A 116,845-nucleotide genomic window follows, 5' to 3' on the forward strand; every position below is an offset into this window, starting at 1 on the left:
AAGCAAGTCTTGGCATATGTCTGCTTGTTTTAGATAGATAATTTCATCATTCCAAACACAACAGGGATGATTGCTGTTGATAACTCATAAATATTTCCAAACTCTGCAGCACTATTGATGCAGCCAGATGGGATTTGTGAAGTTGCTGTACAGCATGTTAATTCTGACATCGAATCCCCAGTCAGCAACCCAAATTTCCTGTCAAATTGCAAGCAAACCTCCTCAGCAATGCAAGCAGAGAAGAAAAAAGATGGCTCCACAGAGGTCTGCCAGGCCCACTGTGAGGCGCCCTCTGGTCTTTTGCCTCAGGCATCCAACTGTGCTATCCTGGGCTGATGTCAGAGTAGTACAATTCATAGGGTCAACTGGGAAGCTCCTGCAATGCGTGTGAGGACCATGGGTACTTCTGAGCAAGGCTTTTACTATGCCATTGCACTGCCTTGATTGTGGCATTTTATGGGGGATTTAGATATGGCTTCTTTTGCCTCCTGCTTTACCTCAAAAAATCTGTTAAAGAGAGAAAATGGAGTGCTGTGCGAAGTCTTCTTGACGGTTACTTCTGGGAGCCATCTCTGTGGAAGCCTCCTGCATATTCTTCTGTAGGCCCCAATCCCTATGCAAGCCTCCTGTGCCATTCTATAAGCAGGGCTCTAGCACTTTGAACTTTACAGGCATATGACTCCTGAGGGTTGGCAGTCCAGCTGTGACAACAGATATAAGGAAAGAGACATTGAGGGCATTTGTGTGACTCGGCAATAAGCCACTGTGGGCTGGTAGTCATGCGAACAACCCACAGAGAGCTCACCAAATGAATGGTCTCACCATGGGCTGGGGGCCCTTCCCCTCCTCTCCTCTCAGTCCTCTTGCCAGTATGCAATGGGGCACCATGGGAAGCCCAGGTTGCCTATTCTCTCCCCTTCCCACAAGCTGTTTTGGGATCACTATGACTTTTCCTTTTTTAATCTTCTTCAGATAACAAAAGCCAACTGTCAAGCTGGCTTTCACAGTCCCCACTTTGACAGCCCCAGACAGTCCCTTCAAAGGGCCCCAGTGGCATCTCAGAGAAGCTGCCTATGGTTGCCAAGCATTTTTTAAAAAATCCTCCCTCTTAATTTTTGCAATGTTCACTTTTTTCCCCGTGCCCCTGAAGCGCAGGTGTTCACAGTGGCACAGGGAGAATGGTGAGTCCCAGGTGAGCAATCTGCAGCTGAATGTGTGTTGCCACTGGCAAAATCCAGCATCAGCCCACGAAGTAGGCATAAGATCACAGCCTAAATCAGGGGTGTTTCAGGCCAGGGGCCAAATCCAGTTTTGGAGAAGCACTCAGGGGCTGGGCCAAAGGCAATAGGAGAGCGTACAGATGAGTGAAGAACCTGCTTTGGGGGTGGGCATCTGTTGGATTCCCGCAGCTTGGCCCCCCAGCCTCTGGCCTGCTTTCTCACCACCCTGAGGCCAACTTGGCATTGAGCACACGAAGCATTTGCACAGGCACTGCCAGGAATCGAGCCCATTACGAATGCAGTTCAAGTGGCACCCCCTTTTGCTGTACACGACGTGGTCCTCCTTTGTGCTGCATGAGCAACAGAGGAGTTCCCTGAGTGTTCACAGACTCCCTTTCAACTTGGCTTGCTTCCTAAGCAAGGACGGAGCATGAGAGAAAAAAGTCCAATGAACAGAGGGCAGCCAAATTCTGAAGGGGTCATTACAACCTTGGAGGGAGGGACAAAAGATCAGCTTCTTTTAGCTTAAAGCTCTTGTTCCACTTATAAAAGCCTTAGGAGATGCATCCCCACCTTTTAGAATTGAGAGAAAAACCACACAATAGTTGGTGGGAAGGGATGAGGCCAGTGGGAATCCCAGAGGGCTGGACTGGGGCCTCAGGAAGGTTAGATTTGGCCCACAGGTCTGTGGCTCGACACTTCTGGCCTACATGGTAGGCTCTTTTCCTGTTTAGGTTTTCAGTGGCTCTCACTCCTTCACCGCTTTCTCTTTGCCCCTGTAAATGTGTCCTGAGCAACCACTGGGGATTGGAAGGCTCTTGTCCTCATCACTTCGAACTGCAGGATATGATCACCCTCATGCAGAGGGTGCATGCTGCCTCTGTGCATTTCCTCCCAAAGAAAAGGCATGGCTCATCTCCAAGCCATCTTGGGCACCTCTGCGAGCTGCCTGTCCTTCTTGTTGGGTTGGCCTGCTGGTTTGCTTCCAGGCTCACCTGGGTGGCCCCTGCTGGAAGCAAAGTCATAGATGAGGTGCACCTTGGTTGAATGTTTTCTTTGTTCTTGAACAGCCAGTTTTTTATTGTTTTCTCTCAATTGTTCTTAATTCAATAGCTGCCGCTCTCAATCTTGGCTGTATAGTAGCACTGCTGCTCTGGAAACCTCACCCAAATCAGCTGGCTGTTTTCTTCATATTACCTGCTCTCTGGGGTATGGCTGATGCTGTCTGGCAGACACAAACCAATGGTAAGTCCTTACTTGGGCAGAAGGCTGTTGGCACAGTGTTACGCAAGTTTAGATGGGTGTCAATTCCGCTGGGATCAATGGAACTGATTCCTAAGAAACCATGCATAGAATTGAAGCTTTGGGGCCAAACAGAAATGGCAATGTCTCTCCCCTCCACCATTTTTACACTAGGGTAGAGATGCAGGAAGCCTGATCAGGACCCCAATATAGCCGTTTGGGGCTTTAACCTCCCCCGTCCCCAGAGTGTGGTTCCAGATTAGATCACTGTTCCACATTTGCAGTTTATATTACAACCATAAACCACAATAAACCATAAAGCACATTGAAAGAAGACCATCTGGACTTCAGGTAACTGGCAAGTCTGATTAGAACTTGCCTCCTTCACATGAAATGTTGTTAGACTGGCCCTAAAGCAGGTGTGTTATAAAGTTTTATAAATTTTAAGAGTTTACTACAGGGGAGCAATTTTTTGTGTTCATTCCATCTTGATTTCAACAACATTGTGCTCAGAATCCAGCACCTCTTTGGCCTGTACATTGTTGCTGTGTTTCAGCTTGCACCTCAGTTCTGCCAAACGCTGAGAAAACAGGCAAGATATGGGTGCTCATACCCTTTCCTAATTTTCCCCTCCTGTGTGGCCTTTTGGCTCCTGCTAAGTGGATTTGATTTAGCTTGTGGGGGTTTGTCTCTCTCGCCTCCACCAAACCATCCTAAAATTCTGTTGAACTGAGGCAATCTGAGACTTGGCTGTTAGGAATGTGATTTCATTTTGGGTTACCTGCCACAACATTTCCAGTGGCATGGTTTAAATTTTCCTGCAGAAAAATGTCAACAGGTAAAACAATTAAATTTGAATGAATATGCACGCAGGTAACAGAATGATAAAATGAAGAGGGTTAATGCACATAGCTAACCTAACCAGACTAGGTCCCTTCTTTAGCTGAGTCTATCCAAGCAATAACTCAGTTGTTTGGTTCAGTTCTCCAGTTCCAGCAGCTCTAAAAAATTCATTCCTCTAGGTCTCTGGCCTCTTTCCCCATCCGTTCTCTCTGCCTATGGCTTTTATCTAAAGTAATGATCCTGTCTCCCCAGTTCCAACTAATCAGAAGGGTTATTTCTTGTTAAATTTCTGCCATCTCCATTTCTATTTCCCAAGCTGAAACTCTCCCGCCCCCACTCTTTTTAACCTCCTTTTGAACTTTATAACCTCCTTTCCTGCTCTAAACTTCTTAATCTCTATATCCTAAATAAACCTTTGATCAGACTATGAACCTTTTGGCTGCAACTGACCTATATTTAACCCCTTAATATACTACAATCAAACTAGGTGCCTCAAATAGTGGGCAGTTCTGTCCCTCACAGAAGAAAAAAAATTAAAAAAATAAAGAAAAGAAAGGGAAAGAAATATGTTTGAGTCATTAAATGTTATAATGGCATTTACAGTTGAATTCTATACTTTACAACTCAGAAGCGATTCCATTGTTTTCAATGGGGCTTTCTTCTGGTAATTGTGATAGCCTTAGGGTGCATCCCAATGGGGATGCCTGTAACCCTCTAAATTTGGAGGACTTTGGGCATCTTGTCAAGGGTGGGGAGATGAAGGTCACCACTGTGTTTCTTTCACCCTGTGAAGGTCTTAGCAGGTTCCAACCATCTAAGTCCTTTGTTGCCTGCTCATGAGGAGGACAAACTACAGTACCATTGGAGCCTCAGTCTTTCCCTCCTCTTGGGAATGTCCCCCAAACACCTGCTCCAAGGTGGTCTTGGAGCCATAGACAGCAGCTGGCTGTGAGCGGAACAGGAGGAAATTCAAATCTGAAGTCTCAGCTCCAAGTGCGGAACTGATTTCCAAGATGAGAGCTGGAATTCTGAATTTTCCCATGGCCAACTGGCCTCCACTTATGCACCCTTAATTATCTATGTCATCATTTTTAGTGTGTTGCAGCCCCTTTGATGACAATGGGTTCAAGTCTTTTATTTGCTTGTTTGTTTATTTAAAGGCGTATAAACTATCTTTGACAACAAAAGGTTTTTTAACCAGGAAGCTTGTAATTAATATGATAACACTTTTAAAATATGTGTAGGGAAATATTCAGTTTTAAAAGGTACCATACAACAATTTCAATAAGAAAAATCATTTTACCATTCAAAGTAGAAGAAATGACATCAAATTCATCTCAGGTTTTTGATAAAAAGTTCTTTAAAGACAACTTAAGAGCAAAAGGGAAGGAGACAAAAATGCTTCCTTTGGAAAGATGTTCCATAAATGTGGGGCCCCTACAAAAAAAAAGGTGCATGATAAGTGAATAATATAGGTAGTATTTGCATAATATAATTAGCATACTTTCAGAGGAAAGGGGGAACACTTATGAATTCCTTATATGTGTGTGCTAAATTACAGGAGCTATATTATAACCAATTTATTTTTTTTCTCAAGTAATATTTGGAGGACCCGGATATGGAGAAGGAGTTATATAGTTGTTCTTGTTAGTCGTGAAGTCGCGTCTGACCCATTGCGACCCCATAGACAACATTCCTCCAGGTCTTCCTGTCCTCCACCATCCCCTGAAGTCCACTCAAGCTCACACCAACTGCTTCAGTGACTCCATCCAGCCACCTCATTCTCTGCCATCCCCTTCTTCTTTTACCATCTACAGGAGCTATATTCTAACCAATTTATTTTTTTTCTCGAGTAATATTTGGAGGACCCAGATATGGAGAAGGAGTTATATAGTATTACTTGTAATACAGCATAAAGGATGTTGCTCCCCAAAATGCCCTCCAATTCTGACCTTTAGAGTCCTAGCCCAGCCAAGGCACCTACTTCACGTCCGAGGACATTTAGCAGGAAACAAAACCATTGGTGGCAATGTTGATATACCATTTATGCAATGCAGTGATGAAATACATCACAAAAAGTTTGCATTCCCCTACTCCGTGGCCTGCTGGTTGCCTGAATAGGCCAGGGAACGCTCATGAAGCACCCAGGGTGCCTGGATGAGTAAAATGTTAATTCCTTCTCCAAGGTTGAGAACAAAGAAATCTCCTGCTGGAGACCATGTGTGGTTTCTTTCTCTCAGTGGTGCTGGGCCTGGCGGGGTGCACCCAGGATCTTTCTGCCTTCCTGGGAAGGGGGCTGTTTTGGTAAGGTAAACAGCTTGGTTCTCATGCAAAGGCAGAAAAACTGGGGAAGGCCACTTCAAGCACATCAACTCTGGGGCTCTTTTGAACAAGCTGGAAGCCATGAGCCCTTGGCAGGCTTTCAAGAAGCTATTTTGGCTTTTGGACACTAAGAAAGCTCAATACACTACCTGTTGAAACAGGTACTGAATTGCAATTATTCCGGCAGAGCCTGAACAATACACTTCCCATCTGCCTCAACAGTGAGAACTGCTGCCAGGGTCTTTGAACATTAAAACACAGGTGTTGTACGCAGCCAACAAAAACACCTGCAATCTAACATCATGGTGTCAGGAGAGGTTATTAGATCAATTCTTTCTCCAGTCTTGTATTCATGATCAAAGATGAAAACATGCCCCCAGTGTTATAGCTGGGAATAACATCACTGGAGTATCATTGGTATATATAAGAGCCTAGAGCTGAAAGAAATGCTCAGAAATAGGCTACCTATTAGGAAGTATCTGATGAGGAGGAACTAAAGAAAATGTGTGTTATCATTACTGAGGGAGGGTAGAAGAAGAAGAAAGTCGCTTGGTATGTTACATTGTTATCTCAGGTATAACTGTCCTAAACACTTGCATGCCCCACCAACAGATCTTGCTTCATTAAGTATTCCCTTGCATGCCTTTTCTCTCCTTTCTGGAGAATATCATGGCAACAGTCTTGTAAGAACAATAAGGCTGGACCAAGTGAGGATTGGTTTACAGGTTCTTTGGATGATGTCTAGATCTTCCGGTTTTACTTCCTTCTGTAAATGGAACTTTTGGCAAGTCTTTTTAGGGTAAAAGGGAAAAGAAAATGCTGTTTCCACTTGTATATTTCCACTGCCCTGCCATACTGCAGTGCCACCTAGAATTTACATAGCAGGATAGAAACTGCTCTTCGTGTGGTGTTCAGATCTCAATTCTGCAATGATACCAAAAGTAGATTCACTGGGCTGATAGCCTCCTGTAGTAAAGCCCTATGGCAGCCTTCCCCAAACTTTGCCTGCCAGGCACATTTGGACTGCAACACCCAGAATTCCCAGTCAGTGGCCTGCTGGATGGGAATTCTAGGAGTTGAGGTCCAAATGGCTCTGGAGGCCATCAGGTTGGAGAATGCTGCCCTATGGCTTTGCTAACAGATGGTACACCAGTTTAAAAAAGAATTTGGGAGCATGTGATGGGAAACACCTCTAAGAAGCTTGAGAGACACTGCTAAGGAAGAAGCTCAGATGTCCACTACTCCCTATTATTGCCTTATGATGCAGGCCTGGGTTCTGTCATTTCAAAGAGATTCTAGAGCTGAGCTCAAATAAAACCCTTGAATTATGTGGAGTGCAATCTATGCACAAACAGCTCATTCTAGTATTCCAATCCTAAGGTGTTAGTAAACTCTTAGCAAAGCCGCATTATATTCCAAGAAGAATTGAGGAGACCAAAATGTCTTAAAACCTATCAGATTTTAAGCAAGTGGCTGTTCAAGTGGATCTTTTTTATGGTTATGGAATCCAATATTGATCAAGGGCTCCCCCTGGAGATTAATAATGGGAATTGCATGGATTAATTCCCCCACATTTTCCTTTTCCTTTGTCTAAATGTGTGTGTCTCACTTGTCTGCGTTTCAAATGCCTACCATATTGCAAGTTAACAGTGCAATCCCATGTCTCTCTATCCAGAGGTAAGTCTAGCCATTTTCAGTAGAGTTTTCTCCCAGGTAAATGCATATAGGATTGCAAGCTATTCTTTTATTTGATCTTCTCCAGTGTGGTGGTATGTAGGTTGCATATAAATTCCTATATGGAAACAACTTTCATATACAAATTACATAACATGTAATAGTTACTCTTCAAACAGAAATATACAGCAGAGGGTAAAAATTATTCCCATTTTAAGCTCATGACAGCTTGTTCAATGCTGGAAAAGCACCCCCTCAGCAAGGCATTTGACTGAGTTGGCTTTGGGGAGCATTGTGCCTGTCCTTTCAATCAAAACTAAGGGAGCTGTTACTCCACCTTGCCCATAGAATATTGCAAGTGGTTCAGATTATATTTGCATTCCAGCCATGTTTCCCTTCTTCTTCTGCTTTGCTTTTTCTAAGCACTGAAGATCCCTTAAGGAGACAAGAATGGAACAGCTGCTCTGTGCCTTTGATGGGTAACACCAGGAACTGTCCAGCTGAGTCACTTTTTAATGGCAGGGGAAAGTAATTTCCTGCATTTATCTTTTGTTAAAGTCCCTGGCCAACTCTTGGCTGTATGGCGATAGGAGAAACTCATAACACTGAATAGCTCCAGTGGTTTAAGCAGGGGCATAAGATGATTCTAAAGTAGTTGTCTGGCTCTAAAGAAAAGATGTGATTGTATTATGGTGTGACCTTTTCCAGGAAGGGTAGTAGCTGTTGCTGTTGAAGATATAAATGAGTGTCAGGATTTAGGTTTCAAAGATAACATGTTACCAGATTCTTCTTTGTTTACAGCACTCTATGGAGTTTTGTTTGAGAAGCATAAAGAAGCTGCCTTTGCTAATTACCGCCTGTGGGAATCTCTGGGATTTGTCATTGCCTTTGGCTACAGCACTTTCTTGCAAGTTTACATCAAATTATACATTGTATTGGCTGTACTGGTGGTGGCCATGGTCTTATATGGAATGGTCGAGTACCTCGAATCCAAAACTTCCCTGGGAACACCCAACTCTGCAAATACTCAACCAGCACCCGACTCTGAGTCAGTCAGCTGTGAGCAAACCCAGTTGCAAAGCATCAAGGCAACATAGGTAAGGTGAAACGGTGGGCCAGTCCTGAGTCTAATCTTTCATGTGCATTTTCACTGGCTGCCGCAGAAAAGTGCTGATGCTAAACTCAAAAGGGACAGTGCACGACTGGATGGAAAGCTTTTCAGAGGCTCAGCATTAAGAAAGAAGATTAAGAAGCTGATACAATGATAATAATATGATGATATATGCATACTTGTTTGCTTTTTTTGTGAACTTGCAGTTCTTGGATTTCTTTTGTTTGGAGTTGCTTCTAATAATAAAACTTCTTTAAAAAAAATTGTAATTGATTTTATTTTGCAAAACAGACAAGGTATCAGTAAACATTGTTAGTACAAAATACTTCATTTTGCACTAAATCTGTTGCATGCTTGGAGCAAGTTATACATTGACAGTGCAAGCTAACTGCTCTCCTCCCAGAAGTGAATGGGTGCAAACTTCTAACACAAAGTAATGTGCCACATTTTCAAAAAGTTATATGATTTGATATTTGATGTGCAGAGTTAGCTTTGTGTCAGTTACCAATTTCTTTGACATTATCGGCTGTTATCATCCAGACTAGATTCATATGCAGCAGTCACAGGAGCTCATGCATTCAGTAGCAATCTGAGATGGCCGACAGAGCTACTGCCTTCCCCGTCCCGGGGATTGGATGTGTCCTATTTCAGACCTGGAGATGAGGTAATGTCAGGACCGGAGTAGAAGGAATAAAAGAACCGTGTGACTCTGGTGTTGGCAAGGACCAGGCACAAATTCCGTGCAATGCTGGGAGCCGGTGCACTCCAGGAGATAGCATGCTAATCTTGGACCTGGCTTGCAATCCTTGTTTAGTTACCTTTGTGGCATTTGCATTACCTGCTCCTCCTCTGGCTTCTTCTCTGTTTATAACCCTATTAGCACATATCCCACATCAGCATTTTCCAAAGACGCAAGAGATAAAAACTATAAAGAATCATGCATTGCATAAACACCCTGAGTTTCGGGTGGTCTGAGGGGCCCTTTTGTGCCCAACTAGCAATTGGGCACAGTGGGGGTTCTGAGGCACCGCCTCCTCTTCTTCCCACCACCTTCCTCCAGCCAGCATCCCAGACGGTAGCTATGGGCTGCTGCGGTCCATCTTATGCTTCACTCTGCCCTGCAGGATGGCACTTTGGGCAGCTGTCATCTTTTCCGTAGCTCACACTCCTGCTGATGCCAAGAGACTGGGATTGCTTGTGAGGAGTGTAGGAGTGACACTGGGGAACCCAGAGTTGGGGGACATGCAGCCCAATGTGAGGAGACCCATCCTTCTTGGTGAACTCCTTGTTAAGTTAGGGAGGTGCCACCCACAATCTCCGGTCCTCAGTGCATGCAGGGCTTGGTGTCCACCTCATGCCCCTCTCCAATTCCCAACTGGGCTTTGGGAAGGCAGTGCTGCCTCCTTCCCCACATCTCCTCCTCATGAACATGCAGGGTGGGTGTGGCGAGACCAGGACATGCTAGCATTGCCAACCAGACTGATCGCAAGGCACTTAAGTTGGTAGGGGTGGGAGCAAGGAAGCACTTCACTGGTCTTGGAAGCGGTGGGGGGGAGGTTCCAGGTGGCTTGGGCCTCCCACCCCCTGGTAGATTCAGTGCTCAGCTAAGTGCTGGCTACACTGGGCAATGCAAAGGGATAGGGCTCCTCCTTTCCTGTTTTCATCTCTCCCTGGTGGGGAGAAACGAGTGCCAGCAATGCAAAGTGCAGCTAGAGTCTCCCGGCCAGAGTGGCAACCCCTTTTTGCCACTGCGACCAAGAGGCTGGCCAGCATTTTGGCTTGACCGTGGTGTAGCTTGCATTGGACAATGTGCCAAATCATGGGCAGTTGCTCCTAAAACCTACTACAAGCCATGGCTGGTTGGGATGCTTTATAAGCCCCCACCCACCTGCCAGGAAGCAAGGGGAGTTCAGACCAAGCGCTAGCCAGATACCGAGTGTCTTAGCATTTCTGCAAACCTAGTCAATATATGAATTTGGAAATTTTGCTCACATTTCACATCAGCATATACCCCGACCTAGTAAACATGGATGTTTAGAAATGCCCACTTGTGGTATTTGCATTGCTGCTCTGAATAACTCTGCATTATGTACATGGGTTGCTAAGGAAGTCTTCCAAGAACTCAGTGAAATTCTACCACCACAGACCTACATTTGCAACTGGATTCCAGATCTATTGCCCATGCAAATTACCTCCTTCGCACCACCATAGAGATGCACCACTTGAAGCGCGGCTTCAGATTATGAGAACTTAAACAGGCATTTCTCACCTTGGAACCTTCAGAACCAAACATGTACAGAATAAAGGCTGTGTCTCCTCTTTTCATATGGTGAGATTAAAATACTGAAGGATTCAATTGTGAAGAGTACCTCAAGAAAATAGAGGTGTCAAAATCTTACTTCCCTTATACAAATCCTTAATGCAACCACATTTGGAATATTGTATTCAGTTATGGTCACCTTACCCAAACAAGGACATTGTTGAGTTGGACAAGATGCAGGATAGGGCAGCAAAGATGATTGGGGGCTGCAGCAATTTCCCTATGAGGAGCAGCTACAACTGGGACTGTTCAACTTAGAAAAAAGGTGAGTAATGGAAGATATCGTAGAGGAGTTTAAAATAAGGCATGGTGTGGAAAAAGTAGAGGGAGACATTTTCCTTCCCTTCCCGTAACACTTGAACCTGGGGTCATCCCATGAATCTGATTCATGGGAGGTTTAGGTCAGATAAAAGGGGAAAAAATCTCCACACAACATGTAGTTAAACTGTGGAATTCACTGCCACAGGAACCGGTGATATCCACCAATCTGGATGGCCCTAAAAAGGAGTGGACAGATTGATGAGGGAGGAGGCTATCAGTGGCTACCAGCCTTGTGAGCTGTGCACTTCCTCCTTCACCAATGGTGGCATGCCTGCAACCCCTGTTGGGCAGGAGGAGGTCTTGCACCCATCTTGCTTGAAGGATTCTGTGGGCAGCTAGTTTGCCACAATGTGTATAGAGTGCTGGACTAGATGGACTTTTGGTCTGATCCAGCATGGCTTGTCTTATGTTCTTAAGTGCAGAAATGACACAAGAATTGAAAGAGCAAAAGTGCCTGGAGTAGTGGCCACAACTGAGGAGCAGGTACTCCAGATCCAGAAGGATCTGGACGGACTATGGGAGTGGGCAGGAGACAACAGGATGGCGTTCAATGTGCATAAGTGCAAGGTCTTGCACTTGGGGCATAGGAATAGGTGTCATAAGTACAGGTTAGGGGACAAGTGGCTGGAGAGCAGCACTTGTGAAAGGGACCTCTGGGTGCTGGTTGACTGCAGGCTAAACGTGAGTCAGCAATGTGATGCGGTGGTCAAGAGGGCAAACACCACCCTTGGTTGCATAGCCAGAAGTGTGGCTTCTAGATCAAGAGAGGTATTACTACCACTCTACACGACTCTGGTGCGGCCACAACTGGAGTATTGTGCTCAGTTTTGGGCCCCTCATTACAGAGAGGATATAGCCAGGTTGGAGTCAGTGCAGCGTAGGGCCACAAGGTTGGTGGCCGGTTTGCAGGGGATGCCATATGAGGTGAGACTGGGTCTCTTCAGCCTGGAGGAGACTCAGAGGGGATATGTTGGAGACATACAGGTATGTGAGGGGATGTCACATGGAGATGGGTAGAGACCTGTTCTCCTCTGCAGAGGAAGGCAGGACACGCTCCAACAGAGCAAAGATAAGGGAGTCAAGGTTCCATTTGGATGCCAGGAAGCACCTCCTGACAGTCAGGACCCCGAGGGTGTGGAATGGGCTTCCCCGGGAGGTGGCTGAGGCCCCATCGGTGCGGGTGTTCAAGGATAGGCTGGACGTCCACATGGTGGGCATGTTGTGAGTGGAGCCGGCTGGTGCCGGAGGTCAGACTAGATGGCCCGGGAGACCCCTTCTGACTCACTCTGTTTCTATGTTTCTATGTCTCCAAAGGGGATGATGAAATCCTACCTGAAAAAACAAAGATACGTATGAGCTCCTCCTTCTCACCACCATCTGGGCCAGAGGTGAGAGGCAGGTGAACAAGCAAGTGGCACTGGTGACAAGAAGCTGCAACCCCAGGAGATTCTTCTGAGCAGGCCCCTGCTGGGGTGTTGGCTCAGAGCAGCCCCCAGCCATGCCTACCCTTGATGCTGGGCCTGGAAAGAAGGAAGGGAAGAAAGAATGCTGACGGCTCTCTTGTCTATGAAAGCATTTGCCTTTGTTTGCAAGATCTGTTTTGCATTGCTAGGCAACTATGCTTCAGTCTCTCATCACCTGCTTGTCCTTTCTTTGAACCATCCGGGCAAGGACAAGGACTCAGTGTTGGTTCAGGCAGCCCATACATTCCTCTTGGGACCTTCAAAGTGGCCTCCAAGCCAACAGATGCCCTCTCCCCGAGGTAAAAATGTGCCAGATGTGTTGCGCAGATGACTGCGAGGATGCCTGTGAGGAAGTGCCAGTGCCACGGTGCAGACATTCCCAGGGGAGAAGGTATGTGACTGTCTTCTACTGCAGAAGGAAAAATCTCATCTTGCTCTAGAGCAGAGGGGCTACAGGAAGAATTGAACTGACAGCAAGAATGACATGAGGAAGAGGTCAAGAGAAGGGGGGTCAGGACGTAGATAAATGCATTTGGTGACCGTGGGCAAGTGACACTCTTAGCCTCAACACCAGATTGAGGGAGAGTAATGGAGAGGCATTGGCTTATCTTGGAGGGCTGTTATAAGGATTTCTGAGTTGATACTTAATCAGTAATTGGATATGCATCCAAACAGAGGACATCCGTTTTACTAATAGGGTAATGAGCAAGATTCATTTATTGCTAGCTGGGCTGAGAAACATACTAGCACATGCATACGTACATAATTTATTAAATGCCTACAACAACTAGGAATTGCACACATGTACACTACTTTCTTTATGGAACTGCTTTTAGAGACAGTTTGGAAACTGGAGTTAATATGGAACACAACTGCTAGATTGCTAGCGGGAAGCAGGCGCTACACTCAAATGATGCTGGTGCTTCAGCAATTGTTTATTTAAAGGATTTTCCCTGTGCTTTTGCCTGCCGCCTCCACCTGCATCTGTCCAGGCCGTTCTCTGTGTTCCTGTGCCATCTAAGATATGGCCACAGGTGGAGTGTACCAGGAAAGAGGCCTTCTCAGTGGCAACTTTGGGATGTTCCCTCTAGGGAGCCTGGTAGTATTAGGAGCATGGCTTTCAGCAAAGTGATGATGAGTGGGGTACAGAGGGCCCCACCAGGGGCCACAGGGCCATTCCTAGAGGCCCCTATACTTTGGAGGCCCTCATAGGGAGCCTCCATGGTGACTCCCAAGGACCCCCATTCCCAGGATTCCCAATGGGTGGCCATCCAATGGGCTGAGCACTTTGAAATACCCCAGTCAGGTGATCTTTCAACAAAAATATAGGTTATGCCCCTAATACTACTGAAGCTCACACAGTCCCTGATTGATCCTAGAATCACAGGGTTGGAAGGAACCTAAAGAAGCACCGAGGGCAATCTGCAGCAAATACAAGAATTCCGTGACTGAAGCACCCAGAGAGGTGGCTATTTAGTCTTTGCTTCCAGCAGGCAATTTTTCAAGTCCTTTCCATTTAAGGTAGTTGGTTTTTACTTCACTGGTAGATTTCACCTTTCCATACTGTTTTTACAGATTCTGCAGCTTTCAATGCATTTGACATTTTTGTTTTGCTTTACTAGGTCTTTAAATGTTGTAAGCAACCCTGAATCTGATTGAAAAATTGGGAATACACCCCTATAATACAGAAAAAAAACTAGCAGTGCAACCCTATAATGTCTACTTAGTAGTTAGGTTGATTAAGTTCACTGGAACTTGCTTATTTGATTTGTGCCTGACTTTTCTATCAAAAATGGCACTCAAAGCTGTTTGTAGGCACAGTTGAAACTGATTTTAAAAGTACATTAAAATAAAAGAATATTTTTAAAAAATCACAGAATTAATAACAATAACAGTATCCAAACCAAAAGATAAACTCTTAGGACAAAGGCCTTGAATCCAGTGCCTTTTGCCTGCTGGCAAAGGGACAAGGGAGAGTGAGTGAACCTAGTTTCCCTTGAGAAGAGTTGGCTACCGCCTGCCAGTGGCCACCAAAAAGACCTTCTCACAGGTTCTTACCAAATATGCCTCTGAAGGTATATACCTCTCTATAACTTCTTAAGAACTGGGCAGGCTTATATGAGAAAAGGTGGTCCTTTGCACAGCCTAGTCCCAGTCCAGATAGGGCTTTATAGGTCATAACCAGGACTGCTGAATTCGGCCCAGAAACAGAAGAGGTGCCTCCATAACAAGGGAGCTGCGTGTTTCTTGTAACTGGCCCCAGGGCAACAGACTGCAGAATTTCTCTGCGGTGGCACCCAATCTATGGAATGCGCTCCCCAGAGAGGTCCACCTGGCACCGTCATTATTTGTTTTTCGGCGCCAGGTGAAGACCTTTTTATTTAAACGTCATTTTAATTGTTAAAAATATCTGCTTATTTATCTGGCCAGGGTGACTTCTTTTATATTGTTATTTATTTTATATTGTTAATTTTATATTGTTATTTTTGTATTTTATTGTATTTTATTGTGTTGTAAGCCTCCCCGAGGCTTCGGCAAGGGGCAGCATAGAAATGTTTTAATAAATAAAAATAAAAAATTCTAGAGCAGCCGGAGCTTCCACTGGGCAAGCCCCAGCATGTTACAGTAGCCCAAGTGGCTGTAAGTAAAGCATTCACAACCATGGCCAGATCATGCATCTTTAACTGGGGGATGTGCATAGGATTGCAGCCTGAATAGACAACCTCAAGTTCTTTTTGAATTCTGGCCTTGCCTAAAAGCTGATAAATAAAAAGTTTAACATTGGCGTAACACAACATTATTTGCAATGTGTAATAAGTACATTATTTACTTATTAGATAATAAGTACATTTAAGAAGTACATTCGAGTAGAATCTAGAATGCAATTCTTGTAAAAGCTCTTTTTGATTACAAGGAATTGTGCAACTTCTGTTATTATCACTGTGTGGTTTCAATATTGGCTAGTGGTGCTTCCTGGCTACTCTATAAATGTGCATTTGCAGAAGCTCTTCTAGCTGTATATTCAATTAGGTAAGATTAAGGCATCACCCTTGTATTCTACTGAGAAGGGAGGGACAAGGAAATAGAATGCCGGAATGCTTGATTTGCGGTGCAACATGAGTTCCTATGGCAACGATTTAGAGCCCGAGAAATCTACAAGCTTAGTTTTACTTTAAAAGATGGGAGCTTAGAATGGCAAGAGAAAGATTACTCCCAACAGGCACAAGATGTTCAAGATGTCACTCTGGCAAAAGACTGACTGCAACCTTGGGAAGGATCAGATGTGTACAGCTACAGCAGAAACACGGTTTGCAAAGTTTTCTTTTGCACACGTGTCTTCTCACATGAACGTTGGTGTTTGATGATCAAATATCAGCTTCGAGAGTATAATAAGAAAGAAGGATCATACTGGCAAAACAGGCTACTTCTAAAATACCCCCCAGTTAAAAATTTTGAGTTGTAAAGAATCTCTTTGCAAGTTGGTGGCGGTGGTAGTGATAGCAGTAATGCCAATGGGGTAGAAAAACACAGCTCTGCTGCAGGACATTTTATGGCACAAATCAACCATGATGCTTTTTGTAGCATGGAGATCAGCACGATCATGTGCTACTGCCTGCTGATCACACTGCTTTTAAGGCACATGAGGAAGGGGAACAGGCAGCAAGGACAGGGCTGGGTAGAAAGTTGTCCCTCTCCCTACTTCTTCTCTGCAGTTGTTGGCTTTGTCTTTCCATGGGGTGGAGACTTCCACCCACAAATACAAATCTGCAGACACACACAGAGGAAGACACAAGCAGATCAGGCTAGGACACCCCAAACTAAGTACCACCTCTCTATGGAGGAACCATACCACTCACCACACACACACACACACACACACACACACACACACACACACACACATGCACACACACACACACACACACACACACACACACACACACACACACACGGGATCTAACACGTGCTTGGGTATCTGAAGAACTTCCTCTCCAAATTGTCCCAGCCTTTTAGAAGAACACCAGACACCTTTATTCTCTCTTCTTGCCCACATACCTATTGCTCCCCCACTTCTCTCCCCCCTCCCCTTGCTCCTATCCTCTCTCACACATTCCCTCTCTCTGTTACTTTTCCAGAGTACAAATTGCTTCTATCCCGTGTTATTCAGCTTAGTGGGCAAACCCATCCATTGGCACCATGGGTTCTTTTCCTAAGCATCTTTGGCATCATGGGTGGGAATGTGATGGCTCAGCATACAAGGAGGGGAGCACAAGCCCTTGTCCAGCTGCAAGCTCCTTGACAATCCCCCCTGCGAGTCAGTTAAGCTTAGAAAAAGTCCTCACTCCCATTGGTACCAATGGGAAGATGGTGTTTTGTTTTTTCTAAGCTTAATTGCCATATAGGAAGGGCTTTTTTGGTGGAGGGATGTGGGATATGTGGGAAAGTTAATCTTTCCATCCCTGGCCACAATCCCCTCTGAATTTTTTCTTGGTATGGCAGTTGAGCTGAGCAGGAAGACACCTTCCACTGGCACCAAAGGATATTCAGAACTCTGCAAGGGTTCAAGAAGATTCAAGGCCCTGGAAAATAGGGGTGCAGCCCAGGTACCCAAGTCTAGGAATTCCCCTGCTTGTGGCACAATCAAGATTTCTCCAAGATGAAAGAGGTCTGAAAGTTCCTTTAGTACCTTAGGTTGTAATTCATACAGCCTTGAAAAATTAGGCTCAACCAAAGTAACTCACTGTCAGTGAGGAACAAGTCGAGCAAAGTGGATGTCCTTGACCCTTCCTCCATCTTCTGAATGAGAAAGTGGCTAGCAAGCCATGTCACAAATTAGATTTCCTTCGGTTCAGTTTTGGCTGAAGATGAAGAGCAATCCCTGCCAGTCGCAGGCCCTACCTGCCCTGGAGTCCCCATGGCAATCAGATTAAGCCTTCCAGATTAAGCCTGCTCCTGGTCACTCACCCTCCCTCTCATCATTGATGCAGTAAGGAAATGAGCTCGCTGAGAGTTGAGGAGGACAAGAGGGCCAACAAAGGCATGTTTCCAAGATCACCTAGGAACTAAAACTGGCACTAGGTGATAACCAGGGGGAAACCCTATCCACTGCTGGAGGAGGAATCTGAAGCCCAAGTCAGTGCATGCCTGCATGCACACAGGACAAAACAAAAATCCCCAAAGCAGTGATGAAACTCCACTGGAGAAGTGTAACTGGGCACTCAGCAGGAAACATGACATTTAAGGAAACAAATATACGATTGCTGCACAATGACTTCCCAGTTGCAAGTGCTTAGCTTGTTAGATTTCTATACCACCCAATAGCAGGAGCTCTTTGGGCAGTTCACAACAATTGGGCCATAAAATACGAGATGGTCAAATACAACATAAAACTGTAAAAGTTTAAAATGACAGTATAAAAATATTAACCAAACAGAATGTAATTGCCATGGGGGGAAAATTAAAATACACAACCAGATTTAAAAGAGAAACTGAAAAACAAAAATGCCTGTGAAAGGTCTTCACCTAGACTAAAAGGAGCACCGTATAGATGCCAGGCAAGCCCTTCTGGGGAGATTATTCCACTGCTCATGTACCATAACAACTCTTCTTAGTAGCCACCCACCTTACTTCCTTTGCAAAGGCTCTCAGCAAAAGAGCACGGAAGATGATCTTATGGGCTGGCCAGGTTATACTGGAAGAGATGATCCTTCTGGTAACTTGGTCCCAAGCTGTTTTATGGTCCTGAATACTAAAACCAGAACTCTGAATCAGGAAATGGAATGGCAGGCAGTATAGATGGGAAAGTGCTGCCATGATGTGATTGTGCAGGCCAGTCCTATTAACAAGCTGACTGCCCTATTTTGGGCCAGCTGAGACCATTTCAAAGGCAGCTCCATATATAGTGCATTGCAGTGATCCAGATGAGGTTACCAGAGCATGGATAACTGTAGCTAAACTGTCCCTGTGCAGATAAGTATATGGTTGGTCTATCAGCCTCCATTTGTAAAAGGTGCTCCACACAACTGTGTCCAGCCATGCTTTTAGTGCTGGATCCATGAGCACCCCCAGACCTCAAATCTGATTCTTTCTGGGAAATTCAGCCCCCTACAGATGAACCACCAACTTTGAATGCCTCTACTTGTCCTAAAGAAGGCTTCCCTGGATCCAGAGATGGCCACTAATTATAGACCAGTGGCCAACATCCTGTTTCTGGGCAAAGTGTTAGAGCGGGTGGTGGCGGGACAACTCCAAGCACCCTTGGAGGAAACTGATTATCTGGACCCATTTCAGTCCGGCTTCAGACCCGGGTACGGTACTGAATCTGCCTTGGTCGCCCTGTACGATCACCTGTGCAGGGAGAAAGACAGGGGGAGTGCGTCCCTGTTGGTTCTTCTGGACCTCTCAGCAGCTTTCGATACCATCGACCATGGTATCCTCCTCGATAGGCTAGAGGGATTGGGGGTTGGAGGCACTGCTTGGCAGTGGTTCTGCTCCTATCTCAATGGCTGATTCCAGAAGGTGGTGCTAGGGGACTATGGCTCTCCACCATGGAAGCTATGCCGTGGAGTTCCGCAGGGTTCCATCTTGTCCCCCATGTTATTTAACATCTACATGAAACCGCTGGGAGAGGTCATCAGGAGGTGTGGGCTGCGGAATCATCAGTACACTGATGATACCCAGCTCTACCTCTCGTTTTCCACCAATCCAGGTGAGGCAGTGGCTGTACTGAACCAGTGCCTGGCCGAGGTAATGGGCTGGATGAGGGCCAATAAACTGAAGCTCAATCCAGACAAGACGGAGGTCCTGTTGGTAGGTGGATCGGGCTTTGGGATGGGGGACTTTGACCTTGTCCTGAATGGGGTTGCACTCCCTCTTAAGGACAGGGTCCACAGCTTGGGAGTGCTCCTCGACCCAGAGCTATCGTTGGAAGCTCAAGTGACAGTGGTGGTGAGGAGCGCTTTCCTTCAGCTTCAGCTGATCCATCAGCTGCGTCCCTACCTGGAGAACGACTGCCTGGCAACAGTGACACATGCATTGGTCACTTCCCGATTAGACTTCTGTAACGTGCTGTATGTGGGGCTGCCCTTAAAGACGATCCGGATACTTCAATTGGTGCAAAATAGAGCTGCCAGGCTGCTGACAGGGACTGGGCATTGTTCTCATATAACCCCAGTCCTCCGTCAACTCCACTGGCTCCCCATTGAAGTCCGGGCCCAATTCAAGGTGCTGGTTATCATCTACAAAGCCCTGAATGGCTTAGGCCCTGGTTACCTAAAGGAGCGCCTGTGTCCATATATGCCCTCCCACCCCCTGAGATCGGTGGCAGAGGCCCTTCTCCAGGAACCCTCCATGAAGGATATTAGGAGGGTGAATACTCGGGGGAGGGCTTTCTCCGCAGTGGCGCCCAACCTATGGAATGTGCTCCCCAGAGAGGTCCCCCTGGCGCCGTCGTTATTTGTTTTTCGGCGCCAGGCCAAGACCTTTTTATTTAAACGCTATTTTAACTGTTAATGGTTTACTTGTTGATTTTAAATTGACCAGGCTGTTTCCACTATTTTATTTTATGTATTTTATTTATTTGATGAATTTTTTGCATTTTATACAGGATTTTAATGATTGTAAGCTGCCCCGAGGCTCATGTGATGGGGCAGCATATAAGTTGTCTAAATAAATACATACATACATACATACATACATACATACATACATACATACATACATACCTTGTCTGGAATTAATCTCCTTGTGGATGCAGATCCAGTCCATTACTGAACCCAGGCATTGGTTCAGAATGTCCACTTTCTCACCTGGTTTTGATGAAAAGAAGAGACAGCGCTGGCTCTACCAACAGCGCTGAGGAAGGACACCTCAGTCCATATCTCCAGACAGGATCCCTCTGTCTGGAAGCACCCATGCCATCATGGTTCGAAAAGCCCACATCTATGTCAAAAGCTACAAATCCAAAGAATATGGGGGTGAAAATGAAATGTTTAAGCTTGCAAATACTCAGACAATTAACTGAAAATTCCCCCAACCTGATGCCCTCCAGAAGTATTGGACTAAAACTTCCATCACCCTCAGCCAGTACACATCTGGACAGCATCAGGTTGAGAAAGGCAGTCTTAATGTGTTATTTGGCCTCCTGCTGGCCGCTTCTGGTGGGAACAATGTGATGCATCTTGCAACCTGCTGACACATCACAGATCTTGTATTTCTTGTTGTTATCCAAGAAAATGGGGGTACAAGAAATACATAGCTCTTGTTACTTATTGGTAGCCCAATATCTACAATAACATATTGTCCTACAGGGAAATAAAAAAAGCAGCTGTCTAAATCACTGGACCATTGTAAAGAGGATAGAGATCTTGCAAAGCTCTTTGGACTTGTTTGTAAAGGTTGTGATATAATATCTGACAGTTTCTCATTTACTTTTGCATATTCACAGCATTGAAAGTCTGTCAAGAGTGAGGAGCTCAACTCAAGGTATTTAATTTTAAACATTCTCTTTAATCCCTTCACAAGCTCAATTGCTTGAGTCTTTGCAGGCTGTGATATAAGGAGGCCTGTTTGGAATTCTCAGACAATTCCTCCAAGGTAGCTGAATTTCTCTGGGAACCTGCAATATGAATCAATCTGTGCCATCTTTTGCCCTGATGGCAGAACCCAACATGCATCCTCTACCAGCACAGATGCATCCTTCTTTCCAGCAAAACTCACCAGCACAACCTGCTGGGTCCCGGTTCTTCTCAAGACTTCAAGCCTGGTTGGTTCACACAACCATGTAGTGCTCTTCCTCATCACACAAAGGAGTACCAAGCATATTTCACCACTCATCTAAACAACAGCCAGAAACCTGAAGTCCTCAAAATATTGTAGATATTGCATCCGCCACAGGCAGCAAGACCAATGGTAAGGGATGCAGTGTTATCAAGTCCAACAGCATCTGGTGCAGCACAGGGCCCTCATCTAAGTTAATGTGTGATGTGGGGTCTTCAAGACAATGTGCGTGATGACCCACTGGGTCTCTTGTTTCGCTTCGGGGAGAGAAATGTGAGCATCAGGTCTCTGTACAAAGCACATGCTTCACACATTACCTGACTTGTGTGGGAACGGCAGGCAGGCACATGCCTACTTCTAATCCATGCATGCAGCTAGGAGCATTATAGGGAGGTATAGCACAGTATTGCCACGGTATTGCCAGATGCAATGGGGAGGGACCAGGCAAAGACAGCCTTCCTCCAAGCCATGCTATGGCTGCAGCCCCAAGCACCTTCTCTTGGGAGTAAATGCCACTAAACCCGGTGCCCTTCATTTCTGAGCAAACATGCGCAGGTTCAGGTTGCATGACCTTTCAGGACAACACAGACAGTGCATGAAGCATTCACATACTCAGCTGCAGGAGTGTGTTTGGCACAGGAGGCTGAGCCTGCTCTGATGGGTGGTGTAGGCAAAGGAGTAGCTTGGAAAACAATGTGTTGTCCACATTTATACTCCACCACATGGTCCAGATGGACCTTCGGGACAACTCACAAAAGTCAAATAATTTAACTATCCATTCAAAATCTCAATAACCAACTCAGTAATCTAATAAATAGAATACAAGCTAGCAGTAATTGTGAAATACACTGGTTTAAAACAATGGGTTGATTTAATGTACACTTAAAACAAAGATTTTCAGTACGCCAACAGTATTTATGGGAAAGCCACACAAAGTAAAGCAGAATTTCAGACATGCCGTGGGGATGTAGAGCTTGGCAACAACGCTAACTACAGTCCCTGGTTGCTCATGACCTGTCCTTGTCCAGACGTGCTAATGCCACTGGAAGGCGTTCTATTTAGCACCACGTGACTTGTAACCTGTATTCCATTTAATCCTGAAAATGCATTTCATTTTCATTGCCTTAAGCCAAGAAGTCTGTTCCTACAGATAATACTATTAAAGTGGTTCAACTTTCAGTACAGGATTGTTCAGGTTGTAACCTAAGTAACATATTAAATTACAAAAACTAATTGAATCAATTGTTTCAGCCTTGTTTCTCTCCTTGCTTTTTGTTTCTCTCCAGAAAATAAAAGCACTGCAGCAGCAAAAAGAACTGATTCAGAAGGAACCGTTAGGCCACTAGTCTTCCGGCTACATGATGGTGTCCCTGCATTGGTCCGCGAGATTTTATTGGAACGTGGCTGGACTGAATATGATGAGCATGAGCAAGACAATGAGGACTGGAATCTATACTGGCGGAATCATCCTTTCCGGATGACAGAGCACCGGGCAGTTAAGCCGTGGCAGAGGCTCAACCACCACCCAGAAACCATCAGGATCACCAGGAAAGACTATCTGGCAAGACACCTCAAACGCATGAAGGGAATCTATGGAACGACTCTCTACGAGTTCAGCCCAGCAGCCTTCATCATGCCCAATGACTACATAAAATTTATATCAGAATACACCAAGGAGAGGCAAACGCCAGGCAAAAGGCTGAGCTACTGGATCTGCAAACCTGTCGACAGGTCTCGTGGAAGGGGCATCCTGGTTTTTCAGGACATTAAAGACTTTGTTTATGACTGCATGGTCATTGTGCAGAAGTACATCAGCAACCCTTTGCTTATTTCTGGATACAAGTGGGATCTCCGCCTTTATGTCTGTGTCACCAGCTTCTGTCCCCTCACTATTTATACCTATGAGGAAGGGCTGGTGAGGTTTGCAACAGAGAAGTTTGACCTTGAATCCCTGGACAATGTTTATGCCCACTTGACCAACACCAGCATAAATAAATTTGGACCCTCATATAGAAAGGATAAAGATGTTGTTGGTTCTGGTTGTAAATGGACTTTCAGCCGGTTCCGGGCCTACTTACGTAGCCGCAGTGTGGATGACCTGCGCCTATGGAAGAGGATCAATTACATCATCACACTTACCTTGCTGGCGATCACCCCATCAGTACCATTCACCTGCAACTGCTTTGAGCTCTTTGGGTTTGACATTCTGGTGGATGACAAGATGAAGCCCTGGCTTCTGGAAGTGAACCATAGCCCAGGCTTGCGTTTGGACTGTGCCACCGATGCCATTGTGAAAAGGGGATTGCTCCATGACATCATAGACCTGTTGAACTACAAGGAGGTTGACACTTCGAGAAAGAACAAAGGGGCAACTCGGAAAGTTTCATGCTTTAGCCAAACCCGCTGTCTGTTGACTAGTCAGGCAGAGGTCTCACTGGATTTTCTGGCTGGAAGGAAGGAAACCAAGTCTGCAGCTGCCTCCCCTTCCTCATCACTCTTGCAGATTAATAAAAGCACTCCAACCTTTGGCAGAACAGGCAGCGCATACCCCAAGAAAACGCTGACCTCCCAGTTGCGTGAAAGGATGAACATGCCAAAAACGCCAGTGCAATCAAAGCCATCCACTAAAAGCAAAGCGCTCTTAAGAACTAGTTACTCTGTATGTGAGCCCATCCAGTCCACCCGCTGGTTTAATTCAACTGAGCCCCATACCCAGAAGCCGTCTATCCCTCCATATTTCCTCTCTGATAAAGACAAAAAGCCATTCCCCCGCGTAGGTGACTTTGTCCTTATATTTCCTTTCAATGACGCAGTACTTGAAGCATCTAGGAATGAGATAAATGTCAAAAGTGTAATACAGGAAATGCACAAGTTAATGAGCAAAGAATTGCAACCAGAACACCCAAAGTTAAATAAAAGCTTATTTGACCTGTAGAGAAATGGGCTGAGCAATCCTATCCTCCACTGACCCCAGAGCACCCATAAATGAGTGCAGTGGCAGTACAACACACGCTGCCATATCCCAGCACAGGGGAGAGGAATCACACAGCCCCACACCTTCCAGAGAGCTAGGAACATGGCTGGCCCCTGCCACCTTGAGTGAGCATAAGGTGCATCATCACCTTGAGTGATGATGCTCCCAGTTCAGTTCCCAGTTGATGTTGCCCTTCCGCTCCTGGTGATGGGCATGCCCCCTCCCTCAGGACACTTCGCTGCCTCACTCCATACCCAACCTGTTAGGCGTAGTGACACCAGAGCACCCACTATGGTAGAGCTACTGTGGCGCAGGCAGCTGCTGAGGGTCCCCAGGAGTTCCTGCCCGCAGAACTACGGCACACTCCTCAGAAGCACCACCTTGCTTGCACAAAGCAAAGGGAGGGAGCAGTGTGTGGTTAACAGCTGCAATGGCTGGGTGAGAACTGCCAGCAGGGAGCTTTCCTGTGTGTGGGGCTACATGCTTGGTCTTGTGTCCCAGTTTAGCCTCTTGATAGAGCTGGAAAGACCCCCGTTTGAGCCTCTGGAAATCCACTTTCAGTCAATATAGAGAATATTGAGCTTGATTGACCAATACAATGCTGCTGTAGGATCCAATGGATTTTCAATATTCTTCCCCACTTCAGGGAGTTCAGTTGGTGGATTGTGCCTGCTCTGTAGTCAGCCCAAATATTTGGTCAAGATCTGAAGGTGACTAGGATTTGAGTTGTCTTCTCCCTACTAACCTGTCAGCATCTCCATCCAGTTTTGGCCAGTACAACATCTGAGTTGCAATGTCGGTGCAGGTACCCTGGCATGGACTATATTGCCCAGTTGGCATTGTTCCTCTCGGAAAGTGGTGTGTGCATTATGTGCTGTCAAGTCATCTCTGACTTATGGTGTCCCTATGAAGGAAAGCCCTCCAGAATGCCCTGTTCTTGACAGCCCTGTTCAGCCCTTGTAAATTCAAGGCTGTGGCTTCCTTCATGGTTTCAATCCATCACATATTTGGTCTTCCCTTTCATCTTTTACCTTTGTCTTTCCTTAATGCAATTTCCTTCTCCAGCACCGTATTTTGAACACATCACTTTTCTTCTTGTCAGCTTTCTTCACTATCCAGCTTTCTACCCATACACAGAGATTGGGAATACAGTAGTTTAGATGATGCTGGCCTTGGACTCCAGTGAAGCACCCTTACATTTGATTAACTTTTCTAGTACCTTCATTGCTGCCATCCCAAGTCTCAGTCTTATTCAAATTTCTTGGCTGCAGGCTCCCTCTGAAGTGATGACTGAGCTGTGGTATGTGAAATCTTTCACAATTTTGATTCATCCATTACTGAAATTAAAATTCTGCAGTGATTCTGTGGACACAATTTTTGTTTTCTCAATATTCAGCTGCAGTCCTGCTTTCGTGCTTTCATCTTTCACTTTTATCTGGAGTTGTTTCATTGCTGTGTTCTGCCAGTAGTATGGTATCCTCAGCATATCTTAAATTAGTGATGTTCCTTCCACCAGTTTTCACTTCTTCCTCTGATCCTAATCTAGCATTCCTTATGAAATGTTCTGCATACAGATCAAACAAATGGGGAGATCAAATACATCCTTGTCTGACATCTTTGCCTTTCTCCCTCTTCTGTCATAATAGTAGCTTCTTGTCTGTGATACAGGTTAGCCATTAGGACAATCAAGTGCTGAGGCACACTCATTTCTTTCCAGACCATCCATAGTTTGTCATGATCCACAGAGTCAAAACATTTGCTGTAGTCAATAAAACATAGACTGATCTTTTTTATTATATTATTATTATTATTATTATTATTATTATTATTATTATTATTATTATTATTATTATTATTTGATGTACTCCAGTATCCAGAATATATTTGCATTACCATCTCTAGTGTTTCTTCCTTTTTGGAATCCAGCCTGGATGTCCAGCATGTCTCAATCCATACAGGGTAGTAACCCTTTGAGCATTACTTTGCTTGCTTTAACGCAAATTCTGCCAACATAGTAGCATTTCTGTCGATGTCCTTTTAGCCCGTCAACACACGTTGATGGAATTGCATGCTCAGTATATGAAAAACTGGCTATGGTATTTAAGGAATGCCTGCTCATATAGGATGCTGTGGCAGCACTGTGATCTTTTCCTTTTTCTTTTCTGTTCCATCTTTGATGACCTGGACAGATTCAGAGATCATGGTCTGCAGGTGATTATCCAGCTCACACTGATAAAGCTGATGTATGAGGAAGAGTCACTGGAGATCAATGCACTGCTTGATGGCCATGGTGATTAGAGGTGATGGGAGTCACAGTGCAACTCATCTGATGGTACCAGCTTGAGGAAGAAACTTGAGAGACGGCATACATTTAGTAGAAGGGCTAGGTGCTCATTGGTAGCTCAAATATGACAATATAAAGCTACATGTGTGGGAATCCTCATGGGAAGCAACATGCAAATATTTCTGGAGTGGAGCTACAGCCCCTTTCTACAGCTAAGGTGAAAGCAGCTTCTTAATTATCTGAGTCGGTAAATTAACTGTGCTCCAGCAATTCCTCTTTCATTTAGTCACAGTATGAAATTAATCATGTAATAATGCAGTGTGTTATGTAAAAAACCTTGGAAATATAATTTCTCCCACTCTGTGCTTTCTCTTTTTAGTCTCTTGCATAATTCTGTTTTCAATATAAGCATAAAAGTGGAAAGCTTCACACCAGCTCCTTACAGTGTTTTTTTTTCCAGAGAAGAAAGAAATTGGCAAACAGATATGCACACACTTTATTATTTACATTAATGCATTTAAATCAGAATAGTGGAAAAAGTGTGTGTGTTTGGGGGGGTGTCTAATCCAGCCATACCCAGCCTGGTGCCCTCCAAATCTTTTGGATTACAACTCCTAGCATTCCTACACTTGTCAGTCTGGCTGAGACTGCTGGTAGTTCAGATCCAACTCACTTGAAGGGCACTAGTTTGGGGAAAGTTGGTCTAGTCCATAATTGGCTTGTTCTATAAACTCGTTCTTATAAACCTTTTCCCATGTCAAACTTTAGGTTCCAGTTTAGCATCTATATTACAATAGTGAAAATAGAAAACTATTTTCTATAGCACAATGAACAAGTTCATGTAACCACTGCAGAACTCTTGCCTGTTGCGTAAGACTCCTACTCCACTGGGGCACAGATGAATATTCAAGATGGATATGAGCATCTCACACACTCCTCTGCTCATGAGTCATGACACTAGAACAGCTTTCCTCCACCTGGCACTCTCCAGATGAGTTGGACTGCGACTCCCCTAATGCCCAGCCAGTGTGGCCAGTTGCAGTTCCAGCACTGGAGAGTGCCAGGTTTCCTGGGGAAGGCTGTAGCTGAGCCCCTTTTCATTGCTGGAGCAGATACATAAACAACACCGGGAAGGACACCATTGGAAACATGGCCATTGACACTGCTGAAAAGCAACACAGACCTCAAAGCAGAAAAATTCTTGCGCTACACATACATTTCAAACAGGAAGAGGGAGCTGCGTGTAACATTAAAGAAGTCTATGCTGAGAGACAATTGGATTGGATGATTGTTCCTCGGATAATTGTTGGCTAGTCTCCGATCTCCCTTGTTGGGGCAAGTTGCCAAAGTGAAAAGTGGTGACCCAAGGACAGGTGTTCTTGGATCAGATAAATTATTTAGACCCATTTCAGTCAGAAATCTGGCTCAGATTTGGGACTCATCTGCCTTGGTAGATGAGTTCTAACGGGGAGGGAACAGATGGAGTGCATTTCTATTAGTTCTACTGGACCTCTCCATGTCTTTCAATATTATCAGCCATAGTATTATTCTGAACCATCCTGCTGGGTTAGGGCTAGGTGACATTGTATTGTGTGGTTACAGAAAGTGCTTCAAGGGGCCTCCTGTTAAATATCCATCTTGTCCCCTGTGCTTTTTTACATCGACATGAAATCAAGAGAGAGCTCATCCATGAGTTTGGAGCGCATTGTCATCAATAGGTGGATGGCACTTGGCACTATCTATTTCAAGGAAGACACAGACTGAGGTCCCACAGCAGTCATGGGCTGGATTTGGATTAACAAATGCAGCCTTTGTTCAGAGATGGTGGAAATAAAATGCTGCTGATCATTAAAAGCTGATCCAGGAGTTAGTCTTCCTCCTGTTCTGGAAGGGTTGGATTCGTTCTAAGGATTAACTAAATGTCTGGATGTAGATTTGTTTCTGAATAGTCATATAGCAGTTGAGACCTAGAGCACTTTTATACGTACATCTTTAGGTGCACCAAATGCTACCTTTCCTAGAGAATGCAGATCTCACCATTGCCACAGTCCACTGAGGCTTCCCCAACCTGGTGCCCTCCAGATGTTTTAGACTTGACTTTCCATCAGCCTCCAGTGGTATCACAAATGGTCAATAATTTGTGGATTTGTAGAACAAAACATTTGGAAAGAACCAGTTTGGGAAAGGCCAATCTATCCCAACAGCATCTATGTGAGGCTGACTTCGAAAAGTGTAGGGAACTACAACTGGAATACCTGGCTAGGATCTAGAGATAGCTATATGGAAGATGTTACCCATATTACATTTCTATCCCACCTTTTTCCTACAAGGGACTCAAGACATGTAATAAGGTTCTCCTCTTCTCTATATTATCCTCACACCAATTTGTGAGATAAGCTTGGTTCAGGGTCAGTGATTAGTCCAAAGACACCCAGTGAGCTTCACAGCTGAGTGAGGTCAAAACCCAGGTCTCCCACAGTCTAACCACTATATCGCACTGACTCTTTTTAGAGTGACAGTGGTTCCTTGGTTTGTCTCCAAACCCAATTCAAACTGCTGGTTTTTTTACTTATACTGCTTAATGGCTTGGATCCAAGGTATCTGAAGGACATTCTACCCCCACAGAAGACTCATGAGACAGAGGGGGCCCTGCCTGGCATCCTGTCATTGTACCATCAGTCATTCTCTGCAGCGGCTCCTCAGTTTTAGAACTCCAGGAGGTGCATATTCCTTTACTTTCCCTCTCAACAGATGGTAATGGTCATCATTTTTAGCTGTCCTTTATTCTATGGCAGAGCTTATTGGTTTTAACCTCCATGTTGTATATTTCTCTGCCTTTTAAAAAGATGTTATTGATGCAGCGCTATCTCAAGATCAGTTGCTCTAGATTGTATTTTACCATATTGTTTCAATTTTGCACTTTTTAAAAAATTTGCTTGAGCCAGTTTGGAGACTGTTTCTGGCTAAAATATGGTACAAAAATGAAATATAATATAACAGAGCATGACTCTAAGAACACCACCTAGAGGAATGAATCACTTCTTGTCAGGCATGGGGGTCCCCTTCTCATCCTTAATTCGAACCCTCCCAGAAGAATAATTGGTTTCCTGTCCTCTGTTAGCATAGACAGTCTTGACAGTACCATCTGGGTACTCTCTTCTCGTGGACAGTGCAGTGTGAATCTCTGTCTGCCCATTGCGGAACTGGATGGTTTTAACTCCATTCCTGTGAACAAAAAAATTAAACATTACACTTCAAAGTACCTACCCTGTTTCCCCAAAAATAAGACCTAACCAGAAAATAAGCCCTAGCATGATTTTTCAGGATGTGCGTAATATAAGCCCTACCCTCAAAATAAGCCCCACTTAAGATCATCAGCCAGACGGACCTATTTAGTATGTCAGTTGCAGCACAATTCGGATAGTTATGATGATTTTCCAGAAAATGATGACATGACTGTATTTGAATAAATGTAGATTTTTGTACATGAGTAAATGAATAAATGTAGATTATTGTACATGAAAAAATAAGACATCACCTGAAAATAAGCCCTAGTGCGTCTTTTGGAGCAAAAATTAATATAAGACCCAGTCTTATTTTTGGGGAAATCGGGTATGTCCACAGCAGCCTTGCTCATACCAAAGGGGATCCTAGCAAGGATCACTTTACACCTAGCAGCAACTCCACTAAGGAAGCTCAGGTGCCCATCCAGACAAGTGTTTTGTTTTAGCCAGGGGGGAAATATGGATATTTGGGGACCTATGCAGCACCATAATGCATATGCTCAGCCAGCCTATGGGACTAGGGCAATTTATACTATGAAGTAGGGATTCACCTATTTTGTTTTAATGAGGGCCAGTGCTGATGACTGCTTGACTTTATTGGCTCCTGGCAAGCAAAGCAGGTCATCTGATTCATTACAGGGTCAAAATTAATTTACAGCTCATTGCAATGCAAATTCTGAGGTCAAATATGCCATGCCAGTAGAATATCGATTGTTCCTCGGAATTAGGAACTAACATAGGGGGTGGGGCACACAAACTCTTGTACCACACAATTGAGCACTTGGGGTTGGCACTGTGCTTCATGGTCCAATCCAGAAACGTACTAGTTTGTGTCCTATTGTAAGTCATATTCACATCCCTCTCTATTTTCAGTGTTCACGTATATTTATATGGTTAAAGCGGCACCTCTACACCTACACTAGAAGTGGGTAGAAATGGATCCAAGGGAACCCCAAGGTTGCAGAAGAAGTACAAAACAAATCTTTATATGGAACTCCAAGGTGAAGAAACAGCCCAGTGAGGACTGAGGATGCTCCATGACCACAGAATGCTCACTTACTTCTGTAGCAGGAAACAGATGGGAGGTGGAATGCAATGGAGTATAGTGAAGGAGGACGTGGCTGGCTGGCTGGCTGGAACAGTGCTAAGGATGAAATATTTTCGTAGCAGAACCCATTTGTATGTTACTAAAGCTTTTGTTAGCTGCTTGATTAAAAGTACCTTAAGACTCCCTTTAGTACAACTTCATATTGTACTCAATAAATGGGATTATCCTCATCACACGCGTTCTGACAGATTTTCCCACTCCATCAGCAGGTAAGCTAAAATACCCCTTCTATCAAATGGTTCCCCTTATCCACTGCTTGAGTCATAGCCCTTTTATTACCTACTTTTCTACTTTCACAACAGTGCCATCTGGGAAAACAGTTTCCTCAAGGCCTCCGTCATAGCGGCGTTTCACTGTCTGGTCTGGAAACACTATTTCCTCAGTACCATCAGGATGGTACTTTTCTGTAAAAAACAACATCATAAAAATCTCCTTAGAAACATGGCTGGTAATGGAGTCTCAGTGTGTATGCTGTATAAAACATTAATGTCTGATCACCTACGAGCATGCTACTTCCACAAATGTGCATAGGATGTACATGTACTATATACGACTTTGGGCATTTATTTATTTATGAAATTTGTATGCCGTCCAATTACTAACGTCTCTGGATGGCTAACAGCATAAATAAACTGACGACCCACTCTGGCTGCAAATACAATAGCAAAATTCAGTATTATTGAATTGAAAATATTGATTAAATAAAAAGGTCTTAACCTGGCGCCGAAAAACAAATAATGACGGCGCCAGGCAGACCTCTCTGAGGAGCACATTCCATAGTCGGGGCGCCACTGCAGAGAAGGCCCTCCTCTGGGTACTCTGTCTCCTAATATCTTTCACAGAGGGTTCCCGGAGGAGGGCTTCTGTTGCCCATCTCACGGGGCAGGAGGGCAAATAGGGAAAAAGGCGTTCCTTAAGGTATCCTGGTTGCAAGCCATTTAGGGCTTTATAGGTAATAACCAGCACCTTGAATTGAGCCCGGACTTCGATGGGAAGCCAATGGAGCTGATAGAGGACTGGGGTTTTATGAGAATAATGGCCAGTCCCCGACAGCATCCTGGCAGCTCTATTTTGAACCATCTGAAGTATCTGGACAGTCTTCAAGGGCAGCCCCACGTAACGCGTGTTACAGAAGTCCAACCAGCATGTTTGAAATAACTTTAGATGTGCTAAGCACTTCTCCTCCCTGATTTAGGGCCTGCATTTTAGGTAAGTGCTTTCTAAGCAGAATGTAGCTGATGATACATGAACAATAACAAACATTATTTCTTTCTTTTAAAAAAGGTGTAGCATACAGTCAAGAAGAAATACAAGTTAATTTTGATGTAATTCCAATGATTTTTCCCCCTATAAAGGACACTTCTTATAAGTTAACATATTAGAAACAAAGAAATTCACTTCTATACAAAAATGGCCCAGGGATTTTCTACACATCTCTGGTATCTACAATTACTGTAATAGAGCAGGGGTGGGAAAATCACCATATGCTGATGGCAGATATATCATCTGAGTGCCAGTGTGGCACAGCACATTACAGTGTTGGCCTAGGACTCAGAAGATCCGAGTACAGGTCCCCACTTGGGCATGAAGCTCCCTCAGCCTAGCCTACCTCATGGGGTAAAATAGAGAAGAGAAAGATTATGTAGGCGAAGGATTATGCAAGTTACTGTGAGTGGGGATTTCAACACAGGTCTGCATGACTTACCTTGGTGAGCAACATGTAAAGACATACTCTCAGTAGGAGGCAAATATATAAACTCCTCCATTTAAGATTTATGAATTCATATAATAACATTTCCACCATTGATATATACATGGATTTTCTTCACAGAGGGAAAAGGCAGTTTGAAAATGTATTTTTTACCAAAAGGCTACATATACCAATGAGATATGCCTGCAACTTCATGGTAACATCACATACCTATCTGGTTATTAGGAAACTGCAGCACCTCCAAGCCATCCGGGTGGATAGTTCTGGTTGTCTGGGCATCTGCATAATAATAAATCTGTAAGAAGAACAATGAAGTTTTATTTACCATGTTTTCTCCCATTCAACCAGTTGTGGGGCACTTCTTTTTATTTAGGACATCTGTGAAAACTAGCTGCAAAGGTGAAGCGCTGACTGATGACTGTACTAATTTCTTTCAGTTGTATGATCTGCAGTGAATAGGGAGAGAAAAATGTGTGTGTTCTGTGTACACACAAGCACACATGGAAGAGAAAGGGTGGGAGGATGGGAGTGTGTAACTCTTTAGTCTTAGTGCTACAAGCACAGGCTTGAAAATGTTTGAACTGCTGGTGTGTATGAGACACAACTCCAAAGAATCAGAAAGGGCTGAGATTTTTCCCCATCTGCAGGGTAAGTGCAGCTTCCTTTTGTCTCGGCAACAGAAATGACAAGCATACTTCAATATCCAGTGATGATTTCATCTTCAGTATTGCCCTTTCTCCATTTCACATGAATTGTCTACTTTTTAATTATTTAAAGCACATAAACATTTATGTATTTAAAACTTCATTAGGTTAGCAGGGATAGCGGCAAATGCTGACTACAGAGGTCTGTGCAGAAAACAAGCTGAAATAATACTGAGCCTGATTCTGAAAAGGAGATATTAACGAGGAGATATTCATGACATGCCTTTTCTTATATGCCTCAGTGGCATGGAATCTTGTGCAAAATCATGATGGCTTTGTCCAGGTGGCTGCAGTTTGGGTTATAAGTCAACCTGATTACCCATGACTTGTTGAGGTTGAGCCTATGATGCATCCTTGTTGCCATCTGAACCCAGATGACATGACCCTTCATGGGCAAACCACCAGAACTAACAAGCAGCTTGGCAAGAGCAGGAAAATTCTCCTGCTGCTCCTGCCCAGTGGCTCATGCCATTGACAGCTGCTCCCACGCTGTCCAAGCAGGACTCGGGGTGGTTGTCAGAGGCTTCCCCTGTTCCTTGCTACCACCCACAGCCATCCTGGGATGCCAGTACTGGTGCAAGCAATCATCACTTTGCTGCTGCCCCTGCCACCTCTTTCGGGCCAGCAGCACAAGCAGAGAAAAGACACCATGCCTGGCTCAGAGGCACAGTGGAGGTTTCCACTTCCCCAAGTGAAGATCTCTCCACTCCTTTGCCACCGAGCTGAGCCCCTTCTGGAGTTTGGCATGGCAGTGGGCACTGCAGTCCCTGGTCCTCCACTGCCTGCTGCCCAGCCAAGCTCCTCAACCCAATGGCAGACCACACCGCTCAGGGGCAATGGCCCCAGCTCTGCCGTCCTGCATCACCAAAGCACGACCATGCAGCAGTGGCACAGACGCTGAGCTGGCCAACTTGCCAACTGGCCCACTTCCAAGTCAGCCAAACTGATCCCAGCTCTGGAAAGCTTCCAGTCAGCTGAATGGATCTCTGCTCCCGTCCTGCTGCTCCCTGCCACAGCCACCACGGGGAGCAAGGGGACGCCTGCTCTCCCTCAGGGCCCCCTGGAATACCCAAAGAAGAATTGTGGGGGAGGATGGGGGAGGGAGTGGTCAAGGACACATGGTATGCCTGATAGTCTGCTGGGCACACTGGGGAGCCTCTGGCAAACAGCCTATGCTACGTGGAAGCCTTGTTAATACAGAAAAGACAGTTTAGCTCAGTTAAGGCTCCATTTAGCTCAATACACTACTCAAAACTCAAATCACGTAATTCTCCATAAAAGTCATACTCTAAAGCAAAGAGAAGCAAATAAATACACACACCACTCTCTGATCTGGCAAGATCTTCTTAACATCTCCATTGTAAAAAGTAATAACTGTTGTCTTTCTGTCAGTACTAATCTCCATTTTTGTCCCATTGGGATAGGTAATAATTCTGCGTCCATCAGTGAACAGCTGTTTCACCTTTAAGACAAAGACCAGATATGTAAAGACCAGGAAATTGGGAAGGGAGCACTGGACAGTTATCTTCATGTATCACTACAATTCATCATAGTATATTGACACCGCATCCTCTAGTCTCCTGCAGACAGATGTAATATGCCAAGTTATAAGACCAGAATTTAAATAGCTTAAATACAGCACACCAATTTCAGTATGTTTCACAAGATTAACTCTAGAGGGTCATGTCTGCACTAGAGGAAAGTCTTGTGCTCAACCCAAAATGAATGAAACAGAAGCATCTCTACTCAAAAATCAAATTATACATCCAAATTAACTTACATCAGTTTAATAGCAATCAATTCTGCCAATCTCTCACACTCTGTCAAGTCTCATTTGCAAGCAGTGCCGTCGTTTGCAGATTTAGTACTTCCAGGGAGCAACCAGAAAAGAGTGAAAATGCTCATTTCTAGGGTAGGGCAGGACAGCAAAGCTGCCATATAGATGCTCTGATGACCTGTGCCAATTGAGGTGAGTGTTTCCACTGAATTTAGGGCTTTCTGTGTTGCTGTTGTTACAAGCCATCAGGCTGTTTCTGACTTATGACAATCCTATAATTGGAAGCCCTCCAAAATGCCCTGTCTATGACAGCCCTGCTAAGCTCTGAGTTCAAGGCTGTGGCTTCCTTTATGGAGAGAGCCAGCGTGGTGTAGTGGTTAAGAGCATGGGACTGGGACTCAGACGATCTGGGTTCTAGTCCCCGCTCAGTCATGGAGCCAACTGGGTGACTTTGGGCCAGTCACAGACTCTCAGCCCAACCTACCTCACAGGGTTGTTGCTGTGGGGATAAGATGGAGGAGGAGAATGATGTAAGCTGCCTTGAGCCCTTTGTAGGAAAAAGGCAGGATATAAATCGAATAATAATCATAATCATCATAAACATAATCTCACAGGGCTCCCTGTGGGAAGTGCTCAATCTCTGCTGTGCCAATGGAACAGAACCCATGGGACCCACCAGTTGTGCAACACAATCTATGCACAATGAATAAGTGGAGGCGAAAGTATCACACTGGCTTCTGCCCAAAGGATTGCAAATAAAGAATTATCAGCAACATCACCAGATACAGTTCGCAGAATTCTAAAGGGAAACATTCAGTTGTCATAATGATCACGTTGTTATGAAACTGATATTGATAGCTTAAATAACAGTTTCATGTAGAGTTTGTTGGCAAGGAACCTGAACATGCAGCTGAACATTTGCATGAGTGAACTTTAGTAAAGAATACAACTTCTTTTTAACAGAGGCAAGGGGAAGTCAGCAAAATGTCAACTTAAATGGCATACACAGATTGTCACAACAGACTAGCTAATGGAATGTATAGCTAACACTAGAACCCTGGTTAGCCTGTGCCATATAGGAACATTTATTAAAGCTCATACATAACTCACATACTATGGGAACTCCAACACGGCTCATCAGTTCTACCTGTTATCAGGGAGAGTCTTTTCTGCTTGTCTCACATGGTTGCTGCCCTGTCCTGCTTTGTTGTTGCCCTACGCTCTGAACATTCACACATGTGCAAAAATCACAGAATCACCGCCATTTGAAATGACTGCTAGGTTTCTACTTGTAAACAGGCAATACAGGTATCTCATGAAAAAATGCAGTTGTATCATAACTAGGCTAGTAAGCAAAGGACATCATGAAATTCTTTTCAATTTCTTTTTTCTTTTCTTTTCTTTCAAAGGACACCATGAAATACATTCTTCCCATGAAATTTGGGGGACAGTCTTTTTTAAGGACAAGGTTCAAGAAACATGGACCTGTTTAGGAATGTTTGTAAACCACATAGAGAGCTTTGGCTATTTGGGGGCTATAGAAGTTATATATTTGGCTATTTGGGGATTATATATAGACAAATGGGGAGTCCTGTTCCTAAAATAACAATTGTGCAGTACTTTTCAGAGCATGTGTGAACAGCCATCACACAGCTCCTTGAAAAGGTTTCAGGATATGGAGAACATCTTGCTGCCAATCATTTATGCTGATTTAAGATTCATGACCAGCACAAATTGCATTACACATTCTATCCCACAACAAGTCAGCACAATTTGCATTGCCCTGGGGAGCTGCAGTTCTGCATGGAGTGCTCCAAACTGCACTTCGATGAATTACCATATGGCAAAGACATATGTCCACAGCAGTTCCATTTTCCTATGATGTGACCCCATCACATTCATGGCAGCTCTACAGGAAGTTAGCTTTGTTTCGTTCAGAGACCTCCCGGGAAATCATCCCAAAACTCTCCATGAGTAGACAAGGAACACATTCCGGGGGGACACGTCCTACCAGTGAGGCCGGCGCCACGTTAAACCAACTGTCTGGCACTTCAGCACAAACTTGAGTTAAACCTGACTACAAGTGCAGTTTAGTTCCCCGTGTGACTTTTAAGAGTCAGGCATGTTGAATTAGCATTGTTCCAAAGCTAACTACACATTATATACATTTTAAAGCCCAGAGGACATTATTCTTAAAGTAATTTTGTGATGAGAATGTAGCCATTTCCCTTCCCATAATCCAAAACATGCACACATACACTCCACTTACTTTTCCCTCTATGGGGCTCGAAACGCATATTGGCCTGGACAACAATACTGCCTTAAAGGTGGAAAAACAGCTGGGGTGGGGGCTGGGCGTGAGAAGGAGGGCTGCTTTGGGTGCACATGCTGGGGCTGCTGGCCAGTCTCCAAAAGAATCAGATTCAGGAGGAGGAGAGGTGGAGCAGAGGACCTGGCAAAGTGAGTCATCCCAGACATTGACATGAGAGAAGCAGAGGTGTTTATTGAAGCCAGAGTTCCCAGGTAGGCAGGCAATCTCCGGGAAGAACCAAGATGTACAGTTACTAGGACGAGAGTTTCTCAGGCAGAGACAAGGTGGGCACGGCTCTTGACCCTATGAGGCATCATCAGCAGAAAAGAGAGACCCAACTACAGGATTGGCATGCAGAGAGGAGGTGTGCCCATTTTCAGAAGGCTCCTTTCTCAAGGGATGGAGTCGAGACATGCTCATAAGGAGAATTCCTGGAAACAAATACTAGATTGTGTTCAACGAACTGTTCCATGCGTGCCCAGAGATTAATTCTGGGTGTTGGGCATCTGGAAAGTGCTTTGGTCAATAAATAATGTTTTGCAAGGAGGGTCTGTGGCTCTGCATGTGCGAAGGGAGCAAACCCAGCTCACAACAGTGGGATGGGAAAATCTGAAGTGGAAAAGATATAAACAGCAAAAGACATAAGCATATAACACTCCCCTCAACAATTAAACATTGCACTAGCACCAGCTATATTCACTCTGGGGATTCCCGTTCAGTTTCATTCCTGATTTCATATCCTGATTGAGGAAAGCCTGAACAGGGTTACATGTGGTTAATGCCATTGCCAAATGTAACACCTAACAATGAATTTGTGGCAGAGGGTTAGGGTTAGAAAAGGAAGAGAAGCATGTGACCCTGTTATCCATCCATTCTTAACCTTTAAGATATCTTAGCTTTACATATCCAGCAGTCCAGCGGTGGGGGAGAGTGGGAAGAACATATACATAGTTTTCCAAAATCTTTCTTTTTTTATTCTTATTCTTAATTTCACTTCTATTCCAGGCCAAAGGATGGTTCATATCAATACCTAACAGGTACAGTAAAACAACAGAATAGCTGCTTAGAGAGGTGGTGGGCTCTCCCACACTAGAGACATTCAAAAGAAACTGGACAGCCATCTGAGTGGGATGGTGTAAGTTGGTGTCCTGAAACAGCTGTGGGTTGGACCCAGTGGCCTTCATGGTCCCTTCCAACTCTACTATTCTATGAATATAATGCAGGTACAGTAAGAGAATATCAATACAATAAAATTGCAAGACAAATTTTGATACACTTTGAAAACTATTTTAATAAAAACTGGACTTGTTAAACAGTGGACATCTCCCTTCATATGCCATTAAAGTTCAGTGTGATACCAGTGCTTGTAAAATACAGGTAAAGTTCTTTCTATTTTATACCTCTCTAAAGTTTCTTACCTTTCCATCAGGATACTCAATTTTCTCTTTCACGTCCCCATCCTCCTTGCTTTCAGTATATAGTGGTGCTCTTCTGGACAGTATTGGTTTGAGGGGGGAAAGCTATCAATAACCAAACATGAATTTATTTGCACAGACTTTTCTGTGAAGAGTGACATCTTACAAAATCCACATCAGAGAGGAGAAGGCTAATATTTCATCCTAGAAGCAGACTGGAGCTTTTCCTTGTTTGTCTTTTTTTAAAGCCTTTCCAGCAATATTGCCCAGTCCCATGAAAGGTCACTCTGGACAGCACACAATCCTGCCTGTCTACTCATGAGAATGGAAACTGCTGGCAGAATGGTCCCCTCTGTGGCCTTTCGGCCTCGGGCGCATCCAAGCATCTGCTTGCAGTGTGGGAAGAAGGAAGCAAGTGGAAGTTCTCTTCTGTGCTGTTGGAACTAACCCCGCTGAAGCAAGTGGTGGTGAGGAGGGAGAGTTAAGAGTGATACAACAAAATAGGAAATAGGAAAAACTGGCATAGAAAAACGATGTGTCTGGTTGCCTGGGCAAGCATTTCAGCCAATTTTGGTAATTTTAATGCCTCTAGATCAGTGATGGTGAACCTTTTAGAGACCGAGTGCCCAAATTGCAACTCAGAACCCACTTATTTATCGCAAAGTGCCAACACTGCAATAAAACCTGCACAAGGGGGCAAAGTTCCACTGACCACCAGCTTTTGGCCGGCCCTGAAAAAGGCATCTGAGTGTATTTCCTACCTGTCCTACCTTCTGCTAAAATCACAGTCCAAGAAAATCCCTGGCAGCTCACTGACTGGCCATGTGAAAGCTGGTGAGTCTCAGCTAATGAGTGACGTTGTTGCCTGGCGCCCTTAATCTTTCTGAATATGTGCGTGGCTGCTGGGGTGATCGTGTGCGGACAGAGAGGGCTCTGCATGCCCCTTTGGGCACACGTGCCATAGGTTCACCATCACTGGTCTAGATGATGGCAAAATGGCATATGAGCCCAATAAAATTCTCAAAGAAGGCAGGATACATATGCTTTCTTTGATTTAACATTTACTAATGAAAATGAAAATGAAAAAAGCATTAAAATGCTCTCTAGGGAATCTGAGATACTTGGCTAACATCTTTTTAAAAAAATCTTTCTAGTGCCAGACAAAACTGTTTTTATTTCTTGGGGCCCTTTAAATCATTTTAAATCCCTGAAGTAATTTTGTTTTATGCTGTTTTTATTTACCATCTGTATATGTTTTCAGGTTTTAAATTGTTGATTTTTCTGTTGGTTATGTTTCAGCTCTAGTGTCTTTGTAAAAAGTCTTCATAAAGGGCATGATATCCTTTTTTTAAAAAAAGGATCAATGAATTAATAAGGACTAGCAGAACAACTGTGGTCAGGTTAAAAAAATCACTCTCTGAGTCTGTTTAGAAGTCTTGTTTTTATACACCCGCTTTAATTTATTGTGAGTTGCTAATTTATTAAGATGCTTGTATGGCTATTTTAAACTTGGAATCATTGATTCAGTCCAGTTCATTAATAATGTCAATTGTTCACAGTGCAATCCTACGGCTACCAGAGAGTATGTCAAGCCTAGAGGATTGTTTGTATTCCCAGCTATGTTAGAAAATCACTCGGATTAATGCTTGGCTCCCTCTCCTCTGCCCCTTGCATTCCTAGCATGAAAAGAACCGGGCGGGCTGCTTCTCTAAGGTTGCAACTGCAACCTTGGAGAAGGGGCCTTTGTGGCCATTCTGAGGGAGGGGAGGAGATGGACCACTCAAACCTTCTTTCCTCCTCCTGCAAAGCAGGGCACTCTGGAAATCAGCCAAATTCAGCCATGTGCTTTACAGGGATAGTCTTCACCCCCACACTTCTTCTGCTCTCCATAGGTTGCCCCTAATCTTCTGAGTTTGGAGGGCTATGGGCATCCCACTGGGGTTATGCTTAAAGGCTTCTTTTGCATTTTTTTCACAACTCGATGTATTTATAACTAGGTATTATTTACAATCACTTTGAAATGATTTTTTTATTTGTAAAATGTCATTTTATATTTTATGCTCATTCAAATTATCATCTTTTAAAATCTGGACAATTTCTGAAAGGTTCAATTTGTGACTGCAGGTCTTTTGAGAGAACTTATATTCTAAGCACTCTGAATCCTAAAGAGAGAAAACTGCAGCATTTCCCTCTAACTGCCTGTTACCTCAACAATATGCAAATTTGATTGCCTTCAGTTTTTTATTTTTGTTTCATTTGCTTTGAATAGCCATAATTTATTCCTTAGCATTTCCCCTTCTCTTTTAAACAGATATTTTACAGATATTTTTATTCAGTAACAAACATTTTCAATAACTAGACCTTTAAAACATCAACAACAATATAAGGTAAAGTCAATGAACATCCCAGTGCCTTTGCAACACTGAAGTACATGCCATTGGGATACAGGGATGGAGCTGAAAAAGGAGGAGGGAAACAAGCAAACCACAAACTGATAAAACAAGTCAGAGTTTGACTAGCTACCAGACAGACTGTGGTTAGGATAACAAACCATGGTTCAATAAACAGTGGGTTATGTTATGAGTGAATCAGACTAATGTTTTCTCTGCTGTTCTTGAACAGCCATAACACAAATTCTGGGAAGGAAAAGGAGTGTGGCTACCACTGACCATTTAGGCTCACTTATGCTTGAGGATTTGGACTTGAGTATGGTTGAGAAACAGGGAGTGGGCTGCAAGCTCCAGGTTCCATCCCTTTCCCCAGTCCAACTCCTCTGTTTGCTTCAGCCACATTTTAAGCATGTGGTTTACACCAGCTGTGCTGTGGTTAACACTAGCCAGAGCTTCAGTCTTAACTGGCATTTGAACCCCTGGCTTGAAGCAGGTCTACAAAGAGCTTAAGAGCAAACAGATACCCTAGATACCAAAAGAGAGGAAAGAAAGGGAAAGGCAGGGTGAGGGACATATGAGCATCCAAGCCATTCCTGAACTCTGCTGTGGCTAGGCCTGCATCAGGCCCTATTAGTAAGGGAACCATTGGCTGATAGAAATGCAGTGCGTCATAACACCTGGTTACATAACTGTAGAAATACTATTGATGCAGATAAACAGAAAGGTAGGGAAGAATGGACAGACAAACTGTTAAGAGACCAAACCTTTCTTTGAGCATCCATAAGAGTAGGAGTATTGTCTGCAGATGTTTTCCTACTGTTTGAAGTTATACTCTTCTTCCTACAGATGGTTGGAGAAGCTACCTGTTCAGAGGAGTTCTTGGATCTCTGAGCCCTTTTATGGGTAAGATTCTCTTTCAACTGTAAAGACATTAAACAGCATTTTGAAATCACTTACGCATTTAAAGGGGTTAAATATTTAAATCCGGATTGTTTAATTTCGGAATATAACACTGGACACCTCCATCCACCCCCTACACACAAACTGTTCTAAACAAAAGGCTAATTTGAGAACTGTGTTTTAGGCACACTATCTGTATAAAAGATACTTGTACAAAAAACATACCTGTGTTCGCGAATTACTTAAGGTTGCAGAGCTTAAAATGTCATTGTTTTGGGTAGTTAAAAAAGCTGCATCTTCTGAACTACCTGAAGTGGAAGAGTACGTACCTAGAGAGGTTAAAATATTGACATATTAAAAACTGCCAGTGAAAACATATTAAAGCACAGGTCATTTATGTTTTGTCTCCGAAATCCAACATACTGTTACTGGCTAGCCAAAGTGGTATGATTGAGCAAGAACACATTCTCTCTACAGTTAGCAGGCACCTACTATCACCATGTATCTTACCTGCCACATACAAAGAAGGACTTGTATCCTTGAGTTCAGTCAGATTAGATGCAGACAGTAATGATCTGCTTACATGTCTTTGCTGTGGATTGTGTGATAAAGCCTACAACAAGGAGGAAACATTTAAAGGAACGACATTTCTACATATGCCATCACTTGGAAAGTCTGGGTATTAGGAATGATTAGCCAGAAAGGGTTGCCTCCCTGTACAGAGGTTGAACAGAATAAAAAGCAAGAGTAAAATGCAATTCCCTTAGAGATAAAAAGTGCTTCAAGATGGGGGTTCCTAATGCTACTAATCAAAAAACACTGTGTAGCTATAACTCTTTAACAAATAGTTTTCTAGTAAGAAAAAAAGATAGAGAGGAGGGCGAGAATACACAAGGTGGTTACAAATTGAAGAAAACTTCAGCTGGACACCCCACAACATTCCACTGTTGATGGTGTAATAGAAACACTTGTTTGGTAGTGCCCATAGTAATTATGTGATATTCTACAGGCAACGTGAAGGTATGTTTTTAAAATGTTAGATTTCTATGTCACTTGGTCCCTCATGGTGGATCATAGAAAGAACACGGCAAAATAGTAAGATGTCTTATACTGAGCTAGGCCATTGGTTCATCTAGCACTGGCTGGCAGCTGCTTTTTAGGGTTCCAGGCAGGAATATTCCCACCCTCTCCAGAGATGCTGGGATCTTTTACATGGAAAGCATGTGCTCTTCCTACTGAAATACAGGTCTATGCCCCCCATGGAATAGATTTCTGTCAGAGGAAGAAAAAGAAGGCAATCGCCTTCATAGCCTCCCTGCTTTTGACTTTCTAGATTTTTCCCTCCAAGATTCCAAGCCATACAGCTAAAAGTGCTGTGATTTCTGACAGCCCTACTAAGATTGGCACAACTCTCAAAGCATCTCTGTGGAATTTATGTCATGAAATATAGATCCAAATCACCCAAGAATGAGAGCTTTGGTGAAAGACAGCTGTGCAAACACTATTGGTTGCACAGTCCCCAGTACTATACTGTCGTATAATGAAGAGAAAGGGGAAAAATGTGCCTAGACATAGTGGTGACAAGTGAAAATGAAAGTAATGCAGGCTTTTCTTCCATTAGCACATCTTCTCTGCTTCTAACAGGCAACTTGCACAGGGAAAGATCCGCAGCTATATAAATCCTCACACATGTCACTTTTTAGTCCTGGTTCATACATAACATTAAGTCACGGTGTGATTTGTTGAAATCTGGTTTGTTGTGTCCAAACCATCCCCACAAACAAACCATGGTTTGCTAACTACCTACAACCCACAAATGAAAGTTCTGGTACGTTGTTGGCTTTGAAATCTATTAAAATCTATAGCCTGTTTATACTGCAGTCTGGCCTCTGACAGTAACCTGAAAATGAAAATGTTTTGAAGGCTGGCAAAATGGGCTGAGGAAAAGCAAACCTAAAATAGGGAAAATAAGGTCATGTTTGTTTGTTGTCTCTGCAACAGTAATTGCAACAACCCATGGTTAATATAAACTATACACTATAGCATTGCATGCCAACACAGCCTGTTCGTTGTCAGCTCTTGCTTTACTCCTGTATAAGGTTTAGGCATGCTGAGTAGCAACTCTCTCTCTCTCTCTTGCTACAGTTCCTATCTAGGCTTTCTTCAAGGGCAGTAGCCATCTGGAGCCAGGTTCCATGTTGCAGAGACATAAGGCAAAGCACCTTGGGAAACTAGATAAAATATAAATGCTAAAGAAACACAGCTATTCAGTGAATCCACATTACTTTATGTTGTTCAAATGGCATTTGATGGGGCATCCTCCGGCCTGAGGGAGGTGCACTTCTGCTATAAAGGGTTTTAGATGGGCTCTTCACTCTTGCTTCTCCTGTTGCAGATTTCAGTGACTCAGACTTCTGTAGTGCACTTGTTGCCTAGAAAACATAAAACACTTTTGCTTAAACAATCCAAAGATTCTGCATTTGCACATCAACACACAACCCAGGAAACAACAGGAAAGTAGAAATGATGTGGCTTGTACACTCTGCTCCCTGCCTCAACTGCTGGGCCAAACAACCCAGGAATAGCCACTATGATGTCTGATCACAGCATAAAATGAAATTTTATCACCCCCCATATTGCAGCTAGAGGGAATGAGAGATGCACAGGTAAGGCTGCCTAGTAAATTCACAGCAGAAGCAAGATTCAAATGGACAATGTCCTAATTCATAACTTTTAGCCGCTGTACAACACCAACCTTAATTCCACACTAGGATTTGATGTTTGGGCTCCTTGGCTATTTGCTATATCACACCAGCTCTGTACTGATTACACGAATGCTGGAAGCCTTTTTTAATTTCTTTGCACATCAAGATTGCATGTCTTACCTGGGCATTCCTATCTCTAGCAGTCAATTCATCCAGTACTGTTCTCCTTCCTAAATTCATGTTGTCAGGGCTCTTATGGCTTGCTTGCACAGGTCTTTCTTCCAAAGTCTCTTCAGAGGATGTCCCTCTCAAAAAAGCTGTCAAAGCCTGATAAAGAAATTAAGATGGAGTAACAATCAAGACTGTGTCACATATGTGCAAGGCAGCAAGTATTCTTCTCTGTATTAATTTATGTATTATATTTATATCCAACTATGCCCATATTTTTTAAAAGTCAGCAAATTTAAGGCCGCATATGTACCAGCTGCTATCTTGCTGGGAAAAGTAGGGGCAAGCTTTCACAATATTGCTTTTTTTATAGGTTCCCACCTGTGCCTTCTCTGGGCAAGATCCCATCCCTACTCATGAGTGGAGCAGCAAGGGAGAGAAAAGTGGCCAGCTATTCCCATCCTTTTGGGGAAATTTTGGCAGTCTGCTCCAGGAAGCAACATCCTAGAGACACAATCCTTCCCCAGTGAGTGGTACAGTTTGGCAGGGAGGGTCACTGATTCAAATAAGCTGCATAGCACAAACAATGGTTCTGCCAATAGTACCGGTGTTCCTGTTTTTCGAATAACTGCATCCATAGCGCCATGTTTTCCTTCTGCTTCCATCTTCTGATGCTCAGAGACTTTGAGCTCATCTTGAAGCTCCAGGTTGTGTTTGGTCAGTGCTTCAACCTGACTTCTTAACTCTACATGGGCAACATGCCAGTGCGTTTCATTTCTTCTGAATTCCTCCTGCAGCCCTGCTATTTGCTGCTTTAACTTCTGTCATTAAGAGGACAGGTTTTTCAAGAGGGAAGAAAAGATTAAAGACTTTATTTTGTTTCTGTACAGGCCAGATCTGAACATTCCAGGCCTTCTCTAGGTAGGTCTTTATGGAGCTTGCTTGGCCATCCCTCCTTACCCTTTCTACCTATCCATTGTGCACTTACATGCACCGATATTCCAACAAAGCATGAATCACAGTATGAAACACACAGTGCAGGCACTAAGTTAACCTGACAACCAGATAATTTGGCCTGAAACAATCATCTATTAATTCAATGCTTTGCTCCCCGATCCCAATAACAGCTCTTGCTGCTGTTGTGGTCACACTGCATTTATATCCAACCCTTTTTCCTCTTCTGCAAAGCAGCTCACACAGCTCCACTTTATCCTCACAACAACCACCCTGTGAGGTAGGTTAGGCTGAGAGTGAGTGACTAGCCCAAAGTTACCCAGTGTGCTTCACAGCTGCATCTCCTGGGTCCCCAGTCCAACACTCTAGCCATCACATCACACTGGCTCTCATCATAATGAATTCCACTGCTTTACATGGAACTTATCAGCCTTAATAAAAGGCCCTTGCTTAGCCACTAGGCAGGAGTGAATTGATACAGCCACCCACATCCAATTCACAAGTGGCAAATGGAAGCAGCCATTTCACTTCCATTTTATGGATCACAATTCAACCCTCAGAATAGTTTTGTGTGGGGAGAAGCCATGCCATTCCAGTGGGGTTGAGGAAGGTTGCCTTTTCTTTGTCCTTTCTCTTTCTTTTAAAGCAGATTTAAAGCTTGAACTTCACTGGAAGGATGCTAGCTAGCAGTGGCAGCAGCCAGAACTTTATAAAGCCATGGGCCCTACCACTGTAATCCTCTCTGCTAATCATTTCACCTCCTCCTGCTTCTGTGTTGTTTTGTGGTTTCATACCAGATTGTTCTCAAATTTGGGCAAAGTCCCCTAAACAAAAAAGAGAACAATCACTACACTCATTTGAAAGACCACACTAAGGTCCTCAGCCACGCTGCAGCATAAAATGCAACTTACTTGTATTTCCTGTGACTCTCCCTCCTCTTTTATTATTTTTGGATACTTCTCAAATTGTATTTCTTCTTTCTGCTGTTTCAGAGATTTTCCACTTTTGCACTCTTCCAGGGGATGCAGCTTCTGAGGCCTCATAGCCTCATACTGGCTTATTTGTTTTCTGTTGAAAAATAAATGAGATGCTGATAAAAGAGCAGGAGTTCCATGCATGCAGGATCTCAAGCAGGCAAAGGTCTGCGCCCTTATTGTCTTCCTAAGAGCCTGGTAAATGGAGATGCTGGGACCCTCCGTAAGCATGCACTCTTGCCTCCAAGGACTAAATATATGTGATTAAGACCCCAATATGTGCCATCTGGTTTAGAGCTGTGGGATCTTTTTCTGCTTTTGAGACCTGAGAATGGGAACAAGGCACTGGTAATGACTCAGTCCTGCCTACCTGGATCTAGCAAGAGAAGAGGGAGTTGACCAGCTGGTTCCAGGGCTGTGGAAAAGCATGAGGAAATAGTGCCTGCCATTCTTTTGGAGGAGGCAGTGCATCTACTCTTGAAGAAGCCTGTACCCCGAGGCTTCCCAAATTCTACCATTGCATTCCAAAGTTTCAGGGTTTCCTTGTTTTTGCATTTTTCCAGGGGACTCAGTTTCTGAAACCTATAGAATACTCAGATTCTCTGAATCTGAAGAAAGCAGGTTATCTAGACCCATTCTGAACTGGGTTTAGGACAGAATCGCCCTTGGTTGCCCTGATGGATGACCCTTACTAGAAAAAAGACTGGGGGAGGACAATCATGTTGATTCTGGATCAGCTCTGCAAATTGAGGGTGTGCGTTTCTACTTAGAATTAGGGCATGTTGCCATCATCAGTGTACTGATCACATCCAATTCTATTTCACTGTGACATCCAGGTCAGGTGTGGTTCTGAAAGTCTTGGATCAATGCCTGGAATCAGTGGGTGTTGACATTGCGCATGATGGGACCAGTTGTCCTTCTAATATCTTTGTAATGTAATTTTAATCTTTTAATCTATTTTTATCTGTTTTTTAAATTGTTCTATATGCATTTTATTGTAAGAGCCTTTAAGCATTACCGGCATAGTTTTAGAAAGCTGAATAGCAATGCTCCAATATACACAAATTATTACAAAAAGCTAACCTCAGAACAGTGGGATTTACATCCCCTGCTAAATGGATATCAAGTAAACAAACAAACAAACAAACTTCTTACCTAAGAAAATCCATTGCTTTGGCTTGTTCTTCTTTCATCTGAACTAACAGAGAGGTTTCTCCATGATGTACTAGAACCTCCTGCTCACATTCCTCTAACTTTCTCATAGGCATTTTTTGAACTTGCTCTGCAAAGACATTCATTGTGATTGGCTACTTATGTACAAAAATGGTAGTCAGATCAACTATTAGAATTATCAACACTTGTCTGGTGTACCTATCAAAACACGATACAGTGTGGAGGTAACCTAAAACACTATCACACTTAATTCAAGCCACAAACTGTCCTGAAAAAACTGTATGTGTAAATGCATATGCAGGTTACTAATATAACACAAGTGATTACAGAGAGCTTTGAAAATGAGAAACACTGTGTAAAACAGAAACTATTATGCAACCCGCTTTATAACTGTAGCATCTTGTCCAATACGTTTGTAGGAAGTTGTCTGCATGCTTGTCTCAGTCACACAGTCTGGGTTAGATAAGAAATCGGTCTGCAAGATGCAATTCTACTTTCTGTGAAGGCATCACCACACATGTCTTGCAGACACTAGATGTGCAGACTGCAGTACTCATGCAAATTCAACAATCCTATGGGCAATCAACAGTCAAGATGTTTGGAGAGTATCTGCGTGCTTGGGGAGCCAAAATGTTTGCCAACACAAAATAGCAGACATCTTAGGCAAAGGGCATACACCTCAAGCCAATTATCCCACCTCTCTATCCCCACACAGGCAAAAAACATGCTTGCTTTGAAAAACTGTTGTTGAGATACTGATTTCCAGCAGCCAGATCATGTAGCTGAATGCGGATCTTGTTGCAGCTGCAAAGAAGATGCTTTCTCTTACTGAACTTGCCACTTGCTCCACAGGGCATACTTTTTAAAATTTCCTGACTGCACACAATCCTTAAAATAAACCCAATAACAAAGAGGGGTGAAACTAGGCCTAGTTGGACCTTGGGGCCAAGGTCCAGGGTCTGCAGCCTGCAAACTCTTCCTAAAAGGAAAGTGGCAGCTGATGAAGGCAGCAGAAGCAAACCTCATTGTATTCCTGAAGTTGAATTGAGTGTAAAAAACGAAGCTGTTCATGCTCCAAGTATTACTTTCTTTCTCTCTCTCTCTCTCTCTCTCTCTCTCTCTCTCTCTCTCTCTCTCTCTCTATATATATATATATATATATATATATATTGAATAGCAGTTTTTAATGGTTGATTTTTGGTTCATTTGCAATAAAAGAAGCATATAAAAGTAGCTATAAAACACAGAATCATGGAGGTGGGGAGTGGAGGAGAAAAGTCAGATGCGTGCCTCACAAGTGAAGTTATATATGACTATCTAAAGAAAGCAGGCTACATAAGACCACAAGTCCAGGGTCTAAAATAACTTAACTGCATCACTGCATACAGATGTCCTAATATGTGTCCTAAGAGGCAGACTGCATAACTGAATGCCATTTTTCTTAGAAGAAAGGCAAGATATGAATCAAGCAAGCAAGCAACAGACTGATGCTAGCACAGCTAACAGTGGGGAATGGCTTGAATCTGTGTCTGATAAGACCATCCTTCCTGAGTGAGACTATTGTAGTCATACTACAGCAGTCAAGAGAGTTGTGAGTCACCTTAAAGACAAACAGATTTACTATGGCATAAACTTCCACACTCCAGACTTTACTACATTAGATGCATGAAGCATTGCTCTCAGTTTACTCTGTATGTGAGAGAGAAAGTGGATTATATATATTGTAATAAACCATAAATATCGCACACAGAGGGGGAAGGTAATGGTGGGTCCAGAACAAGAGGTACAATCTGTGATAGATCAATGTAAGCAAAATGTACACAGAATAAACACAGTGACTATTCGTGACAGCAGTCATTTTTGCTAATAAATATAAATCTGATAAAAAAAATATCTTGTAACAAAAAACAGGCATGTCCATTGCACTCCTGTTAAGATCAGGCCTAGTTTAGCCCTAACATACAGGAACATCGTAGGATTGCACCTGAGTGACTGAACGGTTATATAAATGCACAGGCATGCAATACAATTTTTTAAAAAGCCAAACTGAGAACTCAACCCAGCACTACTTGATTATCTGGTCCTAATAATTCCCAGCATCACCCTCCCCTCTGTTAAAAAAAATAAAAAGGTTGCCACAAATGCCAAATTCGTGCTATTTATAAATAAAAGCAAGTGGATCTCTATTTGGCAATAACACTGCAGGCACCGCCTGCTCCATCTGAACCGGGACCACAGCAGGCGAATGCATCCTCCATGCTAGACTCCAGATTCCTGCCATTACTTTAGAGTAAAGCATACCGGAAGACATAGTTGCAAGCTCTGTCTTTAAAGTTATGTCTGCTTTGGTCCTCAGCATGGCATCATTCTGGGCTCCACAATGGTTTGTTTGTGGGCAGTGACTCTGAAAGATTTTATTTTTCAGAAGGTTCTCCACTGCTGCCAGTGCGGCTGAACTACCCCTCATCTCTCATTACAATTTTCTTGGACAGCCAACTGAAGACTGCCTTAACCAATGAAGACACCTACTTCATCCCCCTGGCCTCAGACTGCTGCAAGTCCTGGGTTCCATCTTCAACAGAAGATGCCAGAACTGCCAGGCAATGGATGAGCAAGGAATGCTACTCCAAGTGCCCAAGGATAAACAGAGCTGACAGAAGCTGACTCTCAAGTTAAGTGCTAGGATGCAAATTTCACAGAAATCCCACATAACCAGGAGGTGCTTATGCTACAAGATAGGCATTTTCATTTTACCACTTTTCACACCCAACTGTTGAAGCAGGGCTGCACATAGAGGAAAAGTATTCAATATATTTTATTCATTCATTCATTCATTCATTCATTCATTTTTATCCTTTTTTTTTTGCAAATTTAATGAAAAATACATCAGAGAGCAGCATGAAGGCACAACCCAGATCGTTTGGAATTGCTCCTCAGGTCACTTTTAGATCAACAAAGAGTGCTTCTACATAAGGCTTTTATCATGCTATCGCTCTGCTTCATTCACAGAAGTAAACTGAGAGGTCTATGTGATGTCACCCTCTATTCCTATACCTGCTTTTTCCCACTACTTCTTCCATCTTCTCTCTTACAGTAGAAAAAGCCCATTAATTAGGAAAAGACAGAGGAGCTTAAAATGGTGCAGTGAATTCTTAAAACAATGCTGTTGTGTTGACTTTGCTCCTTCAGAGATTTCCCCCCATGGTAGATTAAGCAATCCCTTTGTGCCTTTTACTTCCTTTTCACTTTCCCTCTCACAAACTGGATGTGGGGTCAGGTACCCAAGCCAGCAAGGGATCAGCAATGAAGAGAGGGGCACTGGCAGGCAAACTAAGGAGGGAAGGAGCGAAGGCAGGCTCTGTGAAAGTGCCAGCAAGAGCCTTTTTACCCTTCAATGACTTCATGTTCCAGCTAAAGGGGTAAAACAACAGAAGAAACCAGCATGTCAAGTTTAAACATAACAGGAACCATAGTTAGGGGAAAACGTGGTTTACAAACCAAGTTCAAGCCATGGTTTTGTGAGTCAGGTTGAACTGATTCCATTTACAGCAACATGGCCTCATACTGAATCAGCCTTGGGACAACCAGCCACCTGGGATATTTCTATGTTCTTGAAGAATAGAGTCTGAATTAACTGGTTATGAAGTAAAGCCAACATTTACCTTTTAAAGTTATCTTACCTAGTGTAATTCTCTTACCTTCTAGATTTGCTTTGCTCTTGAAAACAGGGAAGAGGCTAGCTACAAGATTTCTTGTCAAGGAAGGAGGTTGCAAACTCAATTCACTGTCACACAGATTACTCCGTGTTTCAGGCTCTTTTCTTCCTCTTGCTGCTTGTGATTGATGAAACTGGGATTTTCTAACTGAAGAAAGAGTCTTTCCATATCTCAAGCTCCTGCTTCTGAGGCTAGATTCACTGCTGCTGCTGCTTGCAGTGGAGGAGGTTCCCTGTTGACCTGTTAGCTCCTGAGCACCAAATGTCTTGGCACGTGTTTTTCTACTACTTTTCAGCGAAGGATCTTCTGCTTCACTGGGCTCATCAGTGGCATAGTCAGCTTCAGAAATATCCATGTTCTTGCTTGTGCTCACTGCTCTGTGGGTGTTAGGCCTCCAGGGATACTGACAGCAGTGGGATTTAGATTCATCTTCACTATCAGAAGATGTGCAGGCCGACTCACTAGAGAGATTCTCTTTCCATCTGTTAGCTGCTTCTGCACCGTTACAGTGTCTAGTTTGTGAATTAGCAAATGTGGTCGCCTGCTTTCTATCTGGTTTATGCATAGCTTTTACTATTTGATCATTGACTTTTTTAAACTCAGGGATAATTTCTACAGTTATTTCTGGGTTTTTATCTGCAGTGACACAATATTCATTTCCCCATTGCTTGACCCTATTCACATCTTGAATAACCTGATATCCATGATTCTGATCCTCTTGATTGGCTAGGGTGATTTCTAAATTTTGAAGCTCAGTGACATTGGGTGAAGCATTCATAGGCCTTCTAGCTACCTGTGATACACTGTTCTTTATGTCCCCTATAAGCTGCAATGGAATCTTAGGTTCTATGGACCTGTTGTCCTCTCTGCCAGAATGTTCTTGAGAAATAGGCCACGAGGCTTCAGTTTTTGCACACACTTTTGCTTTAATATTATTTTTTTGTCCATGGCATTTCTGGGAACATTTGGACCAGTTCATCTGAGATGGTACCTCAAATTCTTTTTCATTTACTGCCTCTTCACCATCAAATCCCTTCTTGTTTACCATCTCTTCACCATCATATCCACCAGTGTGATGGCTTTCTTCCATGCTTTGCTCATGATTATTAAGCTGACGCTTGTTATCATCCCTGGAAATGATACAATTTGCATTTTTATCATCCAAGAACAGCACTGTTGGGCTACTAACCCACCTTTTTAATTGTGGGTGTTTTCCCAAAGGTTTTCCCATATCCCATTGAGAAGGCCATGTGAAATGATTCTGGCAATCAAAGCTGACTCTTCTGAAAGTTTTGGCTGGTTTCTTGCCAAGGTTCCTTCTATTTTTTAGAAGTCTTGCTGTGCCTTCTCCACACTTGAGAAATGACTTCCGTGCAGTCACTTTAGCCTCACAGGCATTCTGCAAATAAAGTTGTGATATAATAATGTAGAAAAATTTAATAAGACAATACTATAAATTAACAATGAATACTATTATGCATGTGAAACCTTAAACATCTTCCACTGGTGTTTCAAAACTTTCTGACTCCAGAGTCAGGAGCTGTATATCTTTGGATTATATTCTGAATCTATTCTAGGTGATTTTGGGTACAAACCTATGCATGTTCTAACAGAAAAATTCCTGCCAACATTTCCTGCTAGCTGGGAAATGCTGTGAGTTGCAGAACTTTTTTCTGTCCAGACATACATAGGACTGGATCCTTAATTTACCAATGGGGTATGTAATTTAAAGCTCTATAAATGGAGAAGTTCCCCATTTTCTTCTATGAAGGAAAAGACTTCATGTGTATATAAGAATTCCTCATTGCAGATTGCCTACACACAGAAGTCAGCAAGGAATCCTGTACAAAGCATACTCTGTGTCTTTCAAAATTGTGCATGACCCTTGCAGTGGTCATTATGCAAATACTTAACAATCACCCCAAAAAGAGGAACTGCTTCACCAAAAAGACACTATTTATACACTATTTTGTATAAAATTGTGTGTGTTCTTTCATTTATAAAAATAAAAGTACATTTCTGAAATACCAGCTTAAATAGAAATACAGTACATCTCACGACAGTTCTTTGGATGTTTAATTTTAAAGCAGAATTGGACAGGATAACAATTTGAATAGAGAATCGCTTCAAATGAAGGACAGTTCTCTAGCACCCCTTTGAATAGAGGATGGTCCTCTGTAGGGGAGGCCACATGGCCAGCTACCTAGAATTAAGTCCTACTGAAATCAAGTTCACACAGTGATCTACAATCTGGTAAAGCCAGAGTGAAGTAGGATTTCAGGCTTAGTTACTGGAGGGTAAGGACCAGAGCTAAATGCCTCAAGGCAAACAAGGATATCTAATCTTTCCCTGTTGCATTTGCTGCTTCTCAGGCTTGGCCAAAGGAAATGCTGGTGGATGAAGCCAGAATCGAACACAGTGGGGATTTTTCCTAATCTTCAGCGTTGAGAGGCAGATGTATAACTGCATAATTTTCACCCACAACAGGTAGATGGACAAGAATTGCTGCTGCCTCTGTCACTGATTTGATAAACTGAGGCAACAGTGGAAGCTGAAAACAGCCTATATGGACAGACATTGCTGACATCACTGGCATCCCTTCCTCTGCCTTTGGTTTACCAGCTTACTCTCCTCCCCTGCCACTCCACCCACCCCCCACCCTGTGCTGTCACTTGGCAGGCCATTATGGTGAAGATGTTGCTGTCTTTGTTTCTCCAGTCACTGATATGGAGTTGGACTCTCCCCCCACCCCCATTCCCTGCCTTTCCTGATCAATCTGTTGTTATTTCACCAGGGCACAAAAGTCTAGCCTTGGCAAAATGAGTCCATAAGCACTGTCAGGTTGGAGAGTACCCTGGGAAATAGACCATTTGAGGACAGTCTGGGTCTCATAGTCCAACCCTAACAGCAGCATGAATGATGAGAAGGCTGCAGTCCTTATTTGGATGGGTTGCATGGAGCAGTGAGGACCTCTATCTTCCACCAGGCACATTTCTAGGAACTCAAGCTGTGAGCAACTTGACACAGCACAGAGATGTCAAGTTTAGGAGAAATCCCCAATGTCTTTCATTCTCTTTCCAAGAAGTTATTGGTTTTGTTTTAAAGGTGTAAAAGCACTAGGCACTGCTTCAGGGTGCAGTTAGCGCTGGAACTACAGATGCTGCAAGGTCTAGTGGTATAGGGTCATCTAGTGCTGTAATTCCTGACTCACCCTGCAAAGGATACATCACAGAAAGTGCCACCACCATTTTTGCTGTTCTTGAGTATAGACATGAATAGGCCATTTTCGTTCCCATTCTGTCACCCAAAACCATGAATTTGGGGACAGCCATTAACTCTTTTCCATATGAACATGAGCAACATCTACTAGTAACAAAAGTGGATACCCTGTAAACTTCCATTATACCATCAACAGGAGTAGGATAATCACAGCTGTAACTACCTTTGGAGAAGAGGGGTAAATGTGGACACACACTAGCTCACCATACATGCCAGCAAAAAAATCCTATCAGATATAGACAGCTTTAGGCTCAATCCTACACAAGCCAAGCTAGCTGGGGCATGCTGGGAGTTGTGGGTTTGTGTGTGTGTGTGTGATCTTGCAGAGGATTGCACCTTTAGTAGCTTGGGCCACCATAGTTCCTCATTAAACCCTCCAAGATGGGTTCATTTTTAAATACAACTTAAAGTACCTGCTTCTGTTTCCCCATTCTTTCAGAATCAAATTTAAGTTGCTCCTCAACAAATTCTTGAAATGTTTTCTGTTTCACTCCAATTCCAGGTCGGATTGGTCTAGGAAAATAATAAAGCAGATATGAACTGATGTATTTGACAGCCTTTTGTTTTTATGAAGAGTAACAGCCAAAAGTTAGTCTGTTGGAATTAGGTTTGTAAGGGGAAATAGCAAGACACTTATAAAGGAAGTGCCAGTGGGCATCTTGCAGTTGATTTAAAGATGTTCTGGTTTTCATCATTGTGCTATTTATTGACACCCTCATGCACAGCTGCTTTTATAATACTGACTGAGGTACATTGAGCTGGCTGAAGGCTATTCATATAACAATGTTCATAGAACTAGGTTGTCTTGCATTTGGATGGAGTGGTCCAATATTCAAATTCCTGCCCATCCATAAAGCTCACCAGGTGATTCCTGGCTACTCTCCATCTCTTAGTAAAGCCAATTTCACAGGATTGTTAAAAAAGTAAAATGGGATGAACCCCATATGAACTTTTCCTTAAAAAGAGTATTTGTACCAGATAATCAATCCTTTCAAAAGCCATCCCTCAACAGAGTATAATTTTTATGGTAGAATTTTTATAGATCTACTTAATATATGATTTTCCCTCACCTGTCATCTGCATTTTGAGTTCTCATGTTCATTCTTTGTCCAAAGGGAGAAAAAGAAGCATTTTCATCTATTTGGTCTTCCCCATTTTCTTCTGCAACACATGGCAGGTTTTCAGGCCCAGATGCTTCAGTAAGGGAGCAAAAGAAGAAATACCTTATCTATGGGTTAGTGTTTTAGAGGAGGGGGGAAGGAGAAACAGGCAATAATGTTCCAGTATTAAAAGGGAAACTATATGAAAAATGCTTATTCAAACTGGTGACACAGAAGCTCAGTCCCAAGGGTCAAATCCAACGCTCTGGCGCTCCACAGAAGGCCATGCTCCCTTCCCCTTTCTCTCTGCCATCTACTGTTTAGTGATTTCTCAGCTTTCGGCATTTTTATCCCTTTGTAAAGCTCCTGAGGCTTAATTACTAAGAGAAGAACTAAAAGCTCAATTATGTTACCCTTTCTGGAATTCTGGGCTCATCCCTTTTGCTTTTGCCCTGCCCTTTCACCTTCAGCCCAGCCCCTGAGAGCAACTACAACACTGGCTTTGGCCCTCAGCCTGACAGATGTTCTGCATCCTTGACTATGCTTCCACTCAACTCTCTGAAGCATAATCAGAGAACTCATCTTCACACCACATGTTTCCGCTTTGGCTTCTTTTCCTGCAGCAATCAGATGCAGCCCGGGATGGATACCAAAACTGAAGAGAGTCCTCCAAGGAGGGCACTTGTCAGGGGACTGAAAGACACCTTGTCTGGAGCCCCCTCAAATGTGGTGCCTGCTTTGGTAGCATAAGGTATCACAACCAAGGTGCATTCAAGAAGTGCTGAGGCAATTAAGTTTTCATGCATAGCTCTAGGTGGGATTTTTAAAAAATGACGACGCACTGATTTCACAGGCCTGGCTCCATGGTGCAGGAAAGTGCTGGTGGAAGATGACTGTAAGCAGCTGGGGAAGGGCTGGGGAATGAAGACATGAAGAAAGCAACTACTTGCTCTTTTTCTTTTTTTCCATTTGTTATGAACTCACCAATTACACACATACACACTTACTTTTTTAACCACCACAAGGCAGTCAGCAGGGCATCACTCAGGTAGAGAGCAGGGAGTTCATTTAAGGAGGCCACCCCAAAGCAGAGAATGGTTAAACCTGAAGCTTTGGGTGCTTCTTTGTGGCCCTAAAGCACAAGAAGTATAATACATTCATGTGCTAGTATGTTAAGATTTCACTGGTGCACTTTTTCAAGCTCTAAAGGTGGAGGAGGCACTTCCTGTTGCACCAGGTTTCACAGGTTTGCATATGAACCAGACATCTTGCTGTTTTGCAAACCTCTGGGGAGATCTGGTGCAGGTGCGGGATTCCCCCATCATGTCTTAGCATCCTCTTATTTCCACAGTGCTGCAGAGCCTGGAAATCAGTTGCTTTGCAAGCACTGTGTGGGAGAAGACAACCACCACCAGCAGCAAAAACTAAGGGGTACCTACAAGGCAGCTATTAGAGCTACTTCCATTGCATGGCTGCTATTGGGAGTCAGAGTTGTCCTGTTTTTCTCCCTCCTCCGCCCCCTCCTTGCCCCAGGCGCCTGGAAGGAAGGACTGTAGCACGGTGCCCAAGACAACTGCCACTCCTGAGGTTTGTGATCACTCTGCTGAAGCCTGACTCACAGACACAGTGGGGGGTGGGGGCAACCATCAGCCATTGCAGCTCATGGATTTTGCCTCTCCATAAGCTGTTTCTCAAATTCTAACCTATTATTTGCTTTTGTACAAAGCCAGAAACAAAGGAGTGTAGGAATGAGTGAGTGAGTTTGTTTCCTTTCAAAAATGCAAGACTCCAACTTTGCCCACCCACATTGACTAGGCTGGCAGTTCAGTTCTGATGAAGAACAGAAATACCCAGCACAGATCAGGTCTGAAAAGGCAAGAAGAAAGGAGGAAGTCAGCAGGTTTAGAATTGAGACCATGATGAATTTTCTGTCATCAGGAAGTGAGCACAAGATGCCAAATCCAGAAAAAGGGCCAGTAAAAAAGCACTCACAGACACATGTGCCTATCATCACCTTCCACTGCAAATTTTTTATCTTCCTCTGGATTCTGTTTGGAAATATTTTCTGTGAAGATTTCATGACTTTGAGATAACACTTCCATGTTTATTCCTATAGATGTAAGAGATTCTTTTTTCAAACCAAAGTTGTGATGCTATCCTAAGTAGATGAGGGAGCATTCATTTGTACAGAGTTCCATGCAATTTTATGGAGGCTTCATTGAGAATCAGCGAGGAAACTCCCATATGGAAAATGACAACTGATGTTAATTTGGACCATCAAAAGACGAGAGTGCTGTGCATGGGGAAAGCAGGATTACTACCTCTCCTTACATGACCTACGTGCTTTTCCATCCACTGCGTATCATCTGTACTCATGTACAAAATGTGCATGCATAGTTGGTCCAGCTGATCAAAAAACCCTGTAATCCTGCAGCCCTACAAAAGCATGCAGATGTCTGGTTTTGATTGTCTGAAAAGGACCAACTTTGCACCTCGCCTCTCGAAAATGGGATGGGGGCAGGGCTGTTCAAAATATTCCCCAAGGTAGGTAGAAGCCTGGAAAGACCTCACACGTGAAGAACCTCTTATTACACAGCACCTGTCCCCCAACCTGCTAATATTACCATACTCTAAACTCCCCCACAGCTGTCTTACACAGAGTTTTAGTTTTACTATTACATGTTACAAGAAGGAAGAGAGAAGGGAAGTAATGGTCCATGTGGCTTATGAATCCGGTTTTGCCCTATAACACCATGTATACATAACTGGCATTAAACACATCCTCACACAGGGAGGGATAAGCTTAAGTACAGTTATTTTACAGTGGGTGTTTAGTGATAAGGGAAGATGCACAGGATTGCAGCATTCATTTATAGTATCACCTGTTTCATGAGGTTCAAGGTGTTCCTTTGAAGCTTTGAAGAAGCTGCTGCTTGCTGAGGTTCCTGTGGCACATTGCTGAAAGTTATGCTTCACTGTTAAGGGATGTGTTTGTGAGCAGCTCTTATCCTCAGCTTGCAAATAATTCTCCAGAGGGAGTTGGGCAGGATATAAAGCAGCTGGGAGTCCTGGAAGTGATGGGATCATAGCAAGTAGGTGGGGAGGAATACCAGGAGAAAGGGAAAATCCTACAACAAACCAAACCAGCAACAATAATTAGTGTGGCAATGGATGACAACTGGATAGGCTGGGGTCTAGAAGCCAGGCCCTATGTTTAGCCTAGAAAAGAGATGGTCGGGGGAGATATGATTGTGGCCTTCAACTATCTGAAGGCTTGCCATGTAGAAGACAGAACGAGCATTCTGTGTTGCTCCAGAAGGCAGGAACAGAACCAATAGGTGGAAATGGCAAAGAAGATTTCTGATAGAAAAAGAATCTCCCTGGTGCTCTGCTGGGAAAGCTGTTCTATAGTGGAACAGGCTGATTCATGAGCTGGTGACCTCTCAGTTGAAGCGATTTAAGCAGAGACTGGACATATAGTTATAGGGATCTGTTGTAGTTGCAAGATCCCTGTACTAAGCAGGAGGTTGGACTAGGGAATGCTCAAGTTTCCTTGCAACTCTAACATTCAATGAATTCTACAGTCAGAACATATTAATAAACTGACTCTGTACTCAGAGAAAGCACTTTTTTCTTTTTGGCCATGACCCAGAGTACCAAGCATATAGAATCTGTGAAAGAACCTGCATCTTTTTGGTATTTTTTCTGGCTAGAGAACCCCTGAGGGGCCTAATAAACTTTTCAAGTCAGAAAGCAGTCGGAGATTTTAGCATAACACTCTTGGCTGGAAATCTGAGCAGAATGTTGCCCACATACCAGCAGCAATATCCTTTTAGCCCTCAGTACCATAGGAGCTACCTATCTTTGCCCTGTATTCTTTCTTAAGTGTACTCCTAAATGCACACACAGTGAAACTATCCCACCCCCATCTGCCATCAAACAGCAGAAATATATATTTGGCATGTGACATTTCCACAGACATTAAAATTGTCTGCATACATAAAACCAAAACACTGTTTGCAGATACCACTCATGTCACAAATACCTGTCATCTATTCTCTCTACCTGAAATCCCTTGTGGCATCAGTCCTGCTACTTTCTGAGGAGTTTAAAAGTCAATGTTCTTGGTAAAGATGAGTCGGCTACCTTTGGTCATTTTACAGCCTTCTGAAAGTATATAAGAAATAATGCAATTTGCTGCAAGAAAACATAATTAGAGAGCATTTCCTGCAGTACCTGGATTATAGAATGTAATAATTTTCTGCTGTTCAGTTACTAGCCGTTGCAGTTGCTCCATCTGAACCCTCATTATCTGTTCTTGCTCCCCTGGAATCTGAAAACAGAAGACAACAAGCACAACCAAGTACAATCCAGCAAAAGCTGAACAAAAGCAATCCCTACTGAAAGCAATAGGACTTGGGATAGTCACAGGGAAACAGAAGCTGTCCTGTGAATGAGTGCTTTGGATAACTGGTAGTAGACTAGAAATCCTATGCAGGAGACTAAGGTGACATAATATTCCAGCAGACCTACAATTCACACTAGACAAGTCAAGGATTTAAGATACAGAAGAGGGGAGAGATGAGGGCAAAGTCAGATTAAAAAGTTGGGATACCAAAAGAGACCATGGTTTCCTACAGAGAATCCTCAGAGTTGTTGAATTTCACAAGAGCCCGGATAGTTTTATTAAAGATTCCCCAGCCTCTGTCACAAAGCTACATTTCCCAAGAAGAAGAATTTAAGAGTGGCCTGCTGGATGAAACCAAAGACCAAACCAGTTCTCAGCCAGATACCTCTAGGAAGCCCACAAGCAGGATGGAGGAGTACTGGGTCCTTCCAGCTCTTGTTCCCCATTAATTGTTTAGGTTTCCTGTGGTGGAAAAATTACTGTAAAGGCAACATAATCCTGTACTGTAGAAAAAGATGAACTTGGGCAAAATTTAGGGAATGACATGAAGCACAAGAAGAGAGAAATGAGGGAAATGGAGAATACACAAGAAGAGGAGAAAGATAATGCCCAAATGACTCAGGTAGTTACTTTTCCACATTTGTATTCTGCCCTTCCAAGGCTATTCCATTTTCACTTTTACAACAGCCTCACAAGATCCACTATGTTGAGAGCTCCCAGCTGGCTCAAGGTCACCCAATGAGTTTGATGGCAGACAAAGGCCTTGAATCCAGGCCTCTCCTGTCTAACACTCTATAACCTACAGCACACAGACTCCTGTTGCTTTTGCCACACCAGGGGCCACAGAGTGCCCATCCCAGAGCCAGTACACACGGCTAACCAGCCCCTGCTGGCTGTTTCTCTCAGCTAACCACCATGCTCAGCATATGAAAAATGGCTAGAGTGGCACAGCTTCAACCTCAAAGGAAGCTTTATGTTTTATTCTGTAGCATTTGCCATTGCAGCCTCTAGTTCTCATTTTAAATAGACTCTTATCTCATCATCAGAGCCGCTGCTCAGCAGGATGTGTAGTCATTGCAGGATCTGAGTCATAATGAATGCAAGGTATTCTAAAGAGAGTACAGACTCACCTGTTCCTTCGTTTGATAGACTATGCCTTCCTGAGTTGTCAAAGGAGCAGCTACTGCTGCTGCTGCTGCAGACCTTGGGATCTTCATGGTTTCATCATTTTTCCTGGCAGGGAATACTTCTGCCTGAGTTGGTGGTAATAAATGAGGAGCAGGAATAAAGTTGGCCACATAATGCAGTGGCTTAGCATTCAGAAAGGCTTGAGGGTAGCCCAGGTCACCTTCCCTTCCCAACATATTGCTGATTGAGGAAGCATGCACAGATGTCAACAGTTCAGAGCTGGAGTCATTTGTACTGTTTACCCAGCCTGAAGGGACCATGTTTTCATCAGTTGTGCTATGTGTTGATGGCTGTCCTGGTGAAACTTTTGCAGCCTGCTGAGTTGTACAGTCTTCATTCTTGGAAGTATCTGCATCCATTTGCCACCTTTCAGAATCCTTCTTAAGAATATACAATGAATGGAGCTGAGAACAAGGAAATCTCTTTGCAACGGAGCCTACCATCCTTCATTTTGGAAATGTTCTGTTTTTACACTGAAGGATGAAATTCTTTCTTCCATAAGAACAAGAAAAATATGCAATAGTCAGGCCACAAATAGCTAAATAGCGATCATTTAATAATCTACATATAGTTTCTGAGGTGCTTCTACTTCTTTGTCATCCTTACCAAAGTTCATGTTGAGGGTTTCAGAGACAGGAAATTCAGACTGAAGAGCAACTATTGTTTATAAGATACAATTCCGAGTCCCAAATATATTGGAACCAATGACTTTCACCAGTGTTCGGAGCACAACTAAGTCAGTGGAGCCTGCAGGCTAGAGTGTTTGACATAAATTGGGAGAGATTAGTCTGTTCCACTTGCATTCCTTTATTCTACCTTCTATGGAATATAGCATTTGATGGGGGAAAGAGAGGAAGGGTGAAGTGTGAGGATGCAAAGGAAAGAGAAAATCTTGAATGTCAGTAATCCAAGCAATTATTTCTCTCAGACTTCCTATGAATAAGTGCAGTGGTACCTAGGCTTATGAACAGCTCAGCTCACGACCAAATTGGGTCACGAACAGAAATTTCTGAAAAATTTTGCCTTGTGTTGCGAACTCCGCATCAGGTGGCGATCGTGATCACGCCTGCCTCCCCCCACCCTTCAAATTTTTGTGATTTAAAAAAATAGTTACAGAACGGATTAACCTTATTTACATTGAACCTTATGGGGAAATTTGACTTGGCTCATGACCAATTTGGGTCACGACCAGAGTCCTGGAACAGATTAAGTTTGTGAGCCAAGGTACTCTACATGCTTGGTTCTATAAAGACAGTGGTGATTTTGTGTTAAATCCAACAGCAATTCTTTTGGTACAGACTAATCATGTTACTAGAGGCCTTTGGAGGAGCAGGCTGCAGAAGCACCCTCCTCACATATATACACATAGACTTCATCACCATTTGATAATGTTGGTCAAGTGTGCAGACCCTTCCTGTCCTTAGTCACCACTTCATAATGGAGACCAAATGATGTTGTACATACCACCACACTGGTTGCTACTGGAAGAATTTTAACCTGGAAAAGGATCAAAAGCGTTGAAGCACTTTAACACTGAAACACTGATGGCAGCATGCACTTTCATGGGCTAGAGTTTACAACAAAGCTGGACAACCTTCAGATATTTTATCCTATAACTACCATTAGTTGTAGCCAGCTTAGCCAAGGGTTGATGGGAGATGTAGGCTGGAGAATCACTGATGCCTCCAATGCCAGTGGGGTGGTGCTTCCACTCCACTTTACAATCCAAACTTTTCAGGAGCTATCCATGATGTTGAACCCCATCTCTTCTGAAGGGCTTTGTTACATTACTGTCTACAGTACTATACTCAAGATACCTGGAAGTACTTCCAGTTAAACTCAGTAGGATTTACTTCTGGGTAGAGATGCATAGGATTGTACTTCTGTCCTGCAATGGTGTGTGCACGTGGGAACAAGTCAACACAACATTTTCAGCCTAAACACGCACAGGAGTGCAGTGTTTGGCTTGCTGTTAAGATACTACTGGGTGAAGACTGCATAGCTGACATACAGAGCTTCTTTAATCAATCAACAACTCAATTTGCCCCGCATTCTTAAGCATTAAGCACAATGGCTGAATCCAAAACCAGATAAAAAAGGTGAAGAAGATTGCAGCGTTAGGGAAGAGACAAAAAGAACTGAACAATAAATGAGATCCAGAATCCTTAGAAAAGGATATTAGGGAATATTATCAGACACCCAGAGAGCTTTTCTGGAGATCATCGTGACTGTGCCTCATGCCTATTACGAATTATGTTAATAAACCCCGAGGAGAACAGGGATTGCTGTGCCCACCCCACTCCCCTCTCCCTGCAAAGCTCCTTCCCTCCGACTCACTACGACTTTCTGGATTTTGCCAGCGGTGTGAAACCGCCCTGGACTTGCAAGAAGCGGCGAACTCCTTCGAGCAGACCTAGGACGGAGAGGACGAGGGCAGCCGCCGTAGCTACAGCAACTGTAAACAGTGCTAGAGGCTGCAGCGGCGCCTTGCAAAAGCGGGCGGGGCGCCAGTTGGGCAGCCGCGGAGGGCCCTGAGTTACTTCGCCCCGGGAAAGGGGCGTGCGCCTCCTCGCGCGGCGCGGCGCGCCTGGACCTGGGGCTTTCCGAGGGTGCTCAGGCAAGGCGCCCGGGGCTCCCTCGACCGCTCTCGGCCTCACGAGAGGAGTGCAGAAGAGAGGAAGGGAGACTGAAGGCTGCACTCCTTTGCAGCTGGGCCATCCTCACTCTCTCGTTCCCACCCTCCGAGGTCCAGCGTCCAGCTGGGGCCACGTGGCTCTGGGCACAGCCGAGGGGGGTGCAAAGGGAGACGTGTGGCGGCCGCCTTTAGGGCCCGTCAGGTCGAAGGTTTAGCGCTGAGCGGGCAGCCCAGCCCGGCCGCAAGGGAGCGCTGTTGCCGGGAGGGATCCGGGTTGCCCAGGGCTGAAGGGAAAAAAGGCGCGGTCGCCTTGGAGCGTGAATTGAGCCCGTGACTCCACAACCACCCAAATTAGTCTCCCCATTGAACTGCGGGTGGGACACACTTTGAAAAGGTGGATAACATACTGCCCGCTACCGAGTACCCGGAATGCTCGCCGAAAAGTTGCGAAAGGGCAAGGCATCTGCATTAAGTAGCTTCAAAAGGCAGCCTCAAGTTATCAGAGAATTAAGGCATCGTGGTCTTTTTGTAGGGTCGCAAAAGAATGGCGTGTACGCTCTTCTGAACTCCCACTTGGCACAGACGCTTCCCTTGCAGGATTTATAGTATGAAGCAAAATCATGCTCATTTCCATAAATACTCTGTAGGCTCCTAATAATATTCACGGCTTGCGTTTCCGGTATATTTTACTGGTTTCACAACAAACTTCCTGAGCCAGTTTCGCTAGGCTGTTCTTGCAGAGGAGGCGGGGAGCGCGCCGGGTATTTTGAGTTAAATCCCAGTGATCCGTGAAACCTGCGGTGCGTGCGGGGCCCCTGCTAGGGAGTATCCCAGCTCAGAACCTAATGCCAACAAGGAGGACGGAGGTGTTACAAATTCTCTGAACAACCTGCTCACCCAAATTATCTCCTACATTTTCTCAGTGGGTGATAGGCGTAAAAAGAGCAGTGCTCAACCAGTCCAAGGGTCTATCTGGTCTAGTGTTTTGCTTCCCTAGTGGCCAACCAAATGCCTATAAGGTATAAGCAGGACATGAAGAGAGGAACACCTTTCTCCTTATGTTCCCAGCAGCTGGGATTTGCTGACATACTGTCTTTGGTACTGGAGGTGGTGAACAGCAACCATGGTTATAATCCTCAGATAGCTGTATCAATTAAAGTTACTGACGTTGTTGGCTGTATCTTTCTATCTTGTTGAAGTTACGTGCCATCATTTAAGTTATGTTTGTGTTCCACCTTTTTTCCTTTCAAGCAACTCAAGGCAGCTTACATAATTCTCCTCCTCCTTTCAGACTTAACCTCACAACAACAATCCTGTGATGCAGGTTGGAGAGAGAGCAAGTGCCTGGCCCAGTCACCCAATGAGCTTCGTGGCCAAGTGCAGCCTCTCCTGGATCCAACACTCTAACCACCACACACCACTATGAATGAAAGATCTCCAAAATGCCCTATACATGACAGCCATGCTCAGCTCTTGTAAATTCCGGGCTGTGGCATCCTTTATGGAGTCATTTCATCTCATATTTGATCTTCCTTCTATTCTTCTACCTGCAACTTTCCCTAGCATGATTGTTTTCTCCAGGGGGTTTTGCCTTCTCATGGCATCCCCACAGTATGACAGCCTCAGTTTTGCCATTTTCACTTCTAGGGAAAGCTCAGGCTTTATTTGACCTAGGACACACCTGTGGTACTGAAATCCATAATATGTGATTTGTAAACAAATACCATTTTGCTGGTCCAGAATCTTCCCACTCTTTAGCTTCATGGGAAGACCCCAGGTTCTTGCATTATGAGTATTTTTTCCCCTATCCACTTTCTCCACACCAAGCACAATTCCATACTTCTATCAAATCACCCTTTCCTCAGCTTTCTTCTAAGCTAACCCCCACCCACCAATGTTGCTACCTGCTCTGCTCCAATTGATCATTTTTCATTGCATGCTTCTGCAATACAAGCTATACTTGTACACCAGAAACAAAGACTGGTCAAGGCATTGTACATACATCCCTTTTCAGATCTGAGAGAAAAGATGGCAAGATCAAACCACAGGAAGTTGTCATTGCCTACAGTGTATGAAACAACTCAAAAATGCAGCATCTGCAAAAACGTGAATAGGAGTATTAGGCTGTCTTGCTGTTGTTGCCCCTGGTGGTGCAACTAGGCATAGAGGTTAGCACCAAAATTGGCTACAAATGGGGAACTAAATGAGCACTCAGAGAGCAGTAGGTGATGAGGGCCACAGAAATAAACTCCATTTTCTTCCTCTGTTCATGGTGATGTTATGATTTAAGTGAATTTTAAATGCAAAACTACATATGCTCAGAATATTATTACTATTTTAATCTGTTTTGGCAATATGGTTGTTCTAATGTATTAGGAATGTTAGTTGCAAGACAAGGAAATGTTCAGGGAGTCTTATAAGCTGCATGCATCACAACTGAAGTAATGCACATGTAAGGCATTACTTCTGCATAACATAATTACAGCTTGAGTCTACAATTACTGAGTTGAACTAGGTAAATGGGGAGGAATCAATATCTTACTTTTCTGAAGACTAGTACTAAAGACTCAAATGTGCTAAACTGTCTGGTCAACTCTTAAAAGCCAGAGGATTAGCTTGCAAAGTGGGAGATCTTGCCCCCACCTTTAACTTTGTTTCCACCTTTACTAGTGCTTTTCCATCAACAGGCAGACAATCTGACCATAGCAACTGTGCACAAATTAACCCACATGCCCCTTCACTATGCCAGTTTCCATGTAGGTTACCAACTTCATTTCAAGAGCCCCTTTAACTGCTGAAACATACAAGGAAATTGGCCAGGTAAGATTTCTCCTATTGTAGAGCTACAAATGTACACATGTGCACTTACAAAAGTGCAACGCAGTAATTAGTAAAATAAACACAACTGCAGAATTTCCTGTGACCAAAAAGAAGAAAAGGGGGAAAAGAGGGTTGATGAACAGTAACAGTCACTCCTCCAAGTGCTGCATGGGCTTTGGTGGAGGGCCGGTTCCTGGCAGCAGCATCAGGGTTTCTGTCACTCTTGCCAGGCAGCTTATCGACTCCCACAACCCATGATAAAAATTGCTCTTCAGCATCTTAATTATAGATCAACCCATTGTGGGTTAAATAACTCCTAGAATAAGCCATGAGTTGTCAGGGAGGCTTGTTAGCAAAAAATAAGCCAGCCCACAAAAAAGAGTCCACAATCCATTATGATTAGTTACCCATGACAGTTTCCCCTGCCATGCAAACCCAAACTGTGGCTCCCTCCTCTCAGATTTGCCAAGCTTAAAAAGATTCTATTCCAATAAACATAACTGAGAATGTTAGTTCAATAAATAGTGTAAGAAGAGGAGCTTTTCTTTCATTCAGACTGATTGCTTCAGAATTATGTGCCTGGAGTACTCAAAGAGGAAGAGATTTGTGGATGTTCCAATAATACATTTTAAGTATAAGTTTACACTCAAACACTTGGGTTAAGAACTAACCATGCCCCTTGAGCCTTTAACTATTTAAAGAGGACTACTGAAATTCAGCCTGATATAAGATCCAAGCATGCTGCAAGTAGTGAGACTTTGCTTAGTTCTATGCATATTTTTCTGGGAATAAAAATATATTGAAAACAGTATTACTCATTTTTTAATAAACTTGCCTAGGATTGCAACAGAAATCAGTTTTCAGAATCTCAGCGCTTTTTAATACGTCAAGGGCTTTTATAACTGCTTTTCATTTTTAAAAAAGTCAGAGCTTACCTTGGTACCTCATTCTAAAATGTGTCAGGGGTCCCCAACCCCTGGGCTGCGGACCGGTACTGGTCCATGGTCTGTTAGGAACCAGGTGTCACTGCAGGAGGTGAGAGGCAGGCAGGAGAGTGAGCGACGGACGCTTCATCTGAATTTGCAGCCACTCCCCAGAACTAGCATTACCGCTGGGGAGCAGTTGCAAACACCAATTATCATTAGGGCCTTTTGGGTCTTGGGCCTCAAAAGGAGGGAGCGGCGGTGGTGGCAGAGCCAAGCAGTAAGTGGCGCAGAGAAGCTGGGAAGGGCGCGTGCAAGTGGCGAGGGAACCGGGAAGCAGGTGAGGGGTAGGCTGCAGGTTAGGGGGAGGCAGAGCGCGAGGAGGCTGAGCAGGCCCGGCTTGCAGTGACAAAGTGCGAAGGGGCGGGGAGAACCGCTGGAAGGCCACTGCAAGGTCCTTTTGGGTCTTGGGCCTTTAGCATTATGGTGAGTCGCAGAATTGTTTCATTATATATTACAATGTAATAATATTAGAAATAAAGTGCACAATAAATGTAATGTGCTTGAATCATCCCAAAACCATCCCCTCATCAGTCCATGGAAAACTTGTTTTCCATGAAACTGGACCGTGGTGACAAAAGGTTGGGGACTGGTGATATACTTCTTACTTCAAATAAGTGGGGAAGCAATCTGAGTACTGGTTAAATTAAACAGAAATTACGTATTTCATGTACTTGCATTTATTATATTTATACTCTACCTTTTTCCTGGAAGGAGCCCAAGTTGACTTACATTATCCTCCTCTACCACCTTATATCTCAACTTTCCTGCGTAGAACTCAAGAAAATGTGCACAGGTTTCATAGACAGTCTGCCATAAATTGACTGCAGACCAAATCTGGTTTCCTTCAGCAAGGCTACATCATTGTGTGCTTTCATTAAGACCATGCCTTAATCTTAGATGCCCGTGGCAAAGAGAAACAGTTTTCCTTAGCAATAATAAAGAACAAATGATTATAACCAAATTTAGGCCATGCCGCCTTTTCCAATGTTTATTATTGGAGTGCCAAATAATTTTATTCACATGTTTAAAATCCTGGCCAAGAGTTTCTATGCACCCCTTCACACTGCTCTGTTTCTGTACTGATGCTCAAACCACTGACATCCTATGCCCACTGAAAAAAAAAAATCTCAGACCAGAAGAAAATAAGTGGATCTGTAGGCAATGGGCTGAATTAATATTTGCTTGATTTGTCTTAGTGTATGCATGTATATCTTGACCCTTGCAGCTGTAGAAAAACTCAGACAGAAAACATTGTAGCACAGGCTGTTAATCAAAAGCCAATCTAGCTACAAAAGAATGAAGCACCTATGCTGGAAAAGTAATCAAGAAGTTTAAACTTCCATTGATATCCAGCCATTTTCAAATTGATTGGTTTTCAGATTGAGTGTACATCTGACTTATGAAAGCAATGTAAAACTAAAGGAAAAGTTCTTAAAGAATTTGTGAATGCTACTCAGCCATCAAACTAATACACAGTGTAACAACAAAGGTGCTTACTAGAATAGGGCATACAGATGCATAGCTGGTCAAGTTTCATTAATATTGCTAATAAGCTCCAATCTTTTCTGGTGTCTCGAATTTCACAATCAACTGAAATCAGCAGCAAATGCCACGCTATCTTTCTTCCTGTGGGGAAATATGCCCTGCCTCTTTTACAGAGGCTGCAGTTTCACTTTATCTTAATGCTGTTCCTGATTTGGCTACATCTTCTATGGATCTCAGTGCTGATATATTCTCAGGTTGCTCCTGTTGATGACTACCAGAGTTTCCAATGTCCTCTAAGAAAGAAACACCATCTTCTTTTCTGGGCAGAGGAGAAGACATTTTGTCTGTCTCTCTTGCACTACATGAAGTTTCACTTTTAAAGGATGGTTGCAATGGTGTCAAATCAATTGCACGTTCAAATCGCTCTTCGTCGCTGCCATTGTAGTCATCCAAGAAAGCCACTCCATCTTCCTTTCTGTGTGGAAGGTGCTCAGCCTGTTTCCCAGATCCAGAAGTAGTTCCATTTGATATGGTTTCTTTTTGCACTGATGTCAAATCAATTGCACCTTCAAATTGCTCTTCGTCGCTGCCATTGTAGTCATCCAAGAAAGCCACTCCATCTTCCTTTCTGTGTGGAAGGTGCTCAGCCTGTTTCACAGATCCAGAAGTAGTTCCATTTGATATGGTTTCTTTTTGCACTGATGTCAAATCAATTGTACTTTCAAATCGCTCTTCTTCGCTGCCATTGTAGTCATCTAAGAAAGCCACTCCATCTTCTTTTCTGTGTGGAAGGTGCTTGGCCTGTTTCACAAATTCAGAAGTAGTTCCATCCAATATGTTTTGGTTTTGCATTGATGTCAGATCAGTTGTACTTTCAAATCGCTCTTCTTCGCTGCCATTGTAGTCATCTAAGAAAGCCACTCCATCTTCTTTTCTGTGCAGAAGCTGTTCTGCCTGTTTCATAAATTCAGTAATTTCATTTTTAAGGAGTGTTTCACTTGATACATTTAAATCTTGCACTAATCCTAAACCAGCTGTACTGTCAAATTGCTCTTCTTCACTGCCATCATAGTCTTCTAAGAAAGCCACCACATCTTCCTTTTTGTGAGGATAGAGTTCTGCCTGACTGGTAGATTCTGTTTCACTCTGAAAGAATGCAGTCTCTGATACAGTGAGATCTTGCATTGGTCGCACATCAGCTACACTTCCCTCTTGCTCATACAGATCAAAGTCAGATGCTTCAGCAGTTACTGACAGTATTGATTCAGGTTTTTTCTGGGGAGTTAAAGCTCTATGCTCTGAAGTTGCACTTTTAAAAGATGTTGCCTCTGATTTCAATATACTTTTAAAGGATTTCATACTAAATCTTTTTGAATATTCTGATACACTTGCTTCAGATTTTGAGTATGAGGAACTAAGGCTCTGCAAGAAAATAAATGAAATCATTGTAGGGACAGCATAGCATTACGAATCTGATCACTACATAATAAAATACAAAATTAGATCTATGTATGCCTGATTTTCAAAGAATATTTAATGTGTCTTAGTCTTCTTAACTAAGGCTCATCTAACTCATAACTAATTATTAATTTTTGTAATACTTGTAGTAAAAGTGCTTTTGTAGTACTTAATTTATTTATTTAATTTATTTATTTAAACATTTCTATGCCGCCCCCATCGCAACAAAGCCTCAGGGCGGCTCACAACAAAAACATACAAAAGCATATAAAAATTATACAATAAAAATATTAAAACCTGGTGCATCTCAGCTTAAATTTTTTTTAAAAAACCTACATAATAAATTAACAATTAAAATAAGTTTTAAATAAAAAGGTCTTAGCCTGGCGCCAAAAAACAAATAACGACGGTGCCAGGCAGACCTCTCTGGTAGTGGTAGAAAGGACCAAAGTGGCATTGAGATTAACCCAGAACTACAATAATCTACCTATTATTTCTATGTGGTAAATTCACAAAATACTAGTGTAGGACAAAATATAAAAGAATGCTATTTACCCCTAATGAAGGAGTTGGCGATTGCCAAGGAACTATAGTGTTTGTTATTTCACATACAGAAGCATTAAGGTAGTTTTTCTTTGATTGTACTGCTTCCTTTTTCAGCCATGGAATAAAAGCAAGTATATTAGCTGCTGCAATATTGCAAACCCCAGTTACTATAAAGCCAATGGTGTAACTGCCATACATGTCATACATTGCACCTGAAAGAGAGAAAATTGTTTACATTGTATACTTTTCATCTCAAAGAATAGTTTTATTTCACATTTTCCTGTATTACGCATGCAACGCAGGAAACAAATTTGCTAAGCAATGCAAGGTGGGTCATCATGTGAACAGAACAGAAAGGGCTGGTGGGGGGGAGGGGTTGTGCTAACAATGCTAAGTTACAGCTTCAAATAAATGCATGTTGGCTGGCTTACCTGCAAAGGGCGGACCAAAACAACTGATTGCATTGACAGCCATCATAAATCCCCATGCTACGGGCATCTTCTCTGCCCCCATCAAATCAAAAGTAAGGACAGGTAAGAGAACATAATTTCCTGCATCAAAAAATCCTAAAAGAGAACAAATTGCTACTAGAGAGGCAAAGGTTGTACAGTGAGGAATAATAAAGTATACCACACCTGAAAAACAAAAGAAAGCAAAAACTGATTGCAGAATACATGATTATATGAACAAAGCAAACTTATCGATTCATTAAAACATACGAGAAGTGATTATTACATGAAATCAGATCTGCTCACACAAGTCTGTTTCTCAAACAGCACCAGCCTTTCCTCAATCATGTATCAAACTGTTGTTTAACATTGGGAGTTTCCTAAGATGTTTGTAATATGGTACATACATGTCCTCTTCAGAAGGAAGAAATATCTAAATTCCACAGGGCTTAGCATGCCATCAACAGGTGAAGTCAGGTGTACTTTGACAGTATGTGGGCAGGAGGGAGGGTTAAATCTGTGCAGGTGCTCCTCAGCCATAATGAGCTATGACTTGCCATGTAGTGTTTTTAGGGGCTTCCCTCCTAAATCTAGTGAAAAAACTTGTGTTTTAGTTATTACAGCTTTGAGTGGGTATGGGTTAGAAAACTGAAAAAACCATAAGGTGCTAAGGATCAAAGTAACTCCATATAATGCTATTTAAATATATCCATTACTTATTATAACCAAAGGTAGGTGCTTAGATGAGAACCTGTTGCTTGTGCTTCTTGTAAGAGCAAATCTTAATCCCATTTTAAAAATATCACTACAAATGGCATAAAGGGTCAAAAGTATCTCACAAGTTTACAAAAACCTGCATAAAGCTTAAATTTAAAAACATTTTTTCTTTGCCTGGAACCTTCCTTGTAACCCAGCAAAACTGTGTCTTTTATCTTATAGAGCCATTACTGATCACGTTCAGCAAAACTTACTAATTTGGCTTCAACTGTGAGGCTCTTCTGTAATGGTTTGGTACCACAGAAGAATACTACAACTGATGAAGAATTAGTGGTGTTCAGAGTACGGTGTCCAATAAGGCAGCATATGCCATTTAGACCTGCAAAGTGTGGCATAAAATTCTGGCTGTTTTGCTATTCCAAACAACATAGAATTGTTATGCTGATGACATAAGACACAGGGGTGGGATAGCAGTGGGAAATACAGGCCAGAGGTTGATAAATCCATACCACATTTGCAGGCTTCCAAGGAACAATCATAATTGTGTGCTTTCTCACCAAGATTCCATTCACCAAGGACTCAGGTTACTCAAAATGAAAATGAAAAAACAAAATAGAAGTTTCCACACACTTTCTTGCCTAAAGGTCCAGACATGTGAACATCAGCATTTTCAAAATGATCTGACACTTATTATATACCAAAGCAATTCCGAACATTTCTATACTGCCTTATACAAGAAGGTTCTCTCAGCAGCTCATGGTAAATGCATAAACAAATGGTAGCCAATTGTGCTACCATCCAAATATAGTGGATATTGCCTGTTTATCCCCTGCTTGAAAGCCACCAGATCCGGATACTTCTGATGCCTTGTTGGGTTAAAGCCAGCAGGTGTGAGAAATCTGTGCATCACCCATTCACTGATCTTTGCTTGTTTCACTAGACAGCTTGTAAAATGGGGATGCTTCAGAAGGGAAGGGAGAGAGGCTGGAGGAATGCTTCTTTTTTACTTCTCTGAGGTTCATTCTGAGAGGCTGCCAGCATGGTTCTCCCTGTGCTGACTCCAAGTGGGGAGGGAGGAGAATCTCCAACTCCCCCCTTCAGAGGATGGAGCAACATCTCGGAGCTCAGTGGGGGAAATACAAGCTATTCTATGATCCCTGGAATGCTCATTCAGGGGCCACTGGTTGCTCTCCAAATGTCTGCATGGTTTGTTAACTGGTTGGTGAAGCCTGTATTTTGGAAGTCAGAGGCCTAGGCTCATCTCCATAGGACAATGCCTTTAATTGCACTGATATCTGCAAGAAGTGTTTCTGTAACAATGACTGGCATCTTAAAGCTTTTAGTAGAACATATTGTGATTCAACAAAGAGACAGTAATTGCCAGAGACAATGGCTTATGCTGAATACTTACCAACAGATAATATGGATGCCTGGTTAAGATAAAGTCGGTCAATTCTTTCAATGTCACATATCTTTCCAAAAAGAAGACAACTAAACATGCTGCTTACACCAATTCCTACCATAATGTACGATGCATCATCCAATGAAATGCCCAAGTCACCTGCAAGTTTGATCTGTAACACAGATGTCATTCATGTTATTTTTACTTAGTGCTATTTTTAACAGACTGATCTAATACATTTTTCAGATATTAAGTGCTAATTACACTATACTATCAAGTTCATTAAGTGCTTCAGCACTTCCTTATGAGTCACATAGGGTTTTAATGCATATTGCCAAGAGCCAGCAAAACTTAAATTTATACAATGAACTGAGAATTTGCCAAAATCATGGATAGCAACTCCAATCTTTATCTCTTCATGCCATGTTGTCTGCTTGCTCTGTCAGTTTCCTCCACTTTTTATTAACAATTAAATTGTATAAAACTGAAGCAACAGCACCCCTTCCATAAATAAATGTCAAAGGGATGTCACAATGATTGCATCTGCCTGGATGTTCATTATGAAACTGTTCATTAATTATCCTTAACCTTTTTACTGAATAATGCAGCAGCTAATTATAGCCTCTGAAAGACGTGTAGTACCTTTCACATACTTTTATTAGGTAAGTTTGAATCTAATTGCAATATTTGTATTACATAGATTCAGTATTGCACTGTTCCCAGGGCAGATTTCAAGCCAACAAAGTATTGCCTAGTTTGACCAACAACCCACCATGGTTTGTTATCATTGGTAGGTTGTCATGTCATATGAATACAACCTGGGCTACCCAGAGTGGGCTGTTTTTTTCCAAACAACATACTCCGTGAGACCATGGTAAAGAGACCACACGTTCTTTCCTCTTTCTGCCCCTCACTTTCCTCCCTTCAAGAAGCAACAGTGAGGCAGTAAGGTTTTTTGGGGAAAGCTCAGAGGAAATACTTTCCCTTTCTACCTCAGAAAACTGCAGAGGAAAGGGAGAGACAATTTAATGCAAGCAAACCGTTTCATGGAAGTACTTCCCAGATCACATAGAAGTCTTAGAACTGATGAGGTGTGGTAGTTCACAGAAACTAGGTAGCTACAACAGCCATGCTCCTACTCAGGGAAAGAGGAACTTGCTCATGCATACATCCCATGGGGAAACTTCACCTAGTGCAGGATGCCTCTTATATTTGTTCCTTTCTAGAGTATTAAAGATAATCAAAATGCATAAGTAATTCTTACCATGTGCACAAAAGGGATGAAAAATCCAAATTTTGCCAGTCCAAGAGAACAGACCCATATCTCAAAGATGCGATCCTTCCACAAACTTAAATCAACAATAAAGCCTCTTAGTGGGGATGTTTTAAACTTTTCAACTACACTTGGATGAGCTCTATCTTTAAAATATAAAGTTGAAATAAAACAATTATTGCTTCTGTAAATTCTTTGGATAATGCCAATGAACTCCTACTATCAGAAAGCAATAAATATGGCAAATTTTGAGACCTAGTCACACAAGCCTCCAAGAACACAGCAAGTGCATCAAACTGCAATTTTGACTGATAATTTGGGATGGGTGGCTGATTTCAAAGACACACATAGAATGCCTTGACTCACAGAAACCTCTTTTCTAACAAATGAATACAAGAAGGTCCCTGAAGCAGGACAGATGCCTGTGTGGCAGAGGCAGTCCTGCTCTGTTATGTAGAGTCTCTTACACACTTGATGCCTAGGTCAAATAAGGACCTTGCATCCCTAGGAAGAAAAATGTTTCACCATCAAACACGGAGGGCATGTTGTTCAGACACATTCTTGGCACAGATTCACAAATTGGAACAGTTTTAGAGAAAGGTGGCACTCGAGGAGTTGTAGTTGCTATTTGCAAAGTTGCATCTGACCCATCGCGACTCCATGGACAACATTCCTCCAGGCCAGGGGTCTCAAATTCGCAGCCCGCGGGCCAATTGCCGGGACGGGAGGGGCATGGGGGAGGGGCCCTGCGGCCTTCAAAACGCCGGCGGTGCCCAGGCCAGCCTCCAGATGAGCGGCCCACCACCACCATGGTGGTGGAATGCTTGATGCGGCCCAGCCTCACCCAAACTCTACTTCCAGCGGCCCCCAAGTAAGTTGAGTTTGAGACCCCTGCTCCAGGCCTTCCTGTCCTCCACCATCCCCTGGAGTCCACTGAAGCTCACGCCGACTGCTTCAGTGACTCCATCCAGCCACCTCATCCTCTGCCGTCCCCTTCTTCTTTTGCCATCTATTGTTCCCAGCATTAGACTCTTCTCCAGGGAGCCCTTCCTTCTCATTAGGTGGCCAAAGTATTTGAGTTTCATCTTCAGCATCTGGCCTTCTAAAGAGCAGTCAGGGTTGATCTCCTCTAGGACTGACTGGTTTGATCTCCTTGTAGGGGTTACCAAAAACCTATCCTGGAATATATTATTATGCAGGTGTCTGGGAAACTAGAAAAAAGAATGAACAAGCCAACCATACTGTTGTGCTCTGACCACAAGTTACAGCTGCTGCATGAACTGAGAGGAGAGGGGAGCATGCAAGCAACTGCCTCCTGAAGCATGTGGTTCTGGCAGAGTTCTGGCGTTTCAAGTCCTTCTTCCCTGGCAAGGCTAGTTAAATGTACCCTGTCTCCAGATGTTGTTATGATGCTGATTCCCTCCCATTACGCATTGCTGGTTACTGCTTGAAGGGAATGGAGTGAGCTGAACTAGGTATTACAAGGGGCTTGGGAAGCATAACTTGACATCTGGACAGCCTTTTCAGCAGCATCCTGTTTTCTCTGTAGTTTAACAACATAAAAAGAGCTGTGCTGGATCAGACTAAAGACCCATCAAGTCCAGCATTCTGCAATTCTGCAATTTTGAATTCCATTCCAAAAGGACATTATGCACTTTTGCGGTTTCCTGAGTCCCTAGAGACTTGGGACAAATTGCAAAAAATTGTTCCCTATCTGAACTAAAGGGGAGGGGAAGAAAAAATGAAGGTCTTGCTGTGAAATGAGTATAAATCTCCTAAAACAAAACTTTCACACCCACTGTGTGAACTTTTGGTGTGAAAACAAAGATCCCTTTACAGAAAAGTTGTTATCTTTTTTCTCCCCACAACCCTTTAGTTCATATCAAGGAACAAATTTTGCATTTTGTCCCAAGTTTCTAGGGAAACAGGAAAGTACAAAACTGTACTTTTAAAAGTATTTGAAGTACTTTTTTTACAAAGGGAAAATGAATTTAGCAGCTAGATGTAAAAATTCTTGGTCCCTTTAAGAAGGCATCTTGAGACTGAGCTGAGAAATTCAGAGCTCTGCCCCAGGCCCCAACCACCCTATTCCCATCTAAACATTGGTCAGAAAATATCCCTGTGGGACCTCAGCATTTATGCTCCTCAGCTGGTAGAGTTTACCATTTATACCTACTCTCTGTTCTTTCACCAGCTGCCAATCCATATGACAACTTCTCTTATGGCTGCTAAATTTGCTCAAGAAACTTTGCTGGAAAACATTGTCTCTTGAAAGTCCAAGTAAATTGATTTCCACAAATAAATGTTTATTTCTACCCTTAGGCAACAGTTGGCTGTGCATCCTATGATTCTGCTTTAACTTTACTTATAAAATATTAACATGAAAATGACAAAGGGGCCTTTGAAACCTGTTAGCAAAGTGTGATGATCCAATACAGGGAAGACAATATTTAACAGACGTATAAGCTTTTCTTGTTAGGAGTTGGTCAAGAGGTTGTGCATAAACACACACACACACACACACACACACACACACACACGTTTCAGGATTACTGAGAAAGGGAAGAGTTGGTAGCCCAATGTCCTTAATGTAATTTCTTCTCTGTGATCTCTCTTCTAAGATTGGAGATCAGCAAAGAGGAATGACAATGCTGGCACTGGGGCAAATCCAGGGAAGCATGCTCAACTATCAGAAAATACAGTGGTGCCTCAGCTCACAAACGCCTCAGTTCACGACCAAATCGGGTCATGAACAGAAATGTAAGAAAAATTTTTACTCGGGTCGCGAACTCTGCATTGGGTGACAATCGCGATCACACCGGTCTTGCCTCCCCCCGAGCACACCCGCAATCGCGCCCATCTCCCCCCTCCCCCGAGCGCACCCGTGATTGCGCCGGTCTATGGCTGTGATCGCGGTCGCACTCGTGCAGGGAAGATGGGTGTGATCGAGGTCGTGCTGGGGAGGGGGGGGAAGATGGTCGCGATCTTTGTTGTTCTTTATCACTTTACTTCAAATTTTTGTGATTAAAAATATAGTTAAAGAACAGATTAACCTTATTTACATTGAACCTTATGGGGAAATTTGACCTGGCTCACAACCAATTTGGGTCACGACCAGAGTCCTGGAACGGATTAAGTTCGTGAGCCAAGGTACCGCTGTATTTGCATGCTACATGCTGGCCACACGCTGGGTGTATTTCTTGCATCCCTGACTTAAAGGAACATGAGCCATCTAGTACTCTATTGAGAAGAATAATGTGTCTGCAATGGGTATATAATAAAGGTAGGAAGGAACCTGACCAAACACCAAGTACATACGTTTTTGAAGAGGTCTGTATGCAAATCCAGCAAAAATACATATTGTTAGAATTCCACTATAGATACGTAGACTAACTCTCCACCCAAACATTTGAATTAGGATATGGTGAAGCTTATTCTGCACAAAAGTCCCTGCAGCTCCTCCAGCCATCACAACTCCAGTTGCAAATGAGCGCTTTGTAGTAAAGTAAAGGCTTACCATTATTAGGCCTACAAAGAACAGAGAGTCATTGAAATGTGTTTCATTTTAGAGAAATCAAGTCTAGTACATTCTTATCACTTTGGTTTTCGTTAACACAACGAAGAGGCCTGTGAAAGGAGAGCCTGCACGCACAAACTTTTTCAGGCTCTTGACCCAGTCCAAAAGGAAGGTACTGGGTGAAGGAAACGAGATGGTGGAAATCCGAAATTTGTTCTTGAGGCCCTCTGCAACGCAAGCCTGTATGCCATGGCCATTTATGAGCAGACTTGGATCCTAAGCACACTAAACGAATCCTGTGCAGGATCTCAAGACTGTCAGGCTGAGCTTCACTGGGCACACCAGGGTGCTGGACCAACCCTTCGTGTCCCTTTTAATGCCACTCCAAAAAGGCATGAAACCCCCTGAAGAATTCTTCACTGCAACACAAACTGCTTTATTCATACGGGCAAGTCCAGATAATCTCATAGTATGAATGGAAAGGATCTCACCCAGAATGTTTACACTTGGAATGATAATTCCTGAATATATTTACTTAACTGGTTTCTGCACTGGCTGAAAGCCCAGGAGTGATGAACTGATAAAAAAAGAAAACTATCCTTGCCCTTCTGCTATACAAGTGGAGCTGCAATTGACTTCCTTTTTCACATTATTAGGCATATTGTGCTTGGTAGTTTTACAGACCCTGTTATATTCTGCCAACACCAGTGGGTGTGCCACAGCCGGCTAAGCTGGGAAATAGATACAATGGAACTAAGCAACCATATCTATCTATGTTTGAACACATTATCTAAGGACTGTTTCTGCCCTGACCTCTAAATTATTTATTTGGGTTCTGGCTTTGTTTTGGGGTCAACTATGTTTTAGATGTTTTTAACTCAATAAAAACTAAAAACTTTGCTAAAATGCTAGTTAAACATTATTAGTGTACGATAATAAATTGTGCCCAGGGGTCAGATGTTAAGTAACTTAGGGTATTCTTCCAATATTGCATACATAAAAGAACACCTCATTTTCAATTTCCAGATCTTCATTAATTTAAAATATCTGGTATTTCAATTCAAAATGATTTCAAAATATAATCAAAAATTGCTATGGGGGAATAATTAGCATAACTGTCATTCTGAATATGCAGCATATCAATTTACTCATACCTGCAATGTCTAAAGCTTAAAAATAAATACAGGAGTACCTGTCCCCAGAAAGTCTCGCTTTCATTTATAAGTTTGCATTCAGTGTTTTTTATGGCATAGGGCACAATCCACTGCCTTTGATTGTGGACCCCTTGGAGCCTCTTCTAGAAAAAGACTATCTAGTCAGTCTTCTCCACCATGATAATCCTTGAAAAGGATGCAACTTTCTATTAAAGAAGGTAGATTTTGTTTTCTGGATCTTACTTTATAGCATCCTCCTTATTTACTGATATGTACTGAATTCTGGTCTTTCCTGTTTAAATCAGATTGCCCATCTTGGTGACTTTTGGAAACTTCTTGAGGATATGTCTTGTCTATATGGATGGCACTGGGTCCTATGCATTTTAGAATGGACAGTTAGAGATGCCTGATCTAGATCATAATGAATAAGGGTATTTTTATGTCAGATCAACATATAGGTGGAAATGATAAGTTTGCCATTCTCTGTTTTGCAGGCCAAATAAAATTAGCCAGCCATGGCTATATGACTATAACCTGCAATCGCAACATTTGTTAACATCTAGATCTGGCCCTGCTGAGTACAGCTTGTGACTGCCATGCTATGGGAAGTGTTTATTAAGAAGACAATCAGGAAAACTGACTGGCAACCCATGCCTTTAAATACTACTGGTGCATAAATATGAGAAAAGGGCTTAAACAGGAACAATATAAGCACCTTTATCAGAAGCATCTGTAATCTCAGATTGCATCCCATTCAGCAAAAACGTTTCATGTCTATTGGGCACTGCAATATCTTTAATAAGGGTTTGTTTAAGTCAGCAACCACTGCAGGCCAGAGCTCTGGTAAATATCTATACAGGGATATTTATATACAAAGTTATAAGTCAACAAACAGAATGGTACTCTATTCAGTGTGTGCCTATTGTTATGTTACACAGCCTATGAAGAACATTTACATGACCTATTTCCTAGTGACTTTGTTCCTTCACTAGCTGGCCCACAACAAAATTCTGAACTTTTCAGACTAGTGAACAAATGCAGCTGTTTAAGTTAAATGAATTACTTGAATGATTTTAAAAAAATGTGTTACCTGGTGTGCTAGCCAGGCTGGATCCTACACCAACTATGATTCCATGGGTGAAAAACAGTACACGTAAATCGTAGGTATAGGATGAACAGACTAGACCAAACATGACAACTAGAGCACCAATGATTGCCACTTTTATGGCTCCATATTTCACCAGAAGTTTTCCAGAAATAGGACCAAAAATCATAATGAAAGCATAGCTGACAGATCCAATCCAGGCTAAAAAAAGACAAACAGTTATAATTTAATGCAGGAAATATTTACATAATAATAAAATCAAGTCAAGGGGCACTCTTAACCAAATTTAGCCAGAAAAAAAGCCAGCTGGATGGAATATGCTGGAATGTGTACGATTTTTTACCCCTCTTTAAACTTGGATATAATTGTGCCTTTAATCTGCATATATTTTACCTGACTAAATTATCGAAATTTTAAAGATCTATGAAAAAGTATGGACATATACAAACTAAACATGTCATAAAGAGCTGCAATGGAATACATTAGCTCACTGTACTATTAATAAAGCCTTGATACTAATACAGAAAAGTCATACTTCAGTTCTAATTAACACACCATGGTAACCTACCTATCTGTGAGTTGCTTGAGTCAAACGTCTCAAGGAGGGGCAGCATATAAACGCCAAAGGCATTGTGGAAGCCAGAGACAAGCAGGGAATGAACAGCAGCTGCTAACACTACAACCCAACCCCAGCCTCCATCTGGGGGAGGATATAAAAAAGACGTATCCTTCCTGATCTCATCCAAAGTGCGAATTCTCCTCAATCTGCGTTTTGTCAACATCATCACAGAACGGATTTTATAGAAAGAAAACATGATTGGCATCTGAGACCTGTGGAAAAAATTGAACAGCTTCAGCTGTTGGGCAGCATAGAAATTTAATAAATTATTGTTAGTCTATAAAATAGAAAGGACTTGGCATGCCTGTTCTATCACCTAAGGTTTTCCGCACTGACACACACATTAAGATACTGTAAGAAAAGCTTGACTGATTACATACACAGGAAGTGTTCCAAAACATTTTGCATAGGCAATTTCCTAAAGTGTATCAATGGAATTATCTTAATAGCAATGTGCAAATAACTCTATTGATTTTAACAGAAAATTAAACATAGTGCTTTGGGTACACAGCAATAAGTTGATCTAAGATTTTTTTATATTCCTTCTGCTTCATTGGTATAACATTTGATTTTCTGTTATGTGCCAGCAAGTCGCCTCTGACTTATAGTGTTACTGTGAATGCCCTCCAGAACATCCTGTCCTTGACAGCCCTGCTCAGCTCTTATAAATTCATGGCTGTGGTTTCCTTTATAGAACCAAGTTTCCTCATGTTTGGTTTCCTCTTCTTTCACCTTTGCCTTTCCTTAGCATGATTGTCTTCTTCACTGAGTCTTGCCTTCTCATGATGTGCCTGTTGTATGACAGCTTCTGTTTAATCATTTTTGCTTCCAGGGAAAAGTCTGGTTTGATTTGAGCTAGAACCTACTTGTTTCGTCTTTCAGCTCTCTTTCAGTACCATTTTTCAAATGCATCAGTTTTCTTCCTGTCAGCTTTCTTCACTGTTCAGCTTTCATACCCATACATAGTGAATAACATTTTGTTAGCTAGCAGCAATTCAGTGGAACTTGCTTCTAAGGAAGTATGTATAGGATTGGGTTTTGAATCACTATACTCTTATCTAACCACATCTTAGGTTATCTAATCATATCCTGTCTAATAGTGCACTCCCTTTGAAGTATGACCCACCAAATTTAGTGAGACTTTCTCCCAGGTAAATGCGTATAAAATTGCTACCTGTAAGTATTAATTTTCCTCAAACCCAAATCATGAGAGCATGAACTATAAATCTGCTCCCTATCAGAAGAATAAATAATAAATTATTTTCTTTAGCTATCCTTTAGCATGTTTTTTCTTCACAAGTTACTCTTTCAAGAAATAATATATGTACAGATATGTTGTCTCATTATGTTCAGTTACACACAAGTTGTTAGGTACAAATACAGTCCCAGTACATCAAACCACTTGACTGACACAACTTATATGAAAAAAAACCCCTTTATCCTTTGACTTTACAAACAATAGTGTTAAATGGAAAAAAAAATAAAAAGCCAATGGGACATGGTAATTCAGCTATTGGACTGGGGCTTGGGAGACCCAGCCTCTAGTCTCTGCTTGACTATGAAGCTTACTGGATGACTTCTGGCCAGTTACTGTCTTGGTGCTATGCCTACAGAGCCTGCAGAAATGCATTACCCCCAAGGGATTCACACAAGTTGCTCTATATGCATGTACCATCATTTCTCCTAAAGGGAAACTCAGTGCTAGTTAACCATTAAGAATGGCTGCATTTTCAACATTTCTTGCTATGTTCTTATCCAAAGTTATGATAGGCTGTCAACCTCCATCATCCCTTTTTCCAGGCTCAGCACCTTAACAGGAAGAGGGTTGCCTTGCTCCCTGAAATCCCTCATCTCCAGCATTCAATTCTCCTTTAGGCTTCCCCAGGTGCTATCCTAGTTACTCCCAAGATTATTTTTCATTCTATAACACAACAGTTACACATACACACACCTAGAGAAGGAACACCAGACCAAAAGTTCTTGACTGGTTAAATACTTTTCATGAATACTGGCAAGCAGATCATAATCTTAAAGGGGACATCACACCACAGCTTTGAGACCTGGACTCAATGGCTTTACCAAGTACCCTTTTAGATGGTCATATGTATTACTTCTGTTGGGGTAGTGATGGGTTGGGCATGACCTTGTGACTAAACAGCAAATTACTTCTGCTGTGAATCACAGGGTTATCATTTTCTCTTCTCTGCTTTACAACTGCTTCTATGTTCTTGATTTGTGGCACACAAAGAAAAACGTTTGCCAAGCCTCCTGAAGTAAGACAAGGGAAATACTTTGTGCATGCCCAGAATTCACATTTTGAGTTGACTTAAGTCATGGCACCATCCCAGCTACAGGAAAGTGCTGACCTGTTTGGACTGCCCCCGCACCTGCCTCTCTTTAAGAGCTCCTTCAGGGCCTGCCCTCCCGAGCCTGAGGAGACCTGAAGTTTGGCCCCAATGGCCGGCCCTCCTTGCACCACAGACCCTGCCCAGCCGCAACTCCTCCTCCCTCCGTGTCCCTATTTACGCTCTCCCCTCCTTCCTTCTCCAAAGCCATTCTTGCAAAAAAATCTAAGCAGGAGAGAAGACCACGCCTCACTTTTCAAAAAGGCAGGGGAAGGTCGGCTTATGACGCATCCAGCTTTTCCCCGCCTACACTCAAGGCCACCGTTAGAATCCCGACTACAAAGTAGGGCTCAGGCCGCGCCCCCATTCCAAAGCGGGGGCGGGGGCGGGGGCAGGGGCAGTAGGAACGCGGCTTGCGCCTATAGAAGCGGCTGGCTGGCCTCTGGTTTGTGCAGTGAGTGGGATAGGCGGTTTAAAGTTGTGTGGCACGTTTCGTGTCACAGCACGTGTTGGCTTGAGGCTCAGCAGGTCGGAACGCGGCCTAGGAGAGCATGGCACGCGTCTGTCCTCACTGCGGCGCGCAGGTCTTGGGGTGGGAGTAATTGGGTGAGCATGACCTCGGTTGCCATTCAAGGTGCGTTTTGTAAACAGCCACCGAGAAAAAATAACGCGCTGATGGGAAGGCGGTGCAGCACTTTCAAACATAATCGATGCTATTTAATTCATTGTTAGTTTTTAAATCTGCATGCCATGATTGATTTCCCCACACGCAGACTTTTTAGGGAAATGCATGTTTTGTCTGCGGTAACGGAGGCTCTGACACTGATGAAAAAACATACAGTGGGGAGAGAATAATTAAATTAACCCTTCCTGGTGCGTGTACTAGTTGCCGCCGCCACGCGGATCCAGTGTTCCTTCCCAGCTCTTTTCCTTGGGCAAGGGACAGAAATGGAGATGCTGCGGGAGTAAACGCCTCTTGCGGGAGAATTCGATCACGAAAGCAGCTTAGCGTCCTCTTCCCCCGGTGCAACTGCTGATAACTTCGCAGTTCCCCACGCGCACATTTCCTTTAAACCTGACAAGCGGCTGCAACACTTGAACCTTTAAAGAAAAGAGTGGCCAAACTGTAGGTAAATAAAAAGGTTCCTACGTACAGGTCGATGCTTTAGGCTGCACCCGACAGAGGGGAATATGCGAATGGGGCGGCATAGAAGTTCCCTGAATGAATGAATACGACAACAACAACACTAAACGACGTTGTGGAATTGCTTTAATTACCCTCCTTCAAGCTAATGCCTCCTAGATGTTTTGGGCTACAACTCCCAGAATCTGTGACCATTAGCCATGCTGGCTGGGTGGACTGGATATCAGATTGGGGAACAGCGCTGAAATTTAAGCCACTCATTCCCACCTCCAGCCTGTGATATGGTGTTCTGTATGAAAGGTTTGCCATGGGCTGTTATTTCTTTGCTTTTTACAGCTTTCAGTCTGCAGTATGAGACTACATTAGTGGACTTAATTACAGTTACAGAGTTGTAAGTTACTGACTTTCAGCCCCACCTTACACTATGAAGATTTTAAAAATGCATCTGCAGAGCTATTTTTTAAAATTGTGTAGAGCCTTTGTAAACTCACAAAATAACACCTGTGGTTCAACAATGATTTTTAAAGCTATTTATTTCTACCTTGATGAACTTCTGCCGAATCAGAGCTATATTGAATCTTCCTTTGTTTCATATAGGCAGCTATCCCTTTTACCCTGCCCATGTGTGTTTTGAGACAGGGTTTGTTCTTGTGTGCAGCTGAACACATTTGTACAGCTGGAAAAAATGAAGTGGAAACGGAGTGTGTGTGTGTAGTACAGAACAGACTTTGATAAAGAACCAGGTTGATACTTAAAAGAAATAGAAAAATAAGATTGAGAAATAGAACCTTACAAAGATAAAAGTTTCCTTTCAACCTTCATAACCTGAATCATATGTTATTGGAGCCAACCACTTGACTAGTCAAACGTATTTATTAATGCATGCACATTTCTACAGTATATGTAGGTATACAACAGTGACACATAGCAGTACAAAATGCAAAGACAACATAATTGAAAGAACTATCCTGAATCTCAAAATAGTGTCAGTTCAGTAGTTAACATAAATGTTCAACCTCTAGAACATTATGTAGGTTTAGCCTTGAATAACCAAAGTAGAACATACAAATAAAATAAGAGAACAAAAAGATTGCAGACTGTATTGTTCCCCTGGCCCCAGTATACAGCAAAACTCCTATGGATGATGCTTCACCAGCAGGATCCATTGGGATGAAGCAGCTGTTCCTCTCCAGGTGGCTCTGGGCTTGCTTACTTTCTCACTTGTTTTGCTGTCTAGCCATTTTACTTGGGCAAGGTGGATCTCTCCCTCTCTGACACTATGTGAGACTGTCTTCAAGGTCACTCTGACCACCCCAGTGGCTTAACTGGTGGAAGAAGGCAAATAAAATCTTTAGAAGGTTGCTTATATCCCCACTTCCATGCAAATCTGCTTCATTTCTCCAGTTGGAGTTCCATCTCTATTAACCTGTCACCCTGATCCAACAAGAAACTGAATGTTACACTAAGCATATTAAGATTCGTACAAAGAAAACATAAACCAATAACATTAATCTTGGTCTATTTCTAATTCTTGAAATTTCTAACTAAATTTCTCCTAATTTCTCAACTTGAAAATGTCTGGAAACTCCAGTTGGTACAAAATAAGGCAGTCCTATAACCTAAGGGGCAGCATCACTTCCATTAGTCTTATGATTTAAAACAGTCAAATTCTTTTTTCTGCAAGTCCTATTTTATGTAAAACCAGGGCATATTATTAAGTTATCCATAAAATATGTATATATGTGCAGGTATCTATATAGATCTCTAAATATTTATCGATTTACATCCTGCCTTTTTCCTACAAAGGGCTCAAGGCAGCTTACATCATTCTCCTCCTCCATCTTATCCCCACAACAACAACCCTGTGAGGCAGGTTGGGCTGAGAGTCTGTGACTGGCCCAAAGTCACCCAGCTGGCTCCATGGCTGAGCGGGAACTAGAACCCAGATCGTCTAAGTCCCAGTCCCATGCTCTTAACCACTACACCACACTGGCTCTCAAATATTATTACATACTTTGTGTAATTCTATGAAGTTAGTATTGGATGCCCCACTAAAATAGCTGCATTATACATTGTGGGACAATTGTTTTAATTTGTAGATTAGCTATTTAATTGAAATCAATGATGTAGGGCATTTCCACACTGGGGTTGGATCCTAAGTTCCCATGGATGGAAATGGGGGAGGCCATTTTCAGGTATTCCACCTCCAAATCTCTAGAACTCTGGAGGATTGAGGGCCCACTGGAACAACATAAGTGGCTTTGAGGAAACTGGCAAAAATCTCTGCTTGTCTCTTGCCTCTTCACCCTTGGATGGGAGAAAGAGGTTAGGAACCAAGCCTAGGTATTTACGCTGGAATTCCCATTTTTCTTTAACTCAGCTTTACATGATGTCAGAATCAGGTCATTGTTCTATGCTTTCCCAAAGCTTTTCTTCATTCACTTTAAACTTAAAAGATCCAGCTTTTTGGAAGGGATAGAACAGTCGCTCAGTCTCCATGGATACATGTCACGGTGACACTGCTCTGACATGTCAGGTTTAGATGTGTTCAGTGATATTTCAGGCAGTCAAGCCTTCTTCACTTTGGAACAACTTCACTACCTTCTCGTTGCTGTCATTTTTAGGAGTGTATTTTTTGGGACAATGACAATGTTTAAAAATTTGCACCTACATGAAAGAAAAAATATTTGCACAAATGTAAAATTAATTTAGGGAAAAAACCCAGATATTCCTAAGGGAGCGTGTTTTGGTATGCGTGGTAGTTCTTCTGTCGTCATGGCCATGTTATGCCATAACAGTTTATGTGAATGAACAGAGCAGAATGTCCATACAGATGCAGCCAAACACAGTAGAGCTTCCAAAGCACAGAAGCTGCATCACAGTTACATGCAAGGGGAATGACTGGGTATAGTGCTAAGAGCCTGCAGGCTGAAATATCCAGAATCTTAATTTTTAAAATTCTATTTTTATTTAAATTGCAGAACAAATGGGAGTCCTAATCTCAGTCATCAACGGATAACATTGAAATAATACTGCAATCACATCAGTCAATTCAAGAAACCGATGTGGTAGATGATAACACACTTTTGTCATTCTGTTCAACAGCTGTAAGGAAACTACTAAAAAGCACGGGGGCCTGACTCATGTTACAAGAAATTCTTGTCCCCTCATTTCCACAACATGGCAATGTTGCATTTTCCTGAAATGACTGAAGGGACAGATACACATTCAAACACTTAAGAGTCTGGTCCTACTGTGAAAAGAGGGATTTATCTTATTTGAAATGTTCATTATGGTATAAACTCCTACGGGCAAGATATATGAAATGGGAGAAGTATGATGGAGTTGACTTGGTTCACAAGTAATACCAGTTCTTGGGTTAAATAAGTCATGGGACCAGAGTGAAGTAAGCACGTGTATTGCTTCTTGCTCACATAGCACTTCTACTTTTCATCTATTTTGCTAAATAACTGCTACTCATGCACCAAGTCGGATACCCTGGATTGCTGAGGCTTGAGTTGTTTGCAAAGCTGCAAAGGGTGAGAAGCAGCACACTTGCTCATTCTCAGTCCTGATAACTCATGAGTTGCTACGTACAAACGGGGCCAGTATCTCATTTTGTGGCATGATTAATGTTACTTGGTGAAGGGGATTATAATACTGATGTACACAGAGTAACTCTACTGCATCAGTTACACATTTCACTTGTCTGCTTAGAATGAGCAGCATCCGAACTCCCTTTTGAATAATTGGTGCCTCTAGATTTCTTGGATCTCCCACAGCAGAGACTGATCATTATTTTCACAAAATAATTTCTGAATTTTACCCCAATAAAAGCATAGAGTACAGGATTCATACAACAGTGTAAGAAGGCCAGAGTTTCGGTTATATATTTCACATAGGCCATTTGTTTTTCACTCCAACAAGATTTATCCAGTTTCCCCATTGACACAGCTCTCATAAGAAGGACAATGTTATAAGGGACTTGGAATATCAAGAAAACTATCACAATTGAGACAATCACACGTATGGCTTGGCTTCTTTTCGTATTCTGAGCCTGCACTAAGGTTTTGACAATGAAAGTATAACAAAAAAACATGAATAGCAGAGGGATGAAAAATCCAAATAAAAGCTGCAGAGCTAATATCATCCGCTTCAACATGTTATCAGACTCTGTATTGGATTTATATTCACAAATGTACTTTGTGTTATTGGTAGAAAGGGGGTAGCTTTGGCTGAACATGAAAGTAGAGCTTGAGATTACAATTGATAATACCCACACAGCCAAGCAGATGATCTTACTGTATGCCAGAGTCCTTATCCGAAACTTAAATGACTTTGTTGCTTGCACAATGGCAATGTATCGGTCCATGCTTATACAGGCCAAGAGCAACATGCCACAGTTGAAGTTAATTGCATAAATACCTTTGATGAGCTTGCACATGAAGTCACCAAAGATCCACTGGTCCAGAGCATAGTTTACTGCCCAGAAAGGAAGAGTGAGAACAAACAGGATGTCTACAATAGCCATATTGCAGAGGCATATGTCAGTCAGAGAATCGGACTTCCTATAGAAGGCAAATGTCATCACAACAAATGAATTGCCCACAAGGCCCAAGACACATATCAGTGAATAGGCAATAGGTAGAAAAGTTTTTGTAAAGTTTCTGACTTCATTCTTGTAGCATGGTGGTGTCATGTGAAAATAAAAATCGGATATGTAGAAATAATCCGTGGTGGTATGTTCTTCCTGAAAAGACAATGGAAACGGTTAAAAGTCACTTTTCAACCTAGTTTGTGTCAAAGATGACAGTTTTTAAGAAAAGGTTTGTCTTCATTTCTTTTGGAAACTTAAATATGTAAGATTGTCCCCAGTGCTGCATGACTGGAAGTCTGCTCATGCAAGTGGATTTCCCTTGATCCTCTCAGCATTCCCCCTTGTCCTCAGGAAAGGCCTAGGACATGACATGCAGATTGGGTAGAGGCTGCCATGGGAAAGAACCACCACCAAAAATCAGGTGGAGACGGTGAAAGTTTTTTATGATTTAAACAGCATCTCACCAAGGGTAGATCATACCTCTGCCTCTCTTAAACAAGCCTTTGAGTTTCCTGTCTAAGGCTAACCACTGACTCATTTACTATCTAGTCTACAGAAAAACCTTGTTTGGCAGCTCATGGTTCAGAATGTTGTTTGTTCTTCTTTTAACATTGTTTAAGTTCTAACTGGATCCAGGAAATCTCAGAAAATCTATTCAAGGAAAAAAGTATTTTCCTAAATGTCCCTAAGCACAATTTTACAATTTGAACCTGATGGTGAGGGACTGGAATCCAGCTTAAATTTTCCAGATATCAGGGCTGCACAAAATGTTTTTTCTTTGCTCCCCACTGCCATGTTTGCAACTCCTCTCCCATCCTTTTGGTTTTGTAAGAGGCACAGTTACGTACTGTTGCATCTGTGCCAACATTTTTCCCTGATAGTTGATGCCAAATCTCAGTTGGAAGTTACGGCTAGAATTGGCCATCTGGCTGGTTACTGCTGAAGTGGATGAATTTTGACCAGATAAGGCATAGCTATTTGCGTGTTTTTATGCTTGCTTACTTTAAATATGTGACAGGTTGTAGGGAACTTACAATTTAACAAGAAAATGTCATATGTCATACACAGATTAGCACACTGATCCTAAACTCATTGGGTTGTATCCAATATTATTCTTTCTTACATTCGACCTAGTGCAATGAATGGGAATTAAATTAGACTGACAATGGATAGAACTCATTCTTGCAAAGTCCATGATATTAGAATCAATGGGTTTTGTTTCAGGCAATGTATTTCAATAGGAAGTGAATTTTAGGAACAAGGACAGCTATGTGAAATAGGATTCTTTCTCCGGAGACTTGTACTAAGAACAGCTTGGGTGGGTATTCCCATTCTAGTTTTGGTTCTGGTTCTGCATAGCTAGCAGCCCCGTATCAAATAATTAGAGCCAGAATGGCAAGATGTATGTTTGAAATGTTAAATAAATATATTATCTCATGGAATGTCATATTTGTTGTCTGTAGACATGGTAAATCTGATGGGGGTGGCATATAAAAATGTAAAAGAATTGGCTAGAAAAAGATTATATAAGTTAATGAAATAAGCTGTGATTTCTATTCTTTTAAGAGCCTATAAATACTTACTCAGAAGTAGGGAGTGTATTAGAAATTCCATTCCTTTTTTACTAAAATTTCCCCATTTTCCAACTCCCAAATCCAAATGCATATTCAAGCACAAGCAGTGATTGAATTTCATGCATTTCCAGCCGTGTGATATGATTTTCAGACCAAAACCAATGGCTTTGATAATCTGTGTACATTTGAAAAATGTGCATGAAAAAATTAATTCTTTTGAAACATGTGCATGAATACCCTTCAATCAGTGAGAAAGATGTGTACATTTTAAGAATGCACACACTCCATATATACAATTAGAAAAAATGTGTACCAAAATAAACACACATTTTCACCCAAACAAAAATAATGAAGCTTGCTCTCTGACAGTCATGAGTCAGAATGAGCTTCGCAACTCTAGAGAATGTGGTTGAATGCAAGTTTGCTGCTCATCCATAGATGCCTACACAGAAATAAACCCCATTCAGTTCAATGAGAATTATTCCGAGGTAGAATTATTCCTTCAGGCTCAGAGAAAGAAAAAAGTTCTGCTATCTCCCTCATCAGTTTTAGGATAAAATGGTATTTCATCCTCCTCTGCCATCCCTGAAAAAGAGAGTAAGTTTATCAATCAAGAACTTACTTGGTCCATTATGGTTCTCTCTGTATGTTATGACCAGGGAAAAGGATGGCCAGGGCAATTCAGCAAGGTTTACAGAGAATCTCTGTAAAGAAAGTAAATTATTAAAACAAATGAGGAAAATACCAATGTCTATTAAACCAGAAACTGGTTAAAATTGAATTTGTTATTTTCCCTTTTAACCCTTCCAGTAATGTTAATGACTATTGTACTGTCTTCATTAGACAATATTTTGGTTCTCATTACAGTTGCTACATGCAATAACAAGGACTTGTATCTATGTGTAATAATGTGGCTTGTTTATTACAGAGATCTCCACTGCAATAAGAATACTGTTTGCACCACCTGTTTACTCAGCCGTTGCCCTTCATGGCTGCTCACCAAAGCCAAGGATGGGGCGTGTGCCTGGGTTTAGGAAGTCGTTAACACCTCTCTGAGGAAGGGTTGAGGCCCTGCCCCCTTCCATATATAGCTGACCACGCACTAAGAACTTGGTTGGAGGTCCTTCTTCAGGAGCCCTCTCTGGAGAAGACTGGGAGAGTGGCTACCCGAAGAAGGGCCTTCTCTGCAATGGTGCCCCGGCTATGGAGCATGCTCCCCAGAGAGGTGTGCCTGGCGCTGGTGCTTTTTTCATTTCTGCACCAGGCCAAAACCTTTTTATTTTCCCAACGTTGTAAGATTTAATTGTAGTTTTCATTGAGTTTTATTGAGGATGCTAATGCTGTGCTTCTTACTGTATCACCATCCTGAGACTTTTGTAATAGGACAGAATAAAAAAGCCTTTAATCAAGCAAGCAAGCAAGCAAGCAAGCAAGCAAGCAAGCAAGCAAGCAAGCAAGCAGTAAAAGAGATCTTCATGCATATGCAGCTGATGTACATTCCCATCTGCATTGCAATGCTGCATCAGGGTTCCCCAAATCTGACATACTCTTCAAGTAAACGGCTTGGGGCCTGGTTACCTGAAGGAGCGCTTACATCCATATATGCCCGCCCGCCCCTTGAGATCTGCGGGAGAGGCCCTTCTCCGGGAACCCTCCGTGAAAGAAATCAGGAGGGTGGGTACTCGGAGGAGGGCTTTCTCTGCGGTGGCGCCTAATCTATGGAATGCACGCCCCAGAGAGGTCTGCCTGGCGCCGTCGTTATTTGTTTTTCGGCACCAGGCGAAGACCTTTTTATTTAAGCGTAATTTTAACTGTTAATATTATTGGATTTTATCTGGCCAGGGCGACTTATTTTATATTGTTTTTTTTTATATTTTAACTTAATGTTTGCATCTTACAAACATTTTAACTTAATGTTATAACTTAATGTTTGTATTTTAACTTAATGTTGTGAGCCGCCCCAAGGCTTCAGCGAATGGGGTGGCATAAAAATGTTTAAATAAATAAGTAAGTAAGTAAGTAAGTAAGTACGTACTGCAAAGGCACAGAGTGGGTCAGGATCTGTCCTTTACTACCCCAGAGTGCAGGAAATGGAATAGTGGGCTCCAATTGCAGGAAGCCAGGTTGTGGCTGGACATCAGGAAAAACTTCCTGTACAAGCAGTATGGCAATAAAACTGATCACCTAGAGTGGTCATGGTCTCTCCCACTTTTAAGAGGCTGCTGACAGCCATCTGTTAGGGATGCTTTAGCCAAGAGCCCTGCACTAAGCAAGGGCTGGGATGTGATGGTTGTCTTGGGCCCTTCCAACTCTACTATTTTATTATTATTGTGTATCCATAAAACACTAAGCTACTGCAGTTCCTTAAGTCTCACAAACTGCGTAGACTTCTGGGGCTTTCATTTAGTTATACAGAACTAAGAAAAACCACTGGAAATTAGTTTACTTCTAGTTAAGTCTGGCTGAAACTTAAAAAGCCCTTACTTCAAACTGAGAACCATTCAAATTAATGGGACAGGGTTAGTAAAACATACAGTTCTACTAACAAGTTTTACATTCTGCTTAAAGTGTTAAATTTTCTGGCACAAAGTACAGTCCAACCAAACCTGGGTACTTTTAAATCCCATCCTCTCGAAGAAATTTAAACATATGCTTAACTAGGGTTAAGTTAGTATTATGTACAAGGGCAGGCCCCTTGTACATAATAGCCGTTGAAGAGACATTGCAGGACATACTGCTTTTTTCTTTTAACCTCTCTTAAGGGTACAAGGTATCCATCTTCCTTTGTGCCAGGTTACATTGCTTTCCACTCTTTTATTGAGATTGCTGAAACTGAAAAGGCTTTGACTGGATTGCACCTATGAAAACTAATCATTGTGTCCATTGATATATCTGAATGGCTATACAAGTGCATTTTTACCTCACATAAACACATCAGACTTTTCCAAATATAAACCATTCAGTAATTCTTATCCTACTAGTTTCTATGCTTTTATCTGGGCAGGAAGTTAAAATGACTAATCTATTTTTAATTTATTATTTTTAAATGGCTTTATTTATTACATTGTTATTCTGCTTTTCCTCCAGCATGCTGACTGTATGTCCATGCTCCCACATACTTTGAACCTCACAATAGTCCTCACAAGTAGGTTACACTGAGAGAGAGCAAGAAACTGGCCCATGGCTACCCAGTGATGTTCTTGTCTGAGTAGAACTTTAAATCTGTGTTTCTTCGCACTTAGTTTAACCAGTATACTGCAGTAGTTCTCCATTTACTGTGGACTTGCTCCAAATAATCAGGTACAGAGTGAAGACAGTTGCAAAGGCTTAATTTCATCGCTTTACTATTTTCTCTGCAGATTCTGTTGGCCATTTTGTCACTGGATGGTTCCTTTTGACTTTCAGGCTAGCTTCCCGATCAGATGCATTTACAGTGTAATCCTACGAGTATTGACTTTTTAGTCAGCAATGAGTCTCTTTGTACTCAAAGGACTTCCTTCCTAGAAAATATTTTTATTTATTTCATTTTTATACCGCACTGCAGCTGAAGTTCTATGGGTGGTTTACACAACCTTAGGGTACCCTAGGGTTTCTAGGGTGCACTCCTACACATGTTTAGGCAGAAAAAAAAGTCATGCAACTCCAAGCATCCCCCCAGCCACCTATATAAACATGCATAGGATTTAATGCAGTGCCCTTAGAATTACAGTTGTCTGTAGAACGAGCAGGTGTTAGTGGCAAAAGTATTAAATAGGATATTTTTGTCATCTGAATGTATATATCCATGCAGCAGAGTGGTCTTGACTTTAAGAGATACAGTATGAAAATAATAATGTAATATATTCAGTAATGAGAACTTAACTAAAGAACATCTTTGTCAATCATAGCAATAAATTAGGCAAACTTACCTGCTCAGTAGGTATGATGCCTTTTATTCTAGCTATTAGATTTCAGATGCAGAGATGTTCTCAAGTTTCTATGCATTCTTAAACTACAGACAAGCTATCTTCTCGAGCATCTCACCTTAAAAAAACAACCTGTAATTCATGCAAATAAAGCCCACGCCCTCAGTTTATGTTTGATCCTAATTTGAAAATGAACATTTGCTTTCCTTGTGTGGTTGCTGTGGCTTTTTCAGATTTCACCACGTGTCATCTCTTGACTACCACAAACCAAGAAGATTAACAGAAAAGCAAAGGGGAAGCAGCAAGACGTAAGTCACGTGACCCTCCAAATGGGTTCTCAGGTACACCCACCTTTTCCTGTCCCCTTTCAGTAAGCATCACTGTCATGATTCATTTTAATATTCTGTATAATTACAAATTTATTTGTACATACATGACAAATATGCAAATTTCCCTGAACAAAAAGCACACCGATTGACACATGAAGCCTTTTATGCATATCACATGTCACTTAGGGTGTATACAGAATGTGGAATTGCGTGCCTCTTTTGTTGGCACAAGATAGAATCTCAATGGCCATAGGATTTTTCAGAGCCCCAACTTCAACCTTGCAAACTTGCTCCCAGGTTGAAACCGGGACTTCAGACTCAGAGGGTCTTGCTGTACCCTTGTAACCAGCACAGAAGAACCCACACCAGTGGCTGCTCCTGGGCCACAAGAGCAACCCCAGAGATGGGCTTTTGAGGGTAGGGATGAGAGCGGATAGGTTCCACTGGCATACAAAATACAGCAACACCTACCTCACACTCCGCCTACTTAGAGGCTGAATGCTCAGCCAGCCAAAATTGGACATTTAAGTGTTTTGCATGAAGGGAGGAGCTCAGAGATTACTTCTACCTCTCCATGCCTCCTGCCCTGCACAGGATGCCCATAATCTCCAAATTAAGGGCTGGGGCAGCCTCACTGGATTGCACCCTTAGTGTGACTTTTTTTGTTTCCCGCTGCAGAATCAGTTTGGATTCTCTTGAATGTTGCTCTTCAATTGAGGCAAATCCTCTGCTTCTCTCCTTCAGATAGACTCCCTGCCCTTTAAATAAAATTTAGGGTATTTATATGATCAACAGTTCTCTTAATACTTGTAGTGTTTAGTTTTATTTTTAACTTGAAAGATCAAAAGACGGGATGTGTGTTGCTCTTTGCAGAGGGATTCTCTGCTTTGTTTTAAAGCATCTAGTACACAGAGCATGATCCTGGCTGCTTCTCCAAACAAATTCCACGGAGCTTAGGAGGACATAGAAACATAGAAAACAGAGCGAGTCAGAAGGGGTCTCCCGGGCCATCTAGTCTGACCTCTGGCACCAGCCGGCTCTGCTCACAACATGCCCACCATGTGGACGTCCAACCTATCCTTGAACACCCGCACCGATGGGGCCTCAACCACCTCCCGGGGAAGCCCATTCCACACCCTCGGGGTCCTGACTGTCAGGAAGTGCTTCCTGGCATCCAAATGGGACCTTGGTTCCCTGAGCTTTGCTCCGTTGGAGCGCGTCCTGCCCTCCTCTGCAGGGGAGAACAGGTCTCTGCCCATCTCCATGTGACATCCCCTCACATACCTGTATGTCGCCAACATATCCCCTCTGAGTCTCCTCCGTATTCCCAAGGATGTATTCCCAAAGGGCACATGGCACTAGCAGACAGACATTAGGTTGTGGTGATGTTGCTGTAGAACATGGGTGAGCAATGTGAGAGGCGTCCATGTTGTTATGCAAGGGGACATTTGGGCAGCTGCCCAGAGATTCTGTTTTGAGTGCCCCAGTGATATCACCTATCTTAGCACTAGTCTGCTGCTTCCCTCAGGATTCAGCAACTGTACAGTGACTACAGGACATTAGGGGAAACTTCCTTGCCAGGCCAGTAAGGAGTGCAAAGGCAGAAGCCTTTTGAGCTATAGAGACGCAGTGTCACCCTTTCTGCCACATTTTGCTTGCTCTTCTTTTGTGCCCACTGCTGAGAGCTTGCTTGGAATGGAAGGGAGAGAGGAGGCAGGAAGAGTTCCTTGAAGAAAACTGGTTTTGATTCTGGCATCTGATTTACAGCTCGAAACTGGAGGTTTTGGGTTCTGTGGGAGCTCTACAAAGGATTTAATTAGTCTCCAGGAACTTTTTCTCCCTTCTCCCTTTAACTTTTTTCTCAAAGGGAGTGTTAAAGGATGGCCCACATAGGCTGGAAGCCCAAATCTCAGGAAGGTCACCTATCCACCAACCTGCCTTCCAGGATTACTGGATAAAATAAAGGTACAGAGGCCCTATTTATCTCTGTTGCAGCGGATCCTCTTGGATTACCTGGCTTTTTGCCTAAATGTGCTGCTCCTGCTGCCTCCATCCTTGCAACTTTCAGCCTGAGTTTTTTCCCTTCCAAAATCAAATTGTTTGATTCATTCATTCATTTGATTTCTTTGATTTCTACCCCTCTCCCATGCTCATTCATCCCTTTTTACCAATATGGGCCTTTAAATGCACATGCATGTGTGTGCGTGCATGCGCGCACAGAGAGAGAAAGAGAGAGAGATTTTAGAGCATAAGGACATTAGCATATACACATTTGTACAGTTTCTTTGTCATGTGGGCCTGATCTTTTTACTACCTAGTAGGACCCCTGGTTCTTTCACAGAGGAGCAGGTAGCAGATTATAGGAAAAGTTGAGTGAGGACTACAGGCAGTCCCCAAGTTATGAACAGCCAAGTTACAAACAACCCATACTTATGAACAAACTACCATAAAGCTGATTATTTTTGTTAAAAAAATTGGAGAAAATCATTATCACCATGGAGAGAGGAACCAAAGGGTAGAGAAGGAGGCCTCCAAAGCATGCCTTCCAGCCCTGTGCATTCAGAGAGGGAAATCTCTTTAGCATTTCTTTGGAGCAAAGGGAAGGAACTGGTGAGTTTGGAGGGTGGAGCAGATACATTTGTAGTTTTTCCACTTTCATGGGGGTCTTGCACCCCTAACCCCACAGATGTGGAGGGCTTATAAATGATCTGACTTACATACAAATTTGACTTAAAGGTGAATTTTCTGTTTTCTCAGGAATGGAAGTCATTCATATCCTGGGGATTGCCTGTACATGACACAATGTCCAAGGAAGGCAGGACTGAGGGAACTGGGTCTTTTCAGCCTGGAGAAGAGGAGATTCTGAGGAGATCTATTGGCGACATACAGGTATGTGAGGGGGTGTCACATGGAGGTGGGTAGAGACCTGCTCTCCCCTGCAGAGGAAGGCAGGATGTGCTCCAATGGAGCCAAGCTCAAGGAACCAAGGATCAATTTGGATGCCAGGAAGCACTTCCTGACAGTTAGGACCCCAGGAGTATGGAATGGACTTCCACAGGAGGTGGTTGAAGCCCCGTTGGTGAGGGTGTTCAAGGATAGGCTAGACATGCACATGGTAGGCATGTCATGAGTGGAGCTGGCTGGAGCCAGGGGTCAGACTAGATGGCCCAGGAGACCCATTCTGACTCGCTCTATTTTTATGTTTCTGAGGAAGTGCTGGAAAGGCAGCTTGCAGAATGCTTCAAGGCACTACCATAAGAAAATAAGAATTTGTCTTCTACTTATTCCATTCATCTAACCCTGCACCATTGGCACTGAGTGTTAACATCTTCCAAGATTTTGGGCAGGATCAAACCTGTGGCCTTCTGCATACCAACCATATACTCTACCACTGAGTTAAATGTTTTACTTTTTAAAAAGAAAAAAAATCTTTATCCCCTGCTTAATTCATGAAATCAGTTAAAGAATGTACAACCATCTCTCATACATGCATGCCATTCCTCTGAAATGCTGCCCTTCTATAAAAGGCTATTTGGGTTGGGGAATTTACTGTATCTTTTCTCTATTTCCACTTATCATTCTTCTTAACTTCTCCCTTATCCTATACTGGGGTTTCTTTTCTCTTCTTTATTCCATCCAGAGCCAGTTACCTTGCCCCTGCTGGTGATTCCTCCCCTAAGGAAGAACTGCAACTTCCAGAGACAGGCACCATTACACCATCCATGTCAGAAGACCAGGAGGAGCCTTGGCCCAGAGGGCAGTTATGGTCACAGGTCCATCTTTGTCAGGGGCAGTGGGATCTGCCTTTGAGGCAGAAGCTGAGCCACCCTTAGTCTCCCAGGAGCATCTGTTGCCTCAGGCATCAGGCAAGTAGGACTCTTGTGAGAATGAGTACTTGATTATAAGGATTCTGCAAGAGAAAGAGCCTGTCCCTGCGTAGGACTTTGCCCGAGAGCTCTAACATACTGCAGCTGAGCCATGTGTGGGGCTCAGCAGGTTCTAGCGATAGAAGCCTTCAGCATCTCTGTAGCCAGTGCTGAAAACAGTGCCGCTTTTCCATTCCAGTGCTTTCTGCTCTGCTTCCTGGACCTTGCCATTATGTTTGATGATCCCTGCTGCTGAGCCTTGGATTTCTGCATGACTTTGTTTCTGGAGTGGGTAAATTATCTGGCTGCTTCACTGTGCTTTGACCTTTGTTATGGTTGAACCGCTTCTGCCTTCCTGCTTCCTTACTTTACTAAAACCTTGCTGCCCAAGTGCGTGCCTGTTTGTGACCTTGCTTTTCAGATTGCCCCATAACTCAGAGTTTGTTTCAGTTAGAACAAATCTTGGAATTCTGTTAAGGGGAGGGTAATGAGTAAGAGACATTCTGAATTGTATATGGCTTTATACCAACACAGAAGAGGATTTTTTTTCCTTCTCATTGGTCCAGCACTTTGGGAACAGTGGGTTCATGAGGTTGCAGAGGAAGGAATTTGAGCTACTTTGCTTCCATCATCCAGCAACAGAATCAAGGCTTTAGTAAAAAACAAGAATAATGTTGCATACTATGCTCTTTTGCACTCCTATATATCTATTAAAAGTCTTATTATGTGTAATGGTGCTTAGTCCTCAGAAAGGGCACTTAGGCCTATAGCCCAAATTATTTTTTTGCAGACTGATCTTCTGCAGGTTTACAAATAAGTAAGTCTTGAGTTATGGCCCCACAAACTTCCGGAGGTTGCTCACCTGAATATATATTGAATACTTGTGAAAGGGATCTTGGGGTACTGGTTGAATGCAGGCTAAACATGAGTCAGCAGTGTGACACAGCAGTGAAGAGGGCGAACACCACCCTTGGTTGCATAGCCAGAAGTGTGGCTTTTAGATCGAGAGAGGTATTACTACCACTCTATAGGACTCTGGTGTGCCCACAACTGGAGTATTGTGTTCAGTTCTGGGCTCCACATTACAAGAAGGATGTAGCCAGGTTAGAGTCAGTGAAGCATAGAGCCACAAGGATAGTGACCAGGTTGCAGAGAAAGTTTTATGAGGTAAGACTGAGGGAACTGGGTCTTTTCAGCCTGGAGAAGAGGTGACTCCAAGGGGATCTGTTGGCGACATATAGGTACATGAGGGGTGTCACACGGGGGTGGGTAGAGACCTGTTCTCCCCTGCAGAGGAAGGCAGGATGTGCTCCAATGGGGCCAAGCTCAAGGAACCAAGGTTCCATTTGGATGCCAGGATGTACTTCCTGACAGTTAGGACCCCAAGGATATGGAATGGGCTTCCACGGGAGGTGGTTGAAGCCCCATCAGTGAGGGTGTTCAAGGATAGGCTAGACATGCACATGATAGGCATGTCATGAGTGGAGCTGGCTGGAGCTGGGGGTCAGACTAGATGGCTCAGAGGACCCCTTCTGACTTGCTCTGTTTCTATGTTTATACACACACACATAGTGTGTGTGGACCCCTTCTGACTTGCTGTTTCTGTGTGTGTGTGTGTGTTGTGTGTGTGTGTAAATATCCACACAGATGTAAATCCCTGACATTGGCCTGGTTCTTTCTGGCTAAATCCCTGTTCTTTCGTAGTAATGCCCCTGCTGGGAGATCTTAACACATCTATACAAGGAAGAGAAAGACTATTAAACATTACATTCCAAAGAAGGCCAGCTTGCTGCCCTAATTTGGCAGCAAACAATTCCATAATGTCCAGTAACTCTAAAAGGGGTATATTTAGCTTGTTCCAGCTACAAAATGCTAAAATACATAAACTGAACTTGCAAACAGTGAGGGAGATGAGTTGGGCATGGCTTAGGATACTGAAACTCTGCTTAGAAATTAACCATTTTTCCTTTATAAATCTAGAATGGCCAGATCTCTTTGTACACTTGGCTCCTGTACCACTTAGTGTTTTGATTGAGAGAGAACCTTACCAGTCAGAATGCAACAAGCAGTGAATCAAAAGTTACATCCACCAAAATGTTGTGAGCCGCCCCGAGGCTTTGTTGCGATGGGGGCGGCATAGAAGTGTTTTAAATAAATAAATAAAATACCCCCATTTCACAGCTGGTAAATGCAAAATGAGGCAGTCTTGTCTGACAGCTTGACGGTTGTATTTGGATTTATGACTCAGTGCATGACTTGAACAGGTCACTTTCATAAAACAGGAACTGCAATATTAGCAACACTTTTTGAGAGAAGACAAGGTGATTGGGCAGGTCCAAGTTATTTTAGAGCCAAGATATGCTAGAGGATAGCTAAAGAGCTGGGAGCAGATACATTACAAAGAGAGGCGAATTATCTTAATTGCAAGGACAAAATCCCGTTGCCCCTGCTCATCAGCCGCTCAGCTCGGAGGCTTATGACCATCCCATGCAATGTGTAGTAACTGCTGCAACTTGCATGCTACCTTTTATGCAGATTGCTAATTTTGGCAATTTAGTTTTAGTGCTGGGAAGGAAAGGGGGTTGAGGTGCTGACTGGAACACGCCTCCCCACCTTCCTAACGCACTCCCTCTTTCTCCCTCCAGGGCCCAGTTGTCACCTGGGTGGTGGGCAGCTGTGTGCTTTTCTCCCTGCACGGGTTGCAAGGTTCTGCCTTTGGAGTCCCAGCTCCAGGACTGTAGGCTCTTGGAGCTTTGCCTCTGAAGAATCCTATGGCCTCCCAGACTGTCCAATGTCACTTTGGTGACCCTGTTTAGGCTGATAGGAATACATTATTTTAAACAAGTCTCAAACATGAAAGGGTCTTTAGCAACAAAATGTAATAAATCTTCCAGATGTGTGTGTGCTGCATAGCAGAAGCAAAGAAAGATGATCCTGTAGCACTGCCGATAGGGAGAATTAGACATAGCCCCTAATCAGAAGGGAGAATAAAAGAGTGCATGATTCATAACTCTCTTAGTTTTGCATGTGCTTCCAGATATAGTTACTCATTTGATTTATGTGGTTACAAAATCTTCACAATCATCAGGTTTCGGTATTATTCTTTCTCTCATCTTGCTGATTGTATATGTGGTAAGGAAATGGTATGCATGAGAAATGGGTCCTCCAGGATGTGATAAAAGAGAAGAGTTGCAGAAGAGCCATTTATCTCAATGCAAACAAGCCAAGACGATATGTTTCCTGTGGACAGGTGATGGTCCGTCAGGTGCAGCAGGATTTCTCTGCATCCAGTCTGATTGGACAGGATTAAGTGGCTACATAAGGCTTGCGTTATAGGACAAACCTTCATGCTTCTGTGACAGGGTGAGATGGGATCCCTGTATTTTCTTATAAAAAGCAAACTGGCAAAAAGACTGATTTCTGTAAAGGAAGTATATATGGTTTATACTTAACACTAAGTACACTTACTGTTTACAAACCGGATAGCTAAAAACTAGGGAATATGTAAACTTTCCCATCTTTTATGGATGGAGAGTAATGTAAGGATAATTAGTGACTATGGTTGTAGGAAGACGGGAAGCAGTTGTTTCACCTGGTGTGAAATGTAACATGTTTTCTTTTAAAATCTTTTAAAATGTGCAGCTCCTCCTATTCTAGCTAGAGCCAATGCAGTGCTCACTGAAAGCGGTCCTAGCTGTTACAATTGCTTTCTATTTCCTGTTTGATATGTATGTAACTGTCTTATGTTTTTGAACTCAGTAACATTGACCTAAAAAGACTCATCTGACAACTTAAGAAGAAATGTTAAATTGTGTAAGCAAATGAAACTTTAGATCCAATGTTTCTACTCCTACATCTCAAATAAGGGGAATCAGAGCTGTAAAATATCCACCAGAGTCTCAGCTTAACAATATTGCTTTACAAATATTGGGTTGTGTCCAGTAGTGGCTATCCACCAAAAAAAAGAGACCACTGGTGCTACAGATCCCACCCCCCCCCCCCCCCCCACTGCAACTGCCTGGGCATTTCACAAATCTGCTCTGGAGAAGAATTCCATGTAATTACTCTAACCGAACCCAAAGCACAATAAAGCACTGAGGAGGTTTTAATCACATTTACCAAAGCAGGACATTGTCAGAAGGCTTTTAAAGGTATTGACCTGGTTTGGGTTCCAAGACAGCTACCCAGGGTTAATCAATCCTCCGAGTTACCACAGCACTCCGTACACTGCTACAAGTATGTAAACCACAGTGAGGGATGGCTGCAACTTGTTGTGTGTCAAAACCCAGGTGGAAGGAAAGTTAAATTGGAAAGTTAAACAATCTTTCCATAAACTATTTATTTATTTATTTAAAACATTTTTATGCCACCCCCATCGCAACGAAGCCTCGGGGCAGCTCACAACAGAAACAAATACATAAATACATAAATAATAACCATATAACAATAAAAAATTATTTAAAAACCCCTGGTGCATCTCGGCTAAATAGATACAAATAATTTAACAATTAAAATAAGTTTTAAATAAAAAGGTCTTAGCCTGGCGCCGAAAATCAAATAACGATGGCACCAGGCGGACCTCTCTGGGGAGCGCATTCCATAGATGGGGCGCCACCGCAGAGAAAGCCCTCCTCCGGGTACTCACCCTCCTAATATCCTTCACAGAGGGTTCCCGGAGAAGGGCATCTGTTGCTGATCTCAAGGGGTGGGAGGGCATATATGGACGCAAGCGTTCCTTTAGATATCCAGGTCCCATGCCGTTTAGGGCTTTATAGGTCATAACCAACACCTTGAATTGGGCCCGGACTTCAATCGGGAGCCAGTGGAGCTGACGGAGAACTGGGGTTATATGAGAACAACTCCCAGTCCCTGTCAGCAACCTGGCAGCTCTATTCTGCACCAACTGAAGTATCCGGACCATCTTCAAGGGTAGCCCCACTTAGAGCGCATTACAGAAATCTAATCGGGAAGTCACCAGCGCGTGTGTCACTGTCTCCAGGCAGTCATTCTCCATGTTGTCTGTTCCAGGATTTTGCAAAGGTAGCCAGCCCCACAAATAGAGATGACGTGACAGGTCAGGGCAAGCCATGGCCAGGGCTTGCACATTCATACCAACAGGCAGTACGTGCTGCAGTTTCTTGTGGGTAACTTAACCAGCAGTGGGCTGCTGTGTCTTTCAGACTGGTTCAGTGTAAAGATCTTGGAGAGTAGCCAGTAATGTCATTCTGTTAATGTAAACTACAGGGGACCTCTGCTGCTATGCCAGTAGTGTTAACTTGTGCAACTCTAACTCTAATGCTGTTGCACTATCATTGTCATTTTCCAAGTGGTCATGTGTCCATTCACACATATGGTTTCTGTGCCTGCATGGAGCTTGTTGGCAGGAAGATTCTATAGTTAAGTGTGTTCTGGGCAGGAGTCCCCCCTTTGTGACCCTGGAGTACATGAGAGAGTCTCCCGCCCATTCTCTTAGCTCCTTTCTGACTGCCACTGTGCCTGGAATAGGAAGTTATTCTCTCAAACCTTGAGTATCCCTGAATTTTTTATTTAATTCTTTTCCTAGCTTTCCTAAACTTTCCTTCAGAAGTAACCCCCTTTTCTTGCCTTATGTGCCTCCTATTAGGAGGAGGAGGAGAAGACATTCCCCTTTTGTCATCTTCTATACTCTCTGGTGTCATTCATGCTTAAGCCAAATTTTCTCACCTTCCCCTTCTCTCATTGGTGCTGAAGGCACCCTTTAAAACTTACATCCACTGCAGAAGCGAACTCCCCACAACAGACAGACTGTGGGACACTGCTGTTGCATCCTGAGGTTTCATCCACCAGCCTCTTCTAGCTTCTCCAGGTCACCAACCTTGGCTTTAAGGGAACAAACATGCTTCCTGAGAGCCAGGAACTGATTACACTCAGTACACCCCCTGATTTCTGTTCTGGTAGAGGTGCCACTCAGTACAATATACTAGATTGCCCCCACCCATTCGCTGAGTTTCCGCCTTCATAGCTGTTCTTGTAGTTATGTCCTGAGTTGGGAGGAAAGAGTGAACTGTCCTGGGGTGGTTGCACTGTTGCTAAACTTGCACAGGCACTTAAGTCTCTTTGTCACTGGGGCTCCTTGCGCTCACAGACAACTTTGTTTCAATCTCAAAAACTGAGAAGTGCAAATTATATTTTAAATGTACAGAGTGATAATGCTCATAATGTAGCATGATGTTCCAATTCATAGGTTCACAGTAATTTTTCACATGAATTTCCCCACCACTTCTGTATGTCAACGTATCCAAGAATATTTCTTGTAAAACCTTATCAGAAGTAAATTTAATGTTGGTAGCTGTATTAATTCAACTTCTAACTTATGCAACCTGGGCAGACAACTACGAAGTTCCCCTATATATTGGCCATAAAACAACATATGATATCTATACAGATTGTCTGATTAAAAATAACGTTCCATCTAAATATGCCATACGAAATTGTATCAGTGCTGAAGTTTACAGTCACAATGCAGAACACTATAGCTGTCCATGAAGTACAATAAAATCATATTGTGAAGCAAATAGTATTAAAGCACTATTGTCTGTTCAAAGGTTTTGCAGAATGTAATGATCCACCTATCATAGAATTCCATAGATCTTTTGAGTATCAAGGACAAAGTAGTACATTCAGATAAGGTTGGTTCCTGAGAGAAATATTGTAATTTCAAATGTGTTTCATGCTCATTTTGTGCTCAATATCTACAGTTAAAGTGATTTATCAAATCCTGTGATAAAAATTCTTTTGTGTTTAAAAAAAAATCAGTCTTGTCAATCTAATAATATCATTTATGTCATGTCCCTGTTCATTGATATATGTTGGACAAACAAGAGACTTACATAAAATATAAGGTAAGAACCACACTGTTAGAAGCTTCACTAAAATCACATTTTGTGGAATGGTCATTTACTCGAGGAATTAAGATTTGTATCTCTTGAAGAAGTACACATATAGAGGCATAAAGGAGAAGAGCTTCATTTATTATTATGTTAATAAGAAGACTTCTGGAACATTACCTTGAAATCTTGAAGCCCTTAATGGAATTAATTAAAAATGTGACCTCGCAGTATTTTTATAGACAGCATAAGTTGCAAAGCATGTTTCTAAACAGTATTGCTTTAAAACTTATATGCAGCTGCTACATATCAGAATAATTTGGTTTTTGAGTTCATTATGACCTTAAGGAATTTGAAAAGATTGTAGATTATTTGTTAAAACTGTTCATGCATTCATTTATATCTGTAAAATGTTCTGTGAATTGCTGAGTTAGAATGAGATCTTAATATTTTTAAGACTTGTTTTCACTTCTAGAAGAATCAAGAGGTGCAGGAAGAGCAACTTTAAAGTGGATCAGAAAAAATATTTTCTCCCAAGGACTCACAATCTCCAGATAAGGATTTAATAAAGGTCATTTGTTGAAAGAGATGTTAAGCAGCTCCAGGCATTCCTGGAGGAAACAGATTATCTAGAATGGATCTAGATTCTAGATCCATTTCAATCTGGCTTCAGGCCTGGTTTCAGAATAGAGAATGCCTTCCTTGCTCTGTGGGATGACCTTTGCAAGGAGTGAGATGAGGGTGGGGAGATTGTGACCCTGTTCATTCTCCTGGACCTTTCAGAGGCTTTTGACACCCTCCACCATGGTGTCATTCTGGATAGGGTGACCAGGTTGGAAGTTGGAAGCTCTGCTTTGAGGTGGTTCTGCTCCTACCTAGCTGACATTGTGCAGAAGGTGATGCTGGTGGATAGTTGCTCTGTGCCATGGCATTTATGATATGAGCTTCTGCAGGGTTCTATATTATCCTCAATGCTTTCTAATATCTACATGAAACTGCTGGGAGAGGTTATCCAGCAATATGCTGATGATACTCAGCTCTACCTCTCTTTTACATCAAAACCAGGTGAGGCGATGTCCATTCTGACCAGTGCCTTGGCTTGGTAATGGACTGGATGAAGGCCAATACACTGAAGCTCAATCCAGGGAAGACAGAGCTATTGTTGGTGGGTGGATCATCTGGCAGGTTAGGAGGACTCCAACCTGTCCTGGATAGGGTTTCACTCTCCCTAAAGCACAGGGTCCTTGGAGGTGCTCCTGGACCCAGAACTATCTGTTGAGTCTCAGGTAGACTCAGTGGCTGGGGCACCTTCATTCACCTGTGGCTGATATACCAACTTTGGCGCCACCTGGACAGGCAGAGCCTGGCCACAGTTACCCATGGCCTGGTAACATCCTGGTTGGACTATTGTAACACTCTCTGCATGTGGCTGGCTCTGAAGATGGTCCAGAAACTTAACTGGTCTGAAATAGGGCAGTGTGGTTGCTGACAAAATTTACCCCACATGCAAATTTTGCACCACCTCCATTGGCTACCAGTTGAAATTGGGGCATAATTTAAAGTGCTTGTTTTGGCATATAAAGCCCCCTAATGTCTTGAAACCAGGATACCTGCAGGACTGCCATTTCCCATAGATGCCTACCTGTTCTTTAAGATCTGAGTTGGAGGCCCTTCTTAGAGAATCATCCCCCAAAGAAGTGGGGGGGATGACAAGTAGAAGGACTTTTTTGGTGGTTGTGCCTCACCTCTGAAATTGGGTCCCCAAAGAAGTTTGCCTAGAGCCCTCATTACTAGCATTCTGGCACCAGGCAAAGACTGTCCTATTTTCTAGGTATTTTAATAATTTTTTAAAATTAATAATTATATTTAATATGTATATTTTATTGATTTTAATTTATTTTAAACTGCTATATTTACTACTATTGCAATATTATTGCATTTTATGGATTCCTTTATTGCATTACTGATTTCTAATGTACACTGCCTAGACAGCCCTAAATTGGGCTATAGGTTGTGGCAGATAAATTTAAAAATGAATGAATGACTGAACACCTGGTGCCATACCACTTTGGCTAGTACATGTCTTGCAAAGTGTACATACAGTTTTCTGAAGGGTGGCACCATTATTATACTTCAGCCAGACAAATCATGTAAGACTCTTATCTTGTTTGTTCAATAGCTGACATACACAGAACCTATAAAACATTCATGTTCCATATTCCTTGAAGGGTGGGGGTTTCAAAAGCTGCCAGTTATTTTCTTGAGAGCAAGATAAACAGTTATCCATAATAGGAAAACAATGTTTGAATTTAATGGCTGTGCTCTCTGCTATCCTCCAGAGTATCAGAATTAGAATTGCTTTGGAAAATATTTTCAAATTTTAGCTAGGAGCAGTCTGCTGATTTCAATATAAGCGATCAGAACTGAGAATACCACCACTAGTATTCGGAATTCTTTCAATTCTTTAAAATATTAAAAGAATACTGTGTACAGTATTTTTGAGGTATTAGAAATAGATTTTTGTAGGGGTTAGATACTGTCAGTGTTCATATAAAATGTACCTGTCACATAGATTGGATGAGACTATCACTTCTGAATGTTATATTTACAGTAGCAGCATTTGAGTAAAAGGATATATGAAACCTACAAATAGAAGTTTAGTTTTAATTATTCAAACAATCATCCCAAACATATTTAAGACTTTCTAATGGAAAGCTTTTACATTTAAAAGAAAATAACCCAATTGCCAAAATGCACACTTCTCATGCCTTGCATCATGTCCCAATGATCTATATAATAGTTTCACCAACAGATATTCAGGGTCCAGATCTACAGCAGAGAGGAGTGGTAGGCATTCATCCTACCACTAATTCAAATCAATTATTTTGGTTCCTGGAGTGAACAATTTGGCTTATAATATTTAATACATCTTGTATAAACATTGGCATATAGTTCAGAGTTTACCAAGGTACCAAACAGTTTTATGGGGCACTGTAGAATTTCTAATTCAGCAGTCAACCATTAGGTTGCTTGGATACCAGATCTGGAAAACCCCGGTCTGATGAGAATGCCAGTTGTTATGTAGTCACTATAATTGCAGCCCACAACATTTAGGGTTCAAAGTTGTCTAATTTGTAGATAGTTATATTTTAGGATATTTTACAAACTGCAATCCAGTTTATGTTGTATATGTGATCATGTGTCTATGTCTAAAAATATTTGTGGGCAAATCCAAGACCACCCAATATAATAGTAACTGAATATAGGAGTAAACCTTGTGCTAGAGATTTAGAAGCTCAACTGTACATGTTATGAGTATAATCATGTGATTGAATCTTAAATTCTTTGTATTGGAGCCAATTTAAACAATAGCCTTTAAAAGATTGCCCTAGAAATTGTTATTTGTTCAGCAGGAGGTATTTTTGATGTGCAGGCTGCACACAATGTATCCTATCAGCTTATCAGATTGTTTTAACAGTTATCTACATAGATTTTTCCAAGTGCTAAAAGAGTATAAATAGCCTATGCATAGGTCTTTTTTTTTTCAAGTGAAAGAACTATTCTTGCCATTTAAGAAGTTTGTGGTTTGCTCACATGTACTCACAGGTTTCTCAGGGGCCATTAGTTTGCTGTTACTGATAATATGGGCAACACAGAAAGGCAGCTGATTTTAATTACCGTATCTGAGACCTTTTATGAGCAGCAGTCTTGAGCCAGGTTTATTTCAGACCTGTTCATATCTTTGTGATCTGGCATTAATATTGACTGTTTAGTATCTTTGTCATATGCCGGAAGGATATTTCATGTCAGAAGTTATATAAAATTGTGAGTTCATTCTATGTTACAGCTTCTGAGGAATAAAACCCTTTTGGGGAGTTTTCCTAATTAAAATATTTTCAGCTATCTACCTCAGGAGCTTTTTAAAAATAATTTGCAGTTCATTTTGCCAGAAGTTGTCTGCTGTATTTAATTCTTTCAGTTTATTTTTAAGATAACCCTGCTATCTTCTGGGAATTTCTTTAGATGGTACATGTGTTATGTCCTCACATTTTATCTATCATTGTGAAAGATAGCAATTAATACACATAAGGAATTTTGACATATATATTTTAATATACCATTGGAAAACAAAGCAATTGTATCTTTTTGTATTTTGATTATTGTAAACCATCCAGAGAGCTTTGGTTATTGGGTAGTACAAAAAAGAAATAAAAATGTTCACTTCACTAGTTACAGGTTCCACTACCTTTTTCTGTGGTTTTCTTATTTGGGGAACACTTATTTGTCATCAATAAAAATAGCTTTTGTTACCCTCTGGAGGATTGGAAACCTAATGGGGAAAACATAATGAGTTGCTTTATAACTAGACAAAGAATGACTGAACTGAATAAAACAGATTTGAATTCAAGACTCTTTGGGAGTACAAATGGAAGGAGGTACATAACATCAGACTAGAACCTTAAAAGCTTTCTTACTACAGCTGTTTCCAAAATCCTGGGTAGCAAGAATCTCTGAGAAAGCATTTGGTTTAAGTCTTGGACCATTAACTGGACTAATCAATTTTGTGTTGAAAGGAGCAGGTTGCTTACCTGTAACTGATGTTCTTCAAGTGGCCATCTGTGCACTCACACATATGGGTTCTGTGCCTGCGCAGTGCCTTTGGCCGGAAGATTAACAGCTAACGGTTTTTGGTGGGAACTCCGCTCCCCCTCCCCCCTAGTATTATATAAGGAGCAGAGTATCTACCATTTTCCAGTCTTTGAAAGACCGGTGTTCGCTCCCTTAATAAAGTTATTGTCATCACGGCAAAAAACAAAACTTCAGTGGTACGACAAATAGCTAAAGAGATCCTATCACTGAAGAGAAGGAAGTCGGACCACCCATGACACCAAGCGGGGTCAGAGGGTGGGTTGTGTGACTGCACAGATGGCCACTCGAAGAACATCAGTTACAGGTAAGCAACCTGCTCTTCTTCGTCGTGGCCTCTGTGCATCACACATATGGGTAGAATAACAAGCTTACCCAAACTGGAGGAGAGAGGTGTCATCAACGAAGAATAGAAGAAAGAACAGCCCTGCCAAAAGAGCAAACTTGTCTGGCACGGACATCAAGTCTATAGTGTCTGGCGAAGGTACACAGGGTAGCCCAAGTGGCAGCTCTGCAGACGTCTTCCATCGGGACCCCCGATGCAAAGGCCGAAGAAGCAGCAACAGCCCTTGTAGAATGACCTCTTGGAGTAGATGGTAAGTCCAATTTAGCCAACTGGTAAGACACAACAATTGTTTTCCTTATCCATTTGGAAAGTCATTGGGAAGTGACCAGATAGCTCCGGTCGTGTTCTGAGTATTTAACAAAAAGTCTATTGGAGTGTCGAACAGACTCAGTCTTGGACCTATAAAAGGCTAAACAACGACGAACATCCAGCATATGCAGAGTTCTCTCTATCAGATTCGAAGGAGTTGGAAAGAATGCTGGTAAAACGATCTCTTGCTGCATGTGAAACAAAGTAGCGATCTTAGGAAGAAAGGACGGATCCAGCCGTAGAACTACCTTTTCCTTATGAAAATTCAGAAAAGTGGGGTCTACCCTAAGGGCACAAAGCTCAGAAGATCTACGGGCTGAAGTAACTGCTATGAGGAAAGCAGTCTTCCATGAGACAAGGCGCAGATCAATTGTCGCCATGGGTTCAAAAGGTGGCCGAGTCAGTGCCTGCAAAACTACTGAAAGACTCCAAGTGGGCATTAGAGGCCTTATTGTTGGATGGAGGTTACCAAATCTTCTCAAAAATCTTTTAATCAAAGGTTGAGAAAAAATGGAGAAACCTTGTATAGTTCCACGGTAGTAAGAAATCGCTGCTGTATATACTTTTATGGAAGAAGGTTTAAGTCCAGACTGATGCAATTCGAAGAGGAATTGAAGAATCTGCTGAACCGACGCCGATGACGCCGGAAACGAGTGAGATTTGGCAAAGCTGGAGAATCTACGACATTTTGCTGCATACGACTTTCTAGTGGATGGCCTTAATGCAGATTCGAGAATATATTGCAGATCTGGATGTAAAGTTTGTGAAGTAGAGGTAGTAGGGATTGCCGATGGCGTCGACACTGGTGCAGCACATACGGTTATCGGATCCTCCAGGCAGTCAGTTTCAGCGACAATAGGTCTGGGTGTCGGATCGTGCCTTCCCTCTGGGTAATGAGATAAGGAAGAAGAGGAAGCTGAAGAAAATCCTCCCGAGAGATGTGAAGGAGAGTTGAGAACCATGGTTGGCATGGCCACCAGGGGGTTATCCGTAGCCCTGTGGCCCCTTCGTGAGTTATCTTTGCCAACGCTCTCATGATGAGGGGGATCGGTGGGAAAGCGTAAAAGGTCATGTCATTCCAGGGAATCATGAAGGCGTCCCCGGACGACCCCGTCCTATCCCCACTCTGGAACAATAGTTCATCCACACCCTGTTCTGTCAAGTGACAAACAGGTCTATGTCTGGCGGACCCCAGAGGTGAAATAGTCTGTCGCAAACCCGACGGTCTAGTTCCCATTCATGTGACCGCGACATATGTCTGCTCAAGAGATCTGCTTCTACATTGTCCAAGTCCGCAAGATGTACTGCTAGAAGAGTGATACCTCTCGGTATGCACCAGTCCCAAATTTGTATCAACAGGCAGGCTAGTTTTGGGGACCAGGTTCCCCCTTGTTTGTTCAAATAAAAGACCGTAGCCATGTTGTCCAAAGTCACCTGGACAACCTGGTGAAGAAGTACGTCCTCGAACGATTGCAGGGCTTTGAAAACAGCAAGAAGTTCCAGGAAGTTGATGTGGTTCCTGGAATCCCAGGGACTCCACACCCCTTGGGTACGTAAGTCGGAGCAAATGGCTCCCCATTCGAGAAGAGACGCGTCGGTACCAAGAGTCACTGTAGGGTACCGAGGTCGAAACAGGACACCGACATTTAAATTGGCTGGTTCTGTCCACCATAACAGGGACTGAAGAACGGAGGCCAGGAGCCGAATCTGTTTGGTAGGTGGATCTCTCTGTGGTCAGAACATCCCGTTGAAGAATAACTGGAGAGGGCGTAGTCTGAGTTTGGTATGCGGAACCACGGTGATGGATGCAGCCATGTGTCCCAACAGGCTCTGGATAGATTGGGCAGGGACAGTCCTTTCTCGTCGAATCCGAGAGATGCACCGAGCAATAGCATGCTGTCTGTCTTGAGGAAGAAAGTCTCTTGTCAACGTAGAATCCAGCCGGGCTCCGATCAAGTTGATCGTCTGTGTAGGGAGAAGAGAAGACTTCTGTTGATTAATGCAGAGTCCAAGGTCTTGTAATAGAGCACAAGTAATATCAACAGCAAACGAAAGTCCTGCTTTAGTGTCAGAAACCAACAACCAATCATCAAGGTACAGGTATATCCGAATTCCACGTAGTCGAAGGTGTGCGCAGACAGAGGGAGCCATACACTTCGTAAAAACTCTTGGTGCAGTGGCTAATCCAAACGGTAACACCTTGAATGCATAGATTTCAGAGTCTACTGCAAAACAAAGGAAGCGCCTATGATGTGGATGTATTGAAATATGAAAATAGGCATCCTTCAAATCCAACGAGGTGAACCAATCCCCTCTACCCAGCAACGGAAGTATATTTTGGAGCATGGTCATCCGAAACTTCTTTAGTGTTATGAATCTATTGAGAGCTCTCAAGTCCAATATGGGTCGGAGACCCCCATCTCGTTTCGGGACCGTAAAATATCTGGAATAGAATCCGTGGAGTCCTTCCGATAACAATAAGCGATGAACAGCTCCTTTAGTAAGAAGTTGGTGAATCTCGTCCAACAGTACCGACGAGGTCGGTGTAAAACGGATAGGATTCAGTGATGGAACAACGTTGAATTCAATTCTATAGCCGTGCTGGATGATGGATAACACCCACCCATCAGATGTAATGGACTCCCAAGTAGAGAGCCGACTTTTCAGCCAATCCCCAAATGAGAGAGGGGAGGGTGAAGTTGGGAGGAGAGGAAAGGCTCACTTGTTCCATCAGCGCTATCGCCTATCCATGTTGAAGCTGCAGTGGCCCTGCTGGAAGCACTGGAACGGTTGCTGTCTGTGGCACTGCTGGTGTTGATGTGGTTGTTGTTGCTGAGGTTGGAATTGCTGGCAGTATTGCGGGCGTGACCATGACCACTTACGTTGAGGCTGGGATTGCAGTTCCATACGACGGGCCGTAATTCTGGATTCATGGATCTTTTTTGGTTTACCTGATACATGGATTCATATTTACGTGAAGTCAGTTGTGGGTGGGCCGGGAGGTCCCATGGCTGAGTCATTGCCTGCTGCAGAGTCGTTATGAACGGTAAGGCGATAGAGGTGAATCGTTCGCCCCTGACCACATCATAAAAACGGTCAGTGCTCAGTCCCGGTTGTTGGTGGGCTTTGATCGCTGAACCCGAGTGGCAATGCTTTGCATGCTCAGGATTCCTCTGTTTCTTAACCGGCTTGCCAGCCTTATTCTTTTTGGCCTTCTTATGCACAGGATGTTTATCTGGATCACTGTGTTTCCTCTTCCCTTTTTGTTTCCTTGGTAGGGAAACGGGCTGATCGGCCATGCTAGGAGCACCTTCTTCAGAAGGGCGTGAGGGCGGAGCAATGGGGGAAGAGGCCGGGCGTTGCGGCAGGTCGGCCGGAGTTGGATGGCCTTCGGGTGGAGCCACTGTGGGGGGCTTAGCCACCAGCTGGTCTGATTGGAGGAGAGCCTGGTCCCACAAGAGCTTGCGGAGGGAGTTCTCCCGATTCTTCCTCGCCTGTTTGGAGAAGGCCAAACAGTGGCCGCATTTATCTGTCTTGTGCCCTTCCCCCAGGCAAAGGAGGCACAGGTCATGCGGGTCCACGGCGGGCATTTTGGAGCCGCACTTCCCACACTTGCAGAACGCCGCCCGTTGCGCCATCGTAGAAAAAGAAGAGAAGGAGATAGTAAAGCGGGAGAGTATTTTTCGTTTGTTTGTTTTTTTTATAGGAACAAGAGAGAAAAAGTGAAAAGCAAGAACTAAGTGAAAATACTAACAGTAACAGGAACAAGGGAATACTAACTTGTTAAGAAAAAGGGAAGTTTTTCAACAAGCGAGAGGTAAGTAATGATCTAAGTGAGAGCAAAGCGGCACGAGGCACAACAAATGGCGGTTGCAAAGACTGGAAAATGGTGGATACTCTGCTCCTTATATAATACAAGGGGGGAGGGGGAGCGGAGTTCCCGCCATAAACCGTTAGCTGTTAATCTTCCGGCCACTGCGCAAGCGCAGAACCCATATGCAGAGGCCACGACGAAGAAGTTATGTTTAGTTTTCAGGAATCAGCCTGAACTATGCAAAGGATCTGCCTAAGCAGAAAACAGTGGACAGCTGCAGTTTTTTTTTTTTCATTTCTGTATCACCCGGTTTCTGAAGCTCTCTGGGCCGTGTACAATGGTTTACAATTTATTCCCTAAATACTGAGATACAAAATGAAAAAGCCATACATGATGCTTTGCTTCAAAAATACCTAGTTGTAAGACAAACGTAAAGAGAGGTAAAGAAAATCTAAATGTGTTCTACTTCAGCAAGTCCATGAGATGTAGTGATGACCTTTTTGTATGGCTTTGAAATTTGGATGGACAAATTCATGCACAGTAAAGCTAGCAGTGACTACTAGAGTTGATGGCCATCTACCTCCAATAGCAGAGGCAGTATGCCATGCCTGTGTACACCAGTTGCTATGGAATATGGATTGGAGGGTGCTGTTGTGCTCATATCCTGATTAGGCCAATCTTTTGGGCAGCTCATTGAGCTGAACATAATGCAAGACTAGATGGAGCACTGGTCTGATCTAATGTGGCCATTCCTTATATGGCCCCTGCAGCAGCACTGATCAGTCTTCCAAGTAGTACTGGACAAGCCTGTCTGCTAGATTTAAGATCCAGAAATGGCTGCTGTTAAGCAAAGCAAAGCAAAGCAAAGCAAAGCAAAGCAAAGCAAAGCAAAGCAAAAGGATGATAAAGGAACTTAGTCAAGAGGATCACACATTCAGACCTACCAACCAAACATACTGCTAAGGGCTGCGGTGTTTTTTATGAGGGCCAAGCTATGGCTAAGTTAAATATTCTAACTTCTGTAGATGCAACCCTGTCAAGCAAAAAAAATATCTTAGAATAGCTAAAGAACTCCAATTAGGCTATATCAAGGACTGATTCACCCACCCACTCTTTTTTT

General features: G+C 42.8%; 5 protein-coding genes across 6 annotated transcripts in view; 2 read left to right on the plus strand and 3 right to left on the minus strand.

The window, feature by feature from the left end:
- UNC93A (unc-93 homolog A) overlaps window positions 1–8,398 on the plus strand; it is a 21,336-nt gene extending 12,938 nt beyond the window's left edge. Inside the window, exons 7-8 of the mRNA XM_044430871.1 lie at window positions 2,334–2,465; window positions 8,103–8,398. Coding sequence (XP_044286806.1) covers window positions 2,334–2,465; window positions 8,103–8,398 — 428 coding nt within the window. The remainder of the gene's footprint in view (window positions 1–2,333; window positions 2,466–8,102) is intronic.
- A 4,402-nt stretch (window positions 8,399–12,800) lies between these two features.
- On the plus strand, window positions 12,801–24,229 carry TTLL2 (tubulin tyrosine ligase like 2). Its single transcript, XM_044448651.1, has 3 exons — window positions 12,801–12,907; window positions 20,963–21,000; window positions 22,581–24,229. Exons 1-3 carry the CDS (start codon window positions 12,822–12,824, stop codon window positions 24,227–24,229), a joined length of 1,773 nt encoding a protein of 590 aa, XP_044304586.1. The 5' UTR covers window positions 12,801–12,821.
- Window positions 24,230–29,575: 5,346 nt separating this feature from the next.
- Window positions 29,576–42,686, minus strand: LOC123032619 (centromere protein J-like). 2 transcript variants are annotated; one of them, XM_044448671.1, is made up of 8 exons: window positions 42,663–42,686; window positions 42,378–42,481; window positions 42,017–42,172; window positions 38,866–38,967; window positions 34,681–34,821; window positions 32,866–32,950; window positions 31,228–31,348; window positions 29,576–29,777 (listed from the first exon to the last, which is right to left on the minus strand). In XM_044448671.1, the coding sequence occupies exons 3-8, from the start codon at window positions 42,032–42,034 to the stop codon at window positions 29,588–29,590; spliced, it is 657 nt and encodes a 218-aa protein (XP_044304606.1). In that variant the 5' UTR covers window positions 42,035–42,172; window positions 42,378–42,481; window positions 42,663–42,686; the 3' UTR covers window positions 29,576–29,587. The 2 variants fall into 2 exon arrangements, with proteins under 2 accessions (XP_044304606.1, XP_044304597.1); XM_044448662.1 differs by lacking the exons at window positions 42,378–42,481; window positions 42,663–42,686 and having other exon boundaries at window positions 42,017–42,260.
- Window positions 42,687–45,304: 2,618 nt separating this feature from the next.
- On the minus strand, window positions 45,305–62,260 carry LOC123024254 (centromere protein J-like). The gene is made up of 9 exons (XM_044432154.1): window positions 61,760–62,260; window positions 60,458–60,554; window positions 56,192–56,315; window positions 55,535–55,634; window positions 51,825–53,241; window positions 48,109–48,235; window positions 46,891–47,047; window positions 45,631–45,846; window positions 45,305–45,352 (listed from the first exon to the last, which is right to left on the minus strand). The coding sequence occupies exons 1-9, from the start codon at window positions 62,258–62,260 to the stop codon at window positions 45,305–45,307; spliced, it is 2,787 nt and encodes a 928-aa protein (XP_044288089.1).
- A 26,806-nt stretch (window positions 62,261–89,066) lies between these two features.
- On the minus strand, window positions 89,067–95,605 carry CCR6 (C-C motif chemokine receptor 6). Its single transcript, XM_044448685.1, has 3 exons — window positions 95,552–95,605; window positions 92,266–92,347; window positions 89,067–90,222 (listed from the first exon to the last, which is right to left on the minus strand). The coding sequence occupies exons 2-3, from the start codon at window positions 92,272–92,274 to the stop codon at window positions 89,161–89,163; spliced, it is 1,071 nt and encodes a 356-aa protein (XP_044304620.1). The 5' UTR covers window positions 92,275–92,347; window positions 95,552–95,605; the 3' UTR covers window positions 89,067–89,160.
- Between the last annotated feature and the right edge of the window lie 21,240 nt (window positions 95,606–116,845).

This window comes from Varanus komodoensis, unplaced genomic scaffold (genome assembly GCF_004798865.1).
Source record: "Varanus komodoensis strain SLA01 unplaced genomic scaffold, ASM479886v1 scaffold1, whole genome shotgun sequence".
Taxonomy (NCBI): Eukaryota; Metazoa; Chordata; class Lepidosauria; order Squamata; family Varanidae; genus Varanus; species Varanus komodoensis.

Excerpts from the sequence above, each read along its gene's own strand:
- TTLL2 (XM_044448651.1), top strand. The coding sequence starts at position 12,822 with ATGTGCCAGATGTGTTGCGCAGATGACTGCGAGGATGCCTGTGAGGAA. Across the intron at positions 12,908-20,962 it reads AGACATTCCCAGGGGAGAAG|CATTGAAAGTCTGTCAAGAG; the intron begins GTATGTGACTGT and ends GCATATTCACAG. Across the intron at positions 21,001-22,580 it reads AGTGAGGAGCTCAACTCAAG|AAAATAAAAGCACTGCAGCA; the intron begins GTATTTAATTTT and ends GTTTCTCTCCAG.
- LOC123032619 (XM_044448662.1), bottom strand. The coding sequence starts at position 42,184 with ATGTCTTTACAGTTGAAAGAGAATCTTACCCATAAAAGGGCTCAGAGA. Across the intron at positions 34,822-38,865 it reads TTGAGTATCCTGATGGAAAG|GTGAAACAGCTGTTCACTGA; the intron begins GTAAGAAACTTT and ends TTTGTCTTAAAG. Across the intron at positions 29,778-31,227 it reads ACTGTTGTGAAAGTAGAAAA|GAATGGAGTTAAAACCATCC; the intron begins GTAGGTAATAAA and ends TTTTGTTCACAG.
- LOC123024254 (XM_044432154.1), bottom strand. The coding sequence starts at position 62,260 with ATGGTAGGCTCCGTTGCAAAGAGATTTCCTTGTTCTCAGCTCCATTCA. Across the intron at positions 60,555-61,759 it reads TCTATCAAACGAAGGAACAG|ATTCCAGGGGAGCAAGAACA; the intron begins GTGAGTCTGTAC and ends TTCTGTTTTCAG. Across the intron at positions 55,635-56,191 it reads ACTCAAAATGCAGATGACAG|ACCAATCCGACCTGGAATTG; the intron begins GTGAGGGAAAAT and ends TTATTTTCCTAG.